Source organism: Natrix helvetica, assembly GCF_964273705.1.
Source record: "Natrix helvetica genome assembly, chromosome: 4".
Lineage (NCBI taxonomy): Eukaryota > Metazoa > Chordata > Lepidosauria > Squamata > Natricidae > Natrix > Natrix helvetica.
In genome coordinates this window covers 95,248,454-95,384,335 of record NC_138550.1, presented here as the reverse complement: position 1 = coordinate 95,384,335, position 135,882 = coordinate 95,248,454, and the positions used below count along the sequence as shown (strand labels likewise).

At 37.7% G+C, this 135,882-nt stretch overlaps 1 protein-coding gene across 3 annotated transcripts; it reads right to left on the bottom strand.

Moving 5' to 3' along the window:
- Positions 1-20,152: 20,152 nt before the first annotated feature.
- EXOC2 (exocyst complex component 2) lies at positions 20,153-109,607 on the bottom strand. Of its 3 annotated transcripts, none has more exons than XM_081952526.1 (28): positions 109,465-109,607; positions 108,079-108,240; positions 105,684-105,860; positions 104,417-104,543; positions 90,576-90,689; positions 89,260-89,384; positions 86,696-86,776; positions 82,712-82,857; positions 82,543-82,624; positions 81,791-81,893; positions 74,895-75,013; positions 60,465-60,590; positions 59,878-60,002; positions 57,777-57,845; positions 56,062-56,219; positions 50,258-50,379; positions 49,324-49,385; positions 48,506-48,586; positions 47,770-47,829; positions 45,664-45,725; positions 44,970-45,036; positions 42,929-43,045; positions 39,050-39,191; positions 30,136-30,191; positions 29,357-29,479; positions 27,402-27,463; positions 25,078-25,137; positions 20,153-20,942 (listed from the first exon to the last, which is right to left on the bottom strand). In XM_081952526.1, the coding sequence occupies exons 2-28, from the start codon at positions 108,194-108,196 to the stop codon at positions 20,849-20,851; spliced, it is 2,778 nt and encodes a 925-aa protein (XP_081808652.1). In that variant the 5' UTR covers positions 108,197-108,240; positions 109,465-109,607; the 3' UTR covers positions 20,153-20,848. The 3 variants fall into 3 exon arrangements, with proteins under 3 accessions (XP_081808652.1, XP_081808653.1, XP_081808654.1); XM_081952527.1 differs by lacking the exon at positions 109,465-109,607 and adding an exon at positions 109,355-109,424; XM_081952528.1 differs by lacking the exons at positions 20,153-20,942; positions 25,078-25,137; positions 27,402-27,463; ... (1 more) ...; positions 30,136-30,191; positions 39,050-39,191 and adding an exon at positions 42,088-42,392.
- Positions 109,608-135,882: the final 26,275 nt, after the last annotated feature.

Here is a 135,882-nt window from a genome sequence, read left to right as displayed (position 1 = left end):
GGCCAGAGAAAAATGGGGTTGCAGTTTGAAATAGCAAAGAGTACTTTTCAATAAAGGAAGAACACTCAATATGATCTCATTCTCTTAAAAATAGCATCTACTACTGAAATATTTCCACCTTGTAATTAAAAATATACTGAACTTGAATATTTAATCAGGGACATATTGTATAGGTTGTCAGTCAGTTGGCACTAGATTCCTGAATTTATACATCTTAAAGATGCATGATGCCTTGGGATATAATATCCATTTATTTCTTCTCCCAGAAAATTCCTTATTACCTGGCACATTTTTTCCCCCTGGATATAGTTAGTTACAGGCCTTAGTATATATTGGGAGTAAACATATTGAATTCAATGGAAGTTATATCTCAATAAACACGGATAGGTTGCACTATTAAATTTCTTTAAGCTTGGAAAATTATAATGATAACTCCACATAGCTCCTTGAATCTTTTCATGTTTGTTTGTTTAATGGTTTCTTTGATATGTCAGTATCCATTATTAATCCATTTAGGCCACAAGCCTTATTCCTATATGCATATATACAGACTGCATTTCTTGTGCTCCTGGCATTTAGTTTCTCTTATAGGCTGCTTCATGTAATTATATATGAGAATGATATCTGTTATGCCAAGTATGAAGCTCAGACTGTTTATAGTTTCAGGGGTTTGATTATCACACTTTGTATTATATGTAAGAGAGATTTATGTGAGTAGAACAAACATTGACTTAAAATAAAAAATTTGGAAGATTTTGCTATTGATTTCAATGCAAACTATTACTGAGTCATATTTTCTTGAGAAGGTTGTTGATGGGTCTTTATCGGCTTCGTACTGTAGACTTGAAAGCCATTGGGGGAAGTGCTTCACATAAGCACAGGGCGTCTCTGCTATTCATTAAAGTACATGTATTATTATTATTATTTTGATATTGTAGCGCTACCATCCACGGACTGGAAAAATCCAGACTAGATGGCCACACAGAAATAAAGAAAACACTAGTTCCATGCTGCTTTGTAATCATTATCCAGATTTTTCCAGCCCAGATCTGGCAGTCATAGATGAGGAAATCTCACATAAATGTGAAATCAAATATTGCTTTAATGAATCAAATTGTTAAAGTATTGTGTCTTTAATATGATTCTTAGAGTAGCCATATTTTTCCCAGGTATGTGCAGAAGTCTAAAATAATGTGATATGTGCTTTGATGAACAGAAGTACTATATTCATGTGGGGTCTAGCATTTTTCCAAACCATTATTCAGCATGCCCAAATACACATACACGGAAATAACACGAACTGTTATTTCATGCAGCAATATTCAGTTGTTTTAATTGTTGAGATTAATTTTAATTATTAAGTTGCATTTCCAAGGGATGTAAATGAGGAAGAAGCTTTTAAAGTCTGCTTGTTTCTACAAATAAGGAAACACAGGTAGTCCTTAAATTACAAGAGTTTATTTACGACTGTTCAAAGTTGCAACAGCAATGAAAAAAGTGATTTATGACCATTTTTCACACTTATGACTGCTGCAGCATCCTCATGGTCACATCATCAGCATTTGGATGCTTGGCTACTGGTTCGTATTTATGACGGTTGCAGTGTCCTGGGGGTGTGTGTCACGTGATCACCTTTTGCGACCTTCTGACAAGCAAAGTCAATGGAAAAGCCAGATTGGCTTAACAACCGTGTTACTAACTTAAGAACTGCAGTGATTCAATTAACGGCGGCAAGAAAGGTCGTAAAATGGGGCAAAATTTACTTAACAAATTTCTCACTTAGGAACATAAATTTTGGGCTCAATTGTATCCAAATTGAGTCCTCATAAGTCGAGGACTACCTGTAGTGTTTCAAAAATGTTTTAATTTTTTTTATGATTACCAAAATTGCTCTTCTATTTTTAATAAAAATTTAAAAATGCATTTTTATCACTACTGGGCAAGAAAAGCAACTTTATGGATAGAGTTGGTAACAGTTACCAACTCTTCATAATAACCGTTCATATGGTTGCTTTCCTTATCTAATTGGCTATTTCCAAATTCAAAGTGAAAACTATATATACGGGACATATTTGTTGATCTTTTTTAAATGCAAAGGGGCCTTAAAAGTGTAAGTCCCTCCCCCAGTGCTAGCTATTTTTTCTCCTGCCAACCAATTTATGCTGGTTTCCTCCCCCCCCCCAAACAAAACATTCTGCTTGTGTGAGAATAAACTCATAACTAGAATCTTGCAAGAAGAAAGTTGTTGGAGAAAATGGATTTTGGAAGAAAAATGCATCAAGGCCATAATAGTTTAGGAAAGTTTTGATCTCATGAGGAATTTATTTTAAACTGTATGATAACATGCAATCTCTAATATTGAACAATATGGAGCATTTCAAAAAGTAGATGTGAATAGCTGTGAGAATACCTTGATTTAAGTACAGATTGCTTTAGCCATGTGATCATGGATTTCTCTGTAAGCATATAGTAATAAAATGCCAACTTTTAGCAGGTTTATCTCCCTTCAGTCATCTTATGCAGAAGCAGTTCTCAGGAATGTCTATGGAGATTCTCAGTCATCCAGGTCATGGCTGTCCCAGAAGTGTTTTTTCAAGAGGCAACTGGACTTTCTGATTTTTCTTTGAAGACGTTCCGCTTCTCATCTAAGAAGTTTCTTAGCTCTCAGGAAGATAAACAATGCTGTTTTAGTATACTAGGGACAATGCAGTCATTTATATGTACTATATAGGAGAAAACTCAGGCTCACTGGTTCTTCTCAACTTCAGTCCTACAGCCTCATTCCCAATTTTTGAGAAAGTCTAACTGTAACAAGTGAGTTCATGTTAGCAATGCCATTCAATTAAACATGCTGAATATGGCCTGCTTTGACTGAGAAGTTGTACAAGGCTAATCTGCATTATACATCTCAGCTGTATTGCTGAATCAATTGGATGATAAATGGTTAAGGACACTTTTCATTCTTAGTTATTTAAGTCTAGAAAAGTAAAGTTTTTGAATGTCATTTTCCCCATTTTAACCAGAAAGTTGGAAGAAACTTAAAAACATCTTAATCATGACTCATGGATGATTCTGTGACATAAGTGTTACTGAAACATGCAAGACTGGAGTTGAAATGAAATCTGTGGGTTCACCAAATACCCATCTAGACTCTGAAGAGTTGGTTTGTACATTTTTTTTGATTAAATGCAGGTGGTCCTTGATTGATAACCACATTGCAATCTGAAGTTCTACCATTACGTGATGTGGTTATTAAAGTGAGTTGCACTTCATTTTATGACCTTTTTTGCCATAGTCATTAAGCAAATAACAGAGTTGGGAGGGAGCTTGGAGATCTTCTAGTCTAAACCACTGCTCAGGCAGGAAACCCTATACCATTTGAGACAAATGGTTGCCAATCTCTTCTTAAAAACTTGGTTGCTGGAATTGGGTATGTCTAGTTTAATGAAAAGAAGGACTAGAGGTGACATGATAGCAGTCTTCCAATATCTAAGGGGCTGCCACAAAAAAAGGAGGTTAACCTATTCTCCAAAGCACCTGAAGGCAGGCCAAGAAGCAATGGGTGGAAACTAATCAAGGAGAGAAGCAACCTAGAACTGAGCAGAAATTTCCTGACAGTGAGAACAATTAATCAGTGGAACAACTTACCTCCAGTTATTGTGAATGCTCTAACAATGGAAGTTTTTAAGAAGAGATTGGACAACCATTTGTCTGATAGGGCAGTGATGGTGAGCATGCATGTGTGTGTTGGTCAGGGCCGCGGCCAGGAAGAGGAACAGCTCAGGGGTCATGTACGCGCCGGGAAATGAACTTCCGGTTTCCAGCGCATGCACGCACACCGAATAGCTGGTCTTGCAATTTCTGGAGTTCATGCGCACGCAACAATCAGCTGGATGGTGCGCATGTGCATGCCAGAAACTGGAAGACACAGCTATGGGGATGCTGCAATGGTCATAACTTTGAGGACCAGTCATAACTCACTTTTTCAGCACTGTTATAACTTTAAACAGTTGCTAAACGAATGGCCGTAAGTAGAGGACTAGTTGTGTTCTACCTCTCTCTTTGGAAAATTTGCAATGCATTAAACATTCCTACAACTACAATGATAAAACTTATTTTGTATGGCATTGAGTACACCAAGTAATAGAAGTAGTTTATATTTTGATTGTAAAAGTTGAGCACAAGACAATAGAAAAAATATGCGAAAAGGATCCAAAAGGAACCTCAGCTGTGAGAAAAAGCTATCTTACCTTCCTGCTTTCATTACTCTTTTGGTAGACTATGAAAATATAAAATAAAATAAAGCTGGAAATGATGGTTATCAAATATAAGCACCATAATTATGTTGTACACATTTTTTAAATTTAGATTTATGTTTGATAAAGAAAACAAATAGTTTACTGCAATTTTTCAGAAGAACACCAATAGTTGTATAAATATATGTGGTTGTATGATGCGGTGGCTCAGTGGCTAAGATGCTGAGCTTGTCGATCAGATAGGTCAGCAGTTCGGCGGTTCGCATAACGGAGTGAGCTCCTGTTACTTGTCCCAGCTTCTGCCAACCTAGCAGTTTGAAAGCATGTAAAAATGCAAGTAGAAAAATAGGAACCACCTTTGGTGGGAAGATAACAGTGTTCTGTGTGCCTTCGGCATTTAGTCATGCCGGTCACATGACCACGGAGATGTCTTCGGACAGCGTTGGTTCTTTGGCTTTGAAACAGAGATGAGCCACACCCCCTAGAGTCAGGAACGAGTGGCACATATGTGCGAGGGAAACCTTTACCTTATGACAAACCTATGGTTGACAATCATAGCTGGTATCCAGAAAAGCTCACTATTCTTTCAGTGAAAATTAAGTGCGTATGTATGCAATTAAATATGTAATAAGGCAGATATGATGTTAATGTGGCTGTGTGTACTCTTTATGAGCAATAGATTTCCCAAGTATTAACCTCAAATAAGAGTAGCAAGCGTACAGGTTTTCTTTGATCTTTCAAATGGATATGCTATTTACATCAGCAGTTGTCACCGCCCCGGAGGTGGGGGAAATGCCATCAGGGCTCTTCAAACAGCTTTCAGGGAAGAAGAAGAAAAAACCACAGCCTACAAAGTATGAATTAGAATGACATTGTAAATGTGAATTCCTTTAAATGAAAGACAAATCAGCTTACTTTACAGTCCTGTTAGAAGAAATATTTTCATTGACTGCTCAGCATATTACCTTGCTTCTTTCCATGAATTCCCAGGAAAACCCACTTCCTCTTTTTCTTAGATTGTTTTTTTTCTTAATAGTCACGAAGAGCCAAATTAAGGCTCTTTCTTTAGGAACAAATCCCATTCTCTTCATAGATCATAATCTTTGAAGTTCAGCTTCAAAATGGAGATTGACCATCCCACGTGCTTCAGATATGTCCCCTATTTTGTTTTTAAGCAGTATTCCGCCTTTTTTTTTCATGCTGCATTTTGAATAAACATCAAACTTCTATCTTATGAATAGAAAAATTCAACTCTGGAGTAGCAAAATCAGAGGTGGTATTCAGCAGGTTCTGCCCAGTTCTGGGGAACCGGTAGTAGAAATTTTGAATAGTTCGGAGAACCGGTAAATATCACCTCTGACTGTTCAGTCTATTCTCTGCCTCCCGAGCCCCAGCTGATCAGGAGGAAATGGGGATTTTGCAATAACCTTCCCCTGGAGTTGGGAGGGAATGGAGATTTTACAGTATCCTTCCCCTGCCCACCAAGCCAGGCCCACAGAACCAGTAGTAAAAAATTTTGAAACCCACCCCGGAGCGAAACCCAGGTTCAAGTTCAATTTTAGCCAAAGAAACTCACTGGTTGACTTTGGGTTAGTTACTCTCAGCCCAATCTACCTCACAGTGTTGTTGTTGCAAGAAAAAAAAAAAACAGGAGAATGCTGTGTATGCTTCATTGAGTGCTCAAATGGAGGTATATAAAACAAAAGAATGTGTCAGTATTGAGATGGGAAAGATACAAAACGCAAGAGACACAGATAAAGCCCATTTAAGTGTTTGCTGTGATCTTTTTTTTATCCCACAATACTTTCGTTTTTGCTGCAATGGACTCACACAATTTTCCTTATGGCTTCTTTAGCTGTTTGGTTCATCTTAGAAAACAGAAATGAAAATGTCAATATTTTAAAAATCATTTTGTGGATGATGCTGTTTCTCCGTACTGTCATAAAATGTTTTCAGATACATTACTTTCAAAACAGCACAAAGTCAGAGCTACTTTATTCTCTCGGTTTATATTTCCCCTTTTTAGGCCTGAAAGATACTTTAAAAAAAAGAAACTTAAAAAGCACTGAGGGAGGAGGATGCACACACATTTACAAGTAAAATGTATTATATAGGAATGAGAATAAAAAGTTTAACAGTGGACAGGAGTTCAAGGAGGCATTTAACTGACTTGCTTAAAGGAAAATGGAAATTTTGCCTCAATTGTTGTTGCAAGTTGAAGACTACCTATATAAACAATTTTAATAACTTATAATTTTATTCTTAAAACATAACATTTGATCTCTTCTCACATCCTAACTATAAACAAATCGATACAGCACTATCATGTTGATTTTGATGTCAGCAAAAGTCCTTTAAAGGTTACCAGAGATAACAATATACCCATTATAACTGTGATTAAAAATAAACACTTTATAGTCTTTTGTTTACTTCAAACAATCTTACTTTTTAGTCCTTCAAATAATGGCATATAGTTTGATTTTATTTTTTTTCTCCTAAAATTTAAAACTTCATAAAGCCTTTTTTTCTAAATCCTATATTGGATTGTCTTACAGTGGGGCAAAAAAGTATTTAGTCAGTGACCAATTGTGCAAGTTCTCCCACTTAAAAAGATGAGAGAGGCCTGTAATTGGCATCATAGGTAGACCTCAACTACGAGAGACAAAATGTAAAAAAACCCCCAAACAATCACATTGGCTGATTTGGAAATAATTTATTAGCAAATTATGCTGGAAAATAAGTATTTGGTCAATATCAAAAGTTCATCTCAATATTTTGTTATATATCCTTTGTTGGCAATGACAGAGGTCAAACATTTTCTGTAAGTCTTCACAAGGTTGGCACAGACTGTTGCTGGTATGTTGGCCCATTCCTCCATGCAGATCTCCTCTAGAGCAGTGATGTTTTGGGGCTGTCGCTGGGCAACACGGACTTTCAACTCCCTCCAAAGGTTTTCTATGGGGTTGAGATCTGGAGACTGGCTAGGCCACTCCAGGACCTTGAAATGCTTCTTACGAAGCCACTCCTTCGTTGCCCAGGCGGTATGTTTGGAATCATTGTCATGTTGAAAGACCCAGCCACGTTTCATCTTCAATGCCCTTGCTGATGGAAGGAGGTTTGCACTCAAAATCTCAAGATACATGGCTCCATTCATTCTGTCCTGTACACGGATCAGTCGTCCTAGTCCCTTTGCAGAGAAACAGCCCCAAAGGATGATGTTGCCACCCCCGTGCTTCACAGTAGGTATGGTGTTCTTTGGATGCAACTCAGCATTCTCTCTCCTCCAAACACGACGAGTTGTGTTTCTACCAAACAGTTCTATTTTGGTTTCATCTGACCATATGACATTCTCCCAATCCTCTTCTGGATCATCCAAATGCCCTCTAGCAAACTTCAGATGGGCTTGGACATGGACTGGCTTAAGCAAGGGGACACGTCTGGCACTGCAGGATCTGAGTCCCTGGCAGCGTAGTGTGTTACTGATGGTAGCCTTTGTTACGTTGGTCCCAGCTCTCTGCAGGTCATTCACTAGATCCCCCCATGTGATCCTGGGATTTTTGCTCACCGTTCTTGGGATCATTTTGACCCTATGGGGTGAGATCTTGCGTGGAGCCCCAGATCGAGGGAGATTATCAGTGGTCTTGTATGTGTTCCATTTTCTAATTATTGCTCCCACAGTTGATTTGTTCACACCAAGCTGCTTGCCTATTGCAGATTCAGTCTTCCCAGCCTGGTGCAGGTCTACAATTTTGTTTCTGGTGTCCTTTGACAGCTCTTTGGTCTTCACCATAGTGGAGTTTGGAGTGTGACTGTTTGAGGTTGTGGACAGGTGTCTTTTATACTGATAACAAGTTCGAACAGGTGCCATTGATACAGGTAATGAGTGCAGGACAGAGGAGCCTCCTAAAGAAGAAGATACAGGTCTGTGAGAGCCAGAAATCTTGCTTGTTTGTAGGTGACCAAATACTTATTTTCCACCATAATTTGCAAATAAATTCTTTCAAAATCAGCCAATGTGATTGTTTGGTCTTTTTGTTTACATTTTGTCTCTCATAGTTGAGGTCTACCTATGATGCCAATTACAGGCCTCTCTCATCTTTTTAAGTGGGAGAACTTGCACAATTGGTCGCTGACTAAATACTTTTTTGCCCCACTGTATATTAGACAATTATCAAGGCCACTCTCTTTGTTTGTTGTTTCTATATCCCTTGTAGATCGGTCTTGATCTTATCAGGTAGAACTCGTTCCATAATGTCTTTTAATCACTACCCACGTTTCCCCAAAAATAAGATTGCTGCACACACATGGTGCTGGAGCCCATCCTCAGGGAACTTTCTATTCTATTCTATTCTATTCTATTCTATTCTATTCTATTCTATTCTATTCTATTCTATTATTTTACTCTACTCTACTCTACTCTACTCTATTATTGTATTGTATTGTATTATTTTCTATTCTTATTTCTATTTCTACTCTATTCTTATTTTCTATTCTATTTCATGCCATGCCATGCCATTCTGTTAAAACATTTTGCTTGCAATTCTAATTGTAAGTTGTGTTTAATTGTAATTGTAATCTTCAGTTCCTTCTAGTTCCTACCAGCATCCAATTTTTGAAATTTCATATATTTAAAAACAAAACAAAAGCATTTTTTCCACAGGAAAGATTCTTTGCAGCTAAATTTTATTTCAAATTCATTTGACCTTAGACTATTTACAGCTTTCTAAAACCAATGCTTTAATCATGCTTTTGCTTTTTATTCTCATTTTAGAAGTTTTTAAACTTCTAGTTAAAACTTCCTTTTGCTAACATTTGAAGGAAACTCACCCAGTGCCATCAAACCTGTCAACCCAAAGGTTCCTAGTAGCTGAAAAGCAGTGAATGAACAATTTCTAAAAGTGATTAGAAAAGGAAATATACAAACCCAATGTACTTCCAAAGGCACGGTCTGCAGCTTGAGCAAGTTGGCTATTTTCTCATCACTCAGAGCTCTAAACCTGAAGCTCACTGTCTTGTAGTGTCCTTGTCTGGAGAGGAATCATCAAAGAGCCAGACAACTTGTTGGCTCTCCATTCCACCTTGGTTGTCAGCCCTGCTTTTTGGAACTGTCTTCAGTCTATTTCTTCTTCATAAGTCCAGTATTTTCTATGGTTTTTAATTGACTTGTACCACATCCTCCTTATGCTGGTCTATGACCATAATAAAGATTAGATTGGACCGAAGAAGGGTTTTTTAAAATAGTGTAAGGAAGTTCAACAGAAGACAGGTGGAAAGATAATATATTTTTCCAATTCCATAAGTCTGATTCTCAGAACTGGAACCAAATGAGAAATAAACCTCATTTCTGACCTAACGTACCATATCTGGCACTCCCCCCTTCTTCTATCAATCAATCAATCAATCAATCAATCAATCAATCAATCAATCAATCTATCTATCTATCATCTATCTATCTATCATCTATCTATCTATCTATCTATCTATCTATCTATCTATCATCCATCTATCATTTGTCTATCATCAATCAATCAATCTATCTATTGTTTATCATCATCTATGTATCTATCCTATCATCTATCTATCTCCATACTATTCTCTCTCTTATCTATTTATCTTTCTATCTATCTGTCTGTATGTCTATCCTATTTTGATCTGTCCAACATCAAGTGACTGAGTGACTCACAAATAAGAGCAAATAAAAATAATAACATACACCGAATTAATTGGAACAAGTTTCTATCTGATCATTGGACCTTCTAAAGTGCCAGTCTTTAGGCAAAGATCTGTTGTTATTTGATGATCCTTTTAATAGTGCAAAAAACCCCTGAATCACCCACTTTCAAACGCAATATATGTAGGTCTGCCTTTATGCTGTGGTGTTTCTCCCAGAAAATGCATTCATGTCTTTAGGACATATTTGCGGAAAAAAGAAATGCTGTTTTGGTTTCTCTGATCTTTAGAATTAGAAAACTTTTGTCACTCAATAAAGGTTGTATTTTGTTTTAGATTTTTCTTCCTGGTTATTACAATATTTTATCTGAAGTGCAGAATGCTTTAAGCACTTAAGATTCGCAGGACATACTTTGAATAAATAAGTTCCCCTGGAGACTGTACATGAGTTTAAACTTATCTTATATTTGCTTAATTTGACATGTACTGGTTGAAATGTTTTGGGAATTTTGAGAATAGTCCTAGGTGAGAAAAGGAAATTCCATTTAACTTATTTGTAATTAGATACATTTGCAGTGGCTTTCTTTTTCTTTTCATAGGAAACGCTCAAAAATCTTGTTATTTAAAACAACTTGCAAGCGAAGAGTGGTGAGAGCATTTAAAACCATCAGCAACCCTCTATTAAATGCAGAGTAGGTTTTTCACTAAAAAGGTTTTTCTCATTCTCAAATAGTTTCTTTTAAATCCAGGAGTTTCACCCCCTCAAGCAAATTTTCATGGCTACTCAAGAAATAAAAGCAAACAAACCATGTGAGTGATGACAAAATCCTGGCAATAAAATGTAATTGAAGCAAACTTGTCTCTAAAGCATATTGTGGGCTTGAGCTGATTGAAGAATAATTGGAATGGAGTTTATGGCAAGCAAGCCTCTATTAAATGGTACCATACCTCAAAACAAGAGCTTCCTTTGTCAAAATGTATCCCAATTTGAAGCATCAACTGCTCACAGAGGGCCAGGTTCCTATTTCTGGTGTCCATGTATGTCCACAGGGGGCAAATGATGAAACATCATCACACAAATAGTATGTCACACATACTTGCATCAGATGTCAGGCATCACGATAGCAGCAAGCACATGTCCTTTCTGCATCATTCTGGCATATTGAATAGTTGAAAAAAATAGGGTTATTTATAAAATAGGGTGACCCATGTCATGTTCCTGTCGCATATCCCAGTTATGTACTAACATTACTGTACATGCTGCTGCATAGATGACACTCGTCCATTTGGATGTGAGAATGTTTAAACTCCGGGTCTCCTTTCTTTTAAGCTTCCTGTACAACTTTAAGATGGCTCCCTGCGCTTGTGCATTGCATTTCAACAGCTGCTGTTGCTTCCAGTCTGGGAAAAGTTGAGTCAGAGTGCTAGATTGGGCTGTTTTTTCTTTGGGTGTTCAGGGTTCCTCCCCCCACCCACTTCACTGGTGTGTTTCTTCTTTCTTTCTTTCTTTGCTGGGTTTATATTACAAGCTTCTCACCTCATCAAGACATCACCAATGAGGCAGTTTACAGGCTGATGGTGTTAAACAAGAAAAGAAACGATTGCATATTCATTAGGGAAGTGACTGAAAACGGTGATAATTTCAGAGGCAACAATGCCAGGAGTGGACAGAGATTCTAGCTTGATTTCTGGGCAAATTTGCACCATGGAAAAAGAAGTACCCCGTTCTCCAAAAATAAAACCTCCCCAGATAATAAGCCCAATCAGGCTTTTGAGCACATGGGCTAAAAAGAGGCCTCTCCGAAAATATTGCAACACAGCAGCAGCCATGAGGTGGCCACACTTGCCACCTCCTGCCCCTCAAAAATAATAAGACCTCCCTGAAAATAAGGCCAAGTGCTTATTGCGGGGGTCAAAAGAAAATAAGACCCTGTCTTATTTTTGGGGAAACACTGTAAACAGAAGGAGAGATGAAATCATACACCCTCCCCCCATAGTCTTCTGATAAATCTGCCTTTCCTGAGACCTTTGCCTTTTGTAACCTCTACGGGCTCATTTTCTGGGCTGGACCTCAGACTATGAAAGTCACACTGATCAGCACTGCCTGTTATGATTTTTATCATCTTGGGGGCCTTCAAGAAATCTGTCCTTTCTTACATTCTTGAGATTTGGAGATTCCTTCCATGGATCTTGTAGGGCCTGTTTCCATCTCTTTCATCACTGCATTTTATAATCTGGTGCAAAGATTTAAATGGCCTTCCATCAGCCCAGGCAGACTGGCCAAAGAATTAGTGAAGATTCAGACTGTAAATTCACCTCAGCTGGTGGGCCTCAGGTTCAACCTGAGGAAGGAAGCCTTGTCATCTCTTGGTTCTGCCTTGTTGGGGAAGGATTAGAATACAGCTGATATATATATTTTGCAAGCTGTCTTTAGATTACTGGTCTTTTGGTGAATAATCAAAAGAATGAAAGATTGGTGGAGACCTTAAAGCAGAATTCTTCAAACTCGGAAGGACTTTAACTCCAGAATTCCACAGCTGGCATACTTCATGTTGCTTCAAAGTTGCCAAGTTTGAAAAACACAGCCTTAAAGCATAAGCCGCAGTGGTGCAGTGATTAGTGTAGTACTTGCAGACTACTTCTGCTGACTACCGGCTGCCTGCAATTTGGCAGTTCAAATCTCACCAGGCTCAAGGTTGACTCATCCTTCCATCCTTCCGAGGTGGGTAAAATGAGGACCCAGATTGTTGGAAGCAATATGTTGACTCTGTAAAAACCACTTAGAGAGGTCTGTAAAGCACTGTGAAGCGGTATATAAGTCTAAGAGCTATTGCTATTACTGTATTGGAGCTGATATGTAAACAAAAAAAAAGATAGTTGATGTTGTTTGATGGCTATTCCATCACCTCTTGCAGCCTGGGGCTTCAGGAAATCAGCCTGCAGAAAGCATTTTTGGAGAAGAGTATTCTTGTGAGAAGAGATGAGCTGTGCCTTCTTTCTGCAAACCAACTCTTTGGCTTCAGTTATTTCCTTTGAATTTGAACTCTTGACTGGTATTTGCTGTACCTGAAGACTTAGCTTGTTTTCAGGCTGTGGTTTTTTTTTGTGGTTAATCCTGGCCTTTTGCTGAAGTTGAGGGTCATTTCAACTCTTGCTTTTATCAGGATGCAGCAAAGCAGAGAAAGGTGTGACATTTCAACTGTGATGTTTTCACTGAGATGAAGGTAATCTACTTAAGATCACTGTGTAGTTTAAACCAAAGTTGGGAGATAATTGTCTTCTTGGAGTCTGGGGGAAGATTTTTTTTCTTCAAAGTTAAATAAATGCACTCAGCTTCTAGTTCAGTCCAAGCCTCAAAGAGAAGTAAGCCCAGAATCTCTAATAAAAAAACAACAAAAACAACACAAGAGTATCCTGGTGCCGGAGTGTTAAGATAATGGAACTGAAATATCATTTGGTAGCTCACAAGTCAATGATCAGTAAGGCTGGTTTAATGATGGATTGCATTAAATCATTTCTTTTGAACAATTAGACGAGTTCATTTGAATTTTGTGGTCTTCGTTTGACTCTGACAGGTTTTCTTTTTTAACCCTGGAAGTCAAAAAGGGGTTTCCCCCCCTTGGCCCTGAGTTCAGTTACTCCTGAAGTCGTTCAGTCATATGAATAAATGCCAAAAATTGTCAAGATTTTAACAGCAGCTTCCAGTTGCTATTCAGAAGGAATGAATCTTCACCGTTTCCCTGAAGAATTCTGCAAAAGGTTTAGAAAGCCTTTCACTCTGCTAAGGTTGATGTTGCAGAGTTGATGTTGCGGTATTGGCTCTCATTTCTTAAGAGACAAGGGAATTTTTCCAGCTTCAAAGAATTAAGAGGACACACATCCTGAAAGGCTAAGCTGATGCCTTTGAGTGGGAATGAGAAGACACAAAACCACTGATGAGCAATTTTAAAACTCAGATCTTCCTTATTCTATCCTGAGAACTCTTAAAGCAATGTTTCAGCAGTCAGCAGGGCAGTGAATTATAGTAGAAGATAGAAATTTGAATCCATTTATTCTGCTTTTCAAGAAAGGCTTTGAATCTAGTTGGATACAAGATTGTTTGGGCTTCCTTATAAATAATACAGATAGTCATTGACTTGTAACAGTCCATTTAATGATCGTTCAAAGTTGCAATGGCCAATTTTTACAGTTATGACCTTTGCAGCGTTATCATGCTCATGTGATCAAAATTGAGATGCTTGGCAACTGGCTCTACTTAGGACCATGGTAGTGTCCCAGGGTCATTTGCTTACTTTTTGCAACTTTCTGACAAGCAAAGTCAATGTGGAAGCCAGATTTACTGAATAACCAGGTTACTAACTTATCAACTAGTGAGTCACTTAACATCTGTGGCAGGAAATGTCATAAAATGGGGAAAAGCTTTTTAAATTAACCATGCTTTTCTGCAGTAGATTGTATATTCAGGGAAGCATCCAGAAAGTTTACAACAGGATCCCTCCCATTACTTACTGTCTTGCCCCCAGGTGCTTTGGAGAATAAGTCAACCCCCTCTTATCCGTGACAACCCCTTAAATGTTGGAAGATTGCTATCATGTCATCCTTAGTCTTTCTCTTCATTAGACATACCCAATTCCAACCATTCTAACACTCAATTTCTGAATTTCTGCTTGGAGGCTAAATATGGTCATCCTCATACCGGAAACAACCAACCAACCAACTAACCAACCAACCAACCTACCTACCTCTCAACTTTCAGTGGCAATTTTATGGTTTTCTAAAGTAAATCTGAATTGTGGTATTTTGGATATAGTCTGCTTCCATTTTGTTCAGAATCCTGCATATGGGTGATTGCATTTATTTTACTGTTGAGGAGTAACTTCTAGAAAAAGTATCAGGCCACTGTCAAAACAACTGAATCAAAGTCATAGCAAGGGCTAATTGAATCTTCCAGAATTCTCTGTTCCATTTCATACACAACAAGCGCTTCATTTTTAAATCAAATGTGAACTGCTCAGGTCTTCAGACAAGAGAGTCCTGTAGAAATAGCTCAGGGCCAACCAAAATGGTGGGATAATATGGCATGTCTCCTTATTGCATGTTCAGAAGTTTACTAGATTAGGAATTGAATCTCATTTCAGCATAGCTATTGTATCAGCATCCTAATGGCAACCCTCCAGTTTTTTTCTTATTACTCTCTGCATCTCAGTTAATAGTAACTTGGTGTTACTTTCAGCTGAAACCTTTTCAAAGGCACGGCTGTTATCCGTGAAGCAAGTCACGTGGCCACCCAATTACAATTTGCCACATATACTACTCTAATTAGGTTTGATACATTCCCACCCATATTTCTTACTATACATGAACTTGGTACTGAGGTACTCAATTCATGGCTTGCCCCTTAAATAGTCCCCTGTGGTTTTCCTTAACAATATGATGTAAATTCTACTGAAGAGTCTACTCTGATTAAAAAGATAGCTTACAAATCTAGAGCTCAGATCTCCAGGCCTTTATATTAGGCTTCTCTTAAATTTTTTGTCTCATCATTAAGGGTCCCAACCAGGATTTTTTTTTCTCACAAGTGGCGATCCAAAAGAACTAGCTTTTCTTCTAAAAAAATGCATGAAAAGCTCCCTTCAAAAACTGTCACTTACTTTTGAAGGTCAGGTAAATGGCAAGTGATTTTCTTAACCTTTTACTAAGATATTATCTAGAAACAAATGCTAGCTCAATTGTTGCAACCTTGGGAAGAAACAAATCAGGCAATTATATTTTCTAGGATTCGCTGAAGGAGAAATAACGTGAAAAAGAAATGCATTGCGAATGCTATTATACATAGTGTGACTATATGTGTATACATGCATGGATGCCAATTATTTATTTTAATTTTTTCACAGTTTATTCATGTATTAATATTATAAGATACAAAAATAACAAAAGAAAATAGTAGGAAAGATAGGAGAGAGAAAAGGGAAGGGAAAATTGTAGGAAAAACTGAAAAAAAGGTGTTGACTTCTGACTCCCTTTGGTGCAATAAAATAAATAACATCAAACCTCAATTTTTTACTTTTACATAATAGTATAAACTAGCCATTTCTATAACAACAAACCTATCTAATCGGTAGAACCCAAAATCAAAGTTTCGTTTTTTCCCCACCTCGAGTCCCATAGCGGCTTCCAAGTAGAAACAAAAGTAGTTGTGTTTTTGTCTTAAATAAAAGCAGTCAGTTTAGACATCTCTGCTAACTCCATCAAATTCTGCAGCCATTCATCCATTGTGGGAATATCCTTCCATTTTTTGTGCATAAAATAATCTTGCTGCAGTCAACATTTATAACATCAAAGTTCCCAATTTTTCCCAAGTCTTTTTTCCTTTAAACCCAAAAGAAAAGTTTCTGGTTTTATCTTTATATTCACTTTGAGAATCTTCCATACTAAGATGTGAATCCTACTCCAATATTTCTTTGCTTTGTCAACCCCTTCAAGACTGAGTGGCTGTGGCTACCGGCACCTCGGTACAGTCAGCTAATTCCAACGCTGGCCATAGGGGGCGAGCAGCTGCCCCCTGTGGAACGGGCGCACAATTTGGGCGTCCTCCTAGATGCCCGGCTGTCAATGGATGATCATGTGGCAGCCGTGGCAAGGGGGGTGTTCCACCAGGTTCGCCTGGTGCGCCAATTGCACCCCCTCCTGGACCGGGATGCCCTACGCACGGTCACTCATGCACTGGTGACGTCTCGCCTGGACTACTGTAACGCTCTCTACATGGGGCTTCCCTTGGGACGCGCCCGAAGACTGCAGCTAGTCCAGAACGCAGCTGCACGGGCGGTCATGGGGAGTACCAGGTACTCCCATGTGACACCGCTCCTGCGTGAGCTGCACTGGCTGCCTGTGGTCTTTCGGGTGCGTTTCAAGGTTTTGACCACCATCTTTAAAGCGCTCCATGGCATAGGGCCCAGTTACCTGCGGGATCGCGTCCTCCCACATACATCCCAACGGCCAATTCGCTCTCACAGAGAGGGGCTTCTCCTGGTGCCGTCCGCTAGGCAATGCCAGCGGGCAACGCCAAGGAGTAGGGCCTTCTCTGTGATGGGCCCAACCCTCTGGAATGACCTCCCCCCCGACATTAGAACCACCACCGACTTCCGCTCCTTCCGGCAGAAATTAAAGACTCACCTGTTTCGACTGGCTGGCCTGGCATAATTTCAACGCCTATCTCCTGGCATCTATATTTTACTGGTTTTTAAGGGTATTATTCTATAGTCTTAATTTTATTGGGTATTGGGATCTTAATGTCTGTTTATTTTAATTATTTATTAGCAATACAGTCCTGCACATCTTTTATCCTCCTCTTATCCATCCATCCATTTTATATTTGTATATATATATTCTCCATGTAGTAATTTTAATTGTTTTAATTTTGTACTTTGACATGGACTGTACACCGCCCCGAGTCCCTTTTGGGAGAGGGGGCGGTCTATAAGCGCTAATAAATTGAATTGAATGTCCATCAGAGCGGACGTCAATTATTAATCCGATAGTATTTAGTAACAGTAGCCACAGTCACAGAAAGTGGAGATGACAGATCTTGGTTGCTTTCTTTTCCTTTTAGGTCTCTGACTTGTAGTCAGGTAATCTTTGCCCTGTTTAGCGACCATTCAAAATTATGACAGTGCTAAAAATGCAACTTTATGATTAGTTCCCAATGGTCCTGTGACCCAGCACTTTTCAACCAATGGGCATTTTCAACTGTTGGAGGGTCCTACAGTCCCATGATTGCCATTTGTGCGTTTCATAACTGGCTTCCATAAGAAGCAGAGTCAATGGAAAAGCCAGCAGTAACATTGCAGTCATGTGGGACCTTGTTTAACACCATGGCATTTAGTGACAAGAGTTGCCCATCCTAGTTGTGGTCATTGAGGACTTCTTGTATTTATAAGGAAGAAACAGAGATTCTGGTCAGACAATAAGTGCAGCAAATGGAGATGTTTACATGTATTATTCCTTTCAAATAATGTCACTGTTATTATTATTATTTTCCAGAGTGTTATGGAGACCTGCGGTCACCAAATAGTGGACAACAGACCACTGGTGGTCCATGAGAAAATTTTGGTGGTCTGCAGAAAAATTATTAGCATTTTTGTATTCCACTAAATCCTATTTATCTTTTTAAAAAAGTTCATATTAGTGGTCTGTGGAATTTAAAATTATGAATTTTATTTTATGAATTATGAATTGGTCTTTGAGGTCCAAAAGGTTGGTGACCCCTGATGTAGACCATCCCTGCTGGATTGGAGAAATTAGTTGGAATTTCACCGCCCAAAGCGTTACATAACATAGGATCAGTTTTTCTAGAAGATTGTTCATTAGTAAAGGTACAGACCTGTTCCATACTTTCCAATGAGGGTAAACACTCTGGATCCCTTCATTAAAATAGTATCTTATGGGACCTAGGATGTCTGTCTTCTCTGGGGCAATCCCTAGCCTTCCCTAGATAAAAACTGTTGGACAGAACTCCACAAGTCTGCAGGAAGGTAGTGAAGACCTGACTCCTCCCCTGGCTTTAGGGTCAGATTGAGCCGGGTCTCCAATGTGGGTTTGCAGAAGATTTCAGTTTTGTTTGTCATTTTATTGTATGTTTAATGAGCTATCTTAGATATTGTATTAGCGTCAGATTTTTGTTTTTGTTTTGTCTTTTTGTACACTGTCCAGGGATGCAAAATTTGAGTTCAGCAGTTGTATGAATTCATAAATAAATATCATGAGGGAAGGGATGTTTGAGGAGACAATGACAGGGATTTATAAAAGGTGCCAAAACATGGCGTAAGTAATAACAATGACTGCATCATCCTTGCTCGGCAATTATTGTATAATGTCTTCACTTGAGGAATGGGAGGAAAAAGAAAGTTTGATGAGAAAGACACATTGCTTCAAGTTCTGAACTTGTCACTAAATACTTCACAAATGAAAATACCTGTATCACTTTCAATGTTGTTATCAAGATAATTGACTTCACTTTGTTAAGCCCACAAGATACTTGGAAAGCAAATACTGAAGCAGATATTTATGAATACACATTTGGGGCTTCCAAGTCTGAATTTGAGGTAGCAACTTCAAAATCTGAATGACTACATTATAAAGGTAAATAATAAGTAGTCTGGCTTGAAATAGGTTTTTGATGCACATTAATCCATTTGAAAAGTAGAAATGGCCTTGATGACTGGATTCCCCCCCCCCCCCAGTACTGTAATTCATAACATTTGAAAAGCTGAGTAAAAATGGAATTCTTTTTACTTTTTCAAGTTCTTTAGAATACATCATTATGTGTTTATCTACAAATCTTTTCTCGTAAAAGAGGTTTTAATAGTTGTAAACCTGCATATAAGTACAGTTAAGTGAATGTAGAAAAACAATTATGTGTTTAGTTTACTTGGCTTATCTTTCCTAGATTCACAAAGTCACACAGAGACAGCTCAAAACTATTCTGGAATGCAAGCCAGCCTGGCCTGTTAATTTTAACTCATTTTTAAATGTATTGCCCTATAAATTCGGTTTGTTTTTTGGGGATATGTATTTAATTTCTTTTTAACTTTTGGGATGTGTGTTTTTTAATGTTGTACGCCGCCCTGAGTCCTTTGGGAGAAGCATATAAATCAAAAAACAAACAAACAAACAAAACAAAACAAAAAAACAACGAAGTATTTCAGGATATATACAGAAGCAACTTGTGCATCATCTCAATGGTAATTTACTGATGAATCGTTTATTCAGTGGTTTAGCTTGTGATACTATGCAAACAAAAACTGAACTTGAAGCAGGTATAAAGATGATTGACACTTTTGAATGCTGGTGCTGGAGACAAACCCTGACAATATTATGGACAGCCAAGAAAATGAAATGAATGAATCATAAAACAAGTCAATCCATAGTTCTCACTCAAGGCTCAAATTATGATATTTTGGACACATTATGAGAAAACTCAGTGATCAGAAGACGTCTGCAAGTGCTGGGAAAGGTGGAAAGAAAGAGAAGAGGAGGATGACCAGCAGAAAAGTGGATGGACTCAATTTTACTATGCACCATTGGATCAACCTGGAGATGTATGTATATGCGTTGCTAAGAGACAATCGTGACTTGATGTCACATAATCAATTCACTGATAAGAGTTCCACTGCAATGCAGCATGTTGTTGGCTTTGACAGGTAAATTAGATACAAATCACAAGTAGATAAGCTAATTCTACTTTATTGTAAAGCTACATTAGCAGAATCTTGCAAGCTTCAAAATTTAACCCTCCCCCCAATCTCCTTTACAGCTTGAGAAAGTAGGGAGGGTCTCTTCTGAGTTTCTTGTCCTGCCCATTATCTAGTCGTGGGCTATGCTGTCTCTTATCTGATCATTCTCTTGGCAGTGTCTCTTGACCTACTCTCCCAAGGTCTTTCCCACATACCATTATATACATCTGGTTGAAAGAATTCATTCCATAGAGGCCAGCAGGCAAACAATGGCTATTCAGCACTATGTGTAATGTTAGATGATGATACAAGTACACATGTCATCATTTAATGAACCAAACATCTCTACTGATATGGGAGAATTTTAGAACATTTTGGTAAATATGCTCAGAAGTGTAAGGAATCTGGTGACATCACTTGTCAACATTTATTAGGATAATAAATACAACCAGCTTGCCAAGCTATTAAGCATACAGCGATATATTGCTGTTTAAAATGTTTCAGAGTAAATTCTCATCAAAACAAAATGGGATTGCTTGCTATTTCTAGAAGCATTAGATCTATTAATAATTTTACTCTGAATTTTGATTCAAGAAAAATGAGGTCACAGAAAAGAATAGCACAGTTACTTGAGAACATGACTGATGGCATTTACGGTTCCCTTTTCATGAAAAGAATTCAGTTTCAGAATTAGGTCTTCACCATTGTGGAAGAAGCAGCTTGAAAGCAGGTGAGCTGAAACTGCATGCTGCTCTTGAATATGTTCAGTAGTTCTTCCAGCAATCTGTAAAAAAAAAAAATTGACTGACTTGAAGAGTTTAGGTGCATTACAAGAACAATGAAGAGCCAATTTGTCAGGCACAAGCAACCAGAATTACTCTTAACCTAAGTCAAGAGGCTTCCTTGTTGTTGATTCCCAGGTTCACACTAATCTCACAAGACTGCCTGCTTTTCATGGGAAAGCCTGATATAGACCTCAGTGTTTGATCTCACATACTTCCTCCCACCTATGGAGTCCACGCTGGAATATCTTTTAACTTCCCCTACTGGGCTTCCTTCCTGTCAGCCACCGATTCTACCACACATGGTGGAGGCGGGAATGGGAGTGGTAGGAAGGGAAATAGATTCCTGAGAACTACAGAGCATTTTATCAGATGCATGAAATGATATGCTGAGTTTAGACTATTTGTAAAATGGATCTGTGTTACTGTTAATAATAATCCTTGCATGGTCTCTATTTTTTAAATTTGGTTTCCATGCAACCTGTTTTCTAACAAACCTGTTTTCTATCATGCAATCTCAGTAATTCAGAGTGATCTACAAACACTTGTGCCAAAATATTTAGCTTGTGTTTTTTTTCAAGATGTGAGAAATTGTTATCAATAAGACTACATATAGGCAGATACATTAATTATAGGTGTGCATCCTTATGCTTTTTAATTTTGTTTCCTGAGGAATACATGTGCATTTATACAGATTGCGTCCTGGTGGAATAAGATTCACAACTTCAACAGCCTTTCATGTATTCAAAATAAACTGCAAATACAAAACATAATCGTTTGTATACAAACATTTTTAGCTCTTTCCTAATAATAAAAGATATTGGTATTCTTAAGAATAATTTTATGTAGATTAATATATGGAGAGATAATTGCTCTTTGCTTTTAAGTGGAATGTAATGTTTCCTAAGAAATAAGCCATGCTGAACGCGGTAGAATTTATCCACATTAAGCATATATGACGGGTATCAAACTGGTGGCCCGCAGGCTGCATGCAGGCCACGCCCACTCCAGCTCCGCGAATTGGAAAAACGTCGTGAAACGCCACATCATGGGAACATGATACTGCGAGTTTGACACCCATGATATATGAGGTTGCAAGCTTAGAGGTTAACATTGTTTAAAGAGCAGGAATAACAAGAAAATTTAGATAGGTCATGTGACCTAAATTGAGAATCTTAGTTAATGTTGCTTTATATACAAAGTATATGACACTATCAAAATTGAATTGTTTTGCATGCCCTTTAGTTTAGTGTCTTGTTTTCCTTTTATTGTTTGTTTACTTCACTGGTTAAATCTAGCCTTCAGGAAATATTCTGATCATCATAAACCATGATCAAAATTTTTAGTGCCCCTGACAAAAATATGTGAACTAAAAAAAAGGAAGACTATTTAATCTTATATTAAAATGTTAAAATATGTTTTAGGTAGTCATTGATTTCCTTTTTGAAAAAAAAAGAATGGTATTTAACAGCTGCAGTAAATTCCACAGCTATATAATCTGTACTAGATCTGTACTAAACGATACAAGCATGTGAGCTTCTACTTTCTTAACACCATCCTGCAGGAATGAGCACAAATACAGCATCTACATATAGTCAATATTTCATAATTCAATTTCAATTTCAATTTATTTGTGCTTCTAGACCGCCCCCTCTCCCAGAAGGGACTCGGGGCGGTGTACAGTCCATAGAGAATATCACAAAAATACAATAAAAAATTAAATATGTACAGTTTGGAGGAGGTTAAAATGCAATTAAAAGAACTGTACAAAGCTGAATAAATATAATTTTTTAAAATCCCTAAAACAGACACAACAGATTAAAAAACCCTAAAATAACCAGATAATAATACATTTGCCAGGAGGGACAGTTGTAATTATGCCAGGCCTGCTAATCGGAACAGGTGAGTCTTCAATTTTTGCCGGAAGGAGCGGAGGTCAGAAGTGGTTCTAATGTCGGGGGGGAGGTCATTCCAGAGGGTTGGGCCCATCACAGAGAAGGCCCTACTCCTTGGTGTCGCCCGTTGGCATTGCCTAGTGGACGGCACCAGGAGAAGTCCCTCCCTGTGTGAGCGAATTGGCCGCAGGGATGTATGTGGGAGGATGCGATCCCGCAAGTAACTAGGTCCCGTGCCATGGAGCGCTTTAAAGATGGTAATCAGCACCTTGAAACGCACCCGAAAAACCACAGGTAGCCAGTGCAACTCGCGCAGGAGAGGTGTTACGTGGGAGTACCTTGTACTCCCCATCACAGCCCGCGCGGCTGCGTTCTGAACCAACTGCAGTCTCCGGGCGCGTCCCAAGGGCAGCCCCATGTAGAGAGCGTTGCAGTAATCCAGGCGGGACGTCACCAGCGCATGAGTGACCGTGCGTAGGGCATCCCGGTCCAGTAGGGGGCGCAATTGGCGCACCAGGCGAACCTGGTGGAACGCCCCCCTCGCCACGGCTGCCACATGGTCATCCATTGACAGCCGGGCATCAAGGAGGACGCCCAAATTGCGCGCCCGTTCCACAGGGGGCAATTGTTCGCCCCCTATGGCCAGCGATGGAATCAGCTGGCTGAACCGAGGTGCCGGTAGCCACAGCCACTCGGTCTTGGAGGGGTTGAGTTTAAGTCTGTTGTCCCCCATCCAGACCCCGACGGCTTCCAAGCACCGGGACATCACTTCAACAGCCTCGTTGGGGTGGTTTGGGGTTGAAATATACAGCTGAGTATCATCAGCGTAGAGGTGATACTCAACCCCAAAACCACGGATGATCTCACCCAGCGGCTTCACATATGTGTTGAACAGGAGAGACGAGAGGACCGACCCCTGTTGCACTCCACAAGTGAGTGGCCTCGGGGTCGACCTCTGTCCCCCTGTCAACACACATTGCCTCCGGTCGGAGAGGTAGGAGCCGAACCACCGCAAAACGGTACCTCCGACTCCTATCCCCTCCAACCGGCGCAATAGGATACCATGGTCGATGGTATCAAAAGCTGCCGAGAGGTCTAATAGGACCAGGATAGAGGAACAACCTCTATCTCTGGCCCTCCAGAGATCATCGACCAACGCGACCAAGGCTGTCTCTGTGCTGTGCCCGGGTCGGAAGCCGGACTGGCGTGAGTCTAGATACTCGGATTCGTCAAGGTGTTGTGGAAACTGCTGCGCCACCACATTCTCGACAACCTTCGCTAAAAACGGAAGGTTGGAGACTGGACGATAGTTAGCTAGCTCCATTGGGTCGAGTGCAGGCCTCTTAAGTAAGGGTCTCACCACCGCCTCCTTCAAGGCGGCTGGTAAGGATCCCTCACCCAATGAGGCATTCACCAGGCCCAGAAGCCAGCCTCGGGTCACCTCCCAAGATGCCAGTACCAACCAGGAGGGACACGGGTCCATTAAACATGTGGTGGGTCGTAGCCGTCCACGCAACCTATCCAAATCCTCGGGGGCAACAGAATCAAACTCCTCCCAGGATGGTCTCACAAGACTCGCTGTTGGCGGCCCATCCGGTCCACTGAGGGGGGCCCATCCGCTCCGGATCTGAGCGACTTAAGTCAGTCTTAAGTCTATTTTATCACTAGCAACAGGTCTAAATCCTTTGAATTCATTATTAGAAATGTTGCTGTGTAATCAGTGTTGATCTCTTAGAAGTAACAACAGCCTATGTGTGCTTTAGCAGATAAATTGCATTCTGGGAGAAAACTTATTTAACGTATCAATAACTCTTTGAAGCTCATTATTGAAGGAGTTGGCAATAAATCAGATTCCAGTTTCTTCCAATACTGACATGAAAATTTTGCTGTTTTGTTCAGTTTAGGGGAAATGAACAAATAAGGGCCACTGTAATGAATTAAATAAAGAGTTCAATTTTGGATGTTGATAATTCAAGAACACATTTCTTCTTGCTCTCCAGTGTCTTGCTGATGTTTCAAAAAGTCAGTCATTTGTAATCTTTGCAGAATTGTTATAATGATAAATCACATTAAAGTTCATATGTACTGGGTGCATGGAAAATGGTGTAAGGGAAACATCACCACTAACGCTGTATTTGCCATGACTTGGATCAAAAATAGGTTTATCCTCAAGGAATGAATGCTTCAACTGCTGTACTATTTGCAAAATACACTTTCTAAATTATAAAGGATACCAACTTACTTTTTATCTGCACCACTTGACAGCTGAGGCAAGGCTTCCAGAGCTTGCTTAAAGCTTGAGCTGTAAATTAAACAGATATTTCCCTTACACAAGTTGACCAAAATTATTAATTTCCAGTCTCTAAATGTTATTTAAGTGTGTGCCTTATATGTGTTTGCATTTGAAGCTAGACATGCAACCTGCAAATTGCTACCAAATACTTACCATTAAAATTAATACAAATTAAGAGCCATTTACAGGAATGATTTCTGGATAGCTTTCAGAGTTCATGTGCATAAGCACGCATAGACACACATTCATATTTGTACATACATACATACATACATACATACATACATACATACATACATACATACAATGTCTTCATTTTATTCCACAGAATGTAAAGCTTTCATCATTCTGTTTTCAGTTTCATTTTGATTTTGCAATCTTACTTGTCTTCTAAAACTATCTTCCTTATGTGGATATTTCTAAACCTTATCCTTTAATAAAGAGACAGTCTTTTTAATATGAAAATGGATGTTATGTTATAGAGGTGTTGCTTTCATGTGACTTACTGGTCTCTCCTCACTGTGACAGAAAACAAACGGATTGCTTCTATTGAAATGTGTTTAATCTGTGCTCAACATCTGTGATCTGCTTTCAAACTCATCTAGGAAGCCTCTATGCACAATGATGAAACTTAACTCTTAGCCAATAATTTAAGGACTATTCCAGTATAACAGCAATTGGTTAGAATAGGAAGAATATTCCTTTTTGGAATGCTATTGACTCAGGAAGATCCGTAACTGCCTAAATGATGGCTAAGACCTTGCTCAAGGATTTTTCCTGAGAAATACAGGCGGACCTGTGACACTAATGAAGGAAATAATAATTAAAAAAAAACCTCTTAGGGAATATCCGTTTATAACACACACTCTTTCCCCCCCACTAGTTATAGGTAGACATGAAATTTCGCTCAATTGATTTTCCATATGCCATAAGGCGTCACAATAGTCAAGAAAACACACTCCTGAGAACAGAAAGAAAATGAACTGTCGGTTGTTACTCAGTGGTCTTGATACCATTGATGAGAGCCAGTTTTGTGTTGTGGTGAAGGTGCTGGGCTAGAAACCAGGAGACTGTGAGATTTGGGGCTTCCTTAGGCATGAAAGCTGGCTGAATGACTTTCGGCCAGTCACTGTCTTATCAACCCAACCCACCTCACAGGATTGTTGTTGCAGGGAAAATAGAAAGCAGGTGTGTTCGCTACCTTGAATTAAATACATTATTGTTGTTGTTGTTGTTGTTGTTGTTGTTATTCTAAAAGTGTTGGCCTTGAGTTATTTCCAGGCAAAAAAAATCCAACCCATATTGTATTGGAAAAAAAATGTGCTGAAAGCTACAGAGTTGCTTTAATTTGCCTAGGAAAATCTACCTTATTCTAGGAGAAACCTGATGAAACTGTTGGGGAGGGGGAGGCAAGAAGAGATTCTTGTATGAAAAGCTAACAATGAGGAGCTAATAGGACATTTCGGGGGGGGGGAATTATTAGTTGGAATTTTTTAAAAATAAGATCCCATGAAGAAGTTTTGAACAAACAATGAGAGAGAGAAAGAGAGAGGGGAAGGGGGAGGGATGGATGGATTGAGATTCTATATATTGGCACTTTACTGTACTTCCAAAGCCAACAGGCTGGGAAGACTGATTTTAGGACTCGAAATTGAATGATTGCAAAATATAGAACACCTAGTGACATTTTAAGGAAGGGATGTAGTCTAATCCCATACCAAACTCATGGTTCACACACAATCCTTCCCCCTTCCCCCCTTTTTTTACTAAACAAATAAAACTATCAAATAAATACCAAGAAAACTACGCAGTCATATGAAATTTTAAGCTGAAATGGAAATATATAAATACATTTATTTGATTACAAGACCTCAACTTAATATTTTGTGGTGACCATGAATGTATTGGATCAGGGTACTGAAGCAAAATAAGTAAAAATCAAGATTTTATTTATTTATTTTCTTCCATTTGGGGTGTGTATGAAGTCAAAATTTCTAAAAAGGTTTTATCAATTATAGTGAGGCTCCATTAAGGCTTACACACTCTGTGTTTGTGTGTGTCTGTGTATTTTCCTCCTCCAAATTACTAATTTCCTCTACTAATTTTTTGTATCTGATTAGAAGTAGTTTCAGAGGTCACAAGCATTATATTGGGAATCTCAATTAATCCATGTTTACATTAAGGCATTTTATGAAGGGCTTTTACATTTGGAACCTATTTTATAATTTTTATAAAAAAAGTGTTAATTGATTCTGTCACATTTTTTTTCTTACTTGCTTTCAGAAGTGAGGAATACGGACACGGAATCTCTTAAGCCACAAATTTCAAGTCGAGCCTGAAGGACAGAAATATTTCAGTGTTACATCTTCAGCATCTGATTTTACAATATTTAGGATCTGCTAAACAAATTTTAGGGATAGTTTTATAGCAGCAAGCACAAATAAGAGGCCTTAATTTCTAAAAAAAACTTGATTTATCATCTTCATTTAACAAATGTAAGGACAATTATAGATTTGGACATTCAAATATCAATTGAAGTCAATCTGAATATTATATTGTTTCCATATTTAGATTGGGTTATGGGTTGATATGGGTTCTTAATATATCATTTACCAAAGAGGAAGGAAGTTCAAGAGAGTGAAGTCTGCATTTTGTTTTCATGCGGAGGGAGGGGAACTGTGTTTATATATTATTATGCATGAATGAAGCCTAAAGAGAAGCAGAAAGATTTGTCCCCCTACGACACCCCCCCCCCCCAAATTACAATAGCCTTCCCTAGCTTTATGTTGAGACTAAAATGCCCAGAGGCTATTAATTAGGCCAGGGAAAATGGCAGTGGGGAAAAATTAACATTCCCCCCTTTTCAGGTGAGTGATTTAAAAGTGCATCTTACTTTGATATAATGGGTTTTGAAAGTAAATTCAAATCCAAAAATTTCACCATCCAATTTCAAAGGATGTGCTCTTTGGAAAAAAGTTGTCTTAGGTTTTTGACTCATGGATGGAATAAACTGCCATAAGAGTCGTTCCTTGGATTAAGCAGAGTCTGTTTTTTTTTTAATCATTACAGATCCCTGTTAATAGATTTCAAGGGAAGAATTACAACCAAATATATTCTATCTATCATCTATCTATCTATCTATCATCTATCTATCTATCATCTATCTATCTATCTATCTATCTATCTATCTATCTATCTATCTATCTATCTATCATCTATCTATCTATCATCATCTATCTATCTATCTATCATCTGGAATAGCTTCGGAAAATTCATACAGTCTTAAAAGTGCTGAAGTAGTTATACTTTGAGTGCATTTGACTGCTATCATAGTAACATTTGTAGAACAATGTGAGACTAAAAGAATTTGTTCCTGTACAATTAGCCTGCTTGCTTCTTTTAGCTATCTGATGCAGATTTTAACTCAAAAGATGTCTATGGAGATTCTCAGTCATCTAGGCCATGGGTAAAGACAGCAAAGTCCACATTTTGGACAGAGAAGACTGCTGGTTTGAAAGACTGCTGGTTGACAAAGAGGCCATCTATGTCAAAATTGAACAGACCTCTCTAAACTGAGGGGGACGGATACGACATCATCTATCTTCAATCTACAACAGTTGGAAACAATTCCAAGAAGGCTCCACACCCACCTGTATCATCAGGTGGCACTGATGACACAGATACATCTCCAGGGGACCTTAATGACTAAAAAGTGCAAATGACCAGCTGTCTGCAAGGAGTATAAATCCTTCCATTCCCCATCATTCAGTCAGAGCTGAAGAAGCTTCTTGGATGAGAAGCGAAACATCTTTAAAGAAAAACCAGAAAGTCCAGTTGCCTCTTGAAAAAGCACCTTAGGGTTAGCTCAAATATTTTTTTTCCCTCACACTTATTGTGAATTCAACCAGCTACAACCATGGGATTTTACGAAAGCTCCATCAAAAAGTCTGTCTGCAAGTGTCCAAAGATTGTCGCAGAAATACACATTTGTTAACAATAACATCCCATAACTTGACTACCTAAAAAAAATTAAAATTAAAATTGTTTTTTAATTATTTAAATTGGTTTTGGGGTTTTATATACAGACAGTGTGTGTGTGTTGTTTCTGTTCTATGTCTTATGTTATTTTCTGTTGTCTTGATTATGAATGGTCTGTACACCACCCCGAGTCCCTACGGGGAGAGGGGGCGGTCTATAAATTAAATAAACCTTAAACCTTAAACCTTACCTGCAGAGCACCATTCCTGCTGAAGGATGAAACACACTGCATTAGTCTGCTGAGTTCTTCGGCAACTGCTTCAACAATCCTTGACAAAACTCTGGGTACAAGCTCCTTTGAGATAGTGAATACCTGCAGATTTCAAATAAAGCACAATGTAAAATTCTGCATTTATTTTTCTATATATATATTTCCTTATAATTGCTATCAGAACAGCAGCTTTAAAAAGATAGGATTTATGACTTAGAACCCCTTTCCTGACAAAGTTCTGGAGAAATCTAAAGCTTGCACATATTTATATGCCTTCAACTGGTTTTTCTAAAGGCACTGTTCTGCTGTGGATTTTAAAATTGGTTTCCCATGGACAAATCAGACACCATTATTTTCTCTCTTACTTAATCTTTAAAAGGAAAAAGCTGACACAGAATGGAAAAATCAATTAAAAATGCAGGAAGGTGCAACAAAAAAGATTTGTCCCTCTTTATCTCTACTATATTCTAAAATAGGTTTTCTAAATCTCAGCAACTTTAAGATGTTTGGTCTTAACTCTCAGAATTCCCATTGGCTGAGTTGAAGTCCACACCTCTTAAGGTTACTGAGGTTGAGAAAAAATGTTCTAAAAGATAGCTGCAGTGTTGGTGAAGATGAAACAAGGGGTCATAACTACCAACGGAAGACGTTTCTTCAGTTCAATCAATTATCTTTTGTGTAACATTTTTGAATCTATTTTTTGACAAAGGACACATACTGCTTTGGCATTCATTGTGGATAAATTGCATTAGTCTCACCTCAGCATGTACAGCAATGATGTGTACCAAAGCTTCCTTTAAATAGTTTCTGACACCTGTAAAAAAAAGGACATAGACAAACACATAAAAAGTTGTTCAATTTATTTGTACCATGCTGGCCTCTTTGATTAAAAATGCAAAATTAGTATCAGCATATAGAAAGTGAAAGCTTCTTCCAACCACACCACCACATTTATTTCCTTTTTGAAAACAAAATGGGGAAAGGCACATTTCCTTATTGTAAACATTACTAGCCAAAGGTTCCTAGTCTCGTCTGGCATTATTTTCCCTTCCTTCTTTAAACACTTTGTGTATCTCTGTGTGTATGAATATTCAATAATAGAGAGCTCTGATTCTAAGGACTTCATTGTCACAATCATGGAATACACAACCACAAGGCAGCTACAACTGGTGGTGAGTTTATTTTTTGAGATGAATTTCTACCAATAAAAGAGACACACAGATTTCAATAAGATGGAACTCTTGGTAGTATTTAAATAGTTTGCGCAGTTAAAATATCTAACTGAGAATGAATGAGGACACCATTTTAAAATATTTCCATTTGAAATAACTAGAAACTTGTAGTGCAGTTAATTTTGGACTGCATTCAGTCCAGTATGTTATTTGAGACCGTGCCACCATTTAAAAACAAAACAAAACACATGACAGCCACTGCAAAGATCCCAAGTGCTGCTACCTTTAATCAACTTTTAAGAAAACAAGCATGTACAAAACAGTTCCTCTAAATCAGTGATCAGGTCCTGCATGATCAACCTACTACAGCACAAGAACATTTAACTAAATGAAACCTTGAATTCTGAAAATAATCTGCTACACTAAGTTACACTGAGGAATATATTAGGTGTAAACGTCTGTCCAAAGCAAATTGTTGCAGAAGGTAAACTGTACATGATAATTTTCATTTGACTATTTATTAATGAAGCCCTATCATATTTGATAGGTATGAGAAATGGGACCAAGTTGCCGTTAGGAAAGACCAGCAAAAACAGTGTCTAGTTCAAGAAAAATAAAACCATCACATTCATTTGCAGGCATTTGTCTCTGCCCCTTCAAAAAAGATACACAGAGCTACACAGATAGAGTTACACATGCATTTTAAATAGGAGTGCAACTTCCAGTTTAAGGCCAGTGACATACAGAAATATTCTACCTGAATACATGCTTCTATAGATTCTACTTATTCATTATTTTGCCACTATTCTACAGGTCAGTGATGGTTTATAAAAACCATAAACCACTAAAACAGTCATAGCTACCACATGATACCATGGCATTCAAGAGAACTGTCCCCACCCACGTACCTCCTGACTCACTTAGTAAAAAAGGGCAGAACTCTATCTTGGAAATTCCCCAGGGACGCACAGAATATGCTGTCTGGCATTAAGCAGACATGATTACCTCACTGAGCAACTGGATAAAAGGAAGGAATTATGACGTCTAGCAGGATATAGCTATTGTTTTGCTTAGAGAGATTAAGAACAGCTCCCTCCCCCTCCTTCTAACAGTAGCCATCTTGCTATCTTTGGAAAGCCATGGGGACAAATTTACTGGTTAAAATACATGCATTCATAAAATCATAACAGCATGAGAAAAATATCTGCTCATGGTCTTGTTTTGTAAAAATATATGCTACCAAAGTATCCATCGACAGTTGAATTTGTGCAGCAATTGATGGGGCCATTGAGAACTGTGACCAGAGAAAAGGAAAGTCAAATCACCTCAGTGGGTTGGGGATCTGGAGAAGGGGCCATCTCGAAATTATTTCTAGAAACTGAAATCTAAGAATCAAAATGTTTCCTTTGACCAAATGATTTGAAGGAGGGATAAGGTGGCCACTTGATCATCTAGGATTTAACCTCCCTTGAAGCGCTGCTCCATCTCAACAAGACAAAATGCCTCTTGGAGGCAAGAGCATTCAATCTCACACAAGCACTGAAGCGGAGTGGATCTGCCACAGTCAGCTGCTTCATTTTGATGGCAAGTGCTTTCTGCAATGCTTGTGCCAAGAGGCCATTTTTGTCTAGTACAGCAAAGTTAATGCAGTAGAAAAGGAATGGCACAAAGTACTCGTGTCAAACCACGGTCACTAAAAGGCTACTGCAAAGATGTTTCACAGCCCTGCAGGCTACTTTGTAGGAACGGTATTAGTGGTTATGTCCTGGCAGGCTGCTAAATGGATTGAGAGGAACAAGACAGTAAAAGTCTTTCTTAAGCATTTGAAGCCCGGGAACGCATGAAAATGGTGACTAATCTGCCTAGAAAAAGGTCTGTTTCAAATAATGTGGTTTAGGCATAAATCTATTCATGCTGAAAACAGCAAAACAAATGAAATAAAAAGCAGAGTCCGGGATTTAGATATAAGTGTACATGAAACAGAAATAGTTCTAAAAAATAATAATACTAATCTTTCTATCTGGGAAGTTTTTTCCATGCTGCCATTAGAAGAACTGGGAAGAGTCTCTTTGCAATGTTCTAAAACGTTCCACGGTGCTCTTTCTTAAGCTCTTTTCCTCCCCTCAAATCACATTTGGATGGTAAAATCAGGGTGCATTCATGTCTTTAAAAATGTAATTTAAAAGCAAGCAATCTCTTCAAGTCTTGTCTAATTAGGACCTCCTTTCCCCCTTTATAAGCAATTGCAAAAGAGTGTAAAATTAACAACTGAAAATTGTACAAGCTGTCTATTGGTATAAATGACTTATACTGTGCTGAACTCCTCTCATGAACACAGATGATGAAGCCAAAACTTGTTAAATCAAATCTGCAGAATTAGGAATGTGCAAACCAGGATTAGTAAATATGCACCTCCTGAACTATGATGAAAGATCGAAGGGACTTTTGATGCTTATAGGAACCTGAGCAGCTAGTATGTGGAATACATGTGTCAGAGAGAGCAGAAATTAAAGCCACATTTATTTCCACTGAAGTCACATTTAATTCTGTGAAATGCCCTACAATTGGATGCTGTTTCAATGGGAAGTGAAAGAGGAAGCCCTTTATCAAATCTAAGCCAGCACTGCTAATCTCATTTACATTGCCCTGTCCTACACCACCTTCACAGCTTTGTTGTGATTATGAAAAAATCCAAAGGAGTTTTTTTTTTAAAAAATAGATCAGTTATTTGTAATAACCAACATTTATCAGTTAGCAGGCAGATTAATTTACATTTGTGCTTAAAGTCCTTGATTACAATATAAGAAGCAACTCCTTAAGATAGTGATTTTATTCTTTAAAGAATACTGTCAGAGAGGCAAAAAATTATTGGCCTGCACAATCCAAATTAATTTGTACAGAAAATCTTGTATCACAATTTAAAATTTAAAACTTCAAAAATGTGTTAGTTTGTATGAAGAAAATAGGGCTTACTTAAAGCAGAGAAGAAAAAAAACAATTGCTGGAAGTGATGATCATCTGCATGTAAAAAGCTCATTTCTTTCTCTTACTCTCTGTGAGTAATTTCCTGCTTTTATTGGAAACCTTCCACCACTAATCATAGAAGGATCTGAAGATGTGATCGATCTGCTTCGATGTTGTTGTCAGAAGAAAACGTGAACTGTGTAGGCAAGTTCTGGAAAGTCTTCATAAGGACAACCCACCTATAATAACATTTCCTGTTTTCAAACCCCTTAATTCTGCACAAGCTCTACCTGCCTGCCAAAAATAACTTTCAGAAAGCAGGTTATTTATATCTCAGGGTTTTCCCCTCCTTTGTATGTTAAAAATAAAATGGTTAGAAAGACATACTATTTTCTATATAATTACATATGCAGAGTGCTGACTACTGGAATATCAGATGTAGCTTACAAATCAAATATAAAATCAAAATTACTTCAAATATTAATTTTTGCTTGAAAAAAATGTTAGTGCTAACAATGAGACAAATTTTCTCAATTAAATGGCAAGCCCATTGTGGAACCGGTAATGGCGGTAAAGAATGAGTGACCAATCTTTCACCAGATAACTAAGCTGTACTTGCTGGTACAGATCATCTCAATATAGTTGGAGGCAGTCCCTCGGTTATTCCAGACTTCTAAGGAAAAATCTGAGAAATACAGAATAATTTTAACTTATACCTTTGCTCTGCATAAATGTGATTTATTATTATTATACCAATTTCTTCAATAAACCAAATAGTTTAAGTATAATATATGTCCATAAACCTGCGGGTGCCCTAATAATGGCCTGTTATTGTCTTTGCGAGATGAAATGACAGCTATTTTGAAATGAAAAATGGACTTGAAGATATGTAGGGTTTATGAATTTATTTTGTTTGTCACTCAAACTTTATGAGTATTATCCTGAAGCTTTTAAGGAAAATGCAAAAGGGAATCCGCTGATTTGAGAAAGGCTTACATTGACAAAAATACCTGGAATGCCACAGAGATAATAGAAGCCCAATAATCTTAAATATATATTCCAATTTTCACATAAAATGCCAAATTGTTTGACAAAGATATAGGCAGCATACTGTATAACCAACCATAAACACCTGAATCATTTGCTAACTAATCTTCTCTCTCTGCATAATAATTATTTGCTTTATCCTTCAAACTAATCATAAACAAGATAGTCAGATGACTGTGTGCTTATTAAGTAACAGTTAAAGAACTGCTCATCTTCATTTAATGAATGAGGTCATAACAACTAAGACCAGATATATACTCCCACCCCCATAAAAAATTACTAGTCAGAGAGCCAATCGGGCCATTCAGTGCTTTCATCTTTCTCTACAGTGCAACGTAGTAATTTACATATAACAAACCCCAAAACAACAGGGAAATAATTGAACCACTTGATTAGAGTGGGTCAGTGTTTCGATTTGTAATCATGGGATTTTTTAAAATGATACTTAAGTCAACAAAAGTGTGTGTATAGTCAAGGCTATGGTTTTCCCAGTTGCAATGTATGGCTGTGAAAGTTGGACCATAAGAAAGGCTGAGCGCCAAAGAATTGAGGCCTTTGAACTATGGTGCTGGAGAAGACTCATGTGAGTCCCTTGGACTGCAAGGCAATCATTCTAGTCAGTCCTAGAGGAAATCAACCCTGACTGCTCTTTAGAAGGCCAGATTCTGAGGATGAAACTCAAAAGTGTGTATTTTTTGGAGTACAAGACACACCTGGGTATAAAATGCACCTTAATTTTGAGAGAGTAAAACAAGAAAAAAACTTTCTGCCTCTGCCTACCACCATCCATTGCGCCCTTGCAGCAAACAGCAAACGGCCTGGTCAGCTTCAGCACGTTATTATAGCCTGATTCAGCAGGAGCAGCTGATTGGTGGGTGGAATACCCCAATCAGCTGTTCCAGGGTGTGGGGATTGCCACAGACCATCACAACCTCTGTGCCTCGCATTTTCGGGCGGTTCCAGGCACTGGGGATCCTCACTTCCACTCAGATTTTGATAACGAGCTTTTTATCCATGTAAAAGAAACCCTATCACCCTATGCATATTTAACCTGGTTCCAGGCGGTGGGGATCCTCACTTCCACTCAGATTTTTATCCATTTAAAAGAAACCCTATCACCCTATACATATTTAACCCAGGTGGAGTTGGGGATGATTTTCATGGGGGCAGAAGAGAGGCACCGAAAGCTCCACTCCTGAGACGCCCGTCTTCCTACCTATAACCGTAGGCATTAAAAGCCTGGCTTCTCGCAGCAAGGGCCAATAGAGATGCAGCACTTCAGTCCTCCTAAACACGCTAACCTGTGCCTTTGCTGCCTTGGTTGGAGCCTGATTTCTGAAGTGGGCCTGAGAAGCAGGAGGATAGGACTCATTTGGCAAAGTGGGTGCTGCGTAAGAGGCGAAGGCAGTTGCCACTTTCTCCACCACCTGGAACACCTTCATTTCATATCCATCACCTTCCGCATGCCTGGTTGAAGATCCACCACCCTCTTCCCTACATATTCATACAACAGGACAGCTTTATCATGGCAGCCATTCAAGTGGATGGTGAACTGCCTCTGCTTCCGATCATGCCCCACCTGGATGGGGAAGCCACCGATTCTGGGTTCCACAGCAGGTTGAGCAGAGCCGCCTGCGCCACGGAGGAACCTCACACCCCTTTCCACTGCTGACTGCTTCACTTTTGTCTGCCTTTGGAGGGGAGCCCAGGCGGGAGGGGGGAAAGAGTGTGAAATGGGACGGTCCATCCCTCCCAATCCTGATCAAGTTCTTGCAGGCTAGCTCCTAGGGGAGTGATCCGTGTGGTTCTCCGGCCAGGAAACTTTGCAATGAGAAGAGTAGGGGGGGAAACTTCTCCAGCCGCAAAGCCTGCATTCGGTGACAGGAGCTGAAGCAGCCTTCCACACACCAGGTTTTTTAAATCGGGAAGGAAAGTGTTTTTGGGCAGCAGCCCCACGATTCCCTCTCCTATTCCACAAATGGCGCATGCGGCAGTCAAAAAGTATGAAAATGTTACATGTAAAACCAAGAAATGAATGGAAAGTTATGCTGTTGATATCAATAAAAAGATAAATTTATAATGATTGGTATGGCCTCATTCTCATTGCTATATCACATTTTGCAGAAAAGTTATGGAACATAATCACATATCCCCCTCGTAATTTTGAATTATTTTGGTGCAATTTTGAACTGAAGCCGTACCTTGGAAACTGGAGCCAATTAATATTCAGGACTTAAATTTCCTTTATTAGTGACCCAATTCTGGTAAAATTAAGCTACTTTAATTTTTGAGGCATTCTCCTTGTAGACCAGTACAATCGATCTCTTCCTGAACTATTTTGTGTGACACACTTTCCTAAAAAAAACCCAACTGTGTGAGTTCAGTTAGTTGATTAGAATTATGGCCCTTACCACCTGCCTGAAACTGACCAGACTTTATCAGTTTCACAACAAAGGCTTTTATTATCACCAGTAATATGAGAGCATTGGTCAGAAATTTTTTTATTACCATTTATTACTGTCATGCTGGTGAATGGGTGTGATCTTAGGCCAGGGGTGTCCAAACTTGGGAACTTTAAGACTTGTGGACTTCAACTCCCAGAATTCCCCAGCCAGACATGCTGGCTGGGGAATTCTGGGAGTTGAAGTCCACAAGTCTTAAAGTTCCCAAGTTTGGACACCCCTGTCTTAGGCAGTTGCTAAATGAGGGTCAAAGTAATAAATGTGAGAATCTGCTGCTTTATTTTAATTGTGAAATAATTTACTGTTTGCAATCAAGTAGTAATAATATCCCCTATCTATTTTCTAGATTATATCAAATGCAGGAAATATGCATACTTCTGTGGAGGTCAATTAAAACTTATTCAAGAGTGGTAGTCAAAGATTATATTTTTTTTTAAAAAAGAAAAGCTTTCAGTTTAGATGAGTACATTTGCAGCAAGTCCAAGAGAAATGCAGTAAACGCCAGGAGCAATGGATAAATTTGTATCTGAATTGAGAGGCAGTTTTTAGCTGATGTTAACCAATCTTGAAAAAAAAAAGAGTAGGATCAGATTTTGGCTGGAAGGCCATCAGGAAATCCCAGAAACGAAGGCTAGACAGGGAAGTTAAAAACACCCAGAAGAAGATAATGGCAAATCATTTCCATATTGTTGCAGGAAAAACAACATGGAGATGTCAATGTAGCCATGAGGAGCTGAGGCCATCCTGAAGGAGTTTTTAGCTTTATCTTACTGCTGTAAACATAACATATTTTACTCATGTTGTCTCTTGGACATTATTATGAGTGTTCCTGGTCATTCATAAATTCCTCCACTCCTCTTAAAGAACTATCACCCAAATGAAGTCATCAGCTTAAATATTGAAAAAGCAATCTAAAACATTTTCTATATTTTTTTTCTGATATGAGCTAAATATAGCTAAAACAGACTTATCTAATAAGCTTATAAATGAAGTAGAGAACTAGGAAACAGAAGAATTTTTACCTATTAACAGTTAGTGATTTGAACATTTTGAAGAACATTTTGAAGTGCTTCTCACCGTAATCTTTTTATTGGGAATGTAATGTAATACTGTACATCGTAAGTCAAAGACTACCAATTATTATGATTACTGATCATGCAAGGCATTTTACTTATATCCAGATTAATTGTGTGTAAATGTCCCTCGGAACTACCACTCAAAACAGAAATGTCAGTCCATTAGCCAACTATTATTTTTTATCATAGCCTGGAGAGGTTTTATTTTTTCATTTTATTTGGTTTGTCAAACATGTACAAGATAACAGGTATAAGTATAAACATGGACATGAAGAAAGGAATGAGTACAAATAAATGAGGACAGTAAGACAGAGATGGTAGGCACACTGGTGCGCTTATACATGCCCCCTTTACGGACCTCTTAGGAATGGGGTGAGGTCCACGGTTGAGGGTTTAAGGTTTAAGCCGTGAGGGTTTGAGGATGTAACAACGGAGTCAGGGAGAGCATTCCAGGCTTTTACCACTCTGTTGCTGGTCGTATCTCCTACATGGGATGCAATCTAATTTTGTTGTTTTTAAACAACTGGAAATTAGGAGATTCTTGCTAATTTACTTTAAATCATCAGGAAGTCTATTGATCTTAGGTTCCTTAGCTCCTTTCTGGCTCCCCCTATCTTAAATAACTTTCTATTTTGCAGAACTCGCTGAAGTGGCTTATGTGTGTAGAAAGAGTTACATGTCTAATTCACTCAGCCAACAGCAGTATTGTGAATCCTTGTATGTAAAAATGAATCAGCACAGGATTCTTATAATATGAGTCAGTCCAGACAGGGAGCTATGAACCCTGAACCGGTCCAGACACTGAGCTATGAGGTCTCAAGTAATGAGTACTGTAATAAAAGTGCAGGGATGCGGAATATTTGAAACTGTTAAGCCGTATTTATCTATATCATTATTTAATATAGTATTTAGTAATACTTATTATCTAAGTATTATTCTACTAATACTTACCTGTTGGAGGAAGACAATCTTTCCAATCAAAGTAGCCAGCATAAATCCCGGGTTCCAATGAACCTACTATGGGATCAGCCTTTAGCTCAATGTATATTTCAAATAGCCGCTGATCTAATTCTTTTAATGAATCCATACTAACCTAAAATAGAGACAACCATGATATTAATAATATTAATAGAAAGAATTTACATGTCACATCCTTTAATCTTGCAAGTATACTACTTAGGTTAATTGCATTTTTAACCAATCAATATAAAACATATTGGCTGTATATAAACCAAAGTTACTTGTTACAAGAACAGACTGTTGGACAATTTCCCCCCAGATCCCATCTGGTTCAATGAAAAAAAAAAAGGCATCCAATTACGGCAGTGTTTCTCAAACTTGGTGACTTTAAGTCCTGTGGACTTCAACTCCCAGAATCCCCCAGCCAGCACAGCAGGCTGGGGGATTCTGGGAGTTGAAGTCCACAGGACTTAAAGTCACCAAGTTTGAGAAACACTGAATTACGGTATATTAGTATACAGGAAAAACAAGTAACATGACAAAGATTGTTACTGTGGTTTTGAGCTTGTAATTCCCATTTACAAAATGATACCCAAGAAAAACTGTTTTTAAAAATTTCAACAGGGATGAGATAATGTTTTCCAATGTAAGAATACTCAGCAGAGCAGAAAGCAAGGTGCATGGTGTGGCAATTGGCATTTCATAGCCTTACACCGCTTGAATTTGTTTGACTAAAGCAGTGCTTCTCAAATAGTGGGGCGCGCCCCCCAGGGGGGGTGCGAGGCTCCGTAAAGGGGGGCTCATTCGACCTCGTTTGACTGTCAGGAGCGAAGCTGCCATGAGATGACCACGCTCACGAGCATAACTTCTGCTCCGCCTTCCAAACTTCAAAACTCGGCTGCCGAGTCTTCCAGCAGTGGCTGCTCTAGGAGTGCGCTCTATGGTTGTGGGCTGGCTGCTGGACAGAGAGTCTTTTGGATATAGAGTCTTCCAGACAGAGAGTCTTCCAGCAGCCAGCCCACAACCATAAAGCACCCTCCTAGAGCCACCGCTGCTGGAAGACTCAGCAGCCGAGTTTTGGAGTTTGGAAGCCAGAGAACTTTGTCCTTGAAAGTGGTAATGTCTTTCTATCAGAGCATATGTAACTATTTGAACAAAACTGAAAGTTCATTCTTTTCCCTTTGTTTTATATCTACAATCCTAAGCGTATTCAAGTTCCACTTTTTAGGCCTTATCAAAACAGTGCTAAACTAACTACGCTTGGACACAAAGCTATAGTAATTCTGCAAAGAGCAATCATCTATAGTGGATAGATTCTTCTGAATATTTATTCAGAGAGATATAATCTCTCTCTCTCTCTCTCTCTTTTCTGCTACAGTTAATAAAGCTATTCTTTGTTGTAAATTGATCCACATTTCTTTCTTTTTTTAATTCTCTTATACGTTAATAAGGATACAGTGTTATGCAGAGGTGTACTTATAACAATTTTATAGACAAATGATACTATTTACAGTCGCGCGGGGCGCACGAAATGTTTTCTTCTTCCTAGGGGGGGCATGACAGAAAATAATTGAGAAGCACTGGACTAAAGTGACATAAAGCATCTGAAATAATGCTGTGTGTTTTATTAATATGATTTGAACCACATGACACTGGAAAAAACTTTATGGCTGTCATTCCTTCAAAGCTGGCAAGGTAAGTAGAACAGGAACTGTAGGGATTCTAGGAATGGTATTTTATTATTAAAGGACATAATAAAAGAAATCTTGAAAGTTGTCAAAAGTTCCTATTTTTCCCATCTAATGTCAAATGAAATTAATTCAAATTTCTCTTGCTTTCTTCTTTCTCAAAACTATTTTTTTAAAGTCACTCTCTTAACAGTTCACTCATTTCTTCTTCATTGGCAAAGTCAGGTTCACTTTCCTTCATAATGGGAAACGTGAAATTCTAGTTTGACAGGCGGAGCCATCCAATAAGGGAAATGTCTATTCTTAAGTAAAACGATGTAGGTTTTTTTTTCCAATCAATCAAAATATTAAAGCAGCGGCATTATTTATTCAACTCTTAAAAGTACAGTGGTATCTTGGTACTTGGTGTTAATTTGTTTTGGGAGCCGCAATGGGTTTTAGAAAGGACAAGTCAACAAATAAATCCTTTGTTTTGGCTGGGAAGACATTTCGGTCTGTCCCTATTCCTATTTCAGTGACTTTCCCAGCACGTCTGACTTTCTGTGCATCCTCTGTGGCCATCCCCCTCCTTTTGCAGCGACCTTCCCAGTATGGCTTACTTCCTGTCTGTTCCCCCATCATCCCCCTCTTCCTACAGCATCACATCAAATACTAAATAAATGCTGAATACTGGGACAACATCCTATCAAAATCTGTTGAGAACCAAATTAGATGGGCTTTGAAGTAATTGAGTAGCGAGGTACCACTGTAAACATTTCTTAGGCTTGTGAGAAAGTCTGAAAAAAATGTGACTGCCTAGTGAACAGATGCTGTGTTTGTTCGAGTTCTTCCCCCCCCCCCCAATTCATTTTGAAGCATTCACAGCCCTGCCATGTATGTTTTTCTTCCAGAAGTGAGATGGATAGCAGTAATCAGACCTCCGACACTGACATACAATGGATAATAGGGCTGTGCAGGGAGTACTGCAGGCTACTTTTGCTGACCTGGCTGCCTGCAGTTCGGCAGTTCAAGTCTCACCGCCTCAAGGTTGACTCAGCTTTCGATTCTTCTAAGGCCCGTAAAATGAGGACCCAAATTGTTGGGGTTAAGATGCTGACTCTGTAAATCGCTTGGAGAGGGCTGTAAAGCACTTTGAAGCAGTATATAAGCCTAAGTGCTATTGCTATTCAAAGACAAAAAATGTCATAACACAAAGACTTGCTTGAGGTGCCCTGTATTGAAGACTGCATACCCAGACTAAACTTCAGACTTAAATGTGATTAGTGTGGAGGGTGCAAAACTGTGAATATATTGTACTTCACAAGTTTTGATTTTCCATTCTGAAAATAGGTGGACAATAAGTTTCAGCAGTTGGGATTAATTTATTTCTTGATCCATTTTACAATTTGTAAATCCTGCTTTTCTATGAAAATACATAAATCACAAATGTATAATTAAAGTAAAAGAAAGTCAGTACAGTTAGTCCTCAACTTATAACAATTCGTTCAAAACTACAGGGGCACTGAAAAAAAGTGACTTATGACTAGTCCTGGCATCCCCATAGTCACATGTTCCAATTTTGTCCACTTGGCAATCAGCATGTATTTGCTATGTTTCAGTGTCTCGGGGGTCATGTGAATGCCATCTGCAATCTTTCCAGCTGGCTTCTGATAAGCAAAATCAATGGAGGATGTCAGATTTGATTAACAACTGTTGTGATTCATTAAATTGCAGTGAGTTGCTTAACAACAATGGCAAAAAAAATTGTAAAATCAGGCGCGACTCACTTAACAACTGCCTTGCTTAGCAATAGACATTTTGGTCCCAACTCTGGTCATACGTTGAGGACAACCCGTACAACTTTAAAAACGAGAATGTTCTAAAATGGTTTCATTTTTGGTAAGTTCTTCTAATCTTATGAATTTGCTTCATCTGACTATCTGTAGTCAGAATTTTTTAAAATGATAATCTAATTCCTTTGTTTTAGGGTGGAGTCGGGGCGACTGTGTCGAACTGAACATTTATTGGCCAGATGCCCTTACTGACGCCTACGTGGAGTTCACAGCAGATATTTTTTTCTTTGGGCTCTGACAGAGAAACATCTGCTGCTGCCTAGGGTTGGACTCTCAACCTTCTGAGTGGGAAATCAGCGTCTTCACTTCTAGGCCACCATGCTACTTTTCTGTAGTCAGAAAATACTTACTTGAATAATTTTTTCCACTCCTTGGAAACCAAGCTTCTCAAAGTGTTCGGCTAGATTAAGGAAAGTGTGACGTTCCAAATAGCAGCAATTACTGAGGACAATTAAAAGCCTTCGTTCCTAAATCAAAAAAGGATCCAATGAAGGGAAGTTCTTTAAGAAGAAAATGCACATAGCAAACAGTTTGCCCTAATGGTACAAGAAAAGGCAAATGCTAACCAGTTAAAAGTTTAAATAATTAAGTAGGACCTTTAGCATTTTTATTAATTTTATTATATGTACAGAAAAACCAGAACCTTTGACACCTGAAATATTCACAACAGAGTATACAACATCACTGAATCTATGTAAAAACTATTCTTCCATAAGGCACCAGTTACTTAAGGTGCATCATTCTTCTTATATAGAAACATAACAGGAATCATTTATCAAATGTGTTTTGAGATTTGAAAGATCAAATTTGAATGCACACCTGCTTACCAATCAAAAGAAGAAAACAATGAGCATGGCAACGCAATCTGGACATCTTACAGCATCTTTTTAGGAAGTGATAGTTTCCTATTTTTTCCTGTTTTCAGTTAAGAGTAGGTTGTTGTTGTTGTTTTTAATTTTGGAATCCCCCCCCCCTCCTTACATAATTCTTCTAGCTCAAATATATACTTGGCTCTCTTTGTATGCACTGCATACTTTATATATTCCCACCGATTTTCAACAATATTCAATATTTTGAAAGCCATTTCAAAACAATCATCTTTCTTTCCTATAAATACTTCATGATTCATTTTAAAGTATGGTTTGGATTATTGTCTTACTGAAATATCTAACCTTTCAACTTCGATATCTCCACCAAGTACTGAATACCATCATGCATAAGCTGATGTTTACACTCTATTCTTCTTTCCAGCCTCACAAATATTTCTTGTGTCCCTGGACATTGAAAAACTCCAAAGGATAGGATTACTCTGACGACTTTTCTTCAAATGTTTCACATTCCCCTCTCACCTCAAATTTTTGTGTGGCATGGCTGAAAAGTTCAATTTTTGTTTCATTAGTCCAAAGAACTATATTCCTAAACGTTTGAGGCTTAAAGGTTTTTTCTGAGGGGAAAAGCATAGTTTAGAAAGCACCAATTTATTTTGTGATGGTTTCAGAGAAAAGGTTAGATCATGGCTGTATACGTAATGCTTTACTATGGACCTAGAGATAATTACTATAGTGTCAGCTAAACTTTTCAGCAGGTTGTTTCCAGTGATTCATGGCTTCTGTTTTGCAGATCTGACTAGGTGTGTGACAGTTTCAGCAGAGATTTTTCTTGGTCTTCCAGATTTTCCATTGCAGAAAGTGTTTTGATTTTTTGCAGCTTTCTCCTACTTTTAAGTGTGATGTTAAAATACGTTGCTTAGAAGAAGCAAAGTAGACAGAAGACAATCACAATTGGAGAGAGAAAGAAGGTAGCAGTATTTGTTCACCTGGCAAAATATCTTTTATCTAGCTAGCTAATTTTAATGAATCAATTCTTTTTTACCATCTTCACCTTTTGAAAATAGCAGAAATAAGTAACTGCAAAAACGGGACCAAATTTCTGCATCTGCCGTATTTATTTTTTCCCCCGTTCAACAAATGATAGGCTATAAATAGTCAATATGGATTCAATTGTACAGAAAGATGCCTTTAAACTTTCTACCACCAAGAGGTTGTAGCTTCTGTTCATTTAGGGATTGATGAAACAGACAATTTAACCAGAGATGCCTAAACTTTTGTGTACAACTGTATATGCAAATAAATCAACTGATGTGGAGTTATGAGCGAATTTAAGTGTTTGTGCAAGCTTTTAACTAAAGCAGACATCTAAATTCTTGGCTAGCCAACCACGAATTTCTATTATATTACAGTTTGCAAAACATACTCTGCTAGTAATATTTCCATTTGCAAAGAAATAAAATTAGTGCAATATACAATAGAACATACTTCTAAATGAATTATAAACATATTGCTTAGATAATTTGTCTTAATTTTGGATTTGATGAGCAACAATAATACTTACTACAGATAAACTGAAATCTTCATGGATGCTTCCAAATAAATCTGAAGATGAGATGTCACCTGGAAGACTAAGGCATTTTGCAAGTAGTTAGTAATTAACTCATCTTGATATTAGGATAAACCGGCCTTATAAATTTATATTTGTTTCCTAATAACCCTAATGAATTTAACTGATATGGATTCTTAAAAAAAAAAACCAGTTAAATATACAGACGGAAACTCTTATGTTCCATGCTAAAAGTTTTTAATTTTTAATTTAAAAAAAGAGACCTGAAATTAATGAAGGGTCATTTTTCCTTTGAACAGAACCCGTATTGAAGAACATGAATTCACTAGAGTTGGGGAGCGAATTTAAATATATAGTTATATAATAAAAATGGAAATTATAGTTTATTATTTGTCAAGCCTTACTTAAAGAATTGATTTTCCAAATTTTTAGAAACATGAACCATAAGCTAACAACAGATACTGTTTGCATACTATACTAAACATGTTTTGATTCAATGTAAAAGTTTCTAAATTATTTAGCTGTGTCAAATAAATGACACAAATTGTTTGCAGAATCTCTAAAACTAGTGATCTGTGAATAAAGTGTTCCTAATGATCATTTCAAGGTGAAATATGACTGAAAAAGTTTGCCAGATTCTAGAATCAATTACTGTCAAAAAAACTCATCACCAAATTATTTCACTTACTGGGTAGTGTCTATATCACTGTCAGGCTTCGTACTCAGTTGTTCCAGGCAGTCAATGAATACCTGCAAAAGAAATAAAAACAATATATTTAATACCATAATTTATTACAAGTAGTGCTAATCAAGATAAGGAATTTAAGTAGTATTTTCCAACCTTTCATCTCTACAGAGTATTTTTTATTTCATTCAAACAGTTTAATTTTAGCTGAACTTTATTGTCTTATATTTGTTTTTAAATCTACCTCTTATTCTTGGTAGACTGAATAAAATAAACAGTTATGGCTTTAAAGATTTCATCAATCCACAAGCAAAGGGGAGATTTTATTGTTACTACACCTCCAAACGTGATGATTTTCATTGCTTTCCTATACAAATGTGTGTATCTGTGTCCCAAAAGAAATGGGAACATATGATGGAAACATGTATTCTCTAATTTATTTTTTTCTTTCTAAGACAAACTATACAATATTTAATAGATATTTCCTTCTTCAGTTCACCAATTCTCCATCTATATTTAAATGGATTTCATCTAACCCTGCCCTCAAACCAGAGGCAGGCATGGGAAACAGAAAAATGGCAGTTCATAATTAGCAGGAAATGTCATATCACTTCCTCTTTCCTGTCGTTCCCCCCCAATATTTCTTTTGTATGTCTCTAAATCTCAAATACAAATGTTAGCCTTCACAATTTCTGTAAATACAGTATTTTCTTCTTTTCACTGTGGTTTTTTGCCTTAAAAAATGAAAAAAATGCTGAACAGAAATATGCAATATTTTGGATTTGAAGGCAGAGAGTTGCTTTGGTGTGCAAGGGGTTCCCTTGTAGCAGCTGTCTGTAGCTCCTTAAAACATCTGCTTCTTTCCTTGGAATTGTAGAAAGGTGCAGCGACATTCATGTCTCTGCATACTGCAAGGAAACCTTTTGGCTATGGATTTTAAGCAAATCCATTTTAGGCAAAAATGAGCAAAAAACACCCTGTTTTTCGCAAAAATGGGCCCGGGTTTTTTTTGTCAAAAAAAGGGCATGAATAGCCTTTAGGAGGCTTATAGAATGCTCCTGGTGGTGGGTGGGCAAAATTGAGCAAAAAACAGCCCATTTTTTGCTCATTTCTGCCCTCCGCAGCCCCCAGGAGTTCTCTGAAAGCCTGCTAAAAGTTATGCACAGCCATTTTGGTGAAAGGGACGGGGTTTCGGAAGGCAAAAAATGCTGTATTCAGCGTATAAAACGCACCCAGATTTTCAGCCTCTTTTTTGAGGGAAAAAGATGCTTCTTATACTCCGAAAAATACGGCAAATCCTACATTAGTCTAGCCAATATGCATCTGATACAGTGAGCAGTAGCTCATGAAATTTTATGCCTTTTAAGAAACCATTTTTAGTTGGGAAAGGTGCTACCACACTCTGTTCTTTTTTGCCGACTCATCCATGTACTCTGCTTGGTAAATTACTTTGCTATTGTTTTCTTTTGTCTAGGCATGCCAAGATCAGCTAGACGCTGTTTACATAGTGAACAAAAAATAAATCATCACCTTGGACCCGTTCTCAGCTGTCTAGAAACTTCATGCATTAAAAAAAACCCCAAATGTTCTTACTTAGCTTTATTTCCTCATTTCAGTAGTTGGTTCTAGATAACTGTATTGTTCTCTATAGTTCTCTATAGCTCTAGATAACTGTATTATTATTATTATCTACAGCTAAAAGTTTCATTCAGGTCCCACAGTCTATGGAAGAAGTACAGAAACAGCAGAGTACATGTTGACAAGGAACTGAGAAAAAATTGATTTGGAGCTTCTTTTAAATGAAAGGAGAGTGTCAATATTTTCAGTTACCTCAAAATAACTCCTCAGTTATTCTGTTCAGTTCTAATTTGTTAATAATAAAGTTCAGTACTAGTGGCACAAGAAATGGATGATATTTATAAACAGTAACTCCTCAAGCACAAGTAACTGAACAAACCTATTAGCAATAGCACTTATGTATCACTCCATAGTACTTTACAGCCCTCTCTAAGTGGTCAGCATATTGCCCCCAACAATCTTGGTCCTCATTTTACCGACCTTGGAAGGATGGAAGATCCTATTAATTTATATCCTTAAGTCATACATCACCTGCATGATATTAATGCTCAGATGGCACACATCTTCCTGTATTCTTGTTTGCTGAAAGACCTAAAGAAAAACAATTATTGGAACAACTGAGTAAAATGGCTTCACATGAAAAAGCCAAGCATTTCCGATGCATTTGTCTTGCTTTTAACTAACAGCTTTCAGCTACCCAATGCACTCTCTAAATAGGGACTAAAAGAAGCAATAACCAGAAGCTAGATTTAATTTCTTATGACATCTTTCAAGTATTTTGCTACACAGATCCAGGAGTTTGATCTTATGAATGCTTTACAAGGCACTGAAGTTTGGATGCCAAGTGCACAGATCTGCAGTTAAGTCAATAAATATATGTATGTTAATTATCTTCCAAAATAAATCTATTAAGGATGCCAAATGTTAGTTTTCTCTTCAAGTTGTAGTAAAGAGAACATATATGAATCTGAGTGCTTTGATTACTGTAATTACTACTGTGGCTTGATCTATTTTCTGCAACAGTTACCTAGATTATTTTTAGTGATTTCTCATTTTGAAGTAGTCATGGAATCAAATGATTTTGAAGAACAAGTTATCAGCTTAATAATTTAATTTGCAAAAATGGTAAATGCTTACTGAATGTTTAATTATTCAACACACAATATGAATAGACTGCACCAAGTTCCACCTGCAAAGTGTAGCTTTAAATTGTTTTATATTATTAATTATTAAATCGAACAAAAAAGATGTATTAAACATTACTTACGCTAGTCTCCCCAGGTTTACAGTCCAAAACTCCTTTAAGTGACTGGATAGAATGTATGACACATTGTTCAAACTGTGATGGCTAAAAGGAGAAAGAGGAAACTGTAGACTAGTAATAAAAAAACTTATTTCATAATTTTTTAAATTACAAATAAAAATCACTGTATTAATTTTTAATTAATTATACATTCAAGAATTTGTCCACTTAAGGATGAAAAACTCAAGTTTGTGTACTACCTAGTAGAGTGTTCTAGTACATTAAAGTATCTGAAACTGTGTAAATCTAATAATATAATGTCATCGAGATCTCTGAAATAATCTAATAATACAGTGGCCTTTATTTTTCAGAATTCTTCATCTAGCAGAACCAATATACTTAAAGGGGATTACATTAAGGGCAACTTTCATAAATCAGCTTTCATAGAAAGTGCTCATTAATTGCAATCCTATTATAAAATATATTCTACAAATTTAGGGCGAATACACACTTTTCTATTCCCTTTAACAATTCTGTGATTCAGGTTAAAAATTATGGTTAACAATGAGAAAAAAATAGCCTGTAAAAGTGAATGGGGATTTGACTCCAGATTTTCTCAGTCTCAATATGATAGTCTAGCTCTTCACTCCTGTGAAGTTCCCCAGTTCCTTCCAATGTAGTTCGTCTGAGGTTACAGCTTCTAGTACTGCTATTAGATTGGCCTTCTTAAATAGATGGAACTTGATTTTTTTTTCCATATTCAATTTCCAGACATGCCAACCCAAATTTAACACTACTCCATTCAATGCCAATATTTGAGGAAAAAATGGTAATTTACTCACCAAACTGGTTAAGCTTTCATTATCAACAATCCAATCCTCCTTCTCAGCCAATTTTTTCACATCTGTAAAAAAAAGCAATAATGTCAAAAGGGTTATCTTCAGCATAGCAAAAACCTACACTACGAACTGAAATGATTTGTCATTTAAGAATGTTGTCAATGTTATTTTAAAAAAGAATGGCAACATCTTTTATACATTAAGCTTACTGATAGCAAAGAAGGAAACTGACCCTGTATTGGAAAGATTGTACATTAATTGTTATAATATCTTAGTTATGTTCACCACTTTGAGTTATATATAAAAAGCAGAATGAAAATCAAGTAATAATAATGTACGTTGTTCATTGTATTTGAAAATGTTTTTAAGAGGTAAAGCAATTATTGAAATGAACAATTTCCATATTCCACAAACTCTTTAATTAAAAACTATAGAACAAAACTATCAGTAAGGTAAATTCAGAGGTACAGGTAGTGTACCTTTTCATTGACTTTTCAAAGTTACTATGGTGCCAAATGAGATTTAAAAGCAGTCCTCAAACTTGAGAGCAGCTGCAGTGCCCCCAGAATAATATGTTCACGATTCACATGCTTAGCAATAGGTATGCCATTATAAGAGTTGCAGTATCCAGGAATCACCCTTTGCAACTATCATAGCTGGCTCCCCCGACAATCAAAGTCAACAGGGAAGTTGGCAGGAAGTTGCTGGCTACAGTCACATGACACCGCACTTAACAACCATGGTGATTCATTTAACAACTGCATCTGACATTGTAAGCTGGACAGTCACACAATGTGATGGAGATGATGGTCCCAAACCCGATCAGCAAGCAAGGACTACCTTATGTAAAAATAAAATCACAGATGAGGATTTAAAAAAAACCAACAATCAGAAATCATCACTGTTAAGAAATTTTCAAAAAAAACACTATTACAACCTTCAGCTGTATGTTGCAATGTAATCATTATACAACGGACTCTCAGGTCAAAAATGAGATCCTGGATGATTTGAAGCATATCGTTTGGTATTTCAAGTGCAGTAAGAGATTCATAGCTAAGCCTGGAAAGCCAAAGAAAAGAAAGTAAGATTTATAATGAGCCCACTTGCTTATTTTGTGATTCAGATGTCAAGGTATCCTCAGAGGGGATGTGTAATATGTGTGTGAATAGAAAAAAAAATCATCTTAGTACCTCCTCCAGTGGAGCCCTTTCTTTCAGCAGTGCCATATACTGAGGAAAAGTCCTAATGATATTTAATGCAATTGTAACTCAAAGAAAAATAATACAAGTAAAAGCACAACAGCGGTGCCAAGTGAAATCTAGGTCTGAAAATGGCCACTTTCTTTATGACACAGCTCTCCCCATCTATAGATAAACAGTATAGTATCATTATCTTGTTAGCAGGTTAAGACTGTGCCAGTAATTTCACCCTCAGACTCTGGAAATATTCATACCTTTTCCTCCTATGAGTGCATATTATGATTTAGTTTCAAGTAATTTAGTAGTGAAAACACTAATGTTTTGAATGCACAAACTTTTGCTGCATGACCGGACTAAAAGCCAACTTTTGCTGAGAGCAGGACGGACCGTACTTTCGAGTAATTCCCAAGATCTCATAATTTTTATAATATTTTTGGATTGGCCACATTTACCATATAGTCTTTAGTAGATGTTGACACGCTGCAATTCTTAAACTCTATTTTTTAGTACTTCCTTGTCTCAAGCGTGAGGAATAGTAGAGGAATTTGGGGAAGAAATGCTGGAATACTTGACAGTACGGGAATTTAAAGTTGACAATAGTCAATGTATAGTCTGAAGTCAACAAAGCATATTTTAACAAAAACAAATTAATACTAAGTAAGATTACATGGCAATAAAAACTAATGGAAAAAGGAATTTTAGATGCATTAAAAGCATAGTCGTAAGTAAATCCAATGAAAAATTTAAAGAAAGCAGACTCAGTCAATAGAATGCACTAAGATGTTATGGAAATATGGAAAGAACATATAACAAGGGAGAAAAAAGAGTACATACATACAGACTATAATTTGAATGGTAGGAATCTTATGTTTAAATAAAAGGAAGAAAGAAAAAGAAACTCCACTTCTTTGCAACATGCAATATCATAGCACATGTACAAAGGAGACAGAATTTGGATTATGATATTCATTTTCTCTATGTTCACCTTACTCCCTGCATCTATAACTCTGACTGGCATTTACCTGCAAAACAGAGAAAAAGAAGAACCCAGGATGCCAAAATAAAACAATGTGATATGAAAACATGGGAAGATGTTAGGGCACATCTTCAAGTGATTAATCTATAAGTTCATAAAAACAATGCAGCCAGTTCTGCTTTGTCTCTATTTTAATTTCTTAAAATAGATTGTGGGAATTAAGTGGTAAAACATATTCTGACTAGCAAATTAGTTAACTAGACCCACAGATGGTTTGAAAACTATACTCAAGGGAACATTGTCAATACTTCATCAAAATGCTATGAGGTAATAATCCTGAGCCCCAGTACTCTTCAAAGTTTCATTCATGACTTGGATGAAATTATGGAGGTAAATGCTTATTTGCAAATTTACAAACTTGTTTGGCCTAGCTAATATTCCTGAACAGGGATTCCCAAGGATGATGACTTCTCAGAGTGATAATGAGCACATTTGAGGGGAGTTCAAATTTTGGGAATGTCTGAAGGTCACTCTCAGAAGTGACTTGCACTCTACTTGGAAAAATCAACTTATCCAAGCCTTTTGTTGCATTAGTGTAACCCTTATGACTAAATCACTATCAGAACTTACTCTTGCTCTGCCTAAACAATATAATTCCATATATTATATAATGGTGAGTTCCAACTTGGAGTACTGTGTTCAGTTCTCAGCACTACATGCATGAAAGATTCAGAGGAACCATAACAGATGCATTTGATCAGTGGTTTGAAAATTAAATCACACGAGAGAAGACTGACAGGATTAATTATGTTTAACCTTGAAAAGATAAGGATGAGATACAACAGCACTTGTTAAGTATCTGAAGTGATATCACACATAAAATAAAGACCCAGTTTTTATTATCTCAGAATGTAGAACATGAAGTAATGGTTTGAAGTTAAAAGGAATAATATTTTGACTGAACATTAGGAAACCTATCTTAATAGGAAGAGCTGTTTGATAGTGAAATGAATTACCATATTTTTCGGAGTATAAGACGCACCTTTTGAGTTCCGGTTCCGGCGGCAGCGGCGACGGGCAGCTCTCTGCCCGCTCCGGCTCTCCGGTGGGCTTCCCCACTCCTTGGGGGGCACAGGACACCCCTCAGAGGGGTCCTGCCGGAGGGGCGGCATCGCGGGGAGCTCCTGCAGCGGCGGCGGCCGGCGGGAGGTCTCTCGCGCGCCCAAGGCACCGGGGGGCAAGATCGGAGGGCGCTTCGCGTTTCTGCGCCTCGCGCCTCGCTAAAGCCGACCGGAGAATGCAACAATAGAAGGAAGCAGCTGCGGTGCGGTGAGGTTGCTTCTCTCTTCATTCCCTATTCTATATGAAGAATTATTCAGCTTTTTTTTTTAAAAAAAACAACTTTCGGAGTATTCTGGAGGCGCGGCTGGAGGGAGGGGGTTTCCCCCCCCCTTGGACAAGCGGCGAGGAATAATTTTGCTCTCAGCCCCCGGGGAAGGAGGAGGGGGGAGAGCCAACGAATGAAGCCTCACCCAGGTTGAGATGATTTTCTTTTCAACTTAATTTCACTTTTTACTGTGATTTGAAGACTTTTGGAACTTTTTAAAACTTTGCTATGCCTCTGTGCCCAAAACTGGCAGGGCAAGATGGCACACTTCCGTTGTCTTTATGAATTGTGAAACCTGACTCCACCTTTAAAATTCAGGCTTCCGGTCTTTGTCTCCGTGTCTCCCAGAGGAATCTCTTGTGGATTGGTACTTTTTGAACTTTCTAGGGGAAACCTTTCATCTATTGCCAGACTTATTAGAGAGATTCTCTTCTGCCTGGTTCTTCTGCTCCCGGACCTCACCTGCCTACCCTTCTTTTCTAACTGTTTATCTTATATAGGGACTGAATTTCTAATGTTATAAAGGATGGCATCCAAAAGACCACCTCCTGGGAAACCTGGCTTTGCCACGTCTGCTCCAACATCTGTAACATCTAGTCCAGCCACACAGTCAAAGATAACAGAACTGATGCAACCTAAGACTATAGAGATGGACTTTCAACAAATGCTTCAACAAATTTTACAGGGCCAGGAGGAAATCAAGAAACAGCTAAGGGAAATGAAAGATGAAATTAAAGAAAATCAAGCCCAAATTTATAAGAACTCACAGAGACTGGATCTTGTGGAAGGGGGGGTGGAGGAGGTGAGGGGGGGGGGGTGGAAGCTGTGCAGAAAGGGAACAAAGATCTTGACATCCAACAGATGAAATTAGAATTTGAGAGAATGTCCTATTATCTTAGATTTCAAAATGTTATAGAAGAAGATGGGGAAAATATAAGGGACATCATGACAAACATTCTGGCTGACTACACACACAAAGAAAAACAACAGATGGGGTGGGATATAGACCTGGTTTATAGAGTGAACTCAGCTTACGCTAGAACACACAATGTACCCAGGGAGGTTCACATCAAATTCCTTAGAAAAAGCACAAGAGATGAAATTCTGGGTGTACAAAGGGGGCAAGCATTGACATATCATGATATGGAGATAACCATTCTGAAGCAGATCCCTAAGAAGATTAGAGAAAAAAGAAAAAAATATTCGCAATTAGCGAATAAATTATACCAGAAAGGGGTGTGGTTTAGATGGTTGATGCCTGAAGGTATGCTGATATTCTGGGAGGAGACAAGAATTAGAATTAATTCACCCATAGAGGCGCAGGCCTTTATGGAAAAAAATAAAACACTCCTAGAGAAACCACCAGATACCACAACGGACACGCAGGACACGGGAGGGGCCAGAGCTCTGCCAGTGGAGGGAGATGGGGCAATAGCAAGAAGACTCAGATCACAAAAATAAACAAGAAAATCATATTATTATAAACTGACCGAAAGTGAAAATGGAATTATATTTGGATTTTATACTGTAATGTTTAATTTGATTGAATTTAATAATAGAACTAATATGCTGATTGTAATTAATTATATACTAATGCATTATATATAAATGTATACTATGGGTATGGAGGGAGGGGGGCCACACACACTTTGCAACTGCCAAAATTTGTATACCTGTCCATTTACCCTTTTCCCTATAAATCTTGAAAAACCAATAAAAAATTTATTATTAAAGACGCACCTTTTTTCCTCAAAAAAGTGGCTGAAAATCTGGGTGCGTCTTATACACCAAATACAACATTTTTGCCTCCCGAAGCCCTGCCTTTTCACCAAAATAGCCGTGCATACCCTTATGGAGGCTTTCAGAGAGCTCCTGGGGGCTGGGGAGGGCAGAAATGAGCAAAAAAATGGACTGTTTTTGCACACACACACACACCCTGCTCCCAGCAGCACTCTACAGTATAAACCTCCATAAGGCTATGCATGCAATTTTTTTGACAAAAAACAGGGCAGTTTTTGCAAAAAACTGACTGTTTTTTGCTCGTTTTTGTCTCTCCCCCCCTTCCAGGATCACTCTGCAAGCCCCCCCCCCAAGGCTATTCATGCCTTTTTTGAAAAAAAAATGGGCCTGTTTTCATGGAAAATGGGCTGTTTTGGGGAGGTTTGCAGAGTGGAAAAACTTTCTTTTTTCCTTTTGGAAAGCTCTTTAACTGATTGATGAGAATTACATTGATCAAGTGCTTTGCCAGCAGAAACACCTACCTATCTACTGTATTTCTCTCTCTCTCTCTCTCTCTCCCTATCTACCTAGCTACACTCTCTCTCTCTCTCCCTACCTACCGTACCTATCTATCTATCTATCTATCTATCTATCTATCTATCTATCTATCATCTATCTATCTATCTATCTATCATCTATCTATCTATCATCTATCTATCTATCTATCTATCTATCTATCTATCTATCTATCTATCTATCATCTATCTATCTATCTATCTATCATCTATCTATCTATCTATCTATCTATCTATCTATCTATCTATCATCTATCTATCAACTACCTACTCTTTCTCTCTCCCTACCTACTGTATTTCTCTCTCTATTTCTCTCTCTCTCTATCCCTCTACCTATCTACCTACACACACTTTCTCTCCCTACCAACCTACTGTATTTCTCTCTCTCTCTCTCTCTATTTCTCTCTCCCTCTTTATTGACCGACCGACCGACCGACCTACCTACCTACCTACTCTCTCTCTCTCTCCCTACCTACCTACTGTATTTCTCTCTCTTTCTCTCCCTTTCTCTCCCTCTATCTACCTATTTTTTTTAAATTTGCCTCTTCAAAACCTTGGTGCGTCTTATACTCCGGTGCATCTTATACTCCGAAAAATTTGGTACCAAGAGAGATAGCAAGATCATATTCATTGGATGCATTCAAGAGGAAGTTTGTCAGAAGATTTAATTTTGATTCCAGCATTGAGCAGGAGATTGGACACAATTGCTTAAATGTCTTTTTCCAATTCTGGGATCCTATTTTTGTGGCTACTTTGTCTCAATTAGATCTGTAGTTTTGTAAACTCTAAATTATTTGGGTCATATAGAATATTCAAAACTGGTTCAGAATAGATGAGACTTGCTGAAAGAAACCACACCTGACATTGATTTAAGATAAAACTAACCTAACAGTTTGAATGGCATGGGGTAGCCACTGACTAGAAAGCTCAGGTTTCATGTCCCAGCCACCATATTCTTTTAGTTCATTTTCTTCAAGGCTGAATGGAAGCAGAGCACCACGTATCAGTTTGACCTGTGATTGCATCACTTGCTGAATCATCATCTAGGACCGAAAAGGAAAGACATCATGTTGAGCCAATGATAGCTGTACATAAACCATTGTATATGGAAACAAAGGAACATTCTCTTTGATAAAACAGTTCATTAAGTTCTGTCAGGACTGGGATGAAGGTAACAGCAATTTAAATAACTGAATGTGTGGAAGGTAAGTTTTTTAATTAGCCAATTTATTATTAGTCAATCTGATTAAATGTCCTGTTACCACTGGAAGATTAGTCTTGCTAATTTTTCATTCTATAATCAGACAACTGCCAGCAGCAAAGAAGTGAAAGAGAGAAAGGATTTATATTAGCAAAGGCTAACCAAAAAATGCTCACACATAATAGGGTTCCAAAAACCAATGACGTCAAGGTACAAATTAGGTCTAGGGAACAAGATAAAGGCTCTAACAGCTGAACACAGGAGCACATTATACGAAGACACATCCAGCATTGTATTATGTCCCATTAACCAGAATGGTATTGCAGATTTTAAGCCTATGCCATAAAGTTCAATACAGATTCTCTGTGTATCCGGCAACAACAGGTTTTGCTCAGTAAATTATCACTACAAACAGCCTTCACTCTAAACCAGGAGTGTCAAAATCACATAGTTAAGGCATTGTCATGTGATGTATTGGGACTTTTCCCCTCTTCGCTAAACCGGGCATGGGTGTGGCCAGCATGTGACGCATCCGGCCCATGGGCCGTATTGTGGTCCACCGGTAGTCTGTGGAACTGGAAGAAGAGTTGGACAGTGAGGAGGTTGGGGAGGACCATGGGCCAGTCCTGGAATCTGGGGAAGGCTCAGACGAGAGCTCTGCGTTGGAGGCAGAGAGAGGGCCAAGGCCATTTGGTAGTTATGTGCTGTCTCCGGAGCCTCCGGAGACTGACATCAGTGAGGCAGAAGTACAATGGGAGCCTTTTCCCAGTGTGCGCATGCGCAGAGCTGCCAGAAGGCAAGAACAATAAAGAAAACAGGGTCGACTTGGGAGTAAGGCTTGGAGATGATTGGCCCCTCCCATAAGACATAGAAGAGGAGCAAACAGGACGTGAGCCTTTGCAGAAAGCAATTAATTCATCTGGTTGGCCTTGCAGGCTGTGAATGATTATAATTGACAGCCGTATAAATAAAAGACGTTTTTGGGACTAAGATTGTGATTTATGCTTTCTCAGGAAGCCTAGGTCAGAACAGGCCAGGTGTTTGACAGCCCTCCTCTCTACTCTTGATATTTCTGCACCTTTTAGCATACTAAATTTGTACCTGCTGTCATCACTCAGTGAATATAGAAGGCGTTTGATGACGTCCTGATTGGAATCTGTATTGCAAGTATCCAAACAGCAAGAAACAGTTTTCCTTCACTTGTTCTGCTGGGTCCTGGATCCTGGCTTTATCAATTTCCCCCAGGCTTTTCCACATCCTTTAAGGTTAAGCCCTACAGGGCCACTGCATTCAAATGCAGTTAAAATATTAACACACAAGGCTCACTTCTGGTTTAAAAATATTTAAAATCACTTCCGATTTCCAAAACCATCTAATAAATGGATGCCTGCTCCCTTACCTTGAAATCATTTTGCCTCTGCCTGGCATTCTTCTTTGATCTTTCCATTTGGCCAGATTTTTCAGCAGTCTTATAAAAGAAAAAGAGATGCCAATCTTACCATTAGTATTATGAGGAACACATGAACTATTCTATGCATTCAATTTTAGTACACACAGAAGAGTATAATTACTGTAAGGAGTTTACAGCAAGTTGAAAAGAGATTTTAAAACTGGATTAATGTTCTAGCATGCTTTAATAAATTAACAGAGAACATTAGCAGAAATAAAAACATTTTGATATTTTAACCTTTTTCATACCAAAACAGTTTTCCTACTAAATACTCCTAAAAATGAGTTTGCTATACCATATTCAAGTATACTCAATCAAAGTATATTAAAAATATTGTTTTAGTATCCTTTCAGCTTTCCAAAGAACGAAATGCAGTCTGCCTACTAAGAATGAACCAAAGCATATCCTCTTCCATTTAGAAATGTTTAGCTGAGCAGAGGAATTCTATCTATACATTCTGAATATATAACAATTCTCTATTTTGGTGAATTCCTGATTGTGTTACAAAATCTAGACCCCAGGGTCATTAATTAGGGGAATCAAGGGAGAATGGGTCTGGTTAATTGAAATTCTTATGTGTTTTGAATATGGGATTAGATTATATGATCTCTGTTTCCTTGTCTGAAACGGTATAGGGTTTCCTGCCTAGGCAGGGGGTTGGACTAGAAGACCTCCAAGGTCCCTTCCAACTCTGCTATTGTATTGTATTGTAGATATACAGAATCTATGAACACTATAAATATATTCACCGAAATATTTCCCCTCTTCCCACTTTTTTTCAATTTTGTTGAATCGGTTAATCCCTTCCTGTAGAAATTTCTGTAAACCCAACGGTTACAACTTGCACATTCACCACATGTATAAACAAGACTCTTCACTTCTGTTACTAACTTTCTAAACCTAGTAAAACCATAGAAATCCTTAACTGGCTTTTTAAAATATGCACGTCATCTTTATGAATAGTGAGACTAAGTCATTCAGCTTCTTTATTACTATTTCCCCCCCTGATTGCTCATTACTTTCATGACTAAATTATATCCTATGTGAGTTTCCAACACAACTTTTATGAGAACCATTATGTCTGTGTTCAACTGGCTTCTTATTTTTAAAGTAACACAAACATGAGAAACTGCTGGCCAAAAAGGAATGCAACATTTATATATTTGTGCACTACTTCCAAGCATGGAAATGTTTTAAAACAATCTTAGTAGCTTGAATATTGAACTGAAGCACGGATATCAAAGAATTGGAGATAAAAAGCAGTCATCTTCCAATTTCCTTAGCCCCAGGCGTCCACCAATGAGGCATGCACCTTTTTTAGCCTCTTCGTCTGTCAGACAGAAGCATAGTAGAAAAAGTAGTTAATTTGAATTTGCTGTTGTACAACTATCATTCTACTCTCAACACTTGATAGAAATGGCTGGGGAGAGCAGTTGTCATTCTTTAGGTGATTGTATAAATGCTGGAAGATTGGTAATAAGGGGCAGTCATGTTTTGTCCATATTACACAGGGTGAAAAGGCAAGTAATAGTAGTAGTCAGTACTATCTCTTAACATCTTAAGAGTGATAAATCCTTGAAGCTGCTTAGTGTCATTTTTGATGCAGAAGGAATTGCAGAAGCAATTTATAAAGGAACAATAATATATTTATATTCTACTTTCCTTCTCATATCTCAATAGGCCTGCAATTCCCAATTCAATTACAGGGACAGAGATGCTGATTGGATTATGGGCATCTAGTGAAGATTATAGAAATTTGAATCTGAGACAAATCCCCAATTCTTACTCTAAATTTCAGCTACTGCATCAAACAGGTTCACAAGGGAAAAAATGATCCCCCTCCCCCGCCCGTCCCCCCAACTTCTCTGACCAGTTGGCTCTTCCTTAGGTTTTCAGAAAAATTAATCACCTGGTTTGTTAGCAAAAAATTATGACAAAAGATTAAATCACACTTGATATTTAAGCAAAAGAATGTTTGAATAAGTCAAACATTGTTTTCTATTCCCCATAAACTGCATATTGTCTAAATACCAAATGCAAATACTCTTACCTCACTAAATAAACTTCCATTCACATAAGAAATCCAAAGTTTCCAGAAATTGGGAAGCTGGCTTACTACAAGCTTAGTTAACTTTTCAACAAATGCTACTTGCTGAGGAGTTTTAAATCGCCAATCTGAAAAAGATACAAGATACCAATTCATTACCAGAAAATTGTTAAAGAGGAATTATATTTGTGATTGACATCAAGTGTGGTAATTCATAAATGCTAAAGAAATAAATATGCTAAATAGTGTTAAATAAGACTTGGCACCACACTGCTTCACTTAGCAAATTTAAGTATCACAGAAGCGCTCATAGTAGAGTTTAATTGACTAACATTTGTGATTCAAAATAAATTAATCCAATTAGCTGCTCTTTAAAAAAATCTGATGTCAATATACTTAAATACAGCTACCGTAAGCCAAATTAAGACTACGTAATGAGATAATGAGAGCAGACATTTAACTGGCGACCTCCTAATTAGTAATTCAAAGTTTTACCTAATGCATTACACCAGCAAATATTCTTCCATTATTTGCAGAATGGAAAGAAAATCCAGTACAGAAAAGTGTAATGTGATCACGACTGGACTTACTTTCATCACGACTGGACTGAGTGCTACTGCCTCTTTTCAACGAGGCACTTCGACTGAGATGGCCAAGTGACGATGGGCGAACTTCACTGTCCAGATCGAGCAGTGGACTATGTATCAATGGATTGACTAAATGGGAGAGTATATTAATTGTTGGTGTTAGTTAATACACAGTATTAGTCTTTATAATTTGCTGTTATCCATTAAAATAAACAGAAAAACCTCACAGGTAAATGTATATAATTATTGCAGCTTGATTACAACAAACAGGATTGAAAAAAATCTCTTACTAAAATGCAAAATAAATAATCTATTAATTATCTATGCTTCTGGTACTATTGAAATTGCTTCGATTTTTCAGTTTCTAATTGTCAGAAGGGCTGCACATAGTGTGAGAGCCTTATTGTTCACACATTTTTGAGTTAGATTATCTGCTAAATTAAAAAAAAAACCTCACAGATGAAGATAAAAGTAGTACTCAACACTGATTACAACAAACAGGATTGATTTTACAAATAGTAGTTGGCTGGAAGTCTCAAATCTTCTCTCCCCAAAGCCTATTTGCTGCTTGTACCTACTGCTTCAAGGCAGCAGCCTGGTAGTTTCTGCTGCTACCAAGTATCTTCTAGGCACCATCTAGATAAAGGTAAAGGTTCCCCTTGCAGATATGTGCTAGTCGCTCCCGACTCTAGGGGGTGGTGCTCATCTCCGTTTCAAAGCCAGAGTCAGTGCTTTCCGAAAATGTCTCTTTGGTCATGTGGCCAGCATTACTAAATGCCGAAGGCGCACGGAACGCTGTTAGCTCACCTCATTACACACACTGGGGATTCAAACTGTCGACCTTTCGATCGACAAGCTCATTGTCTTAGCCACTGCGTCCTTTACTTACTATCTGTAAGTCTTAAGTGTATGAGAGTTAAGGCTTTCAAACTGTACATCCCTTCTGACCATTAAAAGACCAGATTGGAAAAAAAAACAGTAAACTACTTTCATCAGTACCAGAACATAGTGAGTGGAGTGCTTCCTTCTACCACTTTGGAAGATAAAGCAGTACCAGACAAACAAAATCAAGCTTTATTAAAAGAAAATACGAAAGGTAATTTTCTAACTGCAAATATCAAAATGTAAGGCATCCAATGTGGAAAAAGATGAACTGCAGATTGGAGAGAATCAGGGAGAATCAGCCTTGAAGGAAATAAGCAAGCTGTTATATAAGCAAAGAGAAGAGAAACGTTTAAGTCCTGGGATGCAAGATAATGTTCAGAAGAGACTCTGACAGGGTCCTGAAATTCCATCCATCCATCCATCCATCCATCCATCCATCCATCCATCCATCGTAAGTTCTTCCCATGGAGTCTGTTTCCTGATCTGATCTATATGAAAGAGTAGCCTCTTTCAAGAGTCACTGGGCATTACCTCTCCTTCTTCTTATATCCCAATGAATCATGGAGGAAATTGGCTTAGTTAAAACATTAGTTCTGCACACAGATCTACTGTCCATACTCAAAATACCAGCTAAAAAATTTGTTAGTCCCTTTTGGGAGAGGGGGCGGTCTAGAAATATGAATAAAAGTAAAAAGTAAAGTTAAAAAAGAACAATGTAAAAAAGTCCACAAGGTGGCACCAATGTGCTACAAATGATGCCTTCTCTGCCAAATCTCTAAACAGGGATACTTGGCAGGTTATTATTATCAAATTATTACTACAGATTACAAGAAATTTCTAAATAAAAATTCTACCTTCAAAAATACATCCTGTGATTTGACTGTGGATGGACATTAAGTACCCAATCTCGTAACTTGCAGAGAGAAATAAAAGACTAAATTAGATTGAGCTCAACACACCAAAGTAACATCAAAAACTGAACAAATTCCTGACTATATGTATTTATCTATTTTCAAAGAAACAGAAGCTTCCTGAAGTCAAAGTTCATTTGCTTCAATTACATACATTTTCCAGTTTCTTGGAGATTTCAATATATTAATTGCAGGCTCTAGGGATGAGAGAAAATCCTGCTCTTTACCCAAACTGACCCCACTTGTATTTCTGCTGAGCTCTATCCTTTCTACCAGGGGTCAGCAACCTGTGGCTCTGGATTCGCATGTGTCTTTTTCATCCCTCTGCTGTGGCTCCCTGTCATTGGTCAGCTCCACAATTGATAGGGCTTTCGGTTAGGACAGGTAGAGGAAAAAGGAAGCCATGCTAGGAGGAGACTCTATGGTCGGGGAACCGGACTTCCGGTCAGCTTCAGAATTGAACAGGGAGGGGTGGGTGGGGACTTCCGGTTAGGATCTTTGTGGCTCTTTTGAGTGTTTAAGGTTGCCGATCTCTGCTTTACTTACCTTACTTTATTGTCATTGTATGTATATACACAGTTTACACATACAACGAAATTCACATAACACCCAGAGACCAGTCCCAACAAACATAACAATCCCCAAACACACCCCCACCCACCCAAAAAATTCCCCGCCCCTAAACCACCCAAGCATCCACACAACAGACCAAGTAGTGCTGTCCAATAGCTCACTGATGGTGGCCCTTTAGTTCATTGTTGAGTGCAATTATAGCTCTCGGATAAAAGCTATTCAGAAGACGTGTGGTCCTAGTTTTAATTGTTCTGTATCTTCTGCCAGAAGGCAACAGTCTAAAAAGATTGTAAGCAGGATGGGAAGAAAATGTTATGCAACTTCCTCAAACAGCGAGATGCGAAGATGTCATCCAGGGCTAGTAGCTGGAGCCCAGCTAGGCAGCTGGGCAGTTTTAATGATTCTCTGTAGAGCTTTTTTGTCCGCTGCAGAGCTGTTCCCATACCATGCAAGAATGCCGTATGTCAGGACACTCTCAATGGTGCTGTGATAGTAGGACAGAAGTAGATGCTGAGATAGATTTATCTTCCTTAGAATTCTCAGAAAGTACAGCCTCTTCTGTGCCTTCTTCACAAGCATGTTAGCATTCATGGTCCATGAGAGGTCATCCGAGATATAAATGCCCAGAAATTTAAAACTACCAACCCTCTCCACCTTCTCACCATTTACCGTATTTTTCGCCCTATAAGACGCACTTTTTTACTCCAAAAAAGAGGGTGAAAATCTGGGTGCGTCTTATAGGCCGAATGTAGCCACCTGGGCAGTGGTGGGTTTCTGCTGGTTGGTCAATGAACGCGGAAGCCCCGCCCCTGTCACTCACTCGCAAGTTCTTGGCGTTTTTTTGCATCGGGGCGGGCCCGTACTCACTAAAGCAAGTCCGGGGAAGTCCTTTGTGCCAGCTGGAAAAGGTCTTCACTCCCACCCCCCTTGCAGCATGCCCCGATGCAAAAAATGGCGAGATCTCTTCTGAGAAATGTCTTCTCGGGCTGGCCGGATCTCTCTCCAGATCTTGCAGCTTTTTCAGGGTTTTCTTTTTAAAAAAACACCTGTCCAAACTATCTTGAAAACCTGCGGTGTTGCTTTGGGAGGAGGCAGCCTTGGAGCCTGCAGCTTTAAAACAAGCCTTTGCACAGCTGCCCGTCTTTCCCCTCTGAAAGCAACCTCGCAGGTTTTCACAATCGTCTGCAGAGGCGTTTTTTAATAAATAATAATAATAATAATAATAATAATAATAATAATAATAATAATAATAATAATAATAATAATAATAATAATAATAAATTTAATTTGTTAGCCGCACCCTCTCCGCAAGGGACTCGGGGCGGCGTACAATAAAAACATACATACATATATATAAACATACAGATACACACATATACATACATATACATACATACACGGAGGTAATAATTAAATATACAACACATTAATAATAATAAAAATTTGCCATTAAAAATACCCCATAATAATAATACAATTTAAAAAGGACTGTCAGGAGGAATAGGATAAACTACGGTTGAGCCAGGCCAGATAATTGAAAAAGGTGGGTCTTGAGCTTTACACGGAAGGAGCGGAGATCAGAAGTAATCCTGATGTCAAGGGGGAGGTCATTCCACAGGGCTGGGCCCATCACAGAGAAGGCCCTGCTCCTGGGCGTCGCCTCCCGACACTGTTTAGTGGACAGCACCCGGAGAAGTCCCTCTCTGTGTGAGCGGATTGGTCATAGGGATGTATGGGGCAGGATGCGATCCCGCAAGTAACTAGGTCCTTAAAAAGAAAACGGTCTTTTTGGGGGGGGGGGAACGGGCTGTGCATGTAGGAGCTGGCGGTCAGGGCGCCCTGAAGCAACGCGCTCCGAAGCAGTGGAGCCTCGTCCTTCTTTTTAAGCAGGCAGCTATCAGAGAGAAGAAGGTGCGCTGCTTAAAGATCGCCTGCTTAAAGATCGCCTGCGAGGGGGATCCCTCCCCCCCCAGAGGAGCCTCGTCCTTTTTAAGCAAGCAGCAATCAGAGAGAAGAAGGCGCACTGCTTAAAGATCGCCTGCGAGGGGGATCCCTCCCCCCCCAGCGGAGCCTCGTCCTTTTTAAGCAGGCAGCAATCAGAGAGAAGAAGGCGCGCTGCTTAAAGATCGCCTGCTTAAAGATCGCCTGCGAGGGGGATCCCTCCCCCCCAGCGGAGCCTCGTCCTTTTTAAGCAGGCGATCTTTAAGCAGCGCGCCTTCTTCTCTCTGATCGCTGCTTGCTTAAAAAGGACGAGGCTCCGCTGGGGGGGGAGGGATCCCCCTCGTAGGCGATCTTTAAGCAGGCAATCTTTAAGCAGCGCGCCTTCTTCTCTCTGATCGCTGCCTGCTTAAAAAGGACGAGGCTCCGCTGGGGGGGAGGGATCCCCCTCGCAGGCGATCTTTAAGCAGGCGATCTTTAAGCAGCGTGCCTCCTTCTCTCTGATCGCTGCCTGCTTAAAAAGGATGAGGCTCCGCTGGGGGGGGAGGGATCCCCCTCGCAGGCGATCTTTAAGCAGGCGATCTTCGGAGCCCATCCGCGGGGGGGGAGGGATCCCCCTCGCGTTCCTCATCTTCCCGGATGGGCTGGTAAGGGGACAGAAAAGGTTGTTGTCCAGTTGGGATGGAGAGAGGGACAGACAGACAGAGACACAGAGAGAGAGAGAGAGACACACACACACACAGAGTGAGTGATTGAGTGAGTGAGTGACAGACAGACACATACACACACATATACACACAGAGTGACAGACAGAGAGGAAGGGCAGAGAGAGAAACAAAGAGAGATAGAGAGAGAGGGAGGGAGGGAGAGTGAGAGACAGACAGACAGACACACACATACAGAGTGACAGATGGAGGAGGGAGGAGAGAGAGATACAGAGATACAGAGACAGACACACAGAAAGAATGACAGAGAGAGACAGAGGGGGGGAGGGAGAGAGAGACAAAGAGCTAGACAGAGAGAGACAGACAGACACACACATTCAGAGTGACAGATGGAGGAGGGAGGAGAGAGAGAGACAGAGATACAGAGACAGACACACAGACAGAATGACAGAGAGAGACAGAGGGGGGGGAGGGAGAGAGAGACAAAGAGCTAGACAGAGAGAGACAGACAGATACACACAAAAATATTTTACTACAGTATTTGGTTCAGAATCTTTTTTTTCTAGCTTTTCCTCCTTTAAAATTGGGTGCGTCTTATATTCCGGAGCGTCTTATAGGGCGAAAAATACGGTATGTACAATGGTAAATGGTATATCTCTCTTCCTCCTGAAGTCAATTATAAGTTCTTTAGTTTTTTTGGTGTTAAGTGTACGATTATTTTCTTTACACCACAATGTCAGCCCTTGTACTTCCTTCCTATAAGCAGACTCATTGTTCTTATTAATGAGCCCCACCACTGTCGTGTCATCCACAAATTTAATAATTGTGTTGGTGTTATACAGTCATGTGTGTATAAAGAATAAAGGAAAGGGCTTAGCACACAACCTGTGGGGCTCCTGTGCTTAATATCAGAGTAGAAGAATGGTGAGATTCCATCCTTACTGACTGTGGCCTATCTGTCAGAAAATCCTTTATCCACAAACAAATCCTCTGATTTATACCCAAATTGGACATTTTAAGAAATAACCTATTGGGTAGAATGGTGTTAAAGGCAGAGCTATAATCCACAAATAGCAATCTTACACATGTTCCCTGTTGTTCCAAATGATTTAATACAGTATGAGCAACAATAGACATAGCATCATCAGTTGATCTATTACTCCTATATGCAAATTGGTATGGGTCTAAAGTAGATGGAAGACTAGCCTTAATATAGTTCAACACCGGTCTCTCAAAACATTTCATGACAACAGATGTTAAAGCTATTGGTCTATAATCATTAAGAGATACCACTACTGTCTGCTTAGGGACTGGCACTATAATGGATGTCTTCAGGCAGGTAGAGATAGAGCACTGCAACAAGGATAGATTGAAAGTATCCATGAACACTCCAGCTAGCTCTGCAGTGCAGTCCCTAGCAACTGGTCCCATGATTCCATCAGGCCCAGCTGCCTTCCGGATGTTAACATTCTGGAAAGCGTGTCTCACATCAGAGATCTGCAGTAGACGTGGTTTTCTATCGATGGTAGGTTTAGTAGTGTACTATCAGTGAATGATGGTCGTTCCTGTTTCCACCTCAAAACGGCTGAAGAATTGATTTAGCTGTTCCACCAAAGAGTCATTACTGCTGAACAAACTATGTACCAAGACCAAATCTTTTTCAAATTTTAGCAGAGGAGAGACTAGGATAATCTATCTCTGTAACATGGCCAAAGACCATCTTTCATTCACGGCAATCTGTACTGTGCATCTCAGAATACAGTCTGACATCAGGTCTCTGCAAAACTTAAGGCACCCTTTTGGCCTGTTATATTCACAATTCCCTCAAAATGTGTACAACAATTTTAGCCCCAGCAACTCTGGGAGGGAACTCCATATAGCCTAGAATAATATCCAGAAGATTAGGTACTCAAAATAGAATCCTACTTTGTTACAGATCCTATGCTACACTGAGCACAAAAAGAAGAAGATGATAAGTGCAGATTGTAAAAAAAGTTTTTCCAAAACTAGTAGCATAGTTATTTAAAGCCGAACCACATTTTTTTCAATAAAGATATGAAAGAGAAGCAGTTGAAACTCAACACATTAACTAATATGAAACCAGTCTCTGATCTGAGTCTCAATAAATTTGTAGTCAATGTTCTTTGGAAGAACAGCTTTGCACTTTAGGAGTGCTCTTTAGGAATCAAAATAAGTATCTGTTGAATATGTACATTTTGGCTATAAGTACAGAAGTATCAATGATACCATGGGGATTAACATTTCTAAGGAAGTGAGAATCAAGGTTTGGAAATTGAAAGTCTACTTACCAATCTCATCAAATTAAAGCAGCTCCTGCTTTAATACACTGAAACAATACTGTTTTCTTTTAACATGTTGGATTTTTCCCTGTCCATCAAAAGATAAACCGAGTACAGTGGTAATGAAAATTTGCAGACTTCAATATGAAGCCTTCCTTTGTAAATTTGTTTTGGCAAAAGAGAACTAAATGTTGGAAGAACCATCTCTAAAGTTTTGATAGGTCTGGTTTGAAGAAAACATGAAAGATTCGAGTTCCATAAAGCCTTAAATATCAGCAATGTGGGCTCTTTGGATTATTCAAATATTTTAAATTGCTTTAGATTGGTATGCAGTTACACATGTGCTCATGTACACTTGATACTGAAGAATGTCTGAATTATTTATATTTTCATTTCCTTTGTTAATAATTTGTAGGACAGTATATTTTGAAATGTATTAGAAATAATTAAAAGAAAACTTTTACTCCAACACAGATGTTCCTGTCCTTTTGTTCTGTAACAAGACATTATACATGTATATGCAGAAACATCTGGAACTGGAAGTGATGGAATTGCATGAACATATATTCATATGTCTAGAACTGTCTTTTCATCTTTTGTTATGTGTTAAATAGAGTGAAATACCACTCTTCATCGCCTACTCATACTACTCTGCACCACTTTATATACTTTTCTTCCAATCCGGCTTTGATATCACTGCTGAACCTGGAAAACTAGTATTTTTATCAAGATAAAGTAAAAGATGGTTCAGGACTTCATGCTCTATTTAATGAAGTAAAAAAACAGCAACAACCCATCCTTGCTTTCTATATTTATAAAGACATGAATGAAATACATATGTACTATATCACATCTAGAAGATTCCTTGGCTGGATATACATTTTTTGCCAACATGTAAACTTGTACAGAAACTCTTAAGACTCCCTCTATTAGGCATATGAAGCCTTAGCTTTGAGGGAAATTTTAAGACGCTAACAGATTTTTGAATATGCTTTAGTCATTCAGAGGAGGAAATTTTATTTTTCATTGGGGTTTACTGAGTGAATTTATAATATTTAAAGTATATTTAATCAAAGTGCCCCTTTTAATTTATCTACATATTACTCATATGCATTTAATACTATATACAGATCTTAGAACAGTTGGAATTCTTTTTGTTTTACAGAATTAAATCAATAAATCTAACAAACTCCTCCCTCTGAAAAACACACTATTCACCCCAGATAATATGGTTACTAGTAACACTGAATGAAGGAAAGAAAAACTAAGAGAAAACACAGTCCCGATAATGTAAAGGGAAAAAAAATAGAATAATCTGGAAAATAATTTGGAAAATACATCTACTCCTGCAAATATATTTATTGAGAGTTTGGCCAGCCAACCAATATTTGCAGAATGATTTTTAAACTAATTAAATTAGTGTTAACCTAACCTCTCTTAAACAGGAAAACCAACTCAAACAAACAAAAAAGGAAAGCATACTAATTATAGTTTTCCCCTTCAACCCAGAATTCACATGGGTATTCTAGAAACCTCACTGAAATTCTTAATGGTTTGGCTTAGTATGCAAAAGCTTAGCCAAATAATCTGTAAATTTCCTGAAATTGTTGAAAAAAGCTAACAAGACAAAACAAAATTATTCAGTTGGCAAGAGTTTTTCCAATTGAAACACACTATTTCATACATTAAAATTACACATACATGCCCTTTGCATATTCTCATTAAAAATAAAGCACCCAATTCAATAGAAGTTTTCAAAAGGGCTTTTTTTCATTAAGCTTTTAAGATTAGATTACAGAACAAGATTGCATGGTTCTGGTTTTAAAATGGATGTGTTGCTTAGTAACCCTCATAAAACTTTACTTGTATATTACATGAACCTATTTCTTATGCTTATTTCTTATGATTAAGAGTTCAAAAATAAATAAGTTCAATATACAGATGTAATAATTTCGGGGGGGGGGAGCACAATTGAAAATGTGACTGTTTCTTCAGAGCTATTTGAAATAATGTGTCTGATGCCATACTAACAGGAGGAGAGTATGAATCCAGTAAATGGCTATGCTGCCAGTAAAAACCAAAAACAACCCCCCCCTCAACGGTTTGTTTATGCATTAGTAACAGAAAACAGGGCAAAGAATACTCCCTTGTTCCACTAGAAACCACATCATCAGCTCGCAGTGGTATCAGGAAAAGAAAGTTTAACATGAAACTAATTTCTTAATTGGTTGTCTAGCATTACAAGAAAGTACAACACAGAAGCAGGAAAGTACAACAAGCACATATACCCTCAGGACTAATGAACATCTGGAGTGCATTAGCAAAGCTGATTTCCCCCCCCCCCCCAAGTTGTCCAGAAGATAGCGCTTCAGGACTATATATAGTCCTGAAGCGCACATTTTTTATATATATATAAAAATTGGTCATAAAACATCTCTCTCTCTCCCCCCCCCCTCTTTCTCAACAAGTAAAAGTGGAGTATTTTTAAAGCACCGAATATAGATGAAATGTTGGGGTTTCTGTCTAATTTGTAAGAGATTACTGGGATGAACCATAGAAGATGTTTGAGACGTAAACAAAAGGAAAACCTTGGCAATTATAATATATGCAAAAATGTATGATATTCACTCTGGGTGGAATATTCCTACCTTACTATGTTTATATAAAATGTATTCATGATACCTTAATGTAATTGAACACAGATGTAAAATTAAGAAGAATGTATGCCTACAAACAATGCTCTAATCAAGATGATTTTAAGAAATGTGAATAGAAACCTTGATATAATTTTTTTAAACACTTTGTTATATTACTTATAATGACATTTATTGAGATTGCAATTTTCAACCAATGTAGAGCTATTAACCATGCAAAGTTATAGCTGTGTTGGAAAAATAAACACATGATAACATCTCTGAATGTAACATGCAGATTGACTTAATAGATTATTTAATAGGCACAAATAAAAAAATGTGGTTAATATTGCCACTATCTCCAAAAGAAGCTTGACTGTATTGTATGTTTATTAAAAGTAGTTTTACCATGTGCTTCTAGGTTAAAAGAAGGATTGCACAAATTTTTAGCTTGCATTTGTTTTTTCACTAAAATTAAGCAGTCTTGTCATGTATTGAAATGAGACAGTTGAAAATGGTTGAAGAGAGCTGATGAATAAGATTTAATATTAAGAGATACTATCTGCCATTCATTAAAAGTAGTTATGACATTTTGTTTCCATTATATGATAGTCTGGTTTGAATATCTTCATTTAAATGAGGAAAAACCCCTTTAGATAAAAAGAAAATACCACCACAGTATTAGATGATGTATTGTTACGTAATGGAGCTCTATGATTTTTATGAAAAAAAATTATTTTCTATAAAATAAATGGAGAATAAATTTCCATTCCAATAAAATTAAATTATCTATTAAAATGATAGGGAAAAATCACAGTATTTACTCTTTGTGCACCATATTCTGAGCATTCACAACGGGGGTACAACACAAAGAAGAAAAACTGGTCTGTAGCTGTAGGATTCTCTAAAGGGTGGCAGAATTCCTTACTGCCTTTAAACACCTCTGAACATTTTTTTTTCTTGAGCACAGCAGGCCCTTGTCCCATGCTGCAGCCTGGCCACCCACTGTTACTTGTTGACCAAATAGGCAATGCCTAAAGTCTACATCAACAATAGTAGGATAGGATTCCTTTCAAATGGAAGACTTTCAATTTTCAGAAGCAAGAAATTAAGGAGGCTCCGTTAAAATTAATCTGAAGTAATAATACATTTTAAAATCCTGGTTTGTTCCCAACACTTCACTTCCAGTATCACTTAAAATATCCCTATAACCTTGTATCATTTAAAACCTAAAGGAGGACATTGATAGATATTAAAAATGCACACTAAAAGCACTACTTAGTCTCACTGTGCTGTTTGTTGCTATTATTAAGGATTATTTCAATTAACAGAAACTTTTAACATATATTTAAAATACAAATTACATTTTTATATTGAATAAAGTGTATTGATTCAGATTTAAGTTACATCACTGGAAATCCTCCCACCCAAGAATTAAATGAAACTAAATTTAAGACTCACTGGAGAAGAGCCTAATGCTGGGAAAGATTGAGGGCAAAAGAAGAAGGGGATGACAAGAGAATGAGGTGGCTGGATGGAGTCACTGACGCAGTAGGCGTGAGCTTAAATGGACTCCAGAGGATGGTAGAAGGCCTGGAGGAAACATTGTCTATAGGGTCACGATGTATCGGACACGACTTCGCAATTAACAACAAATTTAAGTCATTCTATGTTAATTATAACTACATTTGTATCAATGCAATGGCTTAAAAGCAATAAAGGAATTTTTTAAAATTATGAGATTTTTTTTATGAAAGGAGGAAATAAAGCCTATTCTTAATATTTATGTGGCTTCTTGATTGCTTCTCTTAATGCTTTAAGTGAATTATATAGTGCCAAACAAACCTTCCTATATATTTATTTAGATCTGATTGGGAGGGTCTTTAAATTGCATGGGGAAAATGACATTTTTGATGTGAAAGATGCCAATTCTTTGGCTTTGCTTCTCAAAAATGGAGGAGAAGATTGGAACCACAATACTCTTCCCCAGCCTGGCCCCCGCCAAATGTGTTGGGATTAAATGATATAGTAGGATTAGAAAATAAGCTCTAGTTGCTCAGTGTATTAATTTTCTCCTCCTGTTTCCAATCTGCAAGAGATGAGAAAATATTCTGAACCCAACTGCAATTACTACTAAGAGCATTTACGAAAGTTGCAGTGAGTGTATGATTTCATGTTTGTTTGATGCCCGTGGAGAAGCAAACTTTACCAGTTTTTGAAATGGAACCATTTATCACATTTAACATGTGAAGTTATACAGCATCTGCTTCTGAATGCTTGTCTTAATATTTGCATGATCTACAAAGTAGTTGGAACTGGATTAATTTAAACAGGATTTAGGAAGGTATTTCTCCACAGAGTTCAAGATAAAATTCCTAGTTAAGAAGTACAGGAGTTTTCCTAGCTTTCCCTTTATTATGCATTTAACATTCATAGTGCACAGATTTATACTGATGCAATCATGGCTAGGTTTATATTGTTTTTAAAATGAAATCAAAAGAAACAAATGATCATCTCAAGAGTCTCTGAAATTATGCTAAATTGATGAAGACTTACCAGCTTTGCCAATCATTTCAATAATTAACATGTTATTTTTTGATACCATGCAAAGGCTTTTCATAAGGTATGAGAAAATATTCTTATTATTAGGAATGGGGGAGAGGGGTTAGACATAAAATACCTCACAGCTGTAAAAGCTCTTCCTCCATATGCACAAAGACAACAGAACCAGCTGCTAGGATAACACATTTTAAAGCTTTTTCTTTTTTTAACACAGACCATGTTGGCCTATCTGATCAAATAAAAATATACTATACATTGCAAGGTGAATATAAATGTTGCATAAGCCAAAAAAGGCGATACTGTATTCTGATTAGCCAGTCCTTAGGTATAAATATTAGTAATTTCATATAAAGCTTTTTTTAACTAGAACGACTGAAAAATTTCCCTACCTTTTAAAAAGAAGTATGCAATACAAAAGCATGCAACACACTGTAAGGGAATTATGATTTTCCTTCATAATTAATAATAGGATTAATTCAAGTTTTCTTAACAAATAATCTCACCAACTGTTTATCTAAATTGTACAACCCTTCTATCCGCATGTTTATAATAACATATAAATCAGGAGGAGCTAGCCTGAAGACCTTTTTCCTTATTCTATTACCAGTAGAAAAATGAAAACAACAAAATTACAGACCAAGCAGCCATGTCATATTATAATTCTTCCCAAACCGGAAGTAGTAGTTTTATCACATTAATCAGCATGGGGAATTCTGACTGACAGTACTCTTTTGGTTATTGCAATTCAGTTTGTTTTAGATTTAACATAATATGTAAATTCATTCCAAGAAAAAAATTATGTACAACACTAGTGAATGGCTTTATAAACCCATTACATGGGAATCCACATGATGGTTTAATGTAGTGTTAATGCCATTCTATTTAGTATAATTGTTGATATGTTGTTTTCACACTTGTAGTTTTCACCCACAAAAAACCCTCATGTACCTGTGCACTCAATCCTATCCCCTCCCTTTGTATTTTAAGAGTGGTGGTGTAAGTCAAAAAACCTGCAGGTTGTCAACTTATTTAATACCTCATTATTCCACTCTGGTAAATACTTAAGGAGGCTAAACAAAAAAGAACAGAAAACAAATATAATAACCATAAATAAAAGAATCTAGTAAAAACTAACAATAAATTGAGCCATAATTTTTTAAAAATCTATTCAAAGCCTGGCAAAAGAAATGCATTTTGTAAGATTTTCTGAACACTGAAAACCAGGGTTTCAAACACAACTCTCTCTCTCTCTCTCTCTCTCTCTCTCTCTCTCTCCCTCCCTCCCTCCCTCCCTCCCTCCCTCCCTCCCTCCCTCCCTCCCTCCCTCCCTCCCTCTCTCTCTCTCTCTCTCTCTCTCTCTCTTCTCCTTAGCTTGAAAACAATGGAAAAAAACCTTTCTCTTTCCTGCCTACGGGAGTAGGGGGTGGGGAAGACCCAAATAAAACATGCTGACTTATCAAGATATGAAATTAAAACAGATTCAGCTTTCATTATTGCACAATTGTTCAGAGTTTCATTTTAGACACTTAGATAAAGCCTATTTCAATGAAGATCTATTTTTCGTTAAGTAAAGTATCAAGATGATAAACTTCACATACACTGCAATAAGTCAAATTCACTTTCTACCAACAGCATTTAGGAACTGACGCCTGGGGATGAACACAAAAGAAGCAACTGATGCACACAGTCTCTTTACCACTGCTTGTCTTTTTCAGCAGAAGGAAGAGAAAGAGTGGGAAACAATCCTTTTTTTCTAGTGTTAAACCTAACTTTGAATGATCTTAATTATTAAAATAATGAAGGTTGCAAGACGTACCAGTTTGAAAGGAAACATAAAAACATTGTAAAATTCCGTTCAAATGTAAATCATGATTAAAATGTTACGGTTAAAAAAAATATTTACACTGAATGAAGAGAAATGTTGCACTGTAAGATCAGATACTTCCCTAAGCAGAAATATAATTACCTTTTTGTTCTTTAATGTAGCTCTCTTTACAGTTGTGCATAAGCTGCAGAATCCATTTATGTTGTGCCCCAATGCATTGCCAAGCTGGGTCTCCCTCTGCATGGAGGTCCGAAAGGTATCTATAATATTGTAATTTTGAAGAAATAAGGTTTTGGAATGCAACATACGGCAGGCCTTTCCTTTATGCGTTTCCTTGCTCCCGCTAAATTCAATTGAGCTTACTTCTTGGAAAATCAGTATAAAATTGTTTCTAGAAACACTCTTCTAAAGATTTAAGTATGGGATAAGATTTCATTTATTATTTATTAACACTATTTTATGTTAATCCCCATTAAATAGAAGTCAGTGGTTAATCTAAATAAGCAGGAATAAAAAAAGTACTCAGGGTCAGAATTTTCCAGTACTTGGGAGCAGTGCTGAAATTCAATTTTTTTACTACTGGTTCTGTGGCCGTGGCTTGGGGGGGGCGTGGCAGTGGAAGGATACTGCAAAATCTCCATTCCCTCCCCACTCCTGGGGGAAGGATATTGAAAAATCTCCATTCCTACCCTATTCTGGGGCCACCCAAAGGTGGTATTTGCTGGTTTGCTGAAGTACTCAGAATTTCCACTACCGGTTCTCCAGAACCTGTCAGAACCTGCTGAATTTCACCCCTACTTGGGAGAGCACCAGGAAATTCCAAGGCTGTAGATTAGACTAGGAAGTTGAAAAAAAAGACTTGAAAAGAATAATTGAAAACCACTGCATGAAACTGCATGGATGTTCCCAAGACTAGTTTGAGGGATACTTAAATTTATATTGTAGAGAGAGAGTTGCATTAGTCCAGTGCTTCTCAAATAGTGGGGCGGGCCCCCCAGGGGGGGTGCAAGGGTCTGTAAAGGGGGGCTCAGCTCAAATTATTTTATATATTTTTGTTTTGCAGGTTAAAGGTTTTTTTTAAAATATTGTGTTCCTTTAAATCCTGTGCTCCTTTAAATCTATCATAGCCAAAAGTAAAAAAAAAAATCTGGTAGCATGTTTTCCCATAAAATTTGCTAGCTGAAAATTGTTTCTTAATCAAAGAATCCCATTGCAGATTCCCAAAATGCAATTCACAGGAGATATATTTATGTGTGTAAAAAATATGGTCAGAGACAACAGAAGTTGGTAACAAGGATAAGTGAATAATAGAAAGTATAAACATATAATTATTAGTAATCATTCCAAAAATAGTGCCTAATAGTAAAAAGTTAATTTTCACTATAACTACCAGAGATATTTAGTCATTTTAAATTTGTTGTTTTCAATTCCAAAATGTTTATGCAACATAAACAATTATTTTGTGTGAACGTTGTTTGCAGTTTCTGTGCTGAATTGCCCTCAACTTCACCATTGCAAAATACCAGGGTTTGCCATCAGTGGCGGATTGAGGCTCACTGGTGCCCTAAGCACTGAAAAATCTTGGTGCCCCCCTCCTTTGTACATACTGCATAAATCTTCTGTGGTTTTTTTCTTTCTTTCTCAACTTTGTGGTACCCCTTGGGCCAGGTGCCGTAAGCATGTGCTCAATCTGCTTAATGGTTAATACACCACTGTTTACCATAGATTGTATGGATGCAATCTATCTACATGTAGTTTAGGTCAACCCTTAATGAGCTGAGCTTCTAGCCCATAAAACCTTAAGCTTGAATAAATTTGCTGACCTTTTAAACGACTACAAGGCCCTTTACAGCTTTTGCTGCAACATAATAAAGTGACTATTATTTGGAAATTACTAATATGAGCACTTCTTATTTAAATATACTTCCAGCACTTTATCTAGGGTGTCATCTTCTAATTCTACATAAGCTGATGCATAACAACAGTGAAAATATTTGAATATTTATTTAAAGCTCAGTCCCATTTGGAGTCCATGAGTCATTTTGGAAACTGTTCTATTTAGCTCCTCTATAGCAAAAATAAGGTACAAGTGATCCTCAACTTATGAGCACAATTGAGCCCAAATTTTCCATTGCTAAGCAAGACAGCTGTTAAATGGGCCTTGCCCCATTTTGTGAACTTTAAGTGGATCACTACAGTTGTGAAGTTAATAACATGGTGGTTGAGTGAATAACTGGTGGTTGAGGGCTTCCCCCTTGGCTTTTGCTAGGTAGGAGGTTGCACAAAGTGATCACATGAACCCAGGACACTGTAATCATCAAAACACATGCCAACTGCCAAGCGTCCGAATTTTGATTATGTGATCATGGGGATGCTGTAATGGTTGTAAGTGTGAAAAACGGTCATAAGTCACTTTTTAAAATGCTGTTATGGCTTCGAACCGTCACTAAACGAATGGTTGTAAGTCAAGAACTGCTTGTATATAGGCAGCTGGAGTTGATCAGAATACTTGGCAGGTGCTTTCATAATTTGCTACCCAAATAATTTGGATGTATACATTCAAACATTTTAAATTTCTTATCTATCGTATAGTACAAACATGCTTCTCTATTTATTTATTTTATTTTCCTAAATTGCACTGTTTTAAACTCATTCTGGCTTCTTAATATGAACATATTGAGGGGTAGGGGGGGATAAAAAGTGGAAGCAGATTTTTTTTTTTTTAATGGACAAGATTTATGATTAAGCTTTACTGAGATTACTCCTAATTATTAGGAACTTTGTTTTTCTTTCCTCCTTTCACCGCTGATATTCCTTTAGAAATACAGCCAAAAATCTGAAATTGTTTCTTCGCAAAGTGTGGTTAATTTTTAATGTCCGAATATTTTATCTAATTTTTGCATTCAGAAATAAGTCTCCGCATTTAGAGCTGCACATACTTTAGTTAGGGAAACATAGTTGAAATGCGAGTTGTGTGACCTTCATTACCTAGTGTTTGTCAGGGTCACATTTAAAAAATAGCACCCAAAAAGCAAGCAGCGCCTCTTATAGCTATGAAAACAAGCCCCATCATCTCATGAACTTGTTTTTTAAAAGTTAAATTAGATAGATCTTTCCTCTGTGACATGGAAACCGTTTCAACAGTTCAATTGGCAAATGTACCAGAATGCTGTTTTCCAAGAATAAAGTAGTTTTCACATCTTTATCCTAGTGCAGTTGTTTATTAGATTTATATCCTGCCTTTCTTCCATGGAATGGTAGCTGATGCAGATGGAGTTCTGGCTTATGCTTCCACCCAGGCGCTAATCAGATCCAGATCTGATGTGTTTATTATGGGTCTCTTAATATTGCATGCCGTGTTTACGATGTTCATCAGAGCAGCCAGTGGGACCTAAACTAATGACAACCCATATTACCAATGCAGAGCAATATTTTAACATAGGAGGGGCTTATGTGATATATCCTAGTAACATATCAAGGCACTATTAATCATTTAAGCCTCATTAAGTCCCCTCATTCTATGTGGTTTGAAAGCTTTGGCATTATTTAACATAGTTCAGCCAGCCCATGGTCATTCAACATTGGCACATAATCAAGATTTTGTCTTTGCGGTAGAAAGCTAAAAAGTCAATACAAACTGTTGTATTAGAGGCATAGTTATAACACATGCTGTTAAATAGCACAGAGTAACAGTTGATATCTACTGGTTGCTCTGCCTTAGCACCGCTTTGTTTCTATATTTTATAAAGATGGAGAAGGCCCCAACCCACTTCCAAGCTCTTGGAGCAACTCCAGTTCATTCAGAATGTTAGAAAGTGTTTATCAACAGAACATTTATTCATTATCCATTTTTGAAAGAGGACAGGGGAGAAAAAAATTACACGTAGCACCCTCACTCAGATGGTTACCTGAGCAAATTGTACTCTTCGTTGGAAAAACAAACATACCCCTCCAACTCTGAATGTTAGGAAGGCCCAAAAAGTGACCTTTCACCAAGAACTGTTTAATCCGAACAATTTTGCACACGGTCATATATGAGGTCACGAAATGCGGAGATAGAATTCATGAGTGCTGCTGCTCATCAGTTACTACTGGGTCTGAAGCAAATAAATTCCTCCAACTATTTACGAGTTACAAGAGATGGCACTGTTTGACTCATCTTCACTGCTTTATATACAGTCACAGACAATGAGAGGCCAATTTATGAATCTTCAAGTGATCCTGTGATCCTTAATAAAGAAGCGTTTGCAGTTGTACATGATTGTATTATCAATACAATTATACCTCTGCCATTACCCCCTCACCTTTTTAAAGTTGCTTTTCATTAAATTATTTATTATTCAAAGTTCCTTCAAATCCTGACGCAATTGAACTGTAATATCTCCCCATGTTAAATCTTACCTCTCAGGGAAGCAAATTGTCAGTTTAGACTGATGCTGATTTTGCATTCTTGATAAGGTAGTACTTTTCTAAGCAATGTACAGAATTGTATACAAAAACAATTACTATTTTCTTCTCTTTGAGATTTCTCTATACTGAGTGTTTTCACTCATTTAACTTGCTATCAAATTTCTTTTTTCAGATATATCAGTTATGAAGATAAAAGTACTGTATTTGTGCCAGCAAAGATTACTTTGGAATTCTGACTGAACTCCATCTGCTACAATGTTGTATATTCATTCACGGTATCTTTTTTGCAGCTGCTTTGTGCACAATTCATCCTAATTCCAGATAACTTATAACTAGCCAAGGAAGCAACTAGCCAATTTGGGAGGAACCAAACCTCTGATCTGACTCAAGTAAGAACTTTCTTCGAACTTTTTGTTTCTTGTCTTCAGTCAAATTCAATCAAATACTTTATGAATACTGAACTTAGTGAGGCACTTTTTTCAAGAATTTTGTTTAAGAGTCCGAGAATTAAATAACTGTTTGCTTTCATTTACCTGTTGACACTCTAGTCTAAAGGCATAGTGAGGCAAGAATTACCATTGCAAGTCGCATTTTAGTTTAGCACCTCAGTAACACTCCTAAATGCTTATTATTGTTTTCAATAATCCTTTCCACAATTGATTCGAAAGGAGGTTAAATTGTCTGCAATTTCTTGAATGTTCCATCTCCTTTCTAAAGATGTTAACTGTCTATTTTCAACTGTCCTAGTACAAAAAAATATATCTTGGGACCAAATTTTTATTCAAAAATCAAATTTAAATTTGATCTGTCTAAGAACTTTTAGGGAAATATTGCATGAATCTACTCATTTGTTTATTTTTAATCTTGCTTTCATTTGATTTCGTTCTTCAGATACTTTACCTAAAAGAGCGACAATAGAATATACTTTATACGGTATATTCTTTATATGGTCAACTTTTTTGACCATCTACTCAGTACTTATTCTAACCTACAGTAGTTCTTTTGCTCCTCTACTAGAGATGCCTGAAACGGAGATTCAAAACTACAGGTAATCCTCAATTTGCAGCCATTTGTTAGAAGTTACAAGAGCACAACTTATGAGCAGGTATCACTCTTAGGATTGTTGCAGCATCCCTATGGTCACATGATCAAAATTTGGGCACTTAGCAACTGGCATGTATTTATGATAGTTGCATTGTCCTGCAGTCATGTGATCAGCATTTGTAACCTTCCTAGCTGGCTTCCGACAAGCAAAGTCAATAGGGAAAGCCAGATTCACTTAACAACTGCATGATTCACTTAACAACTGTAATGATTTTCTTAATAACAACTACTAAGCAAAGCTCCCCTTTTTGAAATCAAGTCAGCCATGGGGAATCTGTCCTACATGTATATAACTGAAGGAAAGATCCATAAATAGACCATTAAAATTTTGTGATTTAGATTTTTAAGAGAGAACAATGCTCAATTTGGACAGTTTATACTACAATATTAGTCCTTATACCTTTGAAAAGTGAAGAAGCAGTTTCTTTAGGGGAAGATTTTGACTGTAAAAAAGGTTAGCTGGTGTTCTGCAAATGTAATGTATATAGAGGACGAATTTCAAATACATCACCACTGGCTTCTTCCTTACAGTGTGTATTTAGGGAAAGACAGCATGAAAGTGTATATTCTGAACTGTTCGCTATATAAAATATAAAGAGGTTTCAGGATATATGGGATGATATATAGACTTAGATATAGTGCTTCAGAAGGTCTTATAGTTCAAACCTCATACAAATCCCCACTTCTGCTGCAATGGTTTTAAATATTATTTCCTCTTTCAAAGTATTATTGGTTTTTACATGCTTTCTTAGAATTAGGATTGCCCAGCATGAAGAAGTATGCAGGTTAAATGGCAATGAGACATTGATTAATGCAGTAATCCAAACTTCATTATTCTTTTTAATAATAGGATAAAGACCAGAAGAGTAGGGAGTAAAGAACAGAATGTCCCTTTCTTTTCCCCTATCAGGAGATGCACTGAATAACTAACTGAAGTAGATAATACCACTGAAATGCTCTATAACTTCATAGAACAAACAATGACTCTAGGCTGGCTTATATTAAAGGAATGCATTATATCAGTGAGACAAGTTCTCAAACCTTTCAAAGTTTAGCACATTTTCAAATATGATTTTCTCCAAATTCTTTTAAACTGTTTAAACATAAAAATGTTATTTCTATTTTATATAGGAAATGGAGCAGTGAACCCGATCCTACATGCACAGAAAATGAAATTCTACAGTGTAATATAGTACAGCCTCTAGAAAATGCTCAAACTCTGCAGAAATGAATAAAATAAAAACTGCTTATAGTGTTGAAAGCAATGTATGAGGTAGTGCTACAGTCTGAGAATGGATAAGAAAGAAAAGCTAAAATTGCCAGCTCAATTGCTTCTTTGAAATGGAAAGCTTGTATTGTTGTGGGTTCTCTTTATACAATATTAATAATAAAAACCTTTCGATTTGCAGAAAAGTATTCTGGATACAAAATATACATATATCTAATTGATTTTTAGTAGGATGTTAACAAGGAAATGTTTCTGCCTATATAAAGAACATATTTTAAAAAAATAAAAAGGTAACCTTATGTAGCGTTTTTGATCATGTAATGTTGATGGTGTCTCAAGTAATTTATCCAGAAGAAGTTTTCTTAATGTTTCAACTCGGGTTTCAACTTCAGCATAATCTACCATTTTAAAACACAACACCATAATTAACTCTAAAATAAATGTCATTAATTACCAAAGTATAAAATTATTTTTATAACCTTTATAATTCAAATGACTCCAGTATCACTGTTTACTCCATTATCACTGTTATATCATTGTCTTGTATATGAACTTGTTGGCTCTCAAGTCTTCCTAAATTTATCTGATCTTTTAGCCAGAAAATTTTAATTTATATTATAATTCAATTAATTTTGATGTCCATGAAACTATTAATTGATCAATCTGGAAATACATTCTGTACTTTCAGAATAACAAGAGCCCTTTGTCTGTTTTGAGACTAAGAAATTTCAGTTTTAACTTTATCCCAAGCAAATATGCATTAAACAATTTTATAAACTGCAAACTGCCATTTTTGAACTCATTAAAAATACATCCACAAAGTCAATCTATTTTATGAAACATAACCTGAAAATTACCAGCTTCAAGTCTTGTTATGCACAGTACAAAATATTTCTGAGGCAGAAACATTGCCATACAGTTTAAAAACGTATTTCAGAAAATAAAACTACTCAGCAAAGTAGTAGAATTCCTATTCTGAGTTTGTTCTTATATTATTAATTTTCCCTACTAAAATTAAAATCAAGTTTAACAAAATGCCAAACTCACATTTTTTGAAGACTTGAACTTCAGTCTTTCCAAATAGTGATTTTGCTTTTTCATAGTCATTAATGACAACATCATAATCTCCCTTAAAAACATAAAAAACAAGTTTTAAGAAATTTGTACTGGAAATTTGGGGCAAAACACTTTAACTTGCATTTTGTAATGTTAGTACCTTTTGAATGTTTCTTTCAATATTTAATGGAAGATTGAAAAGAAATTTGAAGCGCTGTAAAACATTTAAGGCATTTCTTGTTGAATCAGCTTTGTCTTTGCGGCCCAAAACCTCTTGGAACAATGTATCTGCGGTATTGCTCGCCCCTTTTAAGAAAAGGAGACAAAGAAGTAGACAAACTGCAGCTCTTGCTAAATTTAATCAAAAATTTGTCAAGCTTTTAATACAAATTAAACATACATCAACAATGATAAGTGTTTATATTAGAAATGTTTTGGCTTAGAAATGTTCTGAAACAATATTTACTACTTAAGATTTTTTGCGCAGTAGAAACCATAGTGCGTTTAAAACAGCTTCCATTCCTGCAGCAAATGCTTGAAATTCATTGTGTAACTTTAGTTTCCTTTGGCTACAGAACTGAATTATATGGTTCCAGCAATGTCTTTAGGGCAATTTGATCATTACTAATATTCTCTTTTCATAACAGATCACAATGAAATAAGCATGAATGTAATTTTACTAATATGAACAGTGTAGCTTAGAATTCACTGAGTACAGAAAAGACATAGTACCAATATTGTGACTTTTGAACAAAATATGTCTGAAAGTGACTTTTTGTTCCTTTTCACTGAAGAACTCCATTAGGACGTTTCGTTAGAATAATGATTTAAACCATTAGTCACATCACAAATTCTGACACTATTCTGTATCAAATTCCATGATTTTGAGCAACGTTGTATGGGTTCAAGCAGGAATGTGAGAATAATTCTAAGGACTGAGAAATTCTGCATTAAGCCATTCAAATAATAAAATATTCAAACATTTACTTGTTACATTTAAGAGCATTTAGTCTTTAAAATTGATGGGCATGTTTCAGAGTTAAACCCTACTGAAAAAAAGTCCTTGCTTTTCCTTCGCATAATAAATATGTGTCAAATATGTTAATTTCCCCCCAACTTGCGACTTATCTTTAATTTACCAGAAAAAAAGTAAATGTTTCTATCCCTTTTGATGGCTGCCTGTAAAACTTTCTACATTATCTGGTCTAGTGACTATAATTTAAGCAAAGATGAAAAAATTACATCAGTCTCACTGGGTGGCTTGCATGCCATTTTCTCTCGTCAACACTGTGGGTGGCCTGCTCATGTTAAAAGTAGCCTTTGTAAAATAATTGTTATATCTAAATAGCATTTAAACACTGTTGATGTTTCAAGACCCTAATGCAAGAAACTTTGTTTTGTCAAGAGAATTGGTCCTACTACATTTTATTTGGTAGGGAGAGGGAGACAAAATTACTTGATATTCAAACGTGATATTGCTAATCATTTTATTTTCAATGTCTTATGATTTAAAAAAGATTAGCAAACATGAATAGTTGAAGGAAAATAACACTCCAACTAGGAAATAGTAAAATAATTGAAATGCTCAAGAAATGCTTTTAAAAAGATATTTGATAAAAAAACAGTAATTGCATGGCATTATTTGTCTACTCTTTCAAATTTGATATATTTTGGTTATTTAATGTTAAAATTTTTAAACCATGAATAATCATACTTGGGAAACTTCAAGAGCATTAGGATAATTTTTCTTTTTCCCCCAACTATTTCGAAGGCTAAAAGCTACATAGACCTTGCTTTTAAAAAGAATATCTGCAAAAATCCTTCTAATAATAGTATAAAGCACCCATTTGAGTAAAAAGGACCAGGAATTAGGAAAAAAAAATTCTATCAGATTTACTGAAAATAAAAATGATGTTCACAAAGAAAAAACAGTCAATAAAAATTCACTTTCCTAAAGCACTATATTCCCAATGTATTTAATTAAAGTCTCTTCCAAAGTTTAATGCTTTGGGTACAAATTACTGTTGCTTTCAGACAAAATAAAGCTTCTTCTAATTTTTATTAACAGATGTATATAACAGATCTTTCAAAAGGACTGGTATAATATGAGTTCAGTTAATTTTATACTAGCAATTTCACCGCATCTTTATAGAATTCTCAAAATTATTACTTTTATTCTTCTATAAAAATAATAAAATGCATATTATTATTGTTATTAAAAAGTATGTTCCCTTTCCACCAAAGCACCTAAATATTGAGATAAATTAGTTAGGAATATACAAACATTATATATATATATATATATAATGGCTGAAATAAAGTAATTCTATTTATAAGCTGTACATAATACATATAATGACACAAAAAGTAAGATTAGGGATAAAAAATATTTCCACCTCTCTCTCTTGCTCTCTCTCTTTCACAGACTATGTTCATATTCTAAAACTGCTAATAACACTTTAAGGGAAAGAACCCTCAGATCAGGATAGAAACAGAACAAAGGAAAATAGCTTCTGTAGGATTTTTCTCTTCAAAAAAACAAAATAATCTGAATATGCACACAAATGTGTATTTTCTTGCACTAAAATATTTCTGTAAAAAAGTTGGTGTTTATGTATATATGTATATGGAAGGGGGGAAGCTCTTGAAAGGAAACAAGTGCAGTTCCCTTCACATTCTGTTTCTTTTATATGCGTTCAAGTCTCTTGAATAAAATGGCAAAGTGAAATCCAACATTACATACAGCTGCTATTTTAAATATTTCAATTGCTTAATTTAGATGGAATCCATTGTCCATGTATTGTATACATCGTCTCTATAGCGTTAACCTGATTTCCTAAGAAAGATCAAGTCAGTCCAAGACCCATGGAAAATAAAATTCTTTTCCAGATAACTTTTCTTCCTTGCCAGGAACCGAAAGAAATGCGTCAATTGAAAGTTAATGGCTATTCAGAGCCAAAAGTGATTTGGGGCATGCTCTCTGCTGAAAGGACAGGGTAGGCAGGGATGGGTGCCAATTCACTCATTCACCCTGCAGCACTTCATGACTTCTCATGTTCCTTAGAGGATCATCCAATCCTTCTGCACAGTATTTCATGACACAGAGGGATACAAAGAAAAGGAACAAGAATGAAGATTAGATCCAAAACAACTTCCTTGCACATGAGCCCAACTCTGCTAATTTCTGCATTTCATTAGACTGGAACTCGTTACTATTATGAAGAGTATTTTTATCCACTAGTATTTTTCATGCATTTCCCCCCCTGAATTCAGCCATTCCATTAATGCGGTCCAAAGCATCAGTATTAGAGGCAGTATAGAATTATTAAAGGTATAGGCAAAATTAATGAGCCACTTCCTTTTCTGGTGTGAGGCATGCTGTTTTATTTAATCTGAATAGAAAGCTAATATATTCAAAGCTATGCAAAGAAAAACAGTGAATTAGAGAAACTGTATTTTCTGGAATATCTAAGACTTTATTGCTATTTTCTTATCTTTTTCAGATGTGTCATTTTGAGGTTATTTGATTAACTCTACATCAAAAAATTTAAAAATACTAATTTGAAAGTCTGTCATAAATATCTATGCAAAATGCCATTATAAAAATATAAATTCATTATTTTCATTTATAGAAGAGTTACTCATTTTTAAAAAAAAACTATATGAAAATCTTAACCGTTCTACTAGAATAACTGAATTAAATGTGTTAAATAACTAGTCAGATATAAAAACTTCTTGAAGCTATAAAGAAACTGCAAAAATTAAAAGTTCTAAAACCTGAAATTCAGTATGGATGAGGCTAAAGAAATAAAAAGGTTGATGACTTTGAATTCATCTTCTAGACTCCCATTTGCCCTAAAAGTAAACTATAAATTTGCATTGATCATATCTGGCTTGAAACTTAACCTTTTTTTATGGAAACTTTACTTTAAAAACCAGTCACATAGATTCAACCCACAATTTATTTAAACCCATTTCCTCAATTTAAATGATAGGGTTTAAACAAATAGACCCACGTTACCCCTTTGTTATTAAAGGCTTACAGGGCATCAGAATATTTTTTACTTTTTTAAAAATTCCAAGCATTGCTGTCAAAATTCAAGTAGCAAATTATATATATAATATATAGTTGTACAAAACTTACTGTTGAGAACGTTCTCTAGTTTTTGCGTCATGGATCCTTCTACTTTTTCTGTTCCATCCGCTTCTAGTTTTTGATGGATAGCTGAAATAAAACAACTTGTTAAATTTCAACTATTTTAATGGATGAACGAGCTATAGTCATAGATTTAAACAGCACATGTTTGTTACAAGATAATTTGTGATCTAGTGACACAGGCATTATGATAAGAGCCAGATCCTCCAGACTTCTAAACTTCACTATGCTGCTAAGCTTATGCTATGATTTTTGGCAGTAAAGTTAATCATCTGGGCATGAGTATGTTCTCTTATTTAGTCTTCTAATTACCATGGCAGTTCTGCTATATATTTTACTTTCTTGTGTAGAGCTTAAAGTAGCTCTAGTTTTACACTGGCTAAAAGCTCTTGTTGGTTATTTGACTTTGAAGAAGCAAATACCTTTTATGCTAGATTATGCAGGCAAAGGCATGATCATATATACCTAATTTGAAGGAGTCAGAAATACCAATATGACATTTTGGGATATGACAAATCAAACATAACTATTATTTCACTATTGTATAATTTCCTCTTCCATTCTTTTTTCAACCACTGGTCTACACGAACAGTAGTTGGGAACATTGTCTTAACTCTAGCAATTTTCCATTCCTTAGCTCTATTATTTGTTTTTATCTTATGATAAATTTTCAAAGGTAGCTCTTAAGGTCTGTGAACTATTTGGTGCTGAGGATTAGGAAGTGTTGGAAGCACTTGAAACATCAAGGTGCCATGTCTTCTTGAAGGCTTGGATGCTCTGTGAGCCTTCCTACATTACCTCAGGGTACATGTACAAACAAACAAAAAATCCTGGAAGGAATCGTTTGCACTGTAACTTCCATATGAAAATAATTCCAACTTTATTATTTGCTTCCTTTCTCCTCAGGTTCTTACTAAACATATTTCCCTTGGCTACTCTGTAGTACAATTTAGGGGCAGGAGTGGTTAGGGATATTTGAAGTAATATGAAGAATGGAATTCTGTTCATGAATTTCCATAGGTAGCCATGTCTTTGAGATGGATACTGAAATAACATTGTAACAATCTAGTTTAATCAATGGAAGTCTTGCTTGACTTCTGATTTAGTCATTTGCAATATTGTACTCAATTACAATGCACTGCAAGAATATTCATTGAAGTCATTCCCATCACAGACAGTTTAAAGTCTTCATTAATTTCTGTTACAGGGAAATGGGAGCTTTGTTTTTCAGGTCTCATTTTCAACCCGATTGCCAAAGTATATTGGGAATTAAAAAAATATTATATAGAACAAAAATATGCCAAAAAGATATGTTTTCTTATATTGCATTTCACATCTCATATATGATTTCCTATTTTAAAACTACTGTAGCAATTTATAATGTAAAATATCTTCAAAAACACTATTTTAAATCTCAAATGGAAGATGAGCTTCTGCAAACTGAGAAATTGCTGCATTAATGACAGAACAATCCTAGACTTGATATGTATTTTCTAAAGATGTTGCTGTTAGATGATGCCAACTTCACAATGTTACGGAACATTTGTGAAATCTTCAATCCTTTCACAAATTCTTCAGCTACATTGTAACATTGGTATCATGCAACAGTAACATCTTTACATTATCAAACCCAAAGAATTATAAACAAAATTTCAAGCAAAGATGGAAATAAACATTCTATTTTATCTTGAAAAAGTCTTTGAATTTAAGTTTCTTCAATTTTAGATATTTTACCTGCAATGATTTAAATTGTTCATTATTTGCCCATTTAATACTTTTTCTAAAACTAGAAATGTATTCCTATGAAATTCCAAATAGATATTAGAAAATAATGCATAGATCACATGACTAACAGAGCACTCTTGGCAAGCAAAGAAATACAATGTAATGAAAAGCGATAGACAAAATTATGTATAACTGACAGAAGTGATAGCTAATAAAACAATACTACACCCAAAAAGGAAATGTTGAACAGAATAAACTTTCCTTTGTGAAATGTAGTTCTTACCCAATGAGTGAAGGAATCATCTTCACATTTCAGTATATATAATATATTAAAAGTATTGGTTCATTTTCAGACTTTTTGCTTTATTGTCATACATTTGTCCTCCTAATTCTATGCACTGCCAGATGTAAAACTGTGGAATGCTATGCTGTTCTTGTATCTTTCAGACTGAATACAAAGATAAATGAATGTAAATATCTTTTGCTTAGGAAATGTGATATAACTGTGGTAAAATTTAGTAGAATAGTTGGGATTACTTATGTATTTAATCACAGAAAATACACATCTGATTCATACTTATAGTGCAGAAGACTCAATCACCACAGTTGAATGAACAGATGCAGAAATATAATCAGCTGCATCCTTACTAATGGTAAATTACAGGTACTTTAGGAAACAATACATATTTTTTCTCTCTCAATTAATGTATAGCTGTATAGAGGATATCGGATATTTTCACTGCTTTAGTGGCTTAGGTCATTGCAACCCTTATGATTTCTTCAGTCCATTAGAATTCGTAGATTCCTTTTGTAGTCTTGAGACTTACCTGACAAGGCATTCTGTGCTTCAAAAAAAGTGCTGAGACCTCCTTTGACATATTGCAGATTGCCCTCGTTTTTCTTATTGGCTTGTTTCCTCAGATTTATCACTGCCATTTTAAGCTGATCAAAACTAAAATCAAAAGAGAAAAAGACAGACGGCATTCAGACAATAAAGATGAAATGATAGGTCATATTTATCTTAATAAAATATCAAGCCCAACAATTTTCTATTTAGAGAAAATATAGAACGACTTGCTGTAATCCACCAATCCAGTGGAGGCTTTTTATACAAAGAATATCTCAATGTTTGGTAACTCATGAAAACTCCACCTTCAGGAAGAAAAGGAATACATGGAAATAATTTAGGAAAGGTAGAAAAAGCAGAATATTGTTGGTCTCCATGCCAACAAAAGCTTTATATAGTATCTACTAAATAGCATGAAACAAGAGTTATTGTATTGGTCATTAAAATGTTTTTTTTACTCTATGTGTTTCTGCCTGAGAGAGACTGTGTGTGGCATATGTGTGAGAGAGAGAGAAAGAAAGAGAGAGAAATGGAGAATTTCTCTCCCTAAAATAGGAAGATGACAAATAGACAAATTAACAAAATCGCCTACAACTGAACGATATAGCAGATTGAAATGTCATTCATACAAATCTGTCATCTCCTTGTTGCTGTTACTGGTTTAAAACAATAATTGGATCTTTGCCTTTTCATTTTTCGCTTTTCTATCCTTGTACTTTTGTTTATTCTTGTCATAATGACAAATGTATTTAGTTCAGCAAACATGCCGAGAGAAGGGATATTCAATTTAAATGAGTAAATATATAACAATGAACTCCAACTATGAATTATGGCTACTGTCTAGATGACTGAATTCCAGGAGAAAAAAAAAGTTTTTTGTTTCAAATATGGGAAATTATGGAATAATGGATGTTACAATGGAATTGTGAAATAGGAAACACAATTTTTCACCTAAGTAAGCAGTAAAACACTGAAGGGCCATTTAAAAGTGTGCTAATATCAAGGCATTGCCTATTGTAAAAATGTCTATTTTTAAAAACCTACATTTTTTTTATTTTGTGTTTTATAATACATCCACACTGAAAAACAATTCTGAGGAGAGACATGAACCCAGATTAAATTAGAAAAATGTAGTTTCCACTTAAAGTAATGCAACTAAATTCATGCAGATTGTAAGTCTCATCCGTTTCAGAGGGACTGACTTGCAGCTACATCACCCACAATTCTTTGCCAAAATGTATTGCTGACGTTTCTTAAAACATGAAAAAGAAATATTAACACAAAATTCACACTAACCTTGCTGTTGAATGGTTCTCTATTAAATACCAAGCAGCAGAAAAGTTTTCACTTGTAAAATCAACACTCTTCCCAGGAAACAGTGTCTCCAATTCTTTCTGTGGAATCTTTCCTCTAGACAAGTCAATAAGAAACAAAGACTAAATGATGGATCTGAAGATAAGTCATTAAATAGGGAAAGACTCTATCATCTATCTATCATCTATCTATCTATCTATCTATCTATCTATCTATCTATCTATCTATCTATCTATCTATCTATCATCTATCTATCTATCTATCTATCTATCTATCTATCTATCTATCATCATCTATCTATCTTAAAATTAAAATATCAAAATATTAAGGCTGCATTCTCATACACAGATCAATATACACAAATATCACTGGATTTAAGTACACCCTACATAAGGATTGGAAAAACAGCTGATTTGGGGGGAATTGAATTTTTAAAGGACATTAAAGAGGCATAATGTATGGTATACATCTCTGTAAACTTAAGGCACCAATTTGACAGACAAGCAAAAAAAAAGTCCCACTTGGAGAAGTTTGAGGGCTATGAACAGAAGGACTGGTTCTATCTGAGGCCCATGGATTGGCCATTTGTGTCATAAATTAACATAGTAATAAATTATTTTTATGTCTATTTTAAAATGCAAAAAAAAGTTCCTGGCCTGGCAGGAGGAGGTGCCAAAACCAAAAAGAAATTTTTGTGATTACAGAGAAATTATTTTGTGTTTTTATGCAAAAGGTAGACATTCAGATATAGTTTAATGGTTAAAACCATTAAGAAGTGGTGATATGTATTCTGTCTAATAAATATCACTTAAGAATTTAGCTGGTGTATTTTGCACCAAATGAAAATTTTCAGTGTATTGTAAAGCAGTCCCACTTATAAAGCACTGCTATAATCAAATCTGCATGTCATTCAGACAGCTTTACAGCTCCTTCTCAAGAAATTGCACATCTATATTACAGATTATTTTACTTATTACTTATATATCTATTTTTAACTCTAGATTTAGAAAATTCAGAACAATCTATTCATGCAACAATGCCTTTCTAGCACTGAGGGATATATGTCATTAGAAAAGCTGCACTATTATATATGACATATTTGGGTAAAAGAAAAAGAGCATACCGAATGATTCTCTTTCCATCCAGTTTTTATACATGTTCCTTAAAGTATTGTTGAGTAATGGAAAGTATTCTAATCACCTGCCCTTCAATGGCTTTGCATGTAAATGCTATCAGGGTGAGTGATGATAGATCATGTAGAAGAGATCAGTGTGCTATATCACTTTGTTTTCCTGTGTGTATTTGTGTGTGTGTGTATCTGTGTATGTATTCCTCTTTCAAAAATAATAATAATGATCTTGTGAAAGGGAATGCAGTAAAGAAGTGAGATATTTCTGAATCATAGCTCTCATAATCTTTGTTTATGAAATATGAATTTAATTCATCTCTTACGTTCTACTGCATTATAGCAATGGAAAAAAAATGGAAGGCAAAACTTGTTTTAGAACAACTTAATTTCCCACTCACTTTCAAATATCTACATTGATGATTAAGTCAATTATATTTGCTTGTCATTGTTTTGGAATATAGACCTAAGATGCAATACATGCATTTCTGATATAATGTATATCTTTTCAAACTGGGAATAAAACATATGCGTTTTAGGGAGAAAATTGGTCAAGGAAAAACTTACTGAATTAAAACTGTGAGATACTAGATCCAGTATCCATACTAACAGGAGGCAAGGGGAGCATAATAACAAATGTTATTCTTTGAGGTAGTCCCGGCAAGAAGCACAACTATGCGTACTCTACTGATATTTATTGTATGGCTACATTAACAGAATTGTATAAACTGAAAGTATTTCTCCCGTCCTGTCCTTTTACTCTTCAGGCAACTAGGGAGTGTCCCTTCTGAAATGCTGCCCATCTTCTCCTCCCCTGAAATATCTTTTAGATAATGATTATCCGGTCTGAGGTGCTTCCTCTTGTCTCCCAAGTCCATTCACACATCAAATTACAGTACATGTAACTTTGTTATTTACTGTTTTACCCAACAGGTGAACCAAACCTGTAAGCGACACCCCAGATAATACTGAGGTTAATATCACAAATGCAAATGAATATAGCTCAGAAGCTCTTGACAAATAAGAAGAAACATTACATAGCTGGAAGTAATATTTGAGTTACAGGTCATCCTCGATTTACAGCAGTTTGTTTAGTGACCATTCAAAGTGACAAAGGCACTGAAAAAAGTGACCTATGACTGTTTTTCAGACTTAAGTCTGTTGCAGGATCCTCATGAACACATGATTAAAATTCAGATGCTTGGCAACTGACCCATACTTATGAAAGCAGCAGTGTCCCGGGATCATTTGCAACCTTCTGACAAGCAAAGTCAATGGGGAAGACAGATTCACTTAACAACCATGCTATATGAACTTGACAATTGCAGTGATTTACAGTACTTAACAACTGTGGCAAGGAAGATCGAAAAATGGGGCAGAACTCACTTAACAACTTGCTTTGCGACAGACATTTTGGGCTCAATTGTGGTTGTAGGTCGAGGACTACATTTACTCTAAGAAATAAGCCTATGGAGGAAAAAGCATGGAAGATGCACAACTCCTTTCCTCTTATCAAGGGCATGACAGCTCATTTTAATGGGCAAAAAAAATTGATCTCAGTGGAATGAGCACGGTATATGGCATGTTGTATTTAACCCACAATTTTCACAAGATGGGAAAAAAGGTAATCCTTTTCCATTAAGTGACAATTCTACACATTTGCTTAATATTTAGGATGCACACTTCTCATGGTTCTCCAAGTAACAGATATTTATATCCTTCTAGGTATTGGAACAAGATCAATGCTTCTGCTGATTGAGAAGTATGAAACATACCTGCAAATCTGAGGATGGATAATATTCATTTTTATTCCACCATTTCATTCAGCACAAATAATGAAGAACATTACTGATAAAACTATTATAGAATAGTGAAGTGAATAATGCATGTGAGAAATAACTGTTTAGGAAATATGCAGATTATTTTCTTTTTCACAAAGGTATATATGCTAAGCACTCTACCTAATGCTGCCTCCAACCGTTACAAAATTATTTAAAAGTACTTTAAAAGCAATAATGTTTGGTTTAATTTTTTTTAAAAAAATGGGATAAAATACAAAACATGAAATCAAATCCTTCTCAAAGGCATTAAAAGTAAACCTTTTAGATATGCAAAATATACTGCTAAAAAGATTGAATCTGTGCCAAACGGTACTGTATCTTCAGTGTAGAAGAATGTAGAATGTGAAATAAATTTAACTTCATGGGATAATTTAAATTAAACAAGAAAGATGTATCCTAAAATTATATTTTAAAAACTCTTTAATTATATGTAAGGAGGAAAGTGTAAGTAAGGAAAATTACCGTACTCAGCCCAGTATTGTGAACTTGCATACTGTTCCAAGGACATACATTTAAAAAAAATGAAACCTCAGTTTTAAAAGATGTTGAATTCTATGTCATAATACACTATATCTGTGCAATTGGAAATTAATAATGATCACAAAAGGATCATCTTGAAGATTGATTCTTGAAGAGAATCAAAACTATAAACAGAAGTTCCACAGTATAACCAGAAGTACAATCTAGTAACTACTTTGATAATAAAATTTTTTAGCCTCCCTAAAGATTGGATGGCAATATGATGAACTCTATTCAGCAGTGTCTTATATTTTCAATAAATCTCATTGCCACATCAATTTCCACATACCTGCTTACTGACTCAAGCACTATACCAGGAGAAAAACAAGACTAGGGTAAGTAAGACATAATCTTATTTTTCGCTCTATAAGACGCTCCGGAATATAAGACGCACCCAATTTTAAAGGAGGAAAATCTAGAAAAAAAAGATTCTGAACCAAATACTGTAGTAAAATATTTTATATCAACTGTATAAAGTTAACAGCAGTTTAAGAACAATTTTATGTCAACTATGTAACATATTAAGAACTATCTTTACTCTCATTAACAGTCAGTAAAGTCAGTAAACAGTGAAAGTAACAAAAATAAGGCTGTAATGTTTTTATTCGAACCCCAAGAATTCCTCTTCTTCGCTGCTATCAGAAATGAGGAAGGACAGATCCACGCAGTCATTGTCATCACTTTCTTCCTCACTGGTGTCAAATAAGACATCGTCTTCTATTCCATCCAAGGCATTACTAATGCCACACTTCTTGAAGGATTTTACAACAATGTCCTCCTTCACGGAGTCCCATGACCTTTTAACCCATTCACACACTTGTGTGCTAGTGGGCCTCTTCATCCACCCAGTAGACGTCAGATCATGGTTCCCAGCTGCCATCCACGTGTTCCACTCCTCTCGCATCAGAACTTTGAATGGTTTGTTAATGGAAACATTAAACATTCGGCGTATAAGACTCAGATTTTCACCCTCTTTTTTTGAGTAAAAAAGTGCGTCTTATAGGGCGAAAAATACGGTAATCTTATTTCAGTGGTAAGAAGAAATGAAATACTGGGAGACAAGTATCAAATGGTAACCAAAAGGAAACTATGTTGATAAATTCCATTCTAAAGCAAAATAAAAATGTCATGGCAAGGTAAATGTAATTCTAAATGTGTGTGTGTGTGTGTGTCTGTTACTACTCCACTGAAAATATATGAAAAGTCAAAGTCATATTTTTGTAAATTGCCACATAAAATACTTTGTAAAGAGCTTGCTCACATATTCATATAAATCATTAGATTTATCATCACATGATTTATCAACATTTTATATCAGACTGTCTGAATTGTCTTCAATGAAAAAACACTACAGCAGAATTAATTATATCTGTGACAATTTTGCTTTTTTTATAGTTCATCCACAGAAACATCTACTGAGAGTTTTGTTGCCATCAAGTAATGAATTTTCACAAATTAACTAGCTAAATATGACTTGCAACTATACAGGTTCTCCACTTAAAACATTCTAAAATATAATAAAAATGAAAATATTATATTTCAGGTAATATTGGGATATATAAGCAATTTGTTTTAAGGATTATGTCATATATGATGTTCTTAGTTTAATAAATATTAAGTTGTTAAGAAAGAAAGTTTTATGTATGACTACACCTTCCATAATCACATTGCCTAAACCAAGCAATGGGACAAAATCAATATTGGCTTATATAATTGGTGATATTAATCGGATGTGTATTTTGCTAGAATAAGATCTCCTTGGAAGGAGTCAGATTTGTGGATGGTCCTAGATCCTTATTTATATTAGCGTACAGCATACAATGTCAAGGAAATCTACAAATGCTAGACACAATGCAATCCTGGTAGCCTAGATTACTAGTGCATTTTGTTTGTCACTTGCACACCTATCCTTGGTGCACCGAGGGGGAGAAACTAGCTGTATACCAGCTAACTAGAAGCACTTGGGTTGTTGGGTCTTTCTGGGCTCCTCTGCTGGGCCTACCTCACCTCATGTCATGTTGCCTTGCATCGGCCAGGTCCAGTGCTGGCTTCCCCCCTCTTGCACACACAAATGCACCTAGATTTTCCCCACCAAATAGTCCCCATTTATCTACTCGCAATACACTTTCAAAATGCTGGGTGTGCAGGAGTCAGGGAACAAGCAACAGGAGCTCATTCTGTTTCGTGGAGAGGCTCAAACCACTAAAGTATAGACTATTTCTGGCCGGCAGTTCCAGCATCGTTAAACCACTATGCCACCACATCCTCTGGTCCTGGACCCCTTACTCCCCTGTATATTCAAGTAACAACTATGTTTACTAGTTTTAGCCAGTTACATGTTTTTTGAATCTGTTTTTTGAAGAAAAAAAGAGTAGCTTGGGTCATACGTGTCCTTAGACAGATCCTGCTCTATAATGTGATTACTACCACTTTATTTATATACTACCATAACTCTTGTTGTCATGATCTTTAACTGAGTGAAATGGTGTATCACAGGAGTTGTGACATCAGAAGTTACCTCAAATGGGCTTACTTACAGAATGCATTCAAAATTTGTGACCCATGATTCCCGAGAGAACGAAATTTGGGAAATTGATGTCTTGCTTCATTTTCAACATTCCATTACAGTTTCCCACCCATCTCTCTCTGTCTCCCACCAACACCCAGCAGCAGCTACTTACCTGTGAGAAGGAAAAGGAAGTTTTCTGCTCCCTGCCAGATTCCCAGAAGGAAACTCTGGGGAAATCAGCAGGAAGTCAGAAGTCTCTCTTGCTCCCATTGCTTTTTGGGGGGAGGGAGGGCTAACTTTAGTTATTCTGTTTCTCTGCTTAGGTGAGGAAATATTTCTGAAATGATCCAATGGGGCACAGGTTGTCTAATCCATCATAAAGGGATACTTTTGAAAAAAAATATGAAATATAAATCAGAACCATGACATTCGAGGGTTGGAATATTTCACTCATTAATTATAGTGGCTACCTGCTTCCTATTTAATTTAAATGATCTTGTTACTCCTTAAAGTGTTAAATCACATAATTCTTGTAAACCTCAAGAACTGCCCCCATTTTTAAAGGTTCAATCCAGATGTGTACAATTCTATTTCATTTTCTTCACAGTAAATTTTCAGTACAGATTCCTGACAACTATCTGGAAAAAGTGCTTGGAGTTTTCTTGGCAAGATTTTGGAGTGATTTGCCATTGCCTGCTTTCCAGGGCTGAGAGAGTGTGACCGGCCAAAGTCACCCAGCTGGTTTTGTGCCTAAGGTGGGACATGAATTCTGTTGTCTCAGTTTCTAGCTCAGTGCCTTTTAAAAAATGAGCAAGTTCAGACATAATCTAAGTTGAGCCTATGTTGTATAGCACTAGATAAACCAATTTTATATCAGCTCCAGAAGGTTCATCCATTTTACCAGCCTCAATACAATACCAGCAGTCTAAACCAAATCCTGTATAAATAATGTTAACATTTTTTGACATTTTATAAGAAAATATTCAACACAAGCAAGCTTTTTTAAAGATATTAGATACTGGTATAAGCTTCCTTTGGAAGTTACTTATAGTTTTTGATAGCTTTACGTGCTTTCATTTAAAATGAAATATAAATGTAAAGTTCACAAATATAACTTTTAAGTAATTATTAATCAAGTAAAAGTAGTCATTCTTATGTACATGATTCTGTAAACTCTATTTAAAATTCAAAAATAAGCAGTTCTACTGGATACTGTCAGCAAAAACTAGCATGAACTAGATTCTAGAGGATTTTATAGGTCAAGAAGAGCCATTTTAAGTAAATAAAGTCTGAATGGCAACCACCATAAACAAACCAAGTTACCATACACATTCCCCCTGTCTGGTATCAGCCAGACTCCATGGAGCAAAAGTTGTACCAGCTGTATTCTGTTAGTCAAGCATGCAGGAGACCAACAGAAAGGATGCTAGGGCAGACTAAACAGGACAAACCCATAGGTGTTAACAGGGACTTTCCCCAGTGCTAGGACAGAAGACAAGGATGTTTTCTGGAAACAGCCTAAAAGTAACTAATAGAAAATCTGGACTAAGCTTAAGTAAAACACTGATATAACACATCACTTCCATGCATCCAAGTAAAACTTACAGAAAAATGACTGGGTATCTTAAATAGTTAATAAATATTTGCATTGTTTATACACCAGGAAAATCCCAGTGGTTTTCATTTCATTGGAATTTCTCCTATTGAAATCAATATTATTAAACAATAATATTTGGTCTTATGTAGGCAAATATTATGCTCTTGTGACTGTATTTTGATTCTAAAACTGTAACAATCAACTGAAATTTGCACCAACTCAGCTGAACTTGCAAGAATAACCTGTGTGTATGTGCACATGCGTGCATAAGTTTAAAAAAAAGTTTTTAATAGTCAACTTTTGTCATTACAAAAAGGATTCTACTATTCCATTAGGTGGCAGTGCACGATCAGTAAATTAGGCCTTGAAGAAACTAAGTTAGCCATAAAATACAAACTTCCACTGTAATTACATTTCCCTCATAGTTATTGCTATGAAAGTAACGTAATCCCAAAGAATTCACTAGCTATTTCTAGCCAGATGAAGCACATTTATGCTTGTTCCTTACCTCTGGGTTTTAAGGAATTAAACACCCAGTGGTGTTTTAATTGCTGGCTTTATGGAATGTGTTAGGGAAATTGTGGGAGAGATCCAGTTAGGTCTAGTGATTAAGGTACAAGGTTGGAAAGTGGGAGACCATGAGTTCTTGTTCCACCTTAGGCATGAAAGCCAGCTAGGTGACTTTGGGCCAGTTACTCTCTCTCAGCCCAACTCACCAAAAGGGTTGTTGTTGTGGGGAAAATAGGAGGAGGAATGTGTTGAATACCTTGACACCTTGGGGGGGGGGGGAAGAGAGGGAGGGGGGAGGTAGGTGTCTGTGTGTGTGTTTGGCCTGAAATGAACATTACGGTGGTCTCTGACATGAGGAAACAGAGTGAGGGGCTACAATCTCAATGTGACTGAAAAGAAGAGTAGACTGGCATCTAGCCTTTCTTTTATACTGCAAAGGTGAATCCTACATATTAAAGGTCCTGCTTTTTAAAGCTAAACACATTCCTAGAAAAATGTATTTTACTGAGGATTTAATTCTGGGTGAAAGAGTCTTATCTTCCGAGAGTTCAATGTTCCTGCTGAGGCTCCCCATTAGTTCAGATGTTTACGGCTGCCATGATAGCTATTGGCATGTTCCAATCGGTATGTGCCGCTATTCAAGCAGCAGGGCAAATACTGGACTTTTTGATGAAATGCTGGTGATCTTAAGTTTTCCGCAACTCATGTTGTCATGAACAAATCACTCCCTGGTAATTTTTACATTAGCAGTTGCTATGATATTTCCAGGAGTTGAAGACTAGTTAAAATGACCCAATCAGGGTACTGACGGAATGGCTGAAAGCACTTGGGGAATTTCCCACCTCATATGTCAGGAAATTATTGAAACCTGTGGCTGACCTGTGGAATGCAGACAGAGCACGTTCTTATTAGGCACCTCTTCCCTCTGGCACAAGTCACCTGGCTCCTTGGTTTACCAAGGAACTGAGACCAATAAAACATCCAGAGAAACGATTAGAGCACAAATGCACTAATGAGAAATCAGAGCCACAATGGAATAGGACCCACTTTCAGGCTCATGCAAAATCCTTCTCTATGACGGTGCAGCAAGGAAGGGTTACTCCATTTTATCTGTATAAGTCAGGTCAATTATGCTTATTTATTCTGTACATCATCTCCATTCATAAATTGCAGAAAGGGAGCTAGAACAATTGGTGCAATGTGAAAAACATTCACTGGTTGTTGTTTTTTTGCAGATAACCTGCGTCAGTTTTGCTTTCTTTGGAGTTCCAGAACTTAGGTAACCTCAGCAATCGCTTGTCAGATCCATGTGGCTGTTGCTCACCTTTAGATTTTGAGGATTTTGACAGGGTCCATGTTGACTAGCTTGTTCAATGCTTGCCTTTCCTATCTTATTAAACTGGACAGGTTAGAACCGATTCAGGGATATCTACAAGAGCTGCGTGCCACAGGTCAAAATGGCAGGCAAAATTAGGCAATTGATGTCCTGCTCTTATGTGTATGAGATGCATATTTAAAAAGTCTGGGGCTCTGGTTACTTGACCAGAGCTTGATTTCTCTGCATTGTTTAGAATAAAGGGAAGTGGTTAACCATTCCTTGAAAGAGAGATGTATCTTTGCATTTTAAAACCTTTACTGACAAAACTTTCTCTTTGCCCATGCATTTTCTAACTATAGGCCAATCTCAAATATTACATTCATCAACAAGGTGATGAGAAAATTGTAACATTATAGCCTGTGGCGCATTAGAATAAAAGGTTTTTGATGGAACCATTCCAATCCTGGTTTCTTTGGGGATAGGATTTTCTTGATGGCTTGGTAAATGATCTACACTGGAAACTAGGTAAGAGGGGTATATAGCCCTGCCAGTTCTTTTGGCTCTCTCATTAATGACCTTTCATATTTATTTATTAGTTAAATTTGTTTGCCACTTGTCATGCCGGGGGCTATTCTAACCATTAACCATAGCGTGTAGACTGTCCTGCAAGCCTAACCTTGGTGGCACTGTTGCGACAGGTCCTATTTTTTCCTATCAAATATGCTCAGAAAGTGGTGTTGGGGAATTACTGATTGACTATTTGGCCATTGACCTATGGTGTTACAAAAATATTTTGATTGCTTTTTAACATTATTTAACAGGCACAAATTTGCTAGGGGCAGGGGGAGAGGGTTCCTTGGGTACTTTGAAATGGGATAACACCAATATATTGATGATATCTAGCTTTACTCCTTCTCTCTTCTGCTTGAAACAGTTAGCATTCTTGAACATTACTGAATTTTGATAATGTGAGGAAACAGTTGAAGTTAAATCTAGACAACGTAGAGGCACTGTTGGTAGGGACGAAAATGAGATTGCAGATTGACAGTAGAGGCCTTTTTGAAGATGCTTCTACTTGCAGAAATAGTCTTTTCTTTGGTGGCTCTGAGGCTATGTAGTAACTTTATTATTGTAGCAAAGAACCTTTGCAGATAATGCTAAAGCACATTAGTTTTAATCATAATCAGGTTTTTCTTAGACTGATTCTTACCTAACCAAGTATAAAATCTAAGTCAATTTTTTTCCTTAGGAAGAAGCTTTGTGGGAGGTTATTGAAGAATAGATAAACTTGCCTTCAATTATGTTTTATTTATCTTAGAATTAAAATTTAATTTTGGGTATTTCCCTTCCCTGTAGCAACTGCAGTCTCAAATGAAGTTCCTTCAAAGACTCCAACAGCCCATACCTCGCTGTTTTGATGTTCACTCCCAACAGGATTGAAGTCTCCTGCTCCTCCTCCTTTCTGCCTTTCTGGATTTGTTCTCTCTTCCACCTTTGTTCTTTTTTATGTTTCCTTCTTTTAATATTTTTAATATTTTATAAACTTCTCAGAATTTCTGGGAATCAGGCAACATACGTATTTAATAAACAAATTAAAACAGCCCTAAATTATTCAGAAAGTTTACTTTTCCCTTCCCTTCTGGAATATCCAAAAGTTTGATATTTCAATAATATCTTGGTACAGAATATCAAGATATTATTTTTCTGTAAGTATTGTGCAAACATATTTTATATATCTTTCAAGATTTTTTCCCCTGTTTTCACTTGTTTGTAGGGCGTCCTATCTTATTTTCCACTGTGAATAATTTCAAGATGAAGATGCCAAGGTGAAGCTAATGTCTGTTTTTATATTCTGTCCTTTAATATATTTTTTCATATGCTTTTGAAAACAAATATTTATGTATTCCCTTTGAATGAGTTAAGCTTTCAAATACATGCATTCATAGATTACACTCACATAATCTGAATTTTTGTAGAATATGCACCAATTTTCATAAATAACATTGAAATAACTAAAGATCAAAATCCTCTTCCCAAAATATTAATGAATGTAGTTATACATATCTGTAGCAATATAAGGAAAAGAAGCTTATGTAAGGGGCCAAGCATTTGATCCTTCAGTTGCAATGTGAAGCTATACAGAGCAGCAGACATATCACCTGGGTCTGATTATAAATCTCAGCTACACTCACAATCTTTTTATTTGAGTAGGTCACAGTAAGAATTCCTGACAAGCAACAGAGCCTGGCAAGCAACAGTCAAATGACTGTAAAGGTCCATTCCATATATCCAGATTTCATTCAGTACTTTAAATATACAAAGAATAAAAATAAAAAATCTCGCAACTGACCATTCAAAAGCAACTGTTTATTTTGTGTGTCCTCTCACATCTTTAAAGGGCTTCCACCAAATAATTGACCACTGAATACATTTTCGGCTATAAAATATTCAACTTAATAATAAAATACTTGAAACCAGGGAGAAATCGCCCACAATGCATACAGTTCAGCTTTTGTTTCAAAAATATTCACTGCATAAACCAACCAAGGATGAAACACCCTGATAAAAATAAGATCATCACATTTTTGGTTTCTTAAGGCCATAAAATAAATTTTGCTACTGAAGGGCTAAAGTAAAGAGCTCCCCCCACCAAAATAGTTTACAGAGGATCATAATCCTTTGTGAAAAACATTCAGAATACAGAAAAGTTTGAATATTCCAGAATATGAACAAAAATTAAAAAGCCAATGAGGTTATTCTCTCTAACTTTATATTAAAACAGACCAATTTTTGGTCTGTGGATGCAGATCATTTCATTTCTTCCTATTATAATTGTAACCTCATAGACAAGGCAACAATCCCATTATTATGCTAACAAACACAACAGTAAGAAAACATAGTGTTTTCATTTAAAATTAATTTTGTTCTTTATCTATGCTAAATATAAAATTATTTCCCAGAATAAACTGTAAAATAGCCAAGGGTGTTTAGGTTGCAATGCTATTGTGCTTGCAAAAAAAGATGTGAAACTTTTTTTAGTTGAATCCTGAATAATCTATAATCCATGGAGATTAGTAGAAAAGTGTTAAAGTATCAAAGGTTTAACAATAATCTTTTTTAATGGGAAGGCATTTCTAATCCATCAATCATAATTAAAGGAACTTGTAAAAACACAGATGAGCCACATACTGGAAATAGTGAAAGTTGCTATAGTTGGGATTTACATTTATTCCAACGGACAGTAAAAATACAATTAAGTCAATAATATTATTGGATATAGTAATTTATTTTATAAGGAACAATAGTAGCAGCAAATATACAGCATTTATATCATAATTTAGTTCTCTTTTAGGAATATTTTAATAGTGTAGCCTATGTTACTTTTTAAGTGCAGCATATATGACAAGACCTGTTATACTTTGGCTAGCTCACAAGCCTCAGTGGTTTATTATTCCTATCTGTACTATGAAAGCAGGTCTTAACAAAACAACAAATCAGTACTAATTTATCAAAATGTCACTACTGAAACTTTGTCCTAATGTTTATAGGAATTTAACATGACCACTACCAAGAACAATAGCATTTATGGTTAGGAAAACCATTAAGGTTTCAATGAAACTAAAGTACATAATGGCTAGAAATATGTTTCATCGCTAGAAATGCATACTGATTGAAATGTAAAGCTAAAATATAAATTAACTAACATATTCTGCTATACAATATAATCTATTAAAAGTACAAGGCAAAGATTGGAGTATTGGCTGTTAAGCAAGGTTTTCACTTACAGAGCTGTTATACTAAGGCAAAACTCCTACCCATATTCCAATTTTTATGGTATTTTAGTAACTCATTAGTCTTATTTTGGGTCTATTCTGCATATTATGCAAAACAAAACCAAGATCTGATACTGAAGCCTAATTCAGATGTTATAAACTTAGGCCAATAAAGTGACCTGGAATTAACCTTTAAAAATGCAATGACCTTCTTTAATTCTAACTCAATATACTCAGAATCAATGCTGGTATCTTGGTGTCTGAAATCATATATTTTAATCACTTTCAGATTTGGAAAACCTGAAAATTAAAGGTAGTTATACTTTATAAACCAGGATACGAAATCAAAATCTGATTATGGCCTGGGACATGCTGCCAATAAACTACAGCCTAAGATCATTCACTCTCCACTGAATTAGACTTGCAACTAGATGTCAAACAAATTTACCAGAATATATATTTCCAAATAGTTTGCCATCTTCATCTTTTACCAAATGGGAAATTGAAATGTTTTTCATGATTAAACCAAATTCCCTATCTATATTACTTTCCTCAAATCCCAGATTCTAAAATTTGTGGAATTCACGCAGGTAAAATTCCTAGGAATATGCATAAGTGTTGAGTACTCACTTGTTTATCTCAATACCAAGAGGATTAGCAGGCCGTAAAGACAAAGGGGGCATCCCTTTGTTTCTGTCTGTGCGCATGTCATAGTAGTTGATTTCATCCACCCAGACAGCAGACTGATCTAGGATACCTAGATAAAACAAGCACACATTGGCATAACAATAAACTTTGCCCAGTCTCGTGAGGTTCTGAATTGCTGAAATATATATATTTTTAAATGACTTGAATCTAAAATATATTTCTATATATAATGGCTTGGGGAAAAAGAGGAAGAACCTAATCTGGATGCAATCTTATAGAGTTGTTAATGGATTTTATTTTTAAAAATAGTTCTTTCACATTCATTGTACTTATTTTATTTTTGTTCCAAAGGTGCTTTTTCAAAAGGCAACTGGACTTTTGCCAAGTCCAGCTGTCTTTTGGAAAAGCACTTTTGGGGCCACCATGACTTGGATGACTGACAATCTCCACAGATATTTAATTGGGGGGAGGGGGGGGGGTTGCCACTATAACGCAAATGTAAAAGGAAAAAAGTTAACTCACAGGTACAAAAGCTGCATGTTTTCTCCTTTTCCCACTGTTCAATATCACAAATTGAAACAAATAGTACAAGATAGGATAACAAATAGGATATAGGAGTAAACATATAATTAAGTTGTGTTATCATAGCATTGTTATTTGGAACTCTCATCAATTTATCAAAATTGATTGTTCATAAATATGGGGATTATGATATTAGCCTGAGACCAGGCAGACCCCCAATCTCCTGGCTTCTCAAAGATACCTTAATGAAATCATGATCAATAACTAAGAAAAACTTTATATTGAATATAAGCCTTTTTCTCAGAGAAAGGTTCAAACTATGTGGTAAAGTAATATTTTACACAATCTTGAGTTTAATTCCAATATATTCATTCAGGGAACTTCAAAAAGGAAACCTGCAAAGGCTTATTCCCCCAAATTGCTTATTTAATATCCTATGATTATCACTAAGTGTTGTATCTTATGATTTATGCTAAATGTATTTTATGATGACTATGATAATGATTTATCACTTACAACTTTTATGTACATTGAAAGCTTATGCACCAATAACAAATTACTTGCATGCCCAATCACACTTGGCCAATAAGGAATTCTATTCTATTTAATGTTTATTGAATTAACCACACATCCAGATCTCATCAATAGTTAATTTTTAAAAGCTTAATATATTAAGTGTTAGAAAAATTATATACAAGTATGGATATATTTATATAGATATACACACCTATTTTTTCAGGCTTCAGAAGTTTAAAAGAAACGGTAGAAGTCCCGTTCCCTCCTGACTTTGTAGTTACGATAATGTCCCCTTTGTCATTCTTAGCTTGACCTACTCGACACACAATTTTGCTGGCAGACATCCATTCAGCAGTGAGAAGGCAACTGTGTCCACAGATTGTCAAGCCTTGGTTAATGAAGATTCAGAGAAAACAGAAAAGCAAAATTTGTTTATGAGAATTTTAAAAATGTCATTATCTCCAATATATCTGAAATGCTTTTATTTACAAATGAGACTCATATTATGTTTATAGATACACTTTAAACATACAATTTAAATGAAACTTAAGGGATTTTACAAATAAAAACTAGATATGTTCAGCTTTACTCACCACCTAAAAATGAAATTAAAGACACAATATAAACACTTAAAAAGTCAAAAGTGCCTTCTTGCCATAATTGTGAAACAAATCACTGCAATTGCTAAGTGAATCATGTAGTTGTTAAGCAAACCTGGTTTCCTGCATTGACTCTGCTTGTCAGAAGCCAATTTAGAAGGTTAGAAATGATGATCACATGACCCTGGGACAGTGTACCTGTTATAAATATATTCCAGTTGCCAAGCACCTGAATTTTGATCACATGACCACTGGGATGCTGTAATGTTTGAGAAAAATGGTAATGTCATTTTTGTCAGTATCATTGTAACTTTGAACATCACTAAATGTATAGTTTAGAGTTAAGTAGAGGACTACCAGCAATGGCAGGTAGTTTGATCTGTGCAAAGTCTAATTCCAAAACAATCAACAGATCAGACTGTTTCTCCTTTATAAAAAACCTAAAAACCACTCCTTCCCTTCACACGGAGAGCACCCAAGAACTTTCCCTCCCTAACTTGCCTATATATAAAAGGTTCCACAGTTAAAAGTATCTGCTGGGGTTTTTTATGTTGTTAACTCTCTTCTTAACATTACTTATTAGAATTCAGAGATTTTGTTTTGGGATTAAGAGATTCTAAGCCAGGATGCTAGCAGATATCTGATGTTGGATATACAACATGTACATAAATCTGAAAGAACACATTCCATCTTTATGTCAGTAGTTGGAAGAAGAGGATTGCAGAAAGCTTGAGGAAAAATCAGTTCATGGGTAACACTTTTAAAGTGAATCCATTGCTCTGTTTCTCTGCTGGGCTCCATTCTGTTTGTGGAAGCAAATCAGGCAGCAAAAGGAAGTTTAACCGCTGCCCCGTTTGATCTGGGAAATTTGAAAAAAAGAGAAATTGTTTTCTTAAACTTTCTCTGCATTGGGCAGTATGTAGCATTTAGCATGAATTTCGACTTCCATCTATCTTTCCAGCTGTTTAACGAAAAAGAGGGCAAAAAATGAAACAAAGAATGGGTTTTGAGATCCCTTTGTTACCTAAGGAAGAAAAAGTGTGCTGACTTTTGTATCTTTGGAATACCTAAAACTCAAAATCAGCATTAAGTTATTTTCTATACTTTTGAGGATTTTTAAACCTCTTTTCCTTTTTTTAATGAGTATTATACACACACACACACGCCATGCAGTCATGTGACATCAAGAACACATTACTAGGCAAGGGCACTTTTGCTACCATTACTGTCATAAACCAGAGTATGGCTGCTTATTTATCTACTATGATTAGCTTAGTTGCCATCAATGGCAACACTTCTTCAAATTCATAAGACAGAATTATTAAAAATGGTAATTGGTCCTCACTGATGAAGCAGTGTGGAATGAATTCTACTACTTTTACTTATTTATTATTTTGGCTGTAAGCTGCCCTCTTACCTGGCAACTCTAAGTGGTTTATAAAAGGTTAAAAATAATATCACAACAATAAAAGCCGTTTTGCCAGGAAAAAAGACATATGTAACATTCAGCCTAATCATCCATCACATTAGTCTGATGCCTGTGGAAAGAACTGCATTTTTATGCTTTCTTAAGGTCAGGGAGGTAGCTCTGAAGAAGGGATGGTGCTTCAAAGGTAGGTAAAGTGACAGAGAAAGCGCAAGATAATATCTTTTTATTGATGGGATCCGGATTACATCGACAATATCCAGAAATAGTCAGAAAAGGCTGGTTCTACAAATATGTAAGCCTCCATACATGGTTGTTATATACAGCTTTATAGATGACTATCAGCACCTTATATTGCACCTTGAAGCCCACTGGAGAACTTCATGAAGAATTGTAACATCGGTATGTGGTATTGAGACATGCCCATAACTACTGACTCTATTGTGTTCTGGATCAGTCATTACTTCGTAGTGATCTTCAAAGCCAATTTCATATGGGCATACTGTGATAATCCAAAAATAAGATGAGCAGCTGGGCCCTCCTGGTACACAAAACGAATCTCCACAAAAGCAAAAACTTACCTATCAGATCTGTTGGTCCTGTTCCCAGGTTTTCTCCTCGAATTGTGACCTTAGTCCATGCAATGCCTTCATTGGGAGAAATGCCCGTCACAAGAGGGGGTTTACGTGTATGAGACATAGTTGTCTTTCTTCTTTGATGAAAAGATGCAAGTACTGCACACACTAATTATCAAAAACATACAATACATAGTTATAAACCATCTTTATAATAAACATAAAATACTCAATTGATATAGTTTGTTAAATTGCAATTATTTATTTGTTGCATTTCTACCTTGTTGCAATCCGATAACTCTTGATGGATGAGACAGTTAAAAGGAAATTAAAATATCAATGGTACATGTAAAATTACAATTCAATCACTAAACCAGAAAACCCATAGGTATTATAAGATTAATAAAAAATTGATATTATAAAGATAAATAAATGCAATTTTTAACAAAAGCCCAAGCATAAGATTTTTATTTTAGATTATATTTGATGATACAGATGGTAGCAGTTCTCTATGAATTGGGGTTTTTTTTTCATGAAAGTTAACTTGATATGGATGCACTAATTCCTACAACATCAAGGGGATATTTTTTTAGCCACCCTCATTATATGAATTTAGATTTTTTTTTAAAAAAACTTTATTTTATGGTCTGTTCACTTCCAACTTGAGATATTGTACATTCAGAATAATAACCTGTGACCTCCAGATGTTGGCCTCCAACTCCCATGAGACCAAATTACAATTTGGGGATGACTGGAGTTGTAGTCCAAACAATATGCGAAAGATCACAAATTCTCCAGCGTTCCTATCTAGACTTATCAAGATTGCTGGTAGCTTCATTTCAACATAGACCCTAAACCATAAAGATGATCTGCAAAACAGCCTGGCACCATTAAAAAATGGATAGAGATTAGGTATAATGTTTAAAGCCCCTTCAGCTGTTTTCAGAGAAGATTGTTTTATGTCAAACCCTCTCCGACCTCAAGATCATCAAATCAAAGGGTGGAGTGCAGGGATGCTGCTCGAGTGCTTGTTGACAGGTTTAACTTGATTCCGTGAGATTTAAAACAGGATTTATGAAGACGATTCCTGCTTCTAAGATGACTAAGATGTCCAAGAGCTGGCAATAGACTTTGGAGGCGCCGAGCCAGCTAATCGTTTACTACTGTTATGTACAAACGCGTCCCCTGCTTCCTTTTAAAGGCAAAATAAGGCACCCTCCGAGTCGTTTAAGGCAAAATAAGGCTCAGTCGACGGCCACTCTCGCCTCGCTGACAAGCTCACCATTAAAAAAAGACAACGGCAACGCCACACAACAGCACCACACAATCCCAACCTCTCCCTTCACGCTACCCACTCCCTTCCCCCCGCATTCCCACCCCAAGCCGACCTACCGGTAAGCGAAGGAGGCAGCCTGACTCCCCCCCGCCCCCAGCGTTCGGAAGGGGCGGAGACTTCAGATTGGCCCAATCCGCCGAGCGGAGCAGCAAGGGCACGTGGCAGGAAGTAGCCAAAGACGGCGAATCCTCCGCGTAAACCTGAGAGCCCACGTGATGAGACGCAAGGGAAAGAGTTGTGGCTGGCTGAGACCGAGCTGTCACTCAGTCACTTCCAGCCAGTGACTTGGTAGAAGAGGGGCGGGAAGGTATGCGTACGTTCCCATTTCTCTAGCTAGTGGCGGAGAGGGCGGTAGAGCGAAAGGAAGAGGGAGGGAAAGGGAGGGGGGAGAAAAGGCGGGGCTTGCTTTTTTGAGGCGGGGCGGGTAATATCGTAGTATTTTATTTCAGAAAGCTGTACATTCGTTAATCATAATCCAGAAGGCCAACATGGGTGCTATTTTCCCCTTTATTACCATGTATAGAGTAAAAACACAAAAAGGGAATTTTCCGTGTCCCAAAGGTGCTTTTTCAAGAGGCAACTGGACTTTCTTGTTTTTCTTTGAAGACGTTTAAGTGCTCATCCAAGAAGCTTCTTCAGTTCTGTACAGCCAAAGGTCTAAGGAGATTCTCAAGTCATTGAGGTCATGGTTGTCTCAAGAGGCAACCGGATTTTCTTGCTTTTCTTTGAAGACCTTACACTTCTCATGCAAGAAGCTTCTTCAATATAGAGTAGAATAACAGAGATGGAAGGGATCTTGGAGGTCTTCTAGTCCAACCCGTTGCTTAACCCTACACCACTTCAGACAAATGGTTATCTAATCCCAGTGTTGGAGCATTCACAAAATCTGGAGGCAAGTTGTTCCCCTGTAATTGTTCTAACTGTCAGGAAATTTCTCCTAAATTGCTTCTCCCCTTGATTAGATTCCACTCAATTTCTTCAATTCGGAAACTTCCGATCCAAGAGCTTCAGTTCACAGCAGACAGCTATAAATCCTTCCATTCTCCACCATCCAGTCAGAGCTGAAGAAGCTTCTTGGATGAGAAGCAAAACATCTTCAAAGAAAAACCAGAAAGTCCAGTTGCCTCTTGAAAAAAGCACCTTTGGGAAAACCATGATCTGGATGACTGAGAATCTCTAGAAATTTTCCATGTTTTTTTTTAAAAATCACACATGATTACAGATTACCAGAGTTGGAAGGGATTTTGTAGGTCATCTAATCCAACCCCCGCCCAAGCAGGAGATCCTTCTTGAAAGCTTCCAATGATGAAGCTGCCACAACTTCTGAAGGAAAGCTGTTCCGTTGGTTGAACAATCCATTGATAGTTCTTACTGTCTCATTTCTTATTTCTAGGTTGAATCTCTCCTTGGTCAGTTTCCATCCATTATTTCTTGTCTGGCCTTCAGGTGCCCTGGAAAATAGGTTGCCTCCTCTCTCTGGCAGCTCCTCAAATATTGGAATCATGTCTCCCCTGCTTCTCTTCACTAGACTAGCCATGCCCAGTTCCTGGGCTTCCAAAAAACAGTCTGGAAAAAATGAGGGGGGGAAAAGTACATATTCATTTTGGCAGATTTTTTTTTAAACGTAGTGCTGTTATGTTGTACAGTCAAGGCTGCGTACATAATATTTCTCTTTGTAGTTGTGCTGTATGTCCAATACAATCCTATGAGGTACATTTGGCTGACGGAGGATGACTTGCTCAATCACCCAGTGATCTCTATGACTTAGGATAAATTGGAATTTGGATCTCTGGAGGATAATTTGTTTGTCATCATTTTGCATGCTGATGAAAGCAGTTAGTACTGAATTACCAGAAGAGCGGCCTCTAAACAATATTTAGCATTAAATGACCTTTTAGATTGTTAATTAATGGTGGTGACGGTGAAGTGCTGCTCATTCCTTCGTCTGCTTTTTCTGGTTTAGAAGAAGAGTTCAAGAAGAGTTCAAAAATCTCACGCAAGACATCCCCATTTGGTTTCCTTGGCTGCGCAGAATGATGAAGGATTTACACAGTAAAATAGAATTCAACTAAAATTAAATTACTCGGATATTTGACATTGAATTGATATTTTGAGTAGGAAAGTGGTACATTTTTGAAACATCTGCTGATTGAAAACTGCTTCAACAAAATGTGTGTTTAAAATTTTATTAGAAGACCTATGTTTAAGAAAAGAATGGAACTGCGGTATATTACAAGAAAACCTCTGTATATTTCTGACATCTATAAAGCAAGGAATGTTACTGAGAATAATAAAACACAGCAACACAACAAACTGGAGACATTAATTACATCAAAACAGGTGCCCACCTGAAGATTATTGGAATATTTGGAACGAAATTATAGTACCATAAAAGAAATAAAAGACTACAAATCTGGTGGATTAAAAAATTAAGAACAAGGACATACATAAGTATGTGATGTGAGTGTGTTATTCATTCCCTTCTTTTTTCAAGCTTTTCTAGCTTGTGCTGGCAAGGCATTTAGGACAGATAACCAATGGAATTAAGATGGAACTACAGAATAATATTAGAGCTAATAGCAATACACTTTAGAGGATTTTAAAAATTGGCATGCTATGTCTTTCCATTATGATATGGATACATGTAATAAAAATGTTGAGCTTCCCAAAGTCTGTTTCTAATCAACTGTTTTCATGCTTATTGCAGAACACTTGAAAAAAAAAATCCTCACTGGAATGATGAGTATGAAGCAGACTTAAAGCATTAAGGTTTTTGGTTTGACTACTCTTTGATAAGCTAACAAAATTGGTATTTTTTTTTAATAAACATGAAAAATTTGGACAACCTTTATCTGCAAAAGTATTCATACAGATTTTGATTTTATTTCTATAATTATTTGTGGTGTCAAAAGCTGCCAATTTATTTTTGCTTGCAGTGAATTTCCTATACCCGTTGATTATGTCTACTCACTTTGATTCTCTTGTCCTCTCCCCTGATCGCAAAGTTTCTTTTTGCTGCTTCTGTCATGCTGTACCCTGTCCTTAACCATGCAGGAAACAGAGACTTGTAACAGGAACTTGGATATTTCCAGCAGAAATTCCTAGCTATGCCACCCAGGTTGCAGCTTTCCTTCCTGCATAGGTTTGCTTAGTAACTGAATTCCAAAAAGCTAGATTAAAAATATTTATGTTGAGATGAAGAAAATGGAGCAAGAGAAGATGCTATCGTGTGAAATTAATTAATATAAAATGCATTAGGGAATTTCCTTAACACATCTAATTAATAATTAATGACCAGCCTTAATAGGCATTAATAGTCCCGTTAGGGGAGAAAAAACAGGACATAGTAATATAAATCTTTGTATTCCAGGCATTGGAAATCCAATAACTATAGGCAGCTTTCTATTGAGACCTCCCAGGCCTCCAAGATCATGCTACCAAAATTCAGATGCAAATTCATCAAAGAACATGATATAATTTTTTGTGAATTTCCAAAGAAAATGAATTTTAAAATACATGCATTAAATTCCCTAAAAGGGCGAACATTCTCACCTAGCAGTTGTTAAAGTGAAATCATGGTTGTTAAGTAAATCCAGTTTCTCCCGTTGACTTCGTTTGTCAGTAGTTGGTTGGGAAGGTTGAAAATGACAGTCACATGATTCCAGGACACTCTTAACACTCTAAATACATATGAGTTGCCAAGCATCCAAATTTTGATCATGTGATTGTGGGAATGCTACAATGGTCACAAGTCCAAGGATGGTTGTAAGTCACTATTTTTGGTGCTGTTGTAACTTTGAAAGCTCATTAAACGAATGGTTGTAAATCAAGATAGTCTGCAATTCTAGTTATCTGAACAATCTAATTTCAATCCCTCTAAAGAATTGTATAGCCAGATTCATGACAGCTTTTCCTGCTGTTATGAATACTATAGATCTTGTTGTTATGTAATAAATTTATTTCTACCAGTTGTCCAGCAGAAGCTTGGAATGAATAAGCTAAACAGTGATGAATTTCCAAATCATTTTATGAAGTTGATGTTTGTATAAAAAGTAAGAAAAGTTGTTATTTTGAAGCAGAATTGGTAATGAATCTTAAATTTCCCTTAAACCCTCTATAGAGCCCTAAGCTACTGGAAATGAAAAGATAAAGTAAGAGTAATTATAGTACAGGAAAAGAAATGTTTGGATTTCAGTACCTTTTTAAACAGTGCAATCCTTTCAATTTCTAATCAGAACTCAAGTATATTTTTAAAAATGATATAACATATCCCCCAAGTATATTATAAAAATATAATAAAATTATATATGACTGCAATTTTATTCTAACATTTGAGCTCAATGAGACAATCAAGATCTCACGAACCAATTTATGAAAGTGACCTCAAAAACTGGAAAAATTGTTAAAAAAGAATAAGGATTTGAGGTCACCCAATTTAATATCATGCACTAATATCGCCCGTATTCCATTATGTGATCCAAAGAGCGATAGCATCTAAATTGAAATGTCTTTGGCTCTGAAGCAGATATTTAAAATCGTAAACGCTGTAACAAATTTGTATAATTCCCATAAAGCGAATGTCTTAATTTCCCCTTTAAATAATCCCCTGCCCCCAAGTTCAGCATCCAGGATATAGAGAGAGCCTATTTTGACATAGGAAAACCAAAATAATCACAGCACTCAGCAGCGCCATTAAGATTTTTGAGTCACAGGGGATTAGCAGTCTGGACTTGAAGCAGATGCTATAAAAGCACTTGATCGAGAAGTTCAGGGCATATTTTCTGACTGTGCTGCAGCTGTGAGGGATTGCTGCCACTAACTGTGGAATCAAGCTCAGGAGAAACCCTGGGCACAGTTCCGGCATCCGAAATAAATTAAAGTAAACAATGTTGCTCTCTCTCATCCACCCTGTTAGCAGCCTCTCGGCCAAGCTGGAGACCACACACCCAGACCACACAGCGCCAGCTGAACTCAGTCGCACGCAACATGGAGCTGCTGTCACTCAGCTGAGTTATTGGGATGATGGGGGGTGGGAAAGTGTGTGTGTATTTAAGAAAGCTGCTTGTCGCCTTCCCCTCCAATCTGTGCAGCTGGCGGGAGTTCTGTGTGGCTTGCAAAAGAAACTGGGGGTCTCTGGTCTTTGCTGAGAACACAGACAAGAACTTGATCAGGATTACCTGTAAAACCCCATTCCCACCCCACCCCAAACAGTGATTAGTTCGGGCAAAATCCTTTGAGTGCTAACCAGAATTATGCTGGTGTTAACTATGAAATAAATACTTTAAAGAGAAACCTCCTTATTTATGCTTATTTATTTAAGAGATGTGCATAGCTACCCATGTTATGTGCTTTAACTCTGGGCAGTTCACAGCAATAGTCATAACATGAAAACAATAAAAAAATAACAATCCCCAATCCGTAACTCTTTAAGACAATACATAAAAAAAAAACCCTCACAATCACTGGGGTCCAACCTCGTGTGTGGGCTTTCTTCTTCTCCTAAATTTAACTTGCACATATTGATCTCATGTTGTTGTCTCTCTTTCTTAACTGAGTCTGTTTATTTTAATTCATATGGTGCATCTCCAAACCATATTTGAAGAATTTCACTTTGCTGAAACTCATTCCCTTACAAAGGTTCAACTATTATACCTTGCCAAGATACAGGTAGTCCTCAACTTACAACTGTCTGTTTAGTAACCGTTTAAAGTTACAACGGCACTGAAAAAAGTGACATGACTGCTTTTTGCACTGCAGCATCCCCATGGTCACATGATCAAAATTCGGGCGCTTGGCAACTGGTTTTATTTATGAGGATTGCAGTGTCCTGGAATCACGTGATTACCTTTTGTGACCTTCGGACAAGCAAAGTCAATGGGGGAAATCAATATTACTTAATAACCATGTTATTAACTAAACAACTTCAGTAATTCATTTAAAATCTATAGCAAGGGTGGTCATAAATTGGGGGGAAATTCACTTAACAAATGTTTCACTTAACCATAGAAATTTTGGGCTTAATTGCAGTCGTAAGTTGTACCAGGATTTCCTAGGAGTTCAAAGTGCAGCAGAAGGATGATGCCTTGTTCTCTTTGCATCCACTCTACCTGCCCCAATAACAACTGTTCAGTTTTTGGAAATCATCAATGAAATGTACAGAACGTAGAAATCAATGTAGTTTGCCTGGAGGACTGGCTGGCTCATTATTGCTTTGGGATTCAAGGGCAGGAGTTGTGAAGGGGAGTTCCTGAGAATTGAGGTGTGAAAAATGGAGGTGGTGAGATCAGAGTGATGACAGTGAAGAAGTGGTGAGATTCATAGCCAGTGAAATTCAGAAAGATGAACTAACGTAACCTTTTCTGACCCTACGATGCACGTTGGAATAATCCCATATAAGCAGTATGCATGTGTGTTCGCATATATTTAATAAAAAGGAAATATTTTCAGACTCTGGGTTTGTGACCAAATCAGTAAGTGCTCGATTTATGATCACAATTGGGACTAGAATTTCTGTTCCTAAGCCAGGCAATTGTTAAGTGAATGACACTTGATTTTACAACCTTTCTTTGCCATAATTGTAATGGTCCCTCAATCACTGCGGTTGTTGAGTGAATTCTGCTGTAGTTAAGTGACTCCAGTTTCCCTCATTGACTTTGCTTGTGAGAAGCTGGCTGGGGCCAAGGCACTGCAACCATCGTAAATACATGCCAGTTGCCAAGCGCTCAAATTTGGAACAAGCTGCAACAGTTGTAGGTGTGACGACTGGTATTCAGTCACTTTTTTTCAGTGTTATTGTAACTTCATACAGCTACTAAACAAATGGTCGTAAGTCAAGGACTACTTGTATAGGTGTTCAGTCAAAAATAATTGTACATTGAGGTGCCTCCACAGCAATGTCTGTTGGTCCTATTATCTGTGTATTTTACATGTGAAAAATACTACTTATGCTTCCTTTACTCATACAAACAGAGCCTCCAAAGAAGTCATATCCTTGCATCAATATGTCCATGAAGATCTTTCATACACATATTAAATTCATAGAAGGTACTTGAGCCATGGTATAGCTTGTGTAGAATTGAATCCTTTTCCAGTTGTTTGTGTAGCCTATGGTTGTTATTAAAAAGCCTGCTAAGTCTCTGGCATAATGTATAAATGAATTTTTTAAATGTAAGATTTATTCCACTTAGCAGACATCCTCTTTGTTGTGGATACGCATACTATAGCAAATGTAGGATTCTTACTTTATCTAGCCTTTTACTCTTACTACTTTTTAGATCAGTATTGATTAGTACTTAAGCAGTAGTAAATTGAATTGATAGATGTTCTCAGGTTCATAAAATGATTTGTGGATTGAATTCTCTGCATGTATGCAGAAGTAAATACCATTGAACATATCTATAGATATGCACTGGACAGCAAGTAATTACACTTCAATATAGTGCATAAATATAACGTGGCTTGTTTTGCTTACAGGTCTGTGTTTGTTTACTTAGAATGTTTTGATGAAAAGATACAGAAAAATGAAAGCAAAATAGCCTTAAGCTCTATAAAACAATTTGTCACAATATTTTATTGACTTTTTAAACTATTTTAACCCAATTATTTTTATTGTGATTAAAATAAGTTTTAATTACTTTTTGGTAAGGGAGCCGTCCTGTTACATATAAAGGGAAATATATTAAATACAATATTAAGGATATGTCTTGGTGAAAATATCAATAATTTTTTACAGAGCTGCAAAAATCAGGATGATTAGAATTGGATACTTCAAAATAAACTAATCAGAACAGAAAACAATTAAATCCATGGAGTTGTTTAAAAAGTACCAAGTCTAATGGGTGGCTTTCATACAATAAAATATTTTGGCTATGTGTTTTAGTAAAGAATGAATAAATATCCAAGTTATTCCTAGAAGCCCCCACAAGATCCACTCAAAGATTAGACTAAGGTAATGATGTCACAATAAAATCATTGTTTTTAATAGGATCTCAACAATATTATTCGTTCAGTGCAAAGGAGCTTTTTAAAACCTACCCTGTTTATTTCCAATGGCTGTGGAACTAATTCTGTTGAAAATTATGTCCGTATCATTGTTCTCATTAATGGAACATGACAGAAACCAGAAAAACAAATTAAGTTTATTATTGTTATTTAGGTTATTTATATCTCGCCTTTCAACTCGAGGGAATGCTAAAGATGTCTACCAGTGAATGATTTAAATGCTGTACAAAATGCAAAAAGCTTTAAACAAACTTAAGCTAAAATGAGGAGGAAAACCAATCAACACTTTTTACATTCTTTTGCTTAAACCCATGTGGATAAACCAATTTGTGGTTATGCTGTGATGAAAGGAATGGTCTGTCATATGCAGTCTATTTTATTACATTGCCACACGTGATTATGATCCAGAAACTTATCTTTCCAGCCAAAAAGGTTCTAGCAGCATTTTCCATTTTCTTTTCCTGATTATTATAATGGCTTTTGCATGATAATTGATTTGCAACCAATCAGGTTTATTTTCTGAAGATTTGTTTTTTGATGAAACATTTGTATAGGAATTTATACTAAAGCCTCTCCAATTCCAGATTCGGCAACCTTTTGAAGAGATGTTTTATTCTATTAGTCTTTTTATTGTAAGGGAAAATAAAAAAATATATAGTTTCCTTCAAATCAAGCTCAATTGCTAGTGATTTCATGAAGTATCTTTGAAGTTTTATTTGCCAATAATGTGGAAAAGATTTACCATTATCACTTTTTAATTTTTTTAAACTTCTTCCTCTAGTGTTTAGCCCTAGTATTCCCTGGGAATCCTCCACCTGAGTACTAAACAGTCCTAACCTTCTTAGTCCAGGTAAGGTCAAGCCAGATGCTGCCACATGTTGAAGCTCCCGCCCTTATATGTAACTTTTTTCAAAACATAGTATTATCTCGGTGCAGGAATTGCTTCAGTTACCTAATAAATAGTGTTTCCCTTTCCTTTTTCTTTCCCAGTCATTCAATATTGGTTTTTCAGTGCACTGACTAAGATAGTATGTAATATTCCAGCTTTGGTTGTGTAATACATCTAAATAAAGTTTTATTTATTTATTTGTTTGTTTGTTTAGGGCATATGGTCACCCATATCACATAAAGTGACTCTGGGCAGCATACAACAATTCTTCAAGCAATAAATATATAAAATATAATTATTTATACTTTTTATTGTTTTTATCATTTTTATTCATTGTTATTAAAATATAAAATGATCATCATTAAATGTAAAACTACAAGGCACAAGTGTGAATATTAATCACAGTAATGGAGCCATCTTAAAATTTCATCAGTGTTCTAGGACACAAAGTAGACCTTAATAGTAACTCTAACCTGTGTTCGGTTGCATTTGTCCCTTGTTGAATTCCAGCAACACCCTAGAGCCCTCTTTTCACATCTCATCTTCTTCCTCAATGCCTCCATGAACCAGGGAGTGATGGGATCGTACAAAAGGAAGGGGTTGCAAGGATCAGATCCAACACCTCAGCCACCAAGTGGCAACCAAGCCTTCAGACGAACCGTACAGCCAACCAGCAGGAATGGTTCTCAACTTTCTCTGAAAACCATCTAGGTTCATCAGCTGCCAGGGGCAAGCCAATCTGGTTATCTGTGGTACAACACTCCTGGAAATCATAAGAGAATTCCAAATGACTTTTGACAACCTGCACTCCAGAGAGTCTTGGCTCATGCCACATCTGAAACCCAGCTTGACATATCTCTGAAAGACTGCTTCCAGAGTCAATGATACAATCCTGGGAACTTTCCACTGTCCTCACTGAGCAGGCCTCGGGGGGGAAGTAGGACATCCCTAGGCACTTTAGCTTCACTAGATCCCAGGACTATCAGATGTTTTACCCTGGTTGATATGTACTCCACAGATGCCAAGATCTCTTTCTTGATGAAACTGTATCAACTCAAACCCCACCAGTATGCATGCAAAATTGTTTTAAATTAGGATTTTTTTTCTTCCATATTGAATTACTTATTGATATTGAATAACATTTGGCTTGAGCCTAGGCCTTGGATTGAATTAGCCTGTATGGCGTAGCGGTTTTAGAGCATAATCCTAAAATATATATTAAGTGCTCCATTCTATGGAGTCGGACTACCTTCCAGATAAATATTTATAGAATTGCACTATTAGTGTGTGTAGTGGATACTATCATGGATAATTAATGATAGTTCATTAAATACATTCTAACTATCGAAACCACTTGAGAAAACATTTTAAAGGATTACAGCAGGTTAGGAGAACATTTTTCCAAAGACAGGTCATTAAACCACAGGAAAAGGGAATTAAGGCTACAGTTGCTGGTGGGTGAACCAGAGCCCAAAGTGGGTAGATTTTGTGACATTTGAGGATTGTATAGTGAACACAATCTCTGCCACCTTCCTCCCTGCCACATCTGCTGACATTAGATCCTGAGCCATTTGTAATCTAGTTCGCCAGATCCCCAGCCTAGAATTTGAGGAAACGAGAAATGAAAGCCTGCCGAAGGATCATGTACTCCCTTTCTCCATCCATAACGGTATAATCAAAGTGTTTTATTTCTAGAAATTAAAGAGAAGCAACCTATTTTTGGCACGCCATTAGAAGAGAGAGAAAAAAGAAACCCACAAATTAATAAGAACGCACAGTCAATTTATCTATAACACCAGAAAGGAGCATCCACTAGTCAACTGTGTAATCTTCAGCTGTAGAGCACTTCTCTTTTCCCCTTTTGAAAGGCTTATGTGGAAAACCTGCACTCCTGACCTAGAGGCATTGTTTTTGGAAGCCAAACAAATCTCGCAAAATTGTTCATATTATTCTGTACAACTAAAAATATTAAATACTGTATCGCAGAGATTAGGCAAGAATGTTGTTTGTCTGTATCCTGCAATTCTTCTGGGTACACACACACACACACACACACACACACACACACTGTAGAGTTGAGAATCACATATATTTCTAACCCAAATGTTACCTCACTTTACACATCGCATTGAAAATCGGTGTGCTTTTGTACCTGAGTAGTTTGGCTTTTCTAAAAATTTGACTCACTCTTTGTAGAAAAAAACTCCCATTTTCCCCATTGAAAGCTCTGTTTAGAATACAGTGACCTAATTCAGACTCAAAGGAGTTAGACCTACACATGCAAAAATGGCTTCTTTCATATTCCCACAGTGGCTACTTTGGCAAACACAAATGAGATTAAGAACCTAGACAGTCTCCTGAAAAATTAATATATCTAGGATTGTCTTCCAGACTGCAATTTTTACAGGGTTCTGTGAGAAGAGTGTCTCAATGATATTCTCAATTCTTTTTTTAAAAAAGTTTTAAATCTGTTTAGCTTACCGTAACTTTCAAGGGAGAAAGCTGCCAAGTAAAATTTGTTTTTACTGTTTACTGTTTCTCTCCCACAACTCTGCCTTAGCGCTGTAGAGTTGTGGGGTTTATAGCATTACAATTGCTAGGTAAACTTTTAATTGGATAATTTTTTACTGCATAACTTAAAGCAGGGGTGTCAAACCCGCGGCATCACATTGTAATCACATGACATATGATGACTTTTTTTCCCTTCACTAAACCAGGGGGCTGGGTGTGGCCAGCGTGTGACGCATCCAGCCTGCGGGCCACGAGTTTGACACACCTGACTTAAAGCAATAGAGCAGGGGTGTCCAAACTTGGGAACTTTAAGACTTTAAGCCAGCTGGGGAATTCTGGGAGTTGAAGTCCACAAGTCTTAAAGTTCCCAAGTTTGGACACCCCTGCAATAGAGCATCATATACTAAGCCTTACTAAGGTAATAATAATACTGTATATATAGTAGGTAGTCTTTGACTTACAATTACCCGAAGGCTGCAGTTGGTCCAGAATGCGGCTGCGCGGGCAATTATGGGAGGTACTAGGTACTCTCATGTAACACCTCTCCTGCGTGGGCTGCACTAGCTACCTGTGGCTTTTCGGGTGCGTTTCAAGGTGTTGACTATCATCTTTAAAGCGCTCCATGGCACAGGACCTAGGTATTTACGGGATCGCATCCTGCCCCATAGATCCCTGCGGCCGATTCGCTCTCACAGGGAGGGACTCCTCCGGGTGCCGTCCACTAGGCAGTGCCAGCAGGCGACGCCCAGGAGTAGGGCCTTCTCTGTGATGGGCCCGACCCTCTGGAATGACCTCCCCCCGATATTAGAATAACCACCGATCTCCGCTCCTTCCGCAAGAAGCTTAAGACCCACCTGTTCAACTTAGTTGGCCTGGCCTAACCGTAGTTTTAATCCCTCTAGCCTGTATTTTAAATTTTTAGGGGTAGGTTTTTAGGTTGTTTTAAATTTTTTATCATACTGTACAGCCTAGTACTTAATTTGATTTTATGGGTATCTAAGAGTATTTAATTTTGTATACTGCTTTTATTGTGTTGTCTGTACACCGCCCCGAGTCCCTTCGGGGAGAGGGGGCGGTCTATAAATTTAATAAATATATAAATATATAAATATAATTAAGCCTAAAATTTCGGTTGCTAAGCGAGACAGATGTTAAGTGAATTTTGCTCCATTTTATGACACTGAATAAATCATAATTGGCTCTGTGCATACAAATCAAACAAACCAAGGTAATGTGAATGTAACTGAAATGTTACTGAATGTAACTGAAATGTATCTAGAAGAAATAATAAATTAATGGGTATAATATCTGTGCTAAGCAGCTGGAGACCTGGCTTGAAAATCCTATTGATAATTATTTTGCATATTCTAATTTCAGGGTTGTTTGGAGAAAACATGTCTCTTAATGGTTCCTTTTTTAAAAACTGTTTTTTGCAATTAATTTATTAGGGGGGATGTTACTTACTCTGGAAAGCTTCCAAGTAGTAAATAGATTTAAGTTAATATTGCTTTCACAGCCTCATGATACTTCATAGGTTCATACTTAGGAGTAAACCAAATGTAGTTTTGGAGCTTGGGCTTCACAACCATTCTTGATATAAACTGGGATTTGTGGCTTAATGTATTGTATAAATAAAACTAATTGCATCCCATTAAAAGATATTAAGTAAACTACAGCCTCAAGTATTTTGTGAATCCAGTTATAGAAATGTACTGTGGTATTCTTTGAAGGCTGTGGAAACCTAACACATAATTGGTTGTTGACAATGAGCACTTGTTAAATTGGTGTCCATACACTGAATAGCTTAAAATCTGCCTTTGGTCTACCGATCACACCTAAAGCATGATATATGATAATTAAAACGATCGTAGCATCACTAAAATCTCCTGCAAAGTTTCCAGCCCTCTTCTAAGGAATTTCATTTCATTTTGCTTCCATCAACAATTAGTATTCTGCTGCTGCTGAGCAACTTCACCTTTTCTGAGAGAGTTCGGAATGGATGGTTTTTCCACCTGAAATGTTTTCTGTCCTTTAAAGCTGCTTCTGGAAACACTGGCACTCTCCAAAATAAGCCGATACATTTGAAGATTCAGGGTATCTTTAGAAACTTGGGCTGTTGTTTTTTAACCCACAAGGTCCAATAATAAAGGGACTGTGAAGCTGCTTTAATTGTAAATTATTGTGGTCACAAGAAAGAAAAGTTGCTTTTCAGAAATGATGGAACACAAAACATAATTAACTAATAATGATGATTCATTGGATCTAACTCTTAATAATACAGAATTACCGCACATTTCAATATAAAATGGTGGAATTACCATAGTAAAATCCTAGTATGATTTGATAGCTTATTAATAACATTAAGTATCACTATGTGTTGTATCATTTTTTTTTCTTGATGAATGTATTTTATTCTCTTAGGTACACTGAGAGCATATGCCCCAAAGACAAATTCCTTGTGTGTCCAATCACACTTGGCCAATAAAGAATTCAATTCTATTTCTATTCTGTTCTATTCTATTCTATTCTAAAAATGAGTAATATGATTTCTACAAAACAAACATTTTTATATTGGTCTGGAAATCCTGATTTCAAATTCAGATACCCCACATGGAGTAACACAAACATTTAGTGGTATCAATTTTTAAGAAATGAGTATGGCACATAGTCCACTTCTAAAATTATTGTTGGTGTTGAATTGATGAAAAATGAGAATTATAAAATATTTTGTTCAGTAAACATAAAATCATGGAACTTAACAAGTTTTTTTTTTGCTATTCCTAATCTACCACTAAATATTCTTTTCACTTACATTTGTTTGTTTGTTTTCAGCAAGATGGAAAAATATATTGACCAAAACTTTATGTGCTCAAAAAACTTAAAAAAATGATCATTTGAATCCAATCTTAACTATGTTCTAGGCATCTGCTTTTTTTAAACTAAAATTCAGATTAATGTTCACGCTAATGTCCATTGAAACAACTTGGCCTCTAAAAACCACCTCAACTGATTAAAAGAAAAAGATTTGCAAAGTCTAATCAGAGATACACTTTCTCTTTTTGTGTGCATGAGAAAGAGGGCGTGTGTGTGTGAGAGAGTATAGGACCATCAGTGTATGCTTTCCCTCATGCTGCAGTGATTTTGAAATTGAAACGTTGCACTGCTGAGAAAGTGCCATGAAAATATAACCTACTACATTCCATGAAAATAAATAAGCAAGGCCACCCAAATTTTCAATTAGTGCTTGAACAGAATGCAGGAAGTGGCTCGAGAGCCGTCAAAGGCTGCCTCAGGCTGGGTCGTGGACACGGAACAGTGACAGGAAAGCTTGCAGCAAGGAATAGAGGCTCAGTGTGAAGATGGCTCTTCTCCAAGGAAAACGGCATACTAATAGGTTAATGCTGATTTCCTGAAACATACAGCCTGGGTATTACAAGCTGGAATTTACTTTCTGAAAAGGCCGAGTCTCAAAGACGGTGCCTTTCTGCTGATAGAATAACACTGAAGAGTTCAAACTGTATTATAGGTTGTACAGGTTTAAGCTTCCTAAACTTTCCAAAGTTAAAAAGCAGGAACATATTTTTGGCCACCTGAAACAGCAAAAATTGGACAAGTTTGTGAACAAGAAAGGACAATGTAACATTTCAGGATTGATTGGAGACCTCCTTGGTGTCACCTACTTCAGCCTTTCATGGGGGGGGGGGGGAAGCCATTTTAGGCTATTCAACATACAACAGAGAAACTCACAAGGGACAAGCACTATTTTTGTGGAGTGCAGAGTACTGCATATTTTCATGTATTTATTCCCCCATGCCAACATTAAATTGTATATTCTTAGTACAAAATTCCAGCCATGAGAGGTCTGAATGGATTTTTTCCCCAAATTTAAAAATGTATTTCATTGAGTTCTTTGCCCTCCCCTGCAAGCATCATAATATGCAGAAAAAGATAAGGAAATAAATGATCCAATTTTTTTACGTTTAGATCATTCTTAGGTTATTTATACGCAGTCCAGTGGTGGGTTCTGGATTCCTGGCATTACCCACGTGGACGCACACGGTGCACGTGCACACCGCGTGGTGGGCGCATGCGTCATACTTGCCTGCGACGCTTCAGCAAGCCTCCATGATGTTACAGCTCTCGGCGGAGCGTTGTGCAGGCGCCGTACACGCCATGCGCATGCGTGGAAGCGCCAAAAGCTTAAAGCATAGGTAAGGAGCTCAGGCGGGCGGGTGGGCGGGTGGGCCCTCCGGAGCACCGCACTGGAACAGTACCCAGTGCTCCGAGCAGGATCTGGTATGCCTGTACCGGGACGTACCGCCTGCAACCCACCACTGGCGCAGTCCTAGGCTGCATTATTACAGGGATAGAATAAAGACCATATAAAGTGATAATACCACTTTATAATGCCTTGATAAGACCACACTTGGAAGACCACATTCAGTTTTGGTCACCACGGTGTAAAAAAGATGTGGAGACTCTAGAAAGAGTGCAGAGAAGAGCAACAAAAGATGATTAGGGGACTGGAGACTAAAACATATGAAGAATGGTTGCAGGAACTGAGTATGTCTAGTTTAATGAAAAGAAGGACTAGGGGAGACATGATAGCAGGGTTCCAATATCTCAGGGGTTGCCACAAAGAAGAGGGGTGTGTGTCAACCTATTCTCCAAAGTATCTGAGGGCAGGACAAGAAGCAATGGATGAAAACTAATCAAGGAGAGAAGCAACCTAGAACTAAGGAGAAATTTCATGATAGTTAGGACAATTAATCAGTGGAACAACTTGCCTCCAGAAGTTGTGAATGCTCCAACACTGGAAGTTTTAAAGAAGAAATTGGACAATCATTTGTCTGAAATGGTATAGAGTTTCGTGCCTGAGCAGTGGGTTGGACTAGAAGACCTCCGAATTCCCTTCCAACTCTGTTATTTATTTACTGTAAGTAGGTCTCCATGGTACTCTCAGCAGAAATAAGTAAGTTCAGTAGAAGTATTAGACATCCATTTGAGAGAATATTTGCATGTGTATGTCCAGATTTTTTAGAACGGCATTCACTATTACCTAAGATGACAAGATGACAAATTAATTAATCTGACGAACCATTGAAATTGTGAAAAATATCAATTATGTAAAGATGGCTGCATATCTTGTACTACTGGGTAAAGGGCAGGGAGTTTCAATGCACAAAAATTATTATTTTTACCATATATGTAGATATGCGCATGTATTTTTATGACCATTGGGCTTTGTTATTTATTATTATTATTATTATTATTATTATTATTATTATTATTATTATTATTATTATTATTATTTATTCACATTTCTAAACCGCCCCCTCTCCCAAAAAGGGACTCGGGGCGGTGTACAGTCCACAATAAATCACAGATAAAATACAAATATAAATAGGGCTATAAATATATGTATGTATGTATGTGGAGGAGGTTAAAATTAAGAGTCCTGTACAGAAGAATAAATAAATATGAGGCTAAAAGCCCTAAAAACAATTAAAACTAAAACATTACCCTTAAAATAACCAGATGAGAATATACTACCAGGAGTTCATAGATGTAACATTTATAATCATGCCAGGCCAGCTAGTCGGAACAGGTGAGTCTTCAATTTTTGACGGAAGGAGCGGAAGTCCGAGGTGGTTCTAATGTCGGGGGGGAGGTCATTCCAGAGGGTTGGGCCCATCACAGAGAAGGCTCTACTCCTCGGCGCCGCCCGCTGGCATTGCCTAGTGGACGGCACCTGGAGAAGGCCCTCTCTGTGAGAGCGGATTGGCCGCAGGGATGTATGTGGGAGGATGCGATCCCGCAAGTAACTAGGTCCTGAGCCATGGAGCGCTTTAAAGATAGTAATCAGGACCTTGAAACGCACCCGAAAAACCACAGGTAGCCAGTGCAGCTCGCGCAGGAGCGGTGTTACATGGGAGTATCTAGACCTCCCCATGATAACCCGCGCGGCCGCGTTCTGGACTAGCTGCAGTCTCCGGGCGCGTCCCAAGGGAAGCCCCATGTAGAGAGCATTACAGTAATCTAGGCGAGACGTCACCAGCGCATGAGTGACTGTGCATAGGGCATCTCGGTCCAGTAGGGGGCGCAATTGGCGCACCAGGCGAACCTGGTGGAACGCCCCCCTTGCCACGGCTGCCACATGGTCATCCATTGACAGCCGGGCATCTAGGAGGATGCCCAAATTGCGTGCCCGTTCCACAGGGGGCAGTAGCTCGTCCCCTATGGCCAGCGATGGAGTCAGCTGGCTGAACCGAGGTGCCGGAAGCCACAGCCACTCAGTCTTGGAGGGGTTGAGTTTGAGTCTGTTGTCCCCCATCCAGACCCCGACGGCTTCCAGACACCGGGACATCACTGCAACAGCCTCGTTGGGGTGGTTTGGGGTTGAAATGTACAGCTGCGTATCATCAGCGTACAGATGGTATTCAACCCCAAAACCACGGATGATCTCGCCCAGCGGCTTCACATATGCATTGAACAGAAGGGGCGAGAGAACCGACCCCTGCGGCACCCCACAAGAGAGTGGCCTCGGGGTCGATCTCTGCCCCCCTGTCAACACATATTGCATCCGGCCGGAGAGGTAAGAGTCGAACCACCGTAACACGGTGCCTCCGACTCCCATCCCCTCCAGCCGGCGCAGAAGGATACCATGGTCGATGGTATCAAAAGCCGCTGAGAGATCTAATAGGACCAGGATAGAGGAACAACCTCTATCTCTGGCCCTCCAGAGATCATCAACCAACGCGACCAAGGCTGTCTCAGTGCTGTGCCCGGGTCGGAAGCCGGACTGGCGTGGGTCTAGATAATCGGATTCATCGAGGTGACGTGGAAACTGCTGCGCCACCACATTCTCAACAACCTTCGCCAAAAAAGGGAGGTTGGAGACTGGACGATAATTAGCTAGCTCCATTTGGTCGAGTGAAGGCCTCTTGAGTAAGGGCCTCACCACCGCCTCTTTCAAGACGGTAGGTAAGGATCCCTCACCCAACGAGGCGTTCACCAGGCCCAGAAGCCAGCCTGGTGTCACCTCCCAGGATGCCAGTACCAGCCAGGAGGGACACGGGTCCAATGAACATGTGGTGGGTCGCAGCCTTCCACGCAACCTGTCTAAATCCTCGGGGGCAACAGAGTCAAACTCCTCCCAGAGTGGACTCACAAGACTCACTGCTGACGGCCCGTCCAGACCACTGGAGGGAGCCCATCCGCTCCGGATCTGAGCGACTTTGTTCTGCAGATGTTCTCCAAACTCCTCTGCTCTACCCTGTAAGGGTGCCCCCCGCGTCTCTTGCACCAAGAGGGAGCGGGTGACCCTAAACAGGGCGGTAGGGCGGTTATCCGCAGACGCAATAAGAGCGGCACAATGTCTACGTTTGGCCGCTCTCAATGCCACAAGGTAAGTCCGTAAATAGGCTCTTACCTGTGTTCGGTCAGACTTGGAGCGTGAGGACCTCCACCTGCTCTCTAGACGTCTCCTCTGGCGCTTCATCACCCTCAGCTCCTCGGTATACCAGGGAGCCCGGGTGGGTCGCTGCCGTAGGAGAGGTCGCAAAGGCGCAACCCGGTCCAAGGCCCCAGCCGTCGCCCTATTCCAGGCGGCCACTAGGTCCTCCGACCGAGCGCGGGTCAGGGCTACAGGTAGCGGCCCAAGCTCCGACTGGAACCTATCAGGTTCCATCAGATGCTTGGGGCGGTACCAGCTTGGACAAACTGGTTCCGCCTCCTCGCAGTGGGGGGTAGCGCCAGGGAAGTCTAGCCGGAGACAGGAGTGATCTGACCATGACAGGGGAGTAATGTCTAAGTCCCCTATTCCCAGATCACTCGTCCACTGCTCAGATACAAAAACAAGGTCCAGTGTGTGGCCACCTTCATGTGTGGGGCCCTGAATTAGTTGGGTCAGGCCCATGGCTGTCATGGAAGCCATGAACTCCCGAGCCACCTCGGATGCTGCTCCCGTCGACGGCAGGTTGAAATCCCCCATAACCAAAAGTTTGGGGATCTCCACCGCCGTCTCCGAGATCAGTTCGAGGAGCTCGGGCAGGGCTGCTGACGTATAGCGAGGAGCCAAGTATACAATCAGCAGACCCCACTGCCTCCCTGGGCCCCATTTCACACCAAGTGACTCACACCCGGGTATCTGAGAAACAGTGAACTCCCTCGGCTCTAGGATTAGGGCTTCAGGTATCCAGAATATTCAATGTCTGTATCTTATCTCTGTATTTGATGTTTACTTCATCAAGTTGAAAAATAATGCCTAATCCAATCTAAATTCGATCTGTGTTGTTAGGATATACTTAAAGTTTCATACCAGCCATCAGTTATGCCAAGTGGCATTTCAAGAAGGGCATGGAAAATCAGACTAGTACATGCCCTTTAAAAAAAAAGTTCATATTTGTTAAATTACATATAGGATCAAGGTTTCCTATTTGTAGCCATGTTTAAAGTCTTTAAAAGGACCTTTCCAGGCAGAGGTCTTCATAGCCAAATCACTGCCATAATGTATTTGGAGTATCATTGGATACAAAAGTATAAAAGACAAACAGAATCTCCAAATATCAAAAGTAAACTTTGTTTATGTTACATTATTGTAGCGCAGCCCTCTGGTGATTTTAAGAACAGGGCAAGAAAGCTTACAAAGCAATACAAAAAAAGGTAAAAGAGAAAAACATGCAATTTTACTGATTTGAAAATGATGTATGGAGCAACATGATGTGTATTATCTTTACCCTTTGTTTTGAAAACAATACTTTGAATACCACTGGCTTAATTCTTACCATATTTCTATAATGCTTTGTAAACGGGCAGACTCTGCAAAAGAGCAACATGTATGCGAATGTCTTCTTAGGCTGGTTTAAACTATAGAAGAAAAGACAGCGTGTGCTTTACAGAGAAACAGTTTGCAGAAGGCTTTTGACGTTAGACCAAAAGAACAGGAAATTAGGCTGAGAATTGAAAGTTGCCCTGGCTTGCTGTTAACTTTCACATAGCAATCCTTACCTGTACTTCTGAATAAAAATGGAGATCAATGGTGCAATTGTATTGACATTATCTTATTTTGATTCCAAAACTTCAATAGTGTTTTTTAAGAATTGCTTTTATTTTTATTTTTTGCAGGAGTAAAGTTGACATCTTTCAAAAATGCATAGTCACCCCCCCACCCCCAAACTGGTGCAAGGTATCATCTTTAATTATCTCTTGAAAATTTGGATTAAAAAAATTTCTAGTATTAGCATATAGTTTTAAGTATGGCAGAATCTGTGCAGGAACAACTAGAAAAGGGCACAATGAAAATACATTAAATGCATCAATTTCCGGATGTGTCTTGTAATTATTCTTTGTATTCTTTATGTCTATGCAATGGCATTTTCGGGGGTATGACTATTCTCCAGTTCAATCAAATGATCGTTTACTCCTAAAAATTGTGGTTTAGTGCTTAATATAATCTTAACATCAATTTGCATATCATCACATTTCCCTCATTAAAACCGTAACAGGGAATCTTTGTTTTTGCTTATGTTTTAACATTGCAGATAATTACACAGCCCAAGATGTGTTGTTTACTCTAGAGTACCTTGAGTCACCCTGCCAAATATTTTGGAACGTTAAAGTTTAGAGAAAATGCACGGGGAAAATCCTATTTTTGAGGGAAAACTCTACCTAGGGTTAGGCTTTTTTAGGGTCAGGGCCAAAAAAAGCAACTTCACGGTATAAGTGTTTATAGATAGTTGGCTTCTTAATTTTCATTCTGCCCAAACTTAGGTCCTCTACATGGAAAAAAATCACATTTGGAGAGAAAACTCCATCAAAGGCTAGGGTTAAGCTTCCTTGAAGTCAGGGCCAAAAACAAACAACACAGAAAGATTCATGGATGATTTTTATGGACACTGAGCCTTTAAGAGTCCACTTCTTCCCAAATTAATATCCTGAGCAATGTGAACAAGAAATTTCTATCTAGAAGAAAACCCTAGCTAGGGTTAGGGTCTCTGAAGTCAGGGCAAAAAATGAACACCACAGAGAGATTTGTAGAGGATGTTTATAGATAGTGAGCCTCTGAGAAGTCACTTCTTTTCAAATTGATATCCTGGGAATTATGAATGGAAAACCAGTATCTAGAAGGAAAACCCAGCCTCTGAGAAGTCACTTCTTTTCAAATTGATATCCTGGGAATTATGAATGGAAAACCAGTATCTAGAAGGAAAACCCAGCTAGGAGTAGAGGTAGGGTGAGGCTTCCTTGAAATCAGGTCTAAAACCAAACTACACCATCATAATTATAGAAGACGTTGATGGATCCTTTTAGAAATCCATTCTTCTCAAATTTACTCCCTCAGTGATATGACTGGGAAATCCCTGTCTTGGAAGGGAAATCCTAACTAAGGTTAGGGTTAGATTTCCATGAAGTCGGGGCCCAAAATGAACAAGATACTAATATTTATAAGAGGATGTTTATGAGCCTCTGAGAGATGCATTCTTCCCAAAGTTATTCTCTGGGCAACATACATGGGAAATCAGTATTTCAAAGAAATACCTTAGATGCAATTAGTCCTTGACTTAGAATCACAATTGAGATCAGAATCTCAAGTGCTAAGTGATGCATTTGTTGAGTTTTACAACCTGGGACACTGTAACCATGACGTCTTTGTGCCTGAACCTAGGTATTTGCGGGATCGCATCCTGCCCCATACATCCTTTCGGCCGATCCGCTCACACAGAGAGGGACTTCTCTGGGTGCCGTCCACTAGGCTGTGCCAGCGGGCGACGCCCAGGGGAAGGGCCTTCTCTGTGATTCCTCTGGAATGACCTTCCCCCTGATATCAGAACAACTACAGATCTCCGGTCCTTCCGCACGAAGCTAAAAACCCACCTGTTCAATTTAGCCGGCCTGGCCTAATTCCAGCTTCCCACCCCAGGCCTGTATTTTTAAATTCGATGGGTTGGTTTTAGGCGTGTTTTAATTTTTAACAATTTGTACAGGGCTTTAGGTTTAATCTGGTTTTAAGGGTATTTATTATGTATATGGTTTTTTAATGTGGTTCCTGTACACCGCTCCGAGTCCCTTCGGGGAGAGGGGGCGGTCTATAAATCAAATAAACTTGAAACTTGAACTTGAATTTTGATCACATAACCATGAAGACACCGTGATGAAGAGAGAACAGCAAGACAAAGCAGGCAAGTAAGAAAGTGAGAGAGACAGATGGGCTAAGGCTAGGGTTAAGGTTAGCTCAAAGCACTAGCTCAAAAGACAGATCTGTGAGTGAGAGAAAAAAATGAAAGAGAGAAGGAGAAAGAAAGACTGAGCAAGGAAGAATGACAGAGAAAGGACAAGGGTGCACAAGACAGTAGAGAGCCAAAGGATCGTCCATGGGTGGGGTGGGGTGGGGTGAGGGCTTCTGCATCTGATTCACCAGTTGAGTAGGGACTTCTTGGTAAAGCAGGAGAGGCAGAAATTCCCTATCCAACATGTGGATTAGATGCTCACAGGTACCTAAAACCCATGAAGCCTAGCCATCTGTCAAACCTCGCTTCCTCTCATCTCCCCCCCCCCCCCAAGGTTTGGTAGGTAAGATAGGAAATGCATCCATCAATCATGGCACCTTAGCTTGGCCTGCATGAAACAATCAGGAAAACAGAACTTGCTTATGTCACTAACAAGGCAGAGTAGAGAGAGATTATGAGGATAGTTCCAGGGGTGGGTTCCAGCTGCTTGCACGGCTGGTTCGCTCAGGGATGCACCGTGTGCAGGCAATTGATGCGCGTTATGCATGCATGCACAGTACTGAAAACAAGATGGTGCCGCCAATAGAACCGGTTCGGGGCATGGTAGGCTGAGTTACTACCTACTCAGCCGAACCGGGCTGAACCGGTAGGAACCCAACTCTGGATAGTTCCTCTGTGCTGGTTTACTGTACATAGCCCCATGGACCACAGAAGTACATTAAACCAGCTGTCTGTATGTGCCATTTACATACAACAAACCAACCTTTATTTGCATGACTATTCCATTATTGAAAGATGTAGTGGAAACTTGCAAGACTAGAGGTGTCTGTCCTGACCCCCCACTTCTGGTATACCAAGTCACTCCGACACAAAGTCTCTTCCAGATGTTTATTGACATACAGGTTCCACCTTGGCAGCAATCCAGCCTGCCAAGGTCAAGATAATCACCTTAGCAGCACTCCTGCCTGCCAAGGTCCAGGGAACAGATTGGCAGCAATCCAGGTAAAACCCTTTGGCAGCAATCCAGCCTGCCAAAGTACGACACAGATCTGAGCTTCTCCAACTCCAATGATCAGTTGATTCCTGCAAAGGGTGTGTCCACAAGCAGTCCCTTTATAGACTGGAGAGGAGTCTAATGATCAGCAGCTGAGAGCCATTACCTCCTGTAATTGCTCAATTGCTCCTTACGCCGGGAAGCACACCGGTAACGAGCATCTAATAGCTCAATGCTGATGTCTGACTCACTGTCCTGTGACTCCTCCCCACTGCTCCAAGGCATGACATCAGGAGCCCTCTTCCTTTGGCTTTCACCACTGCTCCATGCCTCAGGTGCCTCCTGGTGGCCAACCAGCCTCTCTGCGCCCTGCTCAGAGTCGGAACCCTGTCCAGGGTCCTCCACATCCTCCTGAGCCGACTCAGAGGGACCCTCGCTGTCGGAGTCTGGTGGCAACTCCAACAGCTCCTGCTAGGCCACAACAGGTGTCTATATTTCAGGGTGCCTTATCCATGAACATTGCTCTTTCTTCTGCCATGAGAATTTTATTCAACACAACATTGTGGTATGAGTTCTTGATGAGTTTAATCAAGGAACTATATGTGTATGTTGACTATCAAATTTAATCATACCTAGGCTGTATTCTGGCTTATTTCCCTCATTCTGTTGTTGTCTTCCAGTCTCATCATATTGCATTCTATCCTTCAAAGGAGAGTTCATAAAACAGGGTTTAAATCCTGCACATAGGATCCTACCCAGTTGGAACAGGTTGTCCGCTCTAGATCTCCTTCATCAGCGTGTGTGACAATGAACTGAGCTACTAGAAAACATGATCTGCTGTCCCTTTCAAATGGCAAGAATTTATTTTATAAGTGAAGCCCCCTGATTTCACAAGGCTTAATTCTAATTTAGATCAATCAATGATGTAAATTCAAGCAAGCAACAAGCCTTATTAGCACAACTCTTCCATGAAAGATGAATAATCACCACTTGATTTATGAATTATACCTTCTTGGACAAGCAGATCAGATGCACCAGTTTTTTCCTAACAGAATCATGGAGAGATGAGTTTATATAATATGCACATTCTGGCCATTTATTCTATGCAAGGGATTTAGGAAAACTGTGCAGGTTAAGCTACTGCATGTATCCCATTTGATGAATATATCTTTTGGCAGGCTGCAATTGTTATTTCACATGTGTGAACTCAAAATATTGTAAGCAGACTTGGAAGTATAAAAAACATTTATGAAAATGATTTACCACAATAGAGTACACACGCACACATCACAGTTAGCAAATGAAAATTGCAAACTTTATTAAAAGCCATGATGGTGTCAAGAATGTTATCAGCATTTCCTCACTTAAAAAAAAAACACACTAAAGTTAAAAAGAAGACAACTTAACTAGCTTTAGGCTAGTTCCTTGATGGCAAACCTGTGGCACATGAGCTCTCTCTGCGGGCACGCTGGCCGATGCCCCAGTCCAGTTCCAATGCACATGTGCGGCTACCTCCCGCTGGCCAGCTGGTCTTTGTGTCTCTGCCATGCATGCGTGGGGGGTAGGTCACAAGCTGGAGATGTATGCATTTGGGGGGGCAGGGTGCATGCGCGGGGCTGCTTGCATTGCATTTTGGGGTCGTCACCATTTTGGCTTCCAGATTGGTGCAAGAGGCCTTTCAGGCCCAAAACGGGGCATAGGGTGTGTGTGTGCACCTCCCCCCCTGCACTCCAGGTTGCGGCTTTATGGCTTCCAGGTTGGTGCAGGAGGCCTTCCAGGCCCAAAATCGGGCATGGGAGGATCCTCCCCGTACTTTGTTTTGGGTCTGGAAGGCCACCTGCATCAACCTGGAAGCCATAGATGGGTGAGGGGTGGTGGGACACATGCGTGGGGGGTGAGGGAGCGTGTGTGTGTGTGTGTGTGTGTGTGTGTGTGTGATGCATGCATTGCCTTATGGGCGTGGGTGCACACAAACGCACTTTCCGTGCAATACAACAAAAAAGTTCGCCATCACTGGATTAGATCAAAGATGTAAGGAGGCAACTCTAGTCTAAACGTCATTTATTTATCTTTTATGTTAAAATCAGTGTAATCGATCAGTAAATAAACAATTGAAAACTGACATTACTAATTGATTACATGGCTTGGCATCAGTCAAATAACTAGTCATATATTATTTGTTCCATTACAATACTGACTTTTCTTTGCGTATCATCAGTGGGTTTTCTTCTCTTCCTCTCCTCGGTTGTTTCCTGCTCTGATTTGTTTCTTGAACTCAGTTGCTTCTCCTTATTGTTCATCTGTGTTGCTCATTTGTGCTGTTCAATACTGTTTTCTTTGCTTCACAACAGATCTGCATAGTGCCTGCCCTCTACATGTGCCCTCTACGGTGAGATCATCCGTGGCTTCGGGGTGGGATACCATCTGTACGCTGATGATACTCAGCTGTACATTTCCACCCCGAACCACCCCAACGAGGCCGTCGAAATGATGTCCCGGTGTGTGGAAGCCGTACGGGTCTGGATGGATGACAACCGACTCAAGCTCAACCCCTCCGAGACGGAGTGGCTGTGGGTTCCGGCCCCCCGGTTCAACCAGTTAATTCCATCTCTGGCCATCGGGGGCGTTCAACTTGCCCCGGTGGAGCAGGCGCGCAATTTGGGCGTCCTCCTTGATGCTTGGCTGTCCATGGATGACCATGTGACAGCCGTGGCAAGGGGGGCGTTCCACCAGGTTCGCCTGGTGCGCCAATTGCGCCCCCTATTGGACCGGGATGCCTTGCGCACAGTCACTCATGCGCTGGTGACGTCTCGCCTGGACTACTGTAACGCTCTCTACATGGGGCTTCCCT

What these genes read in the sequence shown, in the direction of transcription:
- EXOC2 (XM_081952526.1), bottom strand. Translation starts at nt 108,196, where the DNA reads ATGTCTCATACACGTAAACCCCCTCTTGTGACGGGCATTTCTCCCAAT. An exon ending in AGGACCAACAGATCTGATAG is followed by an intron (nt 105,861 to 108,078) that starts GTAAGTTTTTGC and finishes TCATTAACCAAG; the next exon opens with GCTTGACAATCTGTGGACAC. An exon ending in GAGAACCATTCAACAGCAAG is followed by an intron (nt 89,385 to 90,575) that starts GTTAGTGTGAAT and finishes TTTTGATTTTAG; the next exon opens with TTTTGATCAGCTTAAAATGG.